At 42.2% G+C, this 143,505-nt stretch overlaps 2 protein-coding genes, 4 long non-coding RNA genes, 12 other non-coding genes and 1 pseudogene across 20 annotated transcripts; 9 read left to right on the forward strand and 10 right to left on the reverse strand.

Moving 5' to 3' along the window:
- Window positions 1-1,984: 1,984 nt before the first annotated feature.
- On the reverse strand, window positions 1,985-16,783 carry EAPP (E2F associated phosphoprotein). 2 transcript variants are annotated; one of them, XM_019983843.2, is made up of 6 exons: window positions 16,607-16,778; window positions 13,447-13,628; window positions 12,264-12,356; window positions 10,873-10,990; window positions 8,126-8,236; window positions 1,985-2,565 (listed from the first exon to the last, which is right to left on the reverse strand). In XM_019983843.2, exons 1-6 carry the CDS (start codon window positions 16,702-16,704, stop codon window positions 2,289-2,291), a joined length of 879 nt encoding a protein of 292 aa, XP_019839402.2. In that variant the 5' UTR covers window positions 16,705-16,778; the 3' UTR covers window positions 1,985-2,288. The 2 variants fall into 2 exon arrangements, with proteins under 2 accessions (XP_019839402.2, XP_070631550.1); XM_070775449.1 differs by lacking the exon at window positions 10,873-10,990 and having other exon boundaries at window positions 2,469-2,565; window positions 16,607-16,783.
- Window positions 16,784-20,470: 3,687 nt separating this feature from the next.
- Window positions 20,471-20,634, reverse strand: LOC139178493 (U1 spliceosomal RNA). Its single transcript, XR_011562882.1, has one exon. It is a non-coding gene; the product is annotated as a U1 spliceosomal RNA (small nuclear RNA).
- Window positions 20,635-24,391: 3,757 nt separating this feature from the next.
- Window positions 24,392-24,555, forward strand: LOC139178498 (U1 spliceosomal RNA). The gene has a single exon (XR_011562887.1). It is a non-coding gene; the product is annotated as a U1 spliceosomal RNA (small nuclear RNA).
- A 700-nt stretch (window positions 24,556-25,255) lies between these two features.
- TRNAY-GUA (transfer RNA tyrosine (anticodon GUA)) lies at window positions 25,256-25,345 on the reverse strand. Its single transcript is given in 2 exon segments — window positions 25,256-25,291; window positions 25,309-25,345. It is a non-coding gene; the product is annotated as a tRNA-Tyr (tRNA).
- Window positions 25,346-28,211: 2,866 nt separating this feature from the next.
- Window positions 28,212-28,375, forward strand: LOC139178501 (U1 spliceosomal RNA). The gene has a single exon (XR_011562890.1). It is a non-coding gene; the product is annotated as a U1 spliceosomal RNA (small nuclear RNA).
- Window positions 28,376-29,328: 953 nt separating this feature from the next.
- On the forward strand, window positions 29,329-32,866 carry LOC109575750 (uncharacterized). The gene is made up of 2 exons (XR_002183284.2): window positions 29,329-29,442; window positions 31,481-32,866. It is a non-coding gene; the product is annotated as an uncharacterized lncRNA (long non-coding RNA).
- On the reverse strand, window positions 29,440-41,898 carry LOC139178226 (uncharacterized). Of its 2 annotated transcripts, none has more exons than XR_011562658.1 (4): window positions 41,838-41,898; window positions 40,372-40,431; window positions 36,808-36,929; window positions 29,440-29,602 (listed from the first exon to the last, which is right to left on the reverse strand). It is a non-coding gene; the product is annotated as an uncharacterized lncRNA (long non-coding RNA). The 2 variants fall into 2 exon arrangements; XR_011562659.1 differs by having other exon boundaries at window positions 29,440-30,167.
- LOC139178500 (U1 spliceosomal RNA) lies at window positions 41,539-41,702 on the reverse strand. Its single transcript, XR_011562889.1, has one exon. It is a non-coding gene; the product is annotated as a U1 spliceosomal RNA (small nuclear RNA).
- A 2,507-nt stretch (window positions 41,899-44,405) lies between the features above and the next one.
- Window positions 44,406-48,176, reverse strand: LOC139178227 (uncharacterized). Its single transcript, XR_011562660.1, has 4 exons — window positions 46,307-48,176; window positions 45,657-45,775; window positions 45,263-45,479; window positions 44,406-44,739 (listed from the first exon to the last, which is right to left on the reverse strand). It is a non-coding gene; the product is annotated as an uncharacterized lncRNA (long non-coding RNA).
- TRNAY-GUA (transfer RNA tyrosine (anticodon GUA)) lies at window positions 44,569-44,658 on the forward strand. The gene is given in 2 exon segments: window positions 44,569-44,605; window positions 44,623-44,658. It is a non-coding gene; the product is annotated as a tRNA-Tyr (tRNA).
- On the reverse strand, window positions 47,994-48,157 carry LOC139178499 (U1 spliceosomal RNA). The gene has a single exon (XR_011562888.1). It is a non-coding gene; the product is annotated as a U1 spliceosomal RNA (small nuclear RNA).
- Window positions 48,177-48,771: 595 nt separating the features above from the next.
- On the forward strand, window positions 48,772-53,717 carry LOC139178228 (uncharacterized). Its single transcript, XR_011562661.1, has 2 exons — window positions 48,772-48,847; window positions 51,524-53,717. It is a non-coding gene; the product is annotated as an uncharacterized lncRNA (long non-coding RNA).
- On the forward strand, window positions 50,942-51,031 carry TRNAY-GUA (transfer RNA tyrosine (anticodon GUA)). Its single transcript is given in 2 exon segments — window positions 50,942-50,978; window positions 50,996-51,031. It is a non-coding gene; the product is annotated as a tRNA-Tyr (tRNA).
- Window positions 53,718-56,335: 2,618 nt separating the features above from the next.
- Window positions 56,336-56,499, forward strand: LOC139178503 (U1 spliceosomal RNA). Its single transcript, XR_011562892.1, has one exon. It is a non-coding gene; the product is annotated as a U1 spliceosomal RNA (small nuclear RNA).
- Window positions 56,500-58,090: 1,591 nt separating this feature from the next.
- On the reverse strand, window positions 58,091-107,205 carry SNX6 (sorting nexin 6). The gene is made up of 14 exons (XM_070775450.1): window positions 107,117-107,205; window positions 106,915-106,962; window positions 95,642-95,746; window positions 95,296-95,406; window positions 92,104-92,225; window positions 90,056-90,179; window positions 82,827-82,922; window positions 80,453-80,558; window positions 76,801-76,876; window positions 74,893-74,932; window positions 68,135-68,221; window positions 64,274-64,433; window positions 64,106-64,191; window positions 58,091-59,791 (listed from the first exon to the last, which is right to left on the reverse strand). The coding sequence occupies exons 1-14, from the start codon at window positions 107,120-107,122 to the stop codon at window positions 59,738-59,740; spliced, it is 1,221 nt and encodes a 406-aa protein (XP_070631551.1). The 5' UTR covers window positions 107,123-107,205; the 3' UTR covers window positions 58,091-59,737.
- On the reverse strand, window positions 65,560-65,632 carry TRNAW-CCA (transfer RNA tryptophan (anticodon CCA)). The gene has a single exon. It is a non-coding gene; the product is annotated as a tRNA-Trp (tRNA).
- On the forward strand, window positions 75,208-75,279 carry TRNAW-CCA (transfer RNA tryptophan (anticodon CCA)). Its single transcript has one exon. It is a non-coding gene; the product is annotated as a tRNA-Trp (tRNA).
- LOC139178506 (small nucleolar RNA U3) lies at window positions 77,335-77,557 on the reverse strand. Its single transcript, XR_011562893.1, has one exon. It is a non-coding gene; the product is annotated as a small nucleolar RNA U3 (small nucleolar RNA).
- Window positions 107,206-126,742: 19,537 nt separating the features above from the next.
- On the forward strand, window positions 126,743-127,438 carry LOC109575292 (cleavage and polyadenylation specificity factor subunit 5 pseudogene; annotated as a pseudogene).
- The last annotated feature ends 16,067 nt before the right edge of the window (window positions 127,439-143,505 follow it).

Raw genomic sequence — 143,505 nt, forward strand, 5'->3', positions numbered from 1 at the left:
AACAGTTCAGAGGTGGGTGGCAGTGACTCCTGCAAGGGAGGGCTAGGGAATTGTGAGGACGAAACATTTAGGGGTAAGGAGGATAAGGGGCTTAGAAAAGAAGATATCACAGGAACTTCCTCGGTGATCCAGTGGTTAAGAAACTGCAACGCTTCCAATGCAGGGGACAAAGGGTTCATGAATGATACACATGAAAACATAAAACAGAAGCATAGATACATCCTGGCAGGAGGCTTCTAGAGAGCAGCACCTGGCTTACATCCAGCTAGAAAACAGCAACCTCAGTCCCACAACCTCACAATGTGCAGTAGCTTGGAAGTGCAGCAGTTAGTGGAATCTTCCCTGGGCAAGTCTTCACATGAGAATACAACCTGGCCAACAACTGCATTACAACTTTTTTGGACCCTCAGTAGAAGATACTGTTAAGCCACGCCCAGACTCCTGACACAATGATAGTAAGACAGAAAAAGATCTTATAAAGCTACAGTAAGACAAATACAAGGTTAAAGTAAGTAGACTAGTAGTAGTATTTTGTAATGTATTATCTGGCAATATGTTGAAACATAAAAGTATATCAGATCAGATCAGTCCCTCATTTAAAAGCATATATATTGTCGACTGAAACATTTAAAAGCATATATATTGAAACATTTAAAAGTATACATATTTCTTTCAACTGGATTTTTGTTGCTCAGTCCTGTCCGACTCCTTGCAACCTCTCCTTGCAACCTCACAGACTGCAATATGCCAGGCTTCCCTATCTTTCACTATCTCCCGGAGTTTGCTCAAACTCATGTCCACTGAGTCAATGATGCCATCCAACCATTTGATCCCCTGTCACCCCTTCTCCTCCTGCCCTCAGTCTTTCCCAGCATGAGGGTCTTTTCAAATGAGTCAGCTCTTTGCATCAGGTGGCCAAAGTATTGGAGTTTCAGCTTCAACCTCAGTCCTTCCAATGAATATTCACGGTTGATGTACTTTAGGGTTGACTGCTTTGATCTCCGTGCAATCCAAGGGACTCTCAAGAGTCTTCTCCAGCACAATTCAACTGGATAGATATCAGCATATCACAAAAATGATCAACTATGATATTAAGACACTGGAAATTTCCTAGAAGCAAATTCTTTATCATTCTTCTGCCTCCATCCAATTCCTACAAATACCACACTATCACTGTTTCCAGTTCACCTTATGTGTAGCCTTTTAGAAAGTGCAAAAGGCAGGGAGGTGGAAAGGATATGTTTTCCCTCCTGGAGGTATATCGTTCTCTGAGGAAGAAAGCAGAAGTCCCACTCAAGCTCTGTTGAGCCCTGACCTCTGTGGAAAATCACTGCTCTTTTCTAATCTTTTCATTTTATAGATGAGAAAACTGGAGCTCACAGGAACAGACTTGCCAAAGATTAGCATGGTAGAGCCTGAATTAAAACCTATTTCCTGATTTTTTTTCACTCTATCACATGTCTATTAAAATAACAAGAGGACCCTGAGTTTCCTAATGTTGTTTTTGGAATGAGTCCAGTCATATTTTTTTTAAAAAGCTAAATATGTACAGATGCCTACACTGCAATTTCCTTCAAGCTGCCACTAATGATTTTTCTATTATTAAGAGCAAAAACAAACATACCTTGGTTGCTTACAACAGCAATTCTGAAATAAATGGCAGCACAAGAGAGAGCAACAGAATTTTTAAGTCTAAAGCTAGAGGGTTAGTTTGCTCTTCCTTACCACAACTTTCTATTTTACTATGTTAATTCATTAAGTTTAGAATACTTGTAACTACCATCCTTCTAAGGGAAGACCTATGTTAATTACCCAAGGCACCCCCATACTAACTCTACCTAATTTTAACAGTTACTAAATACTGTTCACTCTATCCTATGGGGGAGAAGAGAAATAAACATTCTTCTAAGCAGAAACAATATAGTTTAAGTACACCAAGGGTATATCCAAAACAGAAAATAAAAGTAATACTCTGAAACAAAAGTTACCTGTAACTCTAGAACATTTTAATTCTACAGAGCTTTAATAAATAAAAGGCCCCAGCTTCCAAATATCTATCCAAAAAAGGAATGAATAATGAATCCCATCAGAACTGGGGAAATTTTCTTTTTCTTTAAAGGAAGTGGGGGAATGAGAGCAGATAACCATTTTCTTTCAAAAAGATAAAGATAAAACACTGCTTCCTCAAATAACCACTCAGACTGTCATTGAGATGAGTAGGCAAGAAGAACATAAATGTGTATTTGCCTTGTGTACAGTATTGGGCAATTAAATGCCAGCATGGCTATTTAGGAATGGCTTGCTAAAACGTTGAAAAAATGAAAGACTTCATCCTTGTCATAGACTGCCACTTCAGTGGAACATTCGGTGCACATGACTGGGTGATAGATTTCTTCCACATCTGTCTCTGCCTCCTCCGCAGCACCTTCTTGGTTAGACCTCATCTTCTTATGGCCTCGCCTTTTCTTCCTGTTCTCTGGGGGTTTGTATCTCAGAATCTCTTCCTTGTTGACAGAACAATTCATTACAAACATTGCTCTGTATTGGGTTTTATATGATTCATGCCTAAGAGGAAAATGAAATGGAGAATTTGGATGTATGTTCTATTTTAATAGTTACACATTTAGATAAAAATTTAAGACTATCTATCAAAAACTTACTGAAATACCAAACAAAGTTAAAACATGAGAACAAAACAAGAAATTCAAAAACTTTTAAGAGTTATTTTAAGAACAGGAAGGGACCTGTTACAAAAATAGATAATAAAGAATGAATATATTCTACTGCTCTAAAACTAACTTTTACATCAGTAGAAAAAGTTTTTGATTTGCTCTTCCAACACAGAAAGACAAGAAAAGTTGTTGGAAACTTGAGAGGTAATGTTTAAAAATTCTTTGACTGCATCTTTTCCTATTGTGGCCTGAGACTCTGCCCTCCTCTCATTACAGGTGGTGCCATTCTGGTCACTATTTTAGTAAAAGCTACAATTTTAAATGCTTAAAGAGCACCTGACTTTATAATGTCCATTCTTGGCTTCACTCCAATAGTCTAAAGAATAAATAATGCTTTCTTTGTTCTCCTCAAATAACTTTTTTAATGTTTTTTCCTACTTTTCTTGACTTAGTAATTACTGTTACTTTTCTTTTCTCTGCCTTAAAGCTCATGCAACAGAAATATCTATTTGGCTAAAAACAGTGAAGTCAAGTTATGCCTCCACTGGTTCTAAACTCTGATCTTTTCCTCTTCCACCAACCACCAGGCTGGTGCTTCTCTAGGTGAGACCATAAAAATTACATTTATACTCCACCATATTGGAATCCTGTATTCATATGGAACACAATTTTTACCAAGACCAATTTCTACTGTTAGATCTTGAAGCAACTTCTTTTGGGTATAGGAATCCTGTAACACAGCAGTATGGTTTAATTTAAAAGAGAAGCAACTTAAATACACAGGTACTTTACTTTTTCTTTATTTCCCACTCTAGGTGTCAATTTATATACAAAAAACTTAAGAGTTCAAATGGAGAGTACAAAAATTCATTGTTGCAGATGATCAGAAACCTCCAGTTAGCTAGTAAGAGTAAAACTACATCTGGCTACTCAGTGACTAGAACAAATCTACCACCTGCATCATCATTTAGTTTCAGTTAACCTGATTTAGAACACGGACTAAGTTAGACGTTTATAAGGCTACTGGCAAAAAAAGGAGGAAAAAGGCAAGAGTATATTTGGATTAATAGAATGACGGGGATAAAAACATACATGATCTTCTCAATTGATGCATAAAAAGCATTTGAAAAATTCAACACTCTTTCATAATAAAAAATACCCAAAAACTAATATAAGGAACTCAATATAATAAAGGCCATATATGAAAAATTTATAGCTAACATCATACTCAATGATGAAAGACAAAACTTTTCCTCTAAGACAAGGGAACAAGACAAAAAATACCTGATTTTACCACTTCTATCCAACTTGAAAGTTATAATAAGTGCAATGAGGTAAGGAAAAGAAATAAAAGGCATCCAAACCGGAAAGGAAGAAGTAAAATCTTCTCTGTTCACAGATGACATGATATTATATGTTTAAAGTTCTATAAAGATTACACAAAAAACTATCAGAGCTAATAAATTAAGGCAGCAAAGTTGCAGAGTGCAAAATGAAGACATAAAAATCTGCTGTTTCTATACACTAGCAAAGAACAATCCAAAAGGAAAGTAGAATAGAGATTACCAGAGGCTGGGATAGGTACAGATGGAGAATGGTGACCTACTGTCTACTGGGGAAACAGTTCCTAAATGGAGTGATGAACAAGTTCTGGAAATGGAGAGTCATGATGGCTGTACAATTGTACTGTAGTTCATGTCACTTAAATGTACACTGGAAGGTCAGGTGCACACTGCTATATTTAACATGGATAACCAACAAGGACCTATTGTATATAGCACAGGAAACTCTGCTCAACGTTATGTGCAAGGATGGGAAGGGGTTTGGGGGAGAATGGATAAATATATATATATGGCTGAGTCCCTTTGCTATTCATCTGAAACTACCACAACATCGTCAATCGGCTATACCCCAAAACAAAATAAAAAGTTTAAAGTTAAAAAAAAAAAGGTTAAAACAGGCAACAAGATAAGAGTGTCCATTCTCACCACTCCTATTCAATATATTTCTAGAAATCTTAGTCAAAGCAATCAGGTTAAAAAAAAGAAAAGGTAACCAAACAGAAAAGAAAGAAGTAAAAGTATCCCTGTTTCCAGATGACATGATCTTATGTATACAAAACTCTAAAGATTCCAAAAAGAAAATGTTAGAACTAATGAATTCAGCAAAGATTCAGGATACACAAGCAATCAACAAAAATCTGTTGCATTTTCACTAACAACAAACTGAGAAATTAAGAAAACAATCTCATTCACAATAACATAAAAATAATGAAATACTTAGGAATAAATTTAACCAAGGAGGTGAAGGATCTATACACTGAAAACTATGACAGTGATGAAAGAAATTGAAGAAAACACAAATAAATGTAAAGATATCCCAAGCTCAGAGACTGCTACAATGTCCATGCTACCCAAAGCCATTTTATAGAGTCAATGCAACCTTTATCAAAATTCCAGTGGCATTTTTCATAGAAACATAAAAAATTCTAAAGTTTGTATGGAACCATAAAAGACCTCAAATAACCAAAACGATCTTGAGAAAGAAGAACAAAGCTAGAGGCATCGCACTTCCTGATTTCTAACTATGCTGCGAAGCTACAGTAATCAAAACAGTATGGGATTGGCATAAAAAACCAGACTCATTGATCAACAGAACAGAACCAAGAGCCCAGAAATAAACCCATGCATGTACCATAAACTAATATTTGGGAAGGAGTCAAGAATATTCAATGGGGAAAAGACAATCTCTTCAATAAATGGTATTGGGAAAACTAGATATTCATAGGCAAAAAAATGAAATTGGACCCTTAACTTACACCACTCACAAAAATTAATTGGAAATAAAGACTACAACTTAAAATTTGAAATCGTAAAACTCCTAAAAGAAAACCTAAAAAAAAGCTCCTTAACACTGGTCTTGGCAATGTTTTGGAGCTGACACCTAAGGCACAAGCAACAAAAGCAAAAATAAACAAATGGGAACTCCATCAAACTAAAAAGCTTCTGCGCAGCAAAGAAACAATCAACAAAATAAAAAGGCAACCTATGGAATGGGAAAAAATATTTGCAAATTATATATCTCATAGAGGGTTAATCTCCAAAATATATAAGGAACTCAATATAAAAAAATCCAATTAATAAGTGGGCAAAGAAGTTGAATAGACATTTTTACAAAAAAGACATACAAATGGCTAACGGGTATACAAAAAGGTATTCAATATTATCAGGGAACTACGTATCAAAACTACTGCAAGATCATCACCTCAAAACTACAGTAAGATATCACCTCATAGAATAGATATGATCAAAAAGTCAAAAGATAACAAAAGTGAACCCTTGTGTACTACTGGTAGGAATGTAAATTGGTACAGCCACCATGGAAAACAGTACAGAGGAGCCTCAAAAAGTCAAAAAGAGAACCGTCATATGATCTAGCAATCCCACTGTTGGGAATGTATACAAAGGAATGAAAATACTCTCTCAAAGAGACATCTGAGCCCTCACCTTAGCCAGGTGATCAAGGTCAACATTAATAGCCATAAATCATGTTGATAGCTTGTTGCCTATGATATAATGTGATGAAAATGGCACTTTACTTCAGTGGTCTTCCTCCCAAAAACCCATTACAGCATTTACAACAGCCAAGATGTGGAAACAACATACATGTCCATCGACTGATGAATAAATAAAGAAAATATGGTATATACACACAATAGAATATTATTCAGCCATTAAAAAGAAAAAAGAAAAAAATCCTGCCATTTGTAACAACATGGATGGAGCTTGAAGGAATTATGCTAAGTGAAATAAGTCAGAAAGAGAAAGACAAATAGTGTATGATCTCACTTATATGTGAAATCCAAAAAAAAAAGAAACCAAACAACTGAACTCATAAAGTTGGTGGGGGAGACAATGTTCATCGCAACACTGTTTATAATAGCCAGGGCATGGAAGCAACCTAGATGTCCATCAGCAGATGAATTAATAAGAAGGCTGTGGTACATATGCACAATGGAGTATTACTCAGCCATTAAAAATAATACATTTGAATCAGTTCTAATGAGGTGGATGAAACTGGAGCCTATTATACAGACTGAAGTAAGCCAGAAAGAAAAACACCAATACAGTATACTAACACATATATATGGAATTTAGAAAGATGGTAACAACAACCCTGTATTGCGAGACAGCAAAAGAGACACTGATGTATAGAACAGTCTTTTGGACTCTGTGGGAGAGGGTGAGGGTGGGATGATTTGGGAGAATGGCATTGAAACATGTATAATATCATATGTGAAATGGATCGCCAGTCCAGGTTGGATGCATGATACAGGATGCTCGGGGCTGGTGCACTGGGATGACCCAGAGGGATGGTATGGGGAGGGAGGTGGGAGGGGGGTTCAGGATGGGGAACACGTGTACACCCGTGGCAGATTCATGTTGATGTATGGCAAAACCAATACAATATTGTAAAGTAATTAGCCTCCAATTAAAATAAATAAATTTATATTAAAAAAAAAAGTTGGTGGGGGAGGGTAGGTGGATGAAGGTGGTCAAAAGATACAAACTTCCAGTTATAATGATTAAGCTCTGGAGATGCATGTATAGCATGATGACTATAGTTAACAATGTGCTGTGCTTAGTTGTGTGTGTGTGTGTGTGTGTGTGTGTGTATGTGTGTGCTTAGTTGCTCAGTCGTGTCTGACTCTTTGCAATTGCATGGACTGTAACCCACCAGGCTCCTCTGTCCATAGGGATTCTCCAGGTAAGAACACTGAGTGGGTTGCCATGACCTCCTCCTGGGGATCTTCCCAACCCAGGGATCAAACCCAAGCCTCCCGCTGTATCACATACTTGAAAAATGCTGAGAGTAGATCTTAAAAGTTTTCACCACCCAAAAAAAGGAACTATGTAAGGTGATGGCTGTGTTAACTAACCTTATTGTGGTAATCATCCTGCAATATATTTGAATATCTAATCATTACACTGTATACTGTATACCTAAAGCTTATACAATGGTATATGTCAATTACATCTCAATAAAACTGGGAAAAGATTTAATTCTTAAATGGTCTAGCTAACAATAAATTGAATATTCAAATGAAATACTCTTACAGCAACATTTTTAAATGCTTAAAATAGTAAATTTTATGTTATCACAATAGAAAAAAAGAATGAGTCTATTTGAGAGATTTCATCATCTTAAAATATATATGCAGTTTTACTGAATCCTTATCAGCACTGGCAAGTACTTATTAGAAAACCTAGTTAGACTACATATAATCAAAATTATTTCTATAAAGATTAGTCGTGCAGCACAAGGGATATATGAGGACAGAACTTTATCAGAATTCCTAAGTACCTCAAAAGTCTATTTAAACAAGGACCACCAAGTGGTTTTATTTTCATGCGTGTGTGTGTATGTGTGTGTTGTTACCCTTTATCAGTTACCTTTGGCAATCAAGACATAGTGTAGTCATGCAGGCAGGGCAATTCAAGACAGCATCGCTATTCGGAACAGGCTGTTGTTGACATGGTCGCTGTATTCCAAAACCATGGTAGCTAGAACAGAAAGAGGAAGGGTGAAGCACATTAAAGCCAGATCTTCCTTTCTAAGGCCACTTTCCAATAAAAGAAATCAGTACCCTTTAGAAAAATGGTTAATTCTAGGAATGGGGCACATAAGGTAGACCTGGAACATCCTGTAGTGCCAGAAAGTAAGGCGGTACTCAAAAAGAAAAAACAAAACCAAAAATCCATGAGACAGTATGTTAAAGGGGCACAGGAGTCAACTCAAAGAGCCCCTGATGACTGAAATTAAAACAATTAGAGCATTGAAATAAAACAGTGTTAAATTATAAGCAAAGTATAAATAAATACCCATGACTCTATGCTGATATAAATGACTTAATATGTAAATAAATGGGGAGAACAGACACATCTCCCATATGTAAGAACTACAAATAATTTATGAAGATACTCTCCCCTAAAGGAGACGGAACATGACTCCTTAAGTCTAGGCTAAATATAATAACATCCTTCCAAATAGAAGGTACAGAAAGGTGTGGAAAGAGGAACTTTACAGCTGAGAAACTAAATCATGCTTGATAGTATGTGCCCTTGATACAAAGTGATGAAAACGGCACTTTACGTCTATGGTCTTTCGCCCCAAAACCTCTAAATCCAGTCTGATCATGAGAAAAGCATTAGATAAATTCCAATAGAGGACCCTCCCACAATATTCCTGACCCATGCTCCTCAAAACTGTTAAAGTCATCAAAACCAAGGAAAGTCTGAGAAACTCATAGCCAAGAAAAGCCTCAGTAGACATGACAACTAAATGTAACATGGTATCCCAGATAGGCTCTTGGAAGAGAATATAGATATTAGGATAAAAACTAAGGAAATCTGGGGGGATTCCCTGGCAGTCCAGTGGTCAGGTCGTCTTGCTGTTGGTTGCAGGGAGTAATAAGGAAATTCTCTGTATTACCAGCTGAATTTTTCTGTACCTCTAAAATTATTCTAAAAAAGTCTACTAATTAAACACACACACATCAATAAAGCTACTTTTAAAAAGCAAGCATTGTAAGCTCTAAGTGCCTAAGAATCTTAGTCTGTTTTGTTCCCTTTTGTATTTCAAGAGTCTGGAACAGTGTTTTGCGTATAGTAAGTGCTCAACAAATATGTGCTGATTGAAAAAATAAAGTATGAATTTACTTACAAAGACACTAAAGTATAAAAGGATATATTCTTAAAAGGGGCTTATAGATGTTACTTCTCAAGATTACATAACAATGAAAATACATTCCATCTTAAGTCACTGACAACTTCTGTTACCGGAATCAGGAGCTAGATCTTAAGCTCCTTAATTATTTCAACAGCGCTCATAGCACTTAAAATGTTCATCTCACACTGTAGGTGTGAAAACTACTCATCACTTAAATGCAAGCGACAGCTGTAAGTGGTGCACGGATGAAACTGAGAGAGGAAAAAAGAACAAAGTGGAAGAGTGGAAGCTAAAAGGTGGTACATAAAGACCCACACAGCATCACATTCCCTCTGGACTGGACAACTATAGATTCCTGGGCCCCACCCTCGATGAATCGAAACTTCCTGGAGTAGGACTCAAGGGTTTGCATTTCACTCTCACCAGTGATTCTGAAGCTCAGGCAGGCTAGGGTAACATTAGGTAACAGTGATAAGCTTTCAGCTTTCATTTTTATGATAAATCGATCTTCATCAAATCAAATTTGAAATAGAGTGTGGAGTTTCCTCTTGAAATGATGGAAATGACTTGAAACAACATAGGAAGTGGTTGCACACCCCTGTGAACACACTAAATGCCACTGAACTGCTAACTTCAAAATGGTTAACATTACGTCATGTGAATTTTACCTCAACTTTAAAAAGTCAAATTTGTAAACATGATTCAAGTATTCATATAGAAAACATAACATCCACTCTTAATCCACATAAACTCTTTTACTTTTGGACATGCTGAGGCAGGCGGGATTTTAGTTCTCCAACCAGGAATCGAACCTGAGCACCTTGCAGTGGAAACGTGGAGTCCTAACCACTGGACCCCCAGGGAATTTCCCATATAAACTTTTAATCTCTAAGTAATTTTATACTGCTTATTTGAAAAAAGTCAGCTTTGTTTCTTGAAGGAAGAGACTTGACTAACTACAGCAGTTTGAATTCAACAACAGTTTTTAAAAAATATATGGTCTAAAGAATGTATATATGTATATAACTGAGTCACTTTGCTGTACAGCAGACATTGGCACGACATTGTTAATCAACTATGCTGTTGCTCTTCAGTCACTGAGTCGTGTCCAGCTCTTTGTGACCCCATGGACTCCAGCACACCAGGCTTCCCTGTCTTTCACTATTGCCCAGAGTTTGCTCAGATTCATGTCCATTGAGTCCATGATGCTATATTTCAAATAAAAATAAATAAATAACCAATGGCCTGACTGAAATTTGCTTTTCATTTTCAAAATATTCGGTAGTTTTTTTCCTCAAACTTTCTTTATGCATGACCCAGGTCTCCTGCATTACAGGCAGATCCCTCACCATCTTAGCCACCAGCAAAGTCTCTATAAACATACACACATACACTCAAAACGTGAGTACAGTGAAAATCATCTTTTAATCATTTTCCCTAAAGATTTGAAATATTAAATTTAAGTTCTTACCCTCTTCTCTGTGCGTCAACCCAGGCCTGATCTCTGTTATCTTTTTCAGGATCATATAGTAATTCATCATTTGTTAGAATTCTGTGTTGTTTCTTCTTTTTTTTCTTGGTCACTTGTGCTAATTTTGAAAATGTTAAGAATATGGCTAAGTAGCATGTCTAAAATTCACACCTTCTTTTACACAAAATGAAGAATCCTATTTCCTAAGGTATACATTTTTTCTATCTTCCTAAAAAAAATTTTTTAAACTATTCCTCCAAATAAAGTTCAGAACCAAGTTCAAATAATGAGAAGTCAGAGTCTCAAAAAAGCCACCCAAATCAAGTCAAGAACAGACACTAATTTTTTTTTTTTTGGCTGCACTGCTCGGCTTGCAGAATCTTAGCTCCCCAGACCAGGGATCAAACCCAGAGTGGAGTCTCAACCACTGGACCACCAGGGAATTCCTTAGAAACTATTTTTGATGTCTTAAATTTTCCATAAGTTCTCATACATTAAATGCGACTGATTTCAGAACAAAAATGAGTGGAACACTATGATCATATACATATACTAGACCAACTTGAACAAGTCAATATTTATGCAACAATATATAAAAATATAAAATCATTTCTTTACCTTATAAATATGTTATGTATGTATTCCATCATAACTACTGATATAATTTAGTTTTAGCTCTTGTCATTATGCTCAACTTTGCTCAAAATTTACACAAAATCAGGGGCTTCCCTGGTGGTCCAGTGGTTAAGAATCTGCCTTGCAACGCAAGAGACACCACTTCCATCCCTTGTCTGGGAAGATCCCACATGCCGCAGAGCAACTACAGCCTCAGCCTGGTGCCTAGAGCCTATGCTCCACAACGAGAGAAGCCACTGCAATAAGAAGCCCACGACTGCAACCAAGAGTAGCCCCTGCTCGCCGCAACTAGAGGAAGCCTGCACGCAGCAATGAAGACTCACTACAGCCAAAAAAAATTCTAATTTATACAAAATCAATTTCAAAGAACAGAGAGGTTGATTTTTTTAAAAAAGCAACAACTTAGGGAAAATTCTACAAGAGAGTAAAACCTAGAAACTATCTGCAGTCGTGAAAGCAAATGCTGCTGTGCTAAAGAACCCTGAAGGAAAAAGAGGCCGAGAGCCTTGAGCAGAGAGCTACTGAGTCAGGACTCTCCTCCTCTCCCCAGATGCGCCTCTGCACGCTGCCCTAGTCCCAGGCCCTCAGGTGTGTGTGCTTCCATCTGTTCTACGCACAATCCTGCTTTTGTTTTCACATCAACCGCCTGCAATTTCTTAAAAGATAAAACTCAAAGGGAAAACCTAATATCAAATTGCTAGGTAACACTTCTTTCATAAAATATAGCTGCTAAACCTGGTGAACATGTTCCTTACCTGCTTTGTCTTCATCTTCAGAATCAGAATCAAAATATATATTGTCATAGTACTTTGTCGGAGCTGTTCCAACTATCCCATCTCCTGAAGACCCTAGTCAAACCATAAAGGAAGTTTAAAGACTAAAAAATACAGAATTGACAAGATAAAAAACTCCATACATTCTTCCATCACTTCAAACTGCTATCGGCTCATTCCCAATTTCATTTCAGTGGAAAAATACTTTCACATCAATGACTTATTGGAGTCAATGACTTACTGTATTTCTGTGCCCTATGCAATTACAGAGAACTTCTCGTCCTCGAATACGTGTTCCAAATCATGAGAAAATTATTCTTCCTCTCTTGCCAGAAAGAGACTGAAAGCACATATGATAATGATAAAAGCACATCTAATTAAACAAAATAGCCATATTTTCAAGTTACCAGCATATATATCTCTACCTTTCAGCCATGCAGTATCCTGTAGAGAACAGGAAATAAACATCTTGTTTTAAGGGACTTTAGAAAAAAGAGGGTAAGAGCTCTATAAAGAGTCAGGAGGAATGAGTCAAGGACATGTTCTTCCTCTCCTCAGTAGTGCCCAGTGCTGTGACATTACCTACACTTCTGTCATCATATGCATACATCCCTAATTCTTCCTCTTAATTAATATCTGCCTTTGCTTTGATCATTATCATATATTCTTTCAATTCTTAATAGTTAATATATAGCATAACAATATGGAAACCAATGTTGAGGAGTCCTACTTTCACAAAAGTTTTCAAGGCAGGTACATTTTACATAACAGACCACGCACCAGAATTAAGTATATTTCATTACTTACTAAAATAAGATAGGAATTTGTGGTGACACATTGCTCAATCTGCTATATCAGTGTTACATAACCTAAAAAGTACTTCTATAAGCTAATGTGTCTTTCTTTATCCTAGGGTAAAAAGTACAAAAGGAAATCATATAAGTAAACAACGCTTAACAGCCTCTTTCCAGCACCACAGGAAAAGTCTGCACTAGCAATGAAAGAAAAGCACGCTCAGGTTGCCAAGTACATTTATTCATTCACTCAAGACGTGTTTACTGGGCACGGACTGAAAGTGCTGGGGACACAACAGAACGCAAATAAGGGTCTCTGCCGTTATGGAGCTTAGAAAAATATCTATGTGAGAATCGAACTAAAAGTTTACCTGTTTCTAGAGAAGATAACTTGTCCTCCATTGTTTTTATGGTAGAATTTAATTCAGCTTCCATTTCTTTTTCAAATTCATCTTCACTAGAGGATTCACTTTCCCCAGTAAGGCATTCTCTGATAAGTTTTCGTTTTTGGTCAGGAGTTCCATGTAAAAGCACATCCACCTCATCTTCAGAACTAGAACACATTTAAATCACAAAGAACATGAACATTAAAGTATTAAAATAACTTGAACACCTATCATCCCATTGCCCAACAATTTTAAGTTTCATAAGGTTGCACTGGATTCAGCTGTCATTACATACAGCTCTTCTGACTTCAACCATTTCTGCATATTTCCAAACATATTTTTTAATGTCTGCATACCATTTCCTCTTGCAGATGCTGTATAGTTATTTGTCCTTGCTATTAAACACATACAATGAATAGCTCTGGATATATAATTTTGTTTCTGTTGATTTCCTTAGGTTAAATGTCTAAAATTAGACATAAACATCCTTCTGACTTCTGGAATTATCACACTACTTTTCAAGTGTATTGCACCAATTCGTAATTCTATCAGCAATGAAAATTTTACTGGGCGTTTGTTTCAAAGTCTGGACACTTAAATAAAACTTAATATACGTAACAGACAGCTAATATATCCACACAAAATGTTAACAGACAGTAAATAAATATCACAGTTTAAAAGGCACAGTGCTACAGGGAACTATAAAAAGAGAGAGAGACCTAAAGTATATTCCAAATTCTCCTGAGCAATGTATGCCGATTTGCCCTTCTGTGCCTGGGTTTCCCCATCAATAGCAGTATGGAATTAAACCAGGTATCAGAAGAAATGAAATGTTATCCAGATGAAATGCCTAAGACATTTCTAATACAGTCAATAGTACATATATAATGTTCAATGATTCATGGTCTGATGAACAGTTACAGACTATTCATGGGTTTTGCTTCACTATTTTTCTCTTCTATTAATACACCAGAAGAAGGTAAATAAGAATAATACAACTCATGCCAATCAATTTTGCTAATGACAGAGGCCTTATCCAGATTTTACTCCCAAGAAAATTCCCCATCCTGATCAGCATGCTCCCTTTTTCATCACCTCTATATTCACTCAGGTTCTCTTATCTCTGCCTGTACCATCAAGGCCTAATGATCTCCAGGTCTCAAAACTCTTCTGCTTCCTTCCACCCTGAACCCTGATGCCAGCATATTACTCCTAAAGAACTGTTATCACATCACTACCCAAATCCAAAAGAAAATCATCCATGACCAAAACTCCGAGTACAGCATTCAAAAGAATCTTCCACAATCTGGTTTCAACTTATCTTTTCAGGCTTATCTTTCACTGTTACCCTTGAACTATCACAGTACTCTTCAACTGGGGGCAATTTTGCCTCCTAGGGAACATATGGCACAGCTAGAGATATTTTTGATTGTCACAACTGGGATGTGGGAGGAGGGGTTACTGGCATCTAGTGGCATATTTACTGCCTGCTGTAAAAGGTGCATTCTCCAAGCCCAAGTGGTCCTCAGCTATGATACCAACCCACTGAACACGTAGCAGCCATGTGGGCCTCTCCAAGTAACTCCTATAGATGGGAGTTGGAAGCAAGAGCAACCAACACAAACGGGATGCTCAGACTGCTTGCTCTACTGTGAGGTGTCTCTTACTCGGGAGACTCATGTGTTCTGCCAGCTTCCATGAAACAGTAACAGGCGATGAAGGAGTCAGTCACTTCTAGATAGAGTAAAATCAAATCCTGACAGACACCTCTTAAACACCTCTCTAACACAATTTCCCTTTCCAAAACAAGCATTGGATTCAGCAGGCAATACTGCCTAATAACACTGTTTTGTTTTCAAAGTATTTACAGTTACCTTACCAGTGGCAACCATCACAGGAATATAAAGTCTCCTTACAAATATTTAACTACATGGGAATTCCCGGGTGATCCAGTGGTTAGGACTCTGTGCTTCCACTGCTGGGGGCCCAGGTTCAATCCCCGGTTAGGGAACTAAGATCCCACAAACTGTGAGCCAAAAAAAAAGGCATTTAACTACAAAAATGTAAACTGACTTAAAGAAAAATATTAAATGAATAATAACAAGGGTGAATATGGGAATGATAATGGAAGAATAACTCAAGTTCAGGAAACACTGAAACCAATCAAACTGAATTACTAATTGAGACCTACTTTCACAGACTGGGCCCCTAAGTGAAACTCTTCATAAGGGAATCCTGGAATCCATCCTCACTTCCCACAACAGAAATCCTCACAGCAGTCTGATCTCCCATCCTATAAACCTTCCTCAGGATAGTATGAGGAAGCACTGTGATTAAGAGAAAAACGGTTTCACAGAAAACTAGTCGGACAGAATGTTTTTAAGTTTATGAACAGGATCTGCTGACAGCTTTAAAAATGGCTAAACTTGCCTGGAAATACCTAGTCAACATAATTGCAAGTTTCCCCCAGGTAGGATTAATCCCTCCCTTCTGGAAATTCCCGTGGAACTTCATCTGTAACTATCCCAGGTCATCTTTTTCTACAGCGCTCTTCTGCAATACACGTTTATTTCCAAGACCTGTATCTCGCAAGATACTTATCTATCTTATGTCCCCTACTTTACCGTTAAACCTGTCGAAGACAAAAAATCTTATGTCTGATCTCTGTAGCCCAGAGCAAGCATACAATAGCCTAATTTCTGTTTATGGCAGTTTAATCTTCATGATGTTCAATTCACAGTTAAGTCCCAAGTGCCTCACAACAAACTCGAGATGTTTATTATACTTTCTTTTTACAAACAAGAAACCGACGATAAGAGACTGGCCCTCAGTCACAGTGCTGGTAAGCTGCAGAAGCAGGATTCGACCTCACGGCTTTTGAATCTTACGCTTAATTCCAGAATATGGACTATGGCCCTTCCCTGCGCCAATTTCGATCCTGCCTCCCCCGTGACTGCAAGACCTCACCAGAACCCCCGGCGGAGTTCCACAGACGACAGCGGGGTGCGACAGGGTCCCGAACCGCTGGCCGGAGTATCCGAAAGGGCCCGGAAAGCGCAGCAAGTCGGGAGGCTGAGGTCCGACCTTGGTCCGAAGCCTCGGGGGCCGGGGAGAGGCAGGGGGACGCGGCGGGGCAGGGGCCCACCTGCTCAAAGCCGGCTCCTCGTCGCTAGGCTCCTCAACTGCGTACGGGTCATAGTCGTCTTGGAGGCGGTTCATAGTGACTAGCCCCTCCGATACCATCCACAGGCGTCTGCCGAATGACTGTTTACTCCGCAGGTCCCTTCCCTAAAGTGCTCCGACACAACTTCCGCCCGCACTTCCGAGTCCTTAATGCGCGCCTGCGCGGTTATTCCCAGCGAAGGGCTGGTACGGCAGGCGGGTCCCAAAGACCTGCTGCTACCCTTCGCAACAGGAATATGTTCCTATTTGGAACATAGGAAGCCGCTACCTTATTACTGGAAGTTGCAGTCAGCACCCTCATAAGTGGCAGTATGTGAGATAAACACTCCACTTTCCGTGTTTCACGTTGTGACATGAAAAACCAGAAATCTATATGCTGAGGGACTTGTAGCCTTAGATCAGGGCCAGTAGGTCTCCAGACACTAGCATTCGACGTCCCTCCAGCCTCGTCGCCTGAAACACTTCTGCCTTTTTTTCTCGCGCTACTGCCTTGGTTTCACACTTCTCCCTTCTCAGTCTGACTTCCGCCCTCTTCTGTCTTCCAAAAAGTTGCTAAGCTGTCATTCAATTCAGTTCAGTTCAGTCGCTCAGTCGTGTCCGACTCTTTGAGACCCCATGAACCGCAGCACGCCAGGCCTCCCTGTCCTTCACCAACTCCCGGAGTTTACCCAAACCCGTGTCCATCGAGTCGGTGATGCCATCCAGCCATCTCATCCTCTGTCATCCCCTTCTCCTCCTGCCCCCAATCCCTCCCAGCATCAGAGTCTTTTCCAGTGAGTCAACTCTTCGCATGAGGTGGCCAAAATATTGGAGTTTCAGCTTCAGCATCAGTCCTTCCAATGAACACTCAGGACTGATCTCCTTTAGGATGGACTGGTTGGATCTCCTTGCAGTCCAAGGGACTTTCAAGAGTCTTCTCCAACACCACATTTCAAAAGCACCAACCTGTCATTACTTCCTAATTTGCCTTTCTTGACCTCTTCTTGCTGCTAAGTCACTTCAGTCGTGTCCGACTCTGTGCGACCCCACAGACGGCAGCCCACCAGGCTCCCCCGTCCCTGGGATTCTCCAGGCAAGAACACCGGAGTGGGTTGCCATTTCCTTCTCCAATGCAGGAAAGTGAAAAGTGAAAGTGAAGTCGCTCAGTCGTGTCCGACTCTAGCGACCCCATGGACTGCAGCCCACCAGGCTCCTTGGGATTTTCCAGGCAAGAGTACTGGAGTGGTGTGCCATTGCCTTCTCCATGACTTCTTAGTCCCAATCTTTTCTCAGCCCTTACCTTACACATCCACTGGATATGTCAGATGAGACAGATGACAGCGTCTTGACTGTAAGACCGTTTCTTCTGTTTCTTTACCAGCCTATATTCAAGCGTCTGCCCCCTTAGGGACAAGTGACCCCTCTTAATGATCCAATTCAGATGACTACTCTGTCTTATTTAATCCTTGCCCTTTCCTCTGATACTTTGTCGAATTTCCTCTTGCTTGGCTAGATACCTCCGCCTGTTGCAATTCAATCAATGTAGCCCCAAACCGGCACAGCATTTTTCACCCCATTCCTATGCCTCAGCCAATAGCTACTTTTGACTCAATTTCTGCTCTTACCACTTCCTGACATCCTTAGAGTTGCCATAGACTGAAAGTCTTGGAATCGATTGGACTCCTTTGTCCCTTCTTTGCCAACAAAGGGCTGTCTAGTCAAAGCTGTGGTTTTTCCAGTAGTCATGTATGGATATGAGAGTTGAACCCTAAAGAAAGCTGAGCGCCAAAGAATTGATGCTTTTGAACTGTGGTGTTGGAGAAGACTCTTGAGAGTCCCTTGGACTGCAAGGAGGTCCAGCCAGTCCATCCTAAAGGAAATCAGTCCTGGGTGTTCATTGGAAGGACTGATGCTGAAGCTGAAACTCCAATACTTTGGCCACCTGATGCGAAGAGCTGACTCATTGGAAAAGACCCTGATGCTGGGAAAGATTGAAGGCAGGAGGAAAAGCAGTGACAGAGGATGATGAGCTAGTTGGATGGCATCACCGACTCAATGCACATGAGTTTGAGCAACCCTGGGAGACTGTGAAGGACAGGTAAGCCTGGCATGCTGCAGTCCATGTGGTCGCAGAGTCAGGCACGACTGAAACAGTAAGTGATTTTACAGATATTATATTTGTCTTCATCTGATCTGCTTAGTATAACCTCTAACACCTATTCAGTTCAGTTCGGTTCAGTCGCTCAGTCGTGTCTGACTCTTTGGGACCCCATGGACTGCAGCACGCCAGATCTCCCTGTCCAACTCCCGGAGTTTACTCAAACTCCGTGTCCATTGAGTCGGTGATGCCACCCAACCATCTCATCCTCTGTCGTCCCCTTCTCCTCCCGCCTTCAGTCTTTCCCAGCATCAGGGTCTTCTCCAATGAGTCAGTTGTTCACATCAGGTGGCCAAAATATTGCAGTTTCAGCTTCAGCATCAGTCCTTCCAATGAATATTCAGGACTGATCTTCTTTAGGATGGACTGGTTGGATCTCCTTGCAGTCCAAGGGACTCTCAAGAGTCTCCCCCAACGCCACAGTTAAATTCTTCAGTGCTCAGCTTTCTTTATAGTCCAACTCTCACATCCATACATGACTATTGGAAAAACCATGGCTTTGACTAGAGGGACCTTTGTTGGCAAAGTAATGTCTCTGCTTTTTAATATGCTGTCTGGTTGGTCATAACTTTTCTTCCAAGGAGCAAGCGTCTTTCAATTTCATCGCTGCAGTCACCATCTGCAGTGACTTTGGAGCCCCCCAAAATACAGCCTGTCACTGTTTCCATTGTTTCCGCATCTGTTTGCCATGAAGTGATGGGACCAGATGCCAGGATCTTAGTTTTCTGAATGTTTAGTTCCAAGCGAACCTTTTCTCTCCTCTTTCACTATCATCAAGAGGCTCTTTAGTTCTTCTTCGCTTTCTGCCATAAGGGTGGTGTCATCTGCATATCTGAGGTTATTGATACCTCTCTCTTCCTTTCCCGATTTGGAACCAGTCTGTTGTTCCATGTCCAGGTCTAACTGTTGCTTCCTGACCTGCGTATGGCTGACCTCAAGAGGCAGGTCAGGTGGTCTGGTATTCCCATCTCTAAGAATTTTCCAGAGTTCGTTGTGATCCACACAGTCAAAGGCTTTGGCATAGTCAATGAAGCAGAAGTTCTTCCTGGAACTCTTGCTTTTTCCGATGATCCAACGGATGTCGGCAATCTGATCTCTGGTTCCTCTGCCTTTTCTAAATCCACCTTGAAGAGCTGGAAGTTCAGGGTTCACGTACTGCTGAAGCCTGATTTGGAGAATTTTGAGCATTATTTTACTAGCGTGTGAGATGAGTGCACTTGTGCGGTAGTGTGAGCATTCTTTGGCATTGCCTTTCTTTGGGGTTGGAATGCAGACTGACCTCTTCCAGTCCTGTGGCCAGACTGCTGAGTTTTCCACATTCAGCACGTTCACAGCATCTTTTAGGATTATGAAATAGCTCACCTGGAATCCCATCAACTCCACTAATGAAGGTCCTAAGGCTCACCCACTGGACTTCGCATTCCCGGATCTCTGGCTCTAGTTGAGTGGTCACTGGTGCTGCTGCTGCTGCTGCTGCTAAGTCGCTTCAGGCGTGTCCGACTGTGTGCGACCCCATAGACGGCAGCCCAGCAGGCCTCCCTCCTCCCTTGGATTCTCCAGGCAAGAACACTGACTGGAGTGGGTTGCCATTGCCTTCTCTGAGTTGAGTGATCACGCCACTTCACTCCGCCGAAAGAGCAGACTACGTAGCCACTATAAGCTCGTCTATTCTTCATAAACCACGTTGATCAGGGGAAAGCGCGAACGCAGTCCCCCACTACCACAAATTATGCAGTCGAGTTTCCCACATTTGGGGAAATCGCAGGGGTCAGCACATCCGGAGTGCAATGGATAAGCCTCGCCCTGGGAAAACCACCTTCGTGATCATGGTATCTCCCCTGCCAGGTAAGTATGAGTTGATGCCCACCCACCGCCCAGCACCCTCGAGCTCGCCCCACTCTGCACGCACGGTCACTTCCCTCGCACCACCTCCGCACACTCAGCTCCTGCTCGTCCCTCGGCCCGGCCTCGCCCACCCGGGGAACAACCTCAGGAACCTCCGCGTGTGCACACGCAGGACACCGAGGCCCGGGAGGAGCGGGACCAGCAGCCTCCGCGCGCCGCTCATCTACATACGCCACGCCCCCATACCGGTTGTGTGACCAACCAATCCCCAACCTAGACAAGTTACCTTGAGGTTTCTGGGCCCGCAGCGAGAAGACGCGACCTGGAGGGGGAGCCCGGGAAAACAGGAGTTCTGGGCGGCCGGAACCCCGCATTTGAGAGTGAGGGTGTGAGTCGCGGCTCCGTTCTAGTCTCACCTTCCGATTTTGTTTTCACAGCCAGACCGAACTCATCCCCACTGGGCATGGTTATTATGAGGATCTTTCCCTCCCCCGACCCCCGTTAAATATTTAAGTAATAAGATTTCCGCAGTCAATTTAAAAGCGATCGCTTTATTCGTAGTGTCTTCCTGAGTTAGCATCTCCATCAACTACTTCAACACATACCTGCTTCAAGATACACACTAAACCAAGTGAAAGTTAGAGGGAAAAAAAGTCAAGAATCTAACCTTGAAGAAAGTAAACCAGGGCAAGGTACAAACTTCTTCCACTTTGCAAAGAATACAGTGCTTGAGTCAAGTATATAGTACTGGCAAATACAAAGTTTTAAATTTTATTTTGGCCGTTGCCCTGCGATTTGCAGGATCTAAGTTTCCCCACCAGCGACTGAGCCTCTGCTCCCTGCAGCGCAAGCACAGAGTCCTAGCAACTGGACCGTCAGGGAATTCCAAACAATTTTTAGAGAGTAAATGAAACATTTTATATCCCAGCTACTCTGCCCACTTAGAGTCTACCCTTCCCCTGGAATCCCAGTAACTAGGCTGACCGATAGAATGAGGCCCAAGTGATTTTCAGGGGATTGTGAGGCTAGGTCAGCAGAAGCCTTACATCTTCCTCTGTGTCTCTGAGAACCTTGTGTGGCCGACTTGAGCTGTGAATAAGAAGGCTGACAACACTGGGGCTGCCATGTTGCGAGGAAGCTGCTGCTTTAGAACCTGACTCTTCTCCCTCCCTAAGGAGAGAGTAAAGATAGAGGTGCTGCTGCTGCGTGACTTTAGTCGTGTCCGACTCTGTGCGACCCCATAGACGGCAGCCCACCAGGCTTCCCCGGCCCTGGGATTCTCCAGGCAAGAACACTGGAGTGGGTTGCCATTTCCTTCTCCAATGCAGGAAAGTGAAAAGTGAAAGTGCAGTCGCTCAGTCGTGTCCAACTCTTAGAGACCCCATGGACTGCAACCCACCAGGCTCCTCCATCCATGGGATTTTCCAGGCAAAAATACTGGAGTGGGGTGCCATTGCTTTCTCTAAGATAGAGGTAGGCCACCGTAAGTTGGTAGATGGCAGGTCCAAGAAGCATAGGAACTTACTAAGATTGTCTTGGGTGGCTGAAAGAGGAGTAGCTCTCTACCCCTACCTGCCAAATCTTAAAAGTTATAAAAAGGCCTTAACTGGGTTGTCAGGTATACTGTTCAGAGGATCTCAACAACGCCTTACTTCCTCAAGGTTTTTTCCTTGGGATAGCTCCCACTGTGGGAGTAGTAGGCAGAGGGTACATTCCAAGGACAGGGGAATGGTTGCCTGAGTCTAGCTCAAAGACCAGTGGTCACAGCCTACCGATCATCTTCTTCAACAGAAGACCAAAGTTTTGTCTCCAATCTGTTCCTGGTTGGAGAAGTAAGATCCCACAAGCCAAGAGCCATACATGGAAAAGGGACACACTCAGGTTTCAGCCCCAAACTGTGACCCCAGACATTGGGGAAGAGAGAAATCCCTTCCCAAACTGCAGATTTGGATGAAAATAGATGAGTGGTTTTGTTTCAAAGCTCTTAACTTTGGGGGTGTTTTTTTTTTTTTTGGGTGGGGGGTGATATTTTTGTGCAACAATAGAGAAATGGAAGAGGGATACAGAAGTAAGCAAACAAGTAACATGAAGTAGAAGGGGGAAAAGTGGGTTAAGGGATAGAGAAGACACGACGGAGAGCAGGGATTGGGGTGAGGGCTTACAGTGTTTGACAAGGGGGTCAGGGAAAGCCTCTCTGTTTCAGTTTGCTACATACTCCTGCTTCCCTTTGCTTGCTTGTCATTAGCACATGTAACCACCAAAAATCGACAGGCTCAGCCCCTGAGTTTACTTGTTCTGTCCTAAAATCAAAGTCCTAGTCCTAGAATCAAAACCAACTCGTTAGCATTTCCAATTCTTAGTTTTAAATTTATGGGAGTAAATAAGTAATGACTTAACTTTGTGGATCAGAATGAATATGGATGGAATTGTGGCCCTGACCAGGGCCACAATTCTCAGGAAAAGAAAAATGGGTTTCCTAACAGGTGTCTCTTTCATGTCATTGTTACTCACAGGAGAGTATTGTACCTCCCAAGAAAGCTGGGTGGAACAATAGTTGAAAACCAGGGAAGGGAGTTCCCTGGCAGTCCAGTAGGACTCCTCCCTTTTAGGGCAGTGGGTCTGGGTTCAGTCCCTGGTTGGAAAACTAAGATCCCACAAGCCAAGAGGCACAGTCTAGAAACAAACAAAACCACAGAAATATATAGCATATGAGTGGTACATTATCCTACAAGATTTCAAAGCATAGAAAGAGCACAAGCAGAGGGAGAATCTGAAAAGGTATCACAGCAATCATACAGTTGGAGTAACCATAGGTGCAGCATCTCGTGGCTGAAAGGAATCCTAAAGGATCTTTCTATCTAGTTACTGAGCCACCCATTGCTTGCAGATGGATTTTGAAAGACGGGTAGGGTTTGGATGGTGCTTGCGCTGCAGGGAGCAGAGGCTCAGTCGCTGGTGGGGAAACTTAGATCCTGCAAATCGCAGGGCAACGGCCAAAATAAAATTTAAAACTTTGTATTTGCCAGTACTATATACTTGACTCAAGCACTGTATTCTTTGCAAAGTGGAAGAAGTTTGTACCTTGCCCTGGTTTACTTTCTTCAAGGTTAGATTCTTGACTTTTTTTCCCTCTAACTTTCACTTGGTTTAGTGTGTATCTTGAAGCAGGTATGTGTTGAAGTAGTTGATGGAGATGCTAACTCAGGAAGACACTACGAATAAAGCGATCGCTTTTAAATTGACTGCGGAAATCTTATTACTTAAATATTTAACGGGGGTCGGGGGAGGGAAAGATCCTCATAATAACCATGCCCAGTGGGGATGAGTTCGGTCTGGCTGTGAAAACAAAATCGGAAGGTGAGACTAGAACGGAGCCGCGACTCACACCCTCACTCTCAAATGCGGGGTTCCGGCCGCCCAGAACTCCTGTTTTCCCGGGCTCCCCCTCCAGGTCGCGTCTTCTCGCTGCGGGCCCAGAAACCTCAAGGTAACTTGTCTAGGTTGGGGATTGGTTGGTCACACAACCGGTATGGGGGCGTGGCGTATGTAGATGAGCGGCGCGCGGAGGCTGCTGGTCCCGCTCCTCCCGGGCCTCGGTGTCCTGCGTGTGCACACGCGGAGGTTCCTGAGGTTGTTCCCCGGGTGGGCGAGGCCGGGCCGAGGGACGAGCAGGAGCTGAGTGTGCGGAGGTGGTGCGAGGGAAGTGACCGTGCGTGCAGAGTGGGGCGAGCTCGAGGGTGCTGGGCGGTGGGTGGGCATCAACTCATACTTACCTGGCAGGGGAGATACCATGATCACGAAGGTGGTTTTCCCAGGGCGAGGCTTATCCATTGCACTCCGGATGTGCTGACCCCTGCGATTTCCCCAAATGTGGGAAACTCGACTGCATAATTTGTGGTAGTGGGGGACTGCGTTCGCGCTTTCCCCTGATCAACGTGGTTTATGAAGAATAGACGAGCTTATAGTGGCTACGTAGTCTGCTCTTTCGGCGGAGTGAAGTGGCGTGATCACTCAACTCAGAGAAGGCAATGGCAACCCACTCCAGTCAGTGTTCTTGCCTGGAGAATCCAAGGGAGGAGGGAGGCCTGCTGGGCTGCCGTCTATGGGGTCGCACACAGTCGGACACGCCTGAAGCGACGCAGCAGCAGCAGCAGCAGCAGCACCAGTGACCACTCAACTAGAGCCAGAGATCCGGGAATGCGAAGTCAAGTGGGTGAGCCTTAGGACCTTCACTAGTGGAGTTGATGGGATTCCAGGTGAGCTATTTCATAATCCTAAAAGATGCTGTGAACGTGCTGAATGTGGAAAACTCAGCAGTCTGGCCACAGGACTGGAAGAGGTCAGTCTGCATTCCAACCCCAAAGAAAGGCAATGCCAAGGAATGCTCACACTACCGCACAAGTGCACTCATCTCACACGCTAGTAAAATAATGCTCAAAATTCTCCAAATCAGGAGACGGCGCAGGCGAGTCCCCAGGCCACGGCCAACGCGGGATGTGCGGGTGTCCCCGAAAGGCTTTCCCGCCTCTGGCCAAGAAGGAAGGTCGCTGCGCTGCCGCAGGGTGTCGGGCGGGGCAGAGGCGCCGGGGGCGGGGTGCCTTTCTCTGGGGAGCAAAAGCAACCAGCACCTCCTTCGAGCCGGAATCGAACCAGCGACCTAAGGATGACCACACGTGTCGGATCTACAGTCCTCCGCTCTACCAGCTGAGCTATCGAAGGGTGCGCGCCACCAAGTGGCCGGGGACCTTACTTTTTCCGGAAACGATGCACAACCACACTGGGACTCTGGTCGGAAGCCCTTTTGAAGAAATCGGTGCGCGCGCTGCCAGAGTCCGGGTGCGGGTGAGAGGACCAGACAGTCCTGCGGGGTGGCTGCGGCCCGGCCTTTGTGTCGCCCGGCATCGGGGCAGCGAGTTTCAAGATGCCTCGTTTTCTCTCCCCCGTCCCTCTTTCTACAAGTGGGGACCGCGGCCTGAAAGTGAGGAAGAGGGCTAGGGGAGAGGCGTTGGGAAATGGATGGGTGCGTGGGGTGCGGGAGGCCGGGCCGAGGAGAGGGGCACCGCGGAGCCGGCTGCCAACCGCCTAGGCAGCCACCTGGTGCTCTTTAAGTGCCGTCAGTTCAAACTACTCTTTGGGTCAAAATGGTATTATTTGCTGTGGCACGTTGTGCCGCCCTTCAAAGCCAGTATCATCTTGCCTGCATTCTGCAGGTCTCCTATGGATCTCCCTGCTTTCGCTCTGTCACCTTTACAGCCAGAGTGATTTTCTCTCCTTTGCTAGGGGAGTGTGGAAGAGGGGTGGGGGTGGGATGTGGAGGGTTTAGATGAAGCTGCTTCTCTTCTGGAAACTTCTGGTTCACTCAGACTTGAACCCTTACACAGGTCTACACGACCCTCAGTTCTTGTCTTCACGCAGTCACCTCTCTCAGTTTCGGTACCATTCATAAATTTTGTTCTGTATTCAGGACCTTCATGCTCTTCTCCACACACTGGTCTAGCTGACCTTTTGCTAGGGATGCTCTTCCCAGAAGCCCTATGCCCAGCCCCCTCCTCCCTCCAGTCTGCTCACATTGTCACCTTCTCCAGGGAGCCTCCCCTGACTACCGAAATCAACACAGCAACCTGCCTCCTTATAGCAGTTCCCCATCTCCTTTCCTTCCTCGATTTTTTTTTATTTACTTTTTTTGTAGCTCTTAACAACTAAGGTACTAATTAATTTGCCTACGGTGTCTATTGTCAGTTTTCTCCCACCTCCACACCCCTTTCTCTAACTAAAATATGATATATAAAACATTTTGCCTTACACCTGAAACTAACACAACGTTGTAAACAACTATGCTGCTGCTGCTGCTAAGTCGCTTCAGTCGTGTCCGACTCCGTGCGACCCCATAGACGGCAGCCCACCAGGCTCCCCCGTCCCTGGGATTCTCCAGGCAAGAACACCGGAGTGGGTTGCCATTTCCTTCTCCGATGCATGAAAGCGAAAAGTGAAAGTGAATTCGCTCAGTCGTGTCCGACTCTTAGCGACCCCATCGACTGCAGCCTACCAGGCTCCTCCGTCCATGGGATTTTCCAGGCAAGAGTACTGGAGTGGGGTGCCATTGCCTTCTCCGAAACAACTATATTTCAATTTAAAAAGTTATGAAAAAAAATTCCTGAGAAAGTCTGACACCTTACACAGGCCCCTGTCATCCCTTTTTCTTTCTTTCTCTTTTGTCTGCGCTATGCTGCATTTTAGTTCCCTGGCCAGGGTAACCCGTGCCCCGCCCCCCACATTGAGCGCTCAGAGTCTTAACCACTGAAGCGCCAGAAAGGTCGCTTGACTGCCCTTTGTTAGAGCATTCATTTAAAAGGGCTTGCAATTGTGAAGATGGTTCTCTTACAACCCAGAGCGTCTGTCAAAGACTGGGAGCCATTCCTTTGAAGTGTAAGCAAGAAGGATAGGGCCTCTGTCTCCCACTTTCTGTGCGAGGACCATCCTAACTTCAGTAACTGCCCGCTGACAAACACGTCTGGCCGGCCTCTCTACTGACCAGCTCTGGTTTTCCACTGCTGCCTCTTCTGAGCCCCCTCCCTCTCATCCTCCCTTTAAAACGTTCCGATCCCCTCGCCCATTTCGGAATGGAGCTCGGTCAGCTCTTTCCCCTGCTGTCAGTATTCACTGAATAAAGTTTGCTTTCAACATTTTCTCTACGGTCTGCTGTGTTTCTCTTTGACCGAGTCAGATCGGAAAGGACCAAAGGACACCTGGGGGGCCGCTCAGTGTCTGCCCGTTGGGGCAACAGGCGGGGGTGGTGGGGGGTGGGATGCGGGGGCAAGGCCCAAGGGCAAGGGCTCCTGACCCCGAGCACCGCGCTCCGGGAGCCCCCGCCTGAGGCGGTGGAGGCGACCGCTCGCGCTCTCACCTGGTTTTCTCTCTGCAATAGGACCCCGGGCTTTCCTTCCAGCATCACTAGGATAGGCTATATATCCCGAAGCACTTTCGTCACTTTTACTTAAAAAGACACCGTGAAGAAACATTACCACGCATTCCTATTAAGGCGGCTTTAGGGCTTAACGTCAACCGGCAAATAGTTCTATTCCTGAAATTTCCATGACTAGAAGATGAGTTCAGAGAGGGGAGGGCAAAAATGGGCTGATATTTTGCTGAAAGGAAAGTGAGACCAGACCCCAGCCCCGACCCACCCCCTCAACTGCGGAGCACCGTGAGCTGACGTCTTCCCAGGTACCCCCCCCCCCACGCCTGGACGCCACTCGCCCACGCACTCCCCTCACGAGACACCTGCGAGTCTCGGATGGGTTAGTAGGTCCCACGCCCCCGCCTGGAAGACCATGACATCCGGGCATCCCGGCAGGGGGCGTGGTTATGTAGATGCGCGGCGCGCGGAGGCTGCTGGTCCCGCTCCTCCCGGGTCTCGGTGTCCTGCGTGTGCACACGCGGAGGTTCCTGAGGTTGTTCCCCGGTTGGGCGAGGCCGGGCCGGGGACGAGCAGGAGCTGAGTGTGCGGAGATGGTGCGAGGGAAGTGACCGTGCGTGCAGAGTGGGGCGAGCTCGAGGGTGTTGGGCGGTGGGTGGGCATCAACTCATACTTACCTGGCAGGGGAGATACCATGATCACGAAGGTGGTTTTCCCAGGGCGAGGCTTATCCATTGCACTCCGGATGTGCTGACCCCTGCGATTTCCCCAAATGTGGGAAACTCGACTGTATAACTTGTGGTAGTGGGGGACTACGTTCGTGCTTTCCTCTGATACATAAGTGTTATAAATAATAAGCTTAAGCGTTTTCAGGTTTATCTTTCTGTTTGTGACATTACAATTTTTTTGGAATAATGGGTAATATAAAAATTAGTCTTTACCAACTTTCTTTTAAGACGTTTATTCCTTAGAAATTTGTGAGTGATATCGGTATTATGTTCAGAAACAGATTATTTTGCCAGCAAAGGTCTGTGTAGTTAAGGTTTGTTTTATAGTAGTCATGCTCGGATGTGAGAGTTGGACTGTGGAAAAAAGCTGCGTGCCGGAGAGTTAATGCATTTTAAACTGTACTGTGGGAACTCTTGAAAACCCCTTGGACTGCAAGATCAGTCATGGGTGTTCTTGAAAAGAATGATGCTAAAGCTGAAATTCCAGTATTTTGGCTACCTCATGGGAAAAGTTAACTCATTGGAAAAAATCATAATGCTGGGAGGGGTCGGCGGCGGGATGCTGGGCGGGGACGACAGAGAATGGGATGGCTGGATGGCATCACCGACGCGACAGACTGGCTTTGAGTGAACTCCGGGAGTTGGTGATGGACAGGGAGGCCTGGCGTGCTGCGATTCATGGGGTCGCAGAGAGTCGGACACGACTGAGCGACTGAACTGAACTGTTCTCAGGATTGTGATAAACATAAAATTAATACTTGTGAACTATTTTTTAATTTCTGTTAAACAGATTTTAAGGCAATGAGAGATTTTGCCAAGTAAAAAGTTTTACTTGTTCACTTGAACAAGTGATAGAGCATATCTGAGTTTTTTACTATTTCAGATGTTCTTTTAAGTCTGCAGTGTTTGAGCTATTTGAGACTTGGTGTGTCGTGTCTATTTTTAAGGTACTATGAACATGCCAGGTGTTTTGTCCCTTAACACATTGAGCATAGTTTGAGCAAACTCGTTTTTGTTCATTGAATCGATAATGCTATGTAACTATCTCATTCTTCAGTTGCCTCCTCCTCTTGCTCTCAATCTTTCCCGGCATCAGGTTCTTTCCCAATGCATCAGGTTTTTTGCATCAGGTGGACCAAGTTGAAGCTTCAATTTCAGCGTCAGTCTTTCCAGTGAGTATTCTGAATTGACTTTCTTTTTTTCAGGTTGACTAGTTTGATCTCCTTGCAGTCCAAGGGACTCTCAAGAGTTTTCTCCATCACCACAGTTTGAAAGCATCAGTTCTTTGGTGCTTGATGTTTCTTATCTTTCAGTTCCCACATCTATAAATGACTAGTGGGGAAAAACAAAAACATAGTTTTGACTATACAGACCTTTGTCAACAAAGTGATGTCTCTGCTTCTTAATACGCTGTCTAGGTTTGTCATAGTTTTCCTTCCAAGGAGCAAATGTTTTAATTTTGTGGCTTCAGACACCCTCTCCAGCGACTTGGGAGCCCAAGAAAATAAAATCTGTCACTGTTACCACTTTTCCCGATCTATTTGCCATGAAGTGATGGGACTGGATGCCATGTGATCTTAGTTTTTTTGAATGTTGGGTTTTATTTAAGTCAGCTTTTAGAGTTAACCTCATATTTAAGTCAAGTACTTACATTGACTGGAGCAAATATATATTTTAAAATGTATATATAACAGTCATTTTGCTGTACAGTAGACTAACACAACATTGTACTCAAAATTGTTTTCATGTCAAATTTAGCGCTTGAGGACATGGATTCAAGTTAGATTTATTTTGATATTATAAAAAGTGCTCTGCCAATAATCACCAATGACAGCTGTTCAACTTCAATACAAACCATTTCTGAGAGTGCAAAGTGGCATTGACTGGAAACATGTATCTGTAGGAAAGAATCATTACCTTTTCAGTACAGCTCAGTTCCAATGTCAGTTATTCCAGAAAATTTAAGTGTCAAGTTCTTGTGTAAATCACCCTTTGGTTTTCCTAAGGTATTTAACTGGCTTCACATGGGAAATATGAATCCAACTGATTTTCTCTTTCACTTTGATAGCAAATAAGCAACCCAAGGTCAGGGTTTGAGCCTTCAAAAAGTGTGGCAGCTGCTGCTGCAGCTGAAAAGCACACAAGTAGGCACTTCCAGGACACTGAAACCAAGAACTGAGAACCATACTATTAGGTTTATAGCCTAATCCCAACTTTTGACTTAAAATTCCATTAACACAACTTTGTTTTCATAACAAAATAAGTGAAAAGTTTTCTTTCTAAAAATTGGAATACCCAAAGTTGGGGGGAAATAGCTGATTTTTCTTCAAAATCTTTTTTCTAGGGACCAAACCAGTAGATAACTGACTCGATGGATGTGAGTCTGCGTGAACTCCAGGAGTTGGTGATAGACAGGGAGGCCTGGCGTGCTGCAATTCATGGGGTCGCAAAGAGTCAGACATGACTGAGCAACTGAATCTGATCTGGGGAATTCCCACGCAGTGCTTTGTCAGAAGTTTTGCCTCTGGAAAAGCTGAAACCTACCATCTAAGTACCTGACTAGTGCTGGTGGTGGTTTAGTCGCTCAGTTGTTTCCAACCCTTTGTGATTCTATGGACTGTAGCCCGCCAGGCTCCTCTGCCCATGGGATTTCCCAGGCAAGAATACTGGAGTGGGTTGCCATTTCCTTCTCCAGGGGATCTACCTGACCCAGGGATTGAACCCAGGTCTCCTGCATAGCAGGCAGATTCTTTACCGCTAAGCCACCAGGGAAGTCCCTACCTGACTAGTACTTGTACCTGACCCCAAACTGTCTTTTCTTTTTTGTACTAGATGTAGATGCTTCACTGAAAAATTAGGTGACTCCTAGCTTGTAACACTTTGCAGCCTTCGATTGACAACATACCCTAAATATTTTATTTATTTATTTTTTTGCCATTTTATTTTTATTTTATTTTTTAACTTTACAATATTGTATTGGTTTTGCCATATATCAAAATGAATCCGCAATATTTTACTTCTGTTTCACAATCCTACAATTTGTCTAGTGAGGCCTTGTTTCTCTGTGAAGCAAGGAGCTGGAACAAAGCTGAGGTGTTGGTTTTCCAGTGTCCTTTAGGAGACTGTTAGAAAATCATCTACAATTACAGACCCTTCTGCTGGGACATAGTTCTGTAAGTTTTCCCATAAATTTCTGTTTTTTTCCTACAGAAAATAGAAGAGTCCTGAAACCCTTGAGGAATCCTTTGCCATCAATATAGGACTCTGTGTTTGAAAACAAAGACTCTGCCATTAGGGGGACAGAAAAATAACCAGAACTCAGATCAACTACACAGATAAACCTCGCAGACGATGGTACTGAAGTCAGGATAACTGCAGGGTTAAAATTGCCTGGAAAATCCCATGGATGGAGGAGCCTGGTAGGCTGCAGTCCATGGGGTCTGAAGAGTTGGATACAACTGAGCGACTTCACTTTCACTTTTCACTTTCATGCATTGGAGAAGGAAATGGCAACCCACTCCAGCGTTCTTGCCTGGAGCATCCCAGGGACGGGGGAGCCTGGTGGGCTGCCGTCTATGGGGTCACGCAGAGTCGGACACGACTGAAGCAACTTAGCAGCAGCAGAAGCTTACAGGCCTTAACATTAACGGAATAATAAATTAATTTTTCTGAGATCTTGTATAAATCTACATATTAGTCAATTATCAAATTTGTTACTTCTTTACAAGGTGAGCGCTGTTTTAAAATTCTCATTTTTCTAATTTTTTAAAAACTGGTTTATTCCTTCTAATTGAATTCTTTTTTAAAACTTAGTTGTTTTTGGCTGTGTTGGGTCTGAGTTGCTGTGTGGGTTTCTCATTGTGGTGGCTTCTCTCGTTTTGGAGCACAGGCTCTAGCACTCGGGCTTCAGTAGTTGCAGCTCATGGACTCAGTAGTTGTGGCTCATGGGCTCTAGAGCACAGGCTCAGTAGTGGCGCACGGGCTTAGTTGCTCCACAGCATGTAGTTTCTTCCCTGACCAGGGATGGAACCTGTGTCTCCTGCACTGGCAGGCAGATCCTCTACCACTGAGCCACCAGGGAAGCCCCCTTTTAATTGAATTCTTGACAAAGGATATTGTTTTACACCTGACCATAGCTTATCCTTTTGGTAAATTATTGATTCTGATGGAACTGAATGTATAAACAGGACAAGAAAATTTAAGCATAACATAGTCCCTGCCCATATTGGGCCCTCCCTAGCGTGTGATGTGTATTATACATTAACCAGGTCTCCTTAGAGGTGGAAATGCCTGCTGGGCCATAAAGATCATTTTTTTTCTCCCTTTCTTCTGACAACAGCGATGTAACTTCTCAGAAGACTGGCATTCTTTCCCAGCTGTGTCAAAGGGTATGGTGGCTTGCTGCCTGATTTGTACATGCTTACCTGAACTATGCATCTTTGGTGAACTTTATGTAAAATGTCAGTATGTTATTTTGATGTATGATTCTTTGTTCTGAAAAATATATGTGACTGTGCCTTGGATTTCTGTCTCAGAGCTTATCCTGGGTTATAATCCTCAGTTTGACTAGAATAAAATTCTCTTTTTTTTCCTTAATTTGATTGTTAAGTTTTGTTAATTGTTCTCTATCTCAAACTAAAAAAGTGTCGTCATTTGCTAAGGCCCAGCTCCATACATGGATTTGTCTCTGTTTGGAGGGCTTTTCCAGTGAAGTGTGAGATAGTCACTCTTGGCCATCCATCTCTTCTTTCAGGAGGTACATAGTTACCAAATTAGGGGTCTTTTTCTCCAAGGAGCTCCACTAACATGGCATCTATAGCACAGGACATGATAGCTTTTAATATGTACAGCAGGTCTCCCCAGTACTTTAAAAGGAGAAAAAAATAATACGTGTTTCTCATGGAGGAAAAGGAACAAGTAGAAAGGTGGCCCAAAAAACCGGGTTTCTACTATGCTATCACCAGATGGAAAGTAAAACACTTCCAAGAAATTGAAGAGTAGTTCAGTTCAGTTCAGTCGCTCAGTCATGTCCCACTCTGTGACCCCATGAATCGCAGCACGCCAGGCCTCCCTGTCCATCACCAACTCCCACAGTTCACTCAAACTCATGTCCATCAAGTTGGTGATGCCATCCAGCCATCTCATCCTCTGTCGTCCCCTTCTCCTCCTGCCCCCAATCCCTCCCAGCATCAGAGTCTTTTCCAATGAGTCACCTCTTCGAGTGAGGTGGCCAAAGTACTGGAGTTTCAGCTTTAGCATCATTCCTTCCAAAGAAATCCCAGGGCTGATCTCCTTCAGAATGGACTGGTTGGATCTCCTTGCAGTCCAAGGGACTCTCAAGAGTCTTCTCCAACACCACAGTTCAAAAGCATCCATTCTTCTGTGCTTAGCTTTCTTCACAGTCCAACTCTCACATCCATACATGACCACTGGAAAAACCACAGCCTTGACTAGACAGACCTTTGCTGGCAAAGGAATGTCTCTGCTTTTGAATATGCTATCTAGGTTGGTCATAACTTTCTTTCCAAGGAGTAAGCGTCTTTTAATTTCATGGCTGCAATCACCATCTGCAGTGATTTTGGAGCCAAAAAAAATAAAGTCTGTTTCCACTATTTCCCCATCTATTTCTCATGAAGTGATGGGACCAGGTGCCATGATCTTCGGAGAAGGCAATGGCACCCCAATCCAGTACTCTTGCCTGGAAAATCCCATGGATGGAGGAGCCTGGTGGGCTGCAGTCCATGGGGGGTCCCTAAGAGTCGGACATGACTGACCAACTTCTCTTTCACTTTTCACTTTCCTGCAGAAGGAAATGGCAACCCACTCCAGTGTTCTTGCCTGGAGAATCCCAGGGACGGGGGAGCCTGGTGGGAGGCCGCCTATGGGGTCGCACAGAGTTGGACATGACTGAAGGGACTTAGCAGCAGCAGCAGCAGCAGCCATTATCTTAGTTTTCTGAATGTTGAGCTTTAAGCCAACTTTTTCACTCTCCTCTTTCACTTTCATCAAGAGGCTTTTGAGTTCCTCTTCACTTTCTGCCATAAGGGTGGTGTCATCTGCATATCTGCTGCTACTACCGCTAAGTCACTTCAGTAGTGTCCAACTCTGTGCGACCCCATAGACGGCAGCCCACCAGGCTCCCCCGTCCCTGGGATTCTCCAGGCAAGGACACTGGAGTGGGTTGCCATTTCCTTCTCCAATGTATGAAAGTGAAAAGTGAAAGTGAAGTCGCTCAGTCGTGTCCGACTCTGGCGACCCCATGGACTGCAGCCCACCAGGCTCCTCCGTCCATGGGATTTTCCAGGCAAGAGTACTGGAGTGGGGTGCCATTGCCTTCTCCTCTGCATATCTGAGGTTATTGATATTTCTCCCGGCAATCTTGATTCCAACTTGTGCTTCTTCCAGCCCAGCATTTCTCATGATGTACTCTGCATAGAAGTTAAATAAGCAGGGTGACAATATACAGCCTTGACGTACTCCTTTTCCTATTTGGAACCAGTCTGTTCCATGTCCAGTTCTAACTGTTGCTTCCTGACCTGCATATAAGTTTCTCAAGAGGCAGGTCAGGTGGTCTGGTATTCCCATCACTTTCAGAATTTTCCAGTTTATTGTGATCCACACAGTCAAAGGCTTTCACATAGTCAATAAAGCAGAAGTAGATGTTTTTCTGGAACTCTCTTCCTTGTTCCATGATCCAGCAGATGTTGGCAATCTGATCTCTGGTTCCTCTGCCTTTTCTAAAACCAGCTTGAACATCTGGAAGTTCATGGTTCACATATTGCTGAAGCCTGGCTTGGAGAATTTTGAGCATTACTTTACCAGAGTGTGAAATGAGTGCAATTGTGCAGTAGTTTGAGCATTCTTTGGCATTGCCTTTCTTTGGGATTGGAATGAAAACGGCCCTTTTCCAGTCCTGTGGCCACTGCTGAGTTTTCCAAATTTGCTGGCAAATTGAGTGCAGCACTTTCACAGCATCATCTTTCAGGATTTGGAATAGCTCAACTGGAATTCCATCACCTCCACTAGCTTTGTTCGTAGTGATGATTTCTAAGGCCCACTTGACTTCACATTCCAGGATGTCTGGCTCTAGGTCAGTGATCACACCATCGTGATTATCTGGGTCGTGAAGATCTTTTTTGTACAGTTCTTCTGTGTATTCTTGCCACCTCTTCTTAATATCTTCTGCTTCTGTTAGGTCTGTACCATTTCTGTCCTTTATCGAGCCCATCTTTGCAGGAAATGTTCCCTTGGTATCTCTGATTTTCTTGAAGAGATCTCTAGTGTTTCCCATTCTATTGTTTTCTTCTATTTCTTTGCATTGATCGCTAAGGAAGGCTTTCTTATCTCTCCTTGCTATTCTTTGGAACTCTGCATTCAGATGCCTATATCTTTCCTTTTCTCCTTTGCTTTTCGCTTCTCTTCTTTTCACAGCTATTTGTAAGGCCTCCCCAGACAGCCATTTTGCTTTTTTGCATTTCTTTTCCATGGGGATGGTCTTGATCCCTGTCTCCTGTACAATGTCATGAACCTCCATCCATAGTTCATCAAGCACTCTATCTATCAGATCTAGGCCCTTAAACCTATTTCTCACTTCCACTGTATAATCATAACGGATTTGATTTAGACCTGAATGGTCTAGTGGTTTTCCCTATTTTCTTCAATTTAAGTCTGAATTTGGCAATAAAGAGTTCATGATCTGAGCCACAGACTGAGTGACTATATATATATATATATAGATAGATAGTTAGATATGCATGAGGTCGCTCAGTCATTTCTGACTCTTTGTGACCCCATGGACTGTAGCCTACCAGGCACCTCCATCCATGGGATTTTCCAGGCAAGAGAACTGGAGTGGGTTGCCATTTCCTTCTCCAGGGGATCTTCCCGACCCAGGGATCAAACGCAGGTCTCCCTCATTACAGGCAGACGCTTTACCATCTGAGCCACCAGGGAAGCCCTGATGAGAGCAATGAAAAGTGAAAGTGAAGTCACTCAGTCGTGTCCGACTCTTTGGGACCCCATGGACTCTAGCCTACCAGGCTCCTCGGTCCATGGGATTTTCCAAGCATGAATACTGGAGTGGGTTGCCATTTCCTTCTCCAGCGGATCTTTCCAACGTAGGGATCCAACCCAGGTCTCTCGCATTGTAGGCAGATGCTTTACTATCTGAGCTACCAGGGAAGCTGGCATATATATATATATATATATACACACACACACACACACAGACATATTTCTTTTACCTTCAATGCTAATAGTGATCCTGAGAATTTTAGAACCTATGTTACCCATGCTTACTTAATATGTTGATATTGAAGCGGGTGGTTCCTCCAGCTAGAATTTGAAAAGAGCAGAGGGCTGAAAAAGGGCTTTTTTTTTTTTTTTTTTTGCCACACCACATGGCATGCAGAAGTTTCCCTAACAGGGATCAAACCCATGCCCCCTGCACTGGAAGCATGGAGTCTTAACCACTGGACCACCAGGGAAGTCCTAAAAGGGAGACTTTTAAATTAAAATAACTCAGGGTCTTTTCTTACCTGACTGTTGTGAGACCACAAGACGTTTACCCGATTCAGTCAAGTCAAGAACCACCAAACCAACACTTGTCCTTGATGCCAAACCATTGCGAATACCATCTCCTGTCAAACCAGGGAATCCTCTCCATGAAAGTAGAAAGAAAGAAAATATTTTTACTGAAAAACTACTAAACCACATTGTAATGTACATCACAAGAAATGCACCAAATAGACTGCAAAGACAGGATATCATTCAGTTTGGGCCGCCGTAATAAAACATCATGGACTGCCAGGGAGGTTTGAATAATACGAACATTTCCCAGTTTGAGGAGCTGTAAATCCAAGACCAAGATATTGGCAGCTTTGCTTTCTCATGAGGCCTCTTCTTGGCTTGCAGCTGTCCCTCACATCTCCAATTAAGGACATCAGTCATATTGAATTAAGAGATCCACCTTTATGACCTCATTTTAATCTTAATTTACCTCCTTAAAGGCCCTGTCTCCAAATACAGTCACGTGAGGGCCAGGGCCTCAATATATGAATCTTGGGGCAGGGGGAATGACACAATTCACCCCATAACAATAAGAATGTTGCCTGTTATATAGGCAGGCAGATACAACTCATTACATATACGTCTTCAAGAACTTGTCCTCAATAGGAGGACTTGACAGCACCATTTGCTACACAGTTCATTCTAAATTCAACTGGTAATTGGAGTGGCCATCCGTGTGCCTTTATCCAAAAGGAAATAAAACTCGTATCTCCATGGCAAGCAGGTCATTACAACATGGAGCCAGCCACTTTAGCTAAACTCCCTGAGGTAGAGGGAGATGGAGCATTTCCTTGATGTTCACACTTCAAAAAGATGGCTTCAAAGGCCCAAAACAAACATTCTTAGGTTGCAACACTGACAAAAGATTTGTTTAGCTGTTAAAAACACTATGTATCTATGTATCTCAAAAGGACAGAACATGTATTTGCAAATTTTTTAAGAAACGGGGAGGACTTCCCTATTGGTCCAGGGGCTAAGATCCCACGCTCCCAATTCAGGGGTCTGGGTTCCATCCTACTCAGGGAACTAGATCCCACACGCTGCAACAAGGAGCCCGCAAGCCAAAACTAAGTCTGGCACAGACCAAAACAAAAACAAAAGAATAAACAGTTTGAGAAAGAGGAGTAAATATCTTTCCCTTTTTTGCACAGGGGAATTTTTTTTTCTGATTTAGTATTCATCTTCCATTACACATTACATGTCCCAGTGCCTATGGGGCCAGAGAGCCTGGGCCAGAACTGACTTGGATGATGAAGTGAGTGAAAGTCTCTCAGTCGTGTCCGACTCTTTGCAACCCTGTGGACTATGCAGTCCATGGAAGTCTCCAGGCCAGAATACTGGAGTGGATAGCCTTTCCCTTCTCCAGGGGATCTTCCCAAGCCAGGGATCAAACCCAGGTTTCCCACATTGCGGGCAGATTCTTTATCAACTGAGCTATCAGGGAAGCCTGCCTGATAGCTTTATCTTTATCAACTGAGCTATCAGGATGGGGAAGGGCAACATTATCACTAGAGGAAAGGCCCACATCAGGATTGTGATTCCAAGTCTTACAGTGGCAGTCTCCTTTTTTTTCCTGGGCAGTCAGGAGACTCTATACAGCACTTATGAAAAACCTTAGCAAATGGCCAGGGTTTTGCCTGGTCTTCTGAGTCCATTAGAAGCACAAGCCCCTTGTTTTGGAAGGGCTTCATAAACAGGTCTTCGCTGTCATCACATGCCTACATCTTGAGAGTGGGGATAATGCTGTCCCAGCCCCTTCTGAAAGCCTAGAATTTGTCCACGGCTGTGTATTATATACTCTCTACCCGCCAACCCTCCAGGACGAGCAAATGACTGGCAACTTACAGAACCCGGTCCCATCCAACGAGTCCTTCCAAACCTCACAACCAAGTTATTAATACCTGCAGCACCAGATTAGAACCTGTTCACGATCTGCTCCTGTCCAGAGAAGCCAACCCCACTGCTATATAGAAGCTCATCACCTTCACTCACTGCTAAGCCTTCTTTGCACAGACACAGAACTTGCCTTTTTCGCCTCAAACATCTCAAAAGTACAAGTCAGTCTTTTGCTCTGAGGTTTTCTCCTGCTGCCGAATACACAACTGCTATTTACTGGGCTGGGGGGTGGGGGGGAGTATCAGGCAATAGAAAACAACTCGATGGCAGGCAAATTAGAAAGCTTAAAAGAAAAACCTTCAGTTCAGTCGCTCGGTCGTGTCTGACTCTTTGCGACCCCATGAGTCGCAGCATGCCAGGCCTCCCTGTCCATCACCAACTCCCGGAGTCTACTCAAACTCATGTCCATCGAGTGGGTGATGCCATCCAGCCATCTCATCCTCTGTCAGCCCCTTCTTCTCCTGCCCCCAATCCCTCCCAGCATCAGGGTCTTTTCCAATGAGTCAACTCTGCATGAGGTGGCCAAAGTATTGGAGTTTCAGCTTTAGCACCAGTCCTTCCAATGAACACCCAGGACTGATCTCCTTTACGATGCACTGGCTGGACCTCCTTGCAGTCCAAGGGGCTCTCAAGCGTCTTCTCCAACACCACAGTTCAAAAGCATCAATTCTTCGGCGCTCAGCTTTCTTCACAGTCCAACTCTCACATACATATATGACCACTGGAAAAACCATAGCTTTGACCAGACGGACCTTTGTTGGCAAAGTAATGTCTCTGCTTTTTAACACGCTATCTTAGGTTGGTCATAACTTCCCTTCCAAGGAGTAAGCGTCTTTTAATTTCATGGCTGCAGTCACCATCTGCAGTGATTTTGGAGCCCTCCAAAATAAAGTCTGACACTGTTTCCACTGTTTAACCATCTTGCGGCCGAGAGGAGCTACCCCACTTCCGAGGTCAGGGGTGGGGGCGGAGAGGAGCTATCCCACACTTGAGGTCACGGGCGGTGGCCAATAGGAGCAACACCACGTCCAAGGAGCAGCAGCTGCGCGGGTGCAGGAGGGTTGAAAGGAGATACTCCACGTTCAAGGTCAGGAGGGGCTACCCTGAGGAGATACCCCTCATCCAAAGTAAGGAGCAGCGGCTGCACTTTGCTGGAGCAGCCGTGAAGAGATACCCCACGTCCAAGGTAAGAGAAAGCCAAGTTAAGACAAGTGTTGCGAGAAGGTATCAGAGGGCAAACACACTGAAACCTTAATCACAGAAAACCAGCCAATCTGATCACACGGACCACAGCCTAACTCAATGAAACTAAGCAATGCCGCCACCCAAAACAAACTGGTCATGCTGGAGAGGTCTGATAGAATATGTTCTACTGGAGAAGGGAATGGCAAACAACTTCAGTATTCTTGCCTTGAAAACCCCTGAAAAACCTCTGCTGCTGCTAAGTCGCTTCAGTCGTGTCCAACTCTGTGGGACCCCATAGACGGCAGCCCACCAGGTTTCCCCGTCCCTGGGATTCTCTAGGCAAGAACACTGGAGTGGGTTGCCATTTTCTACTCCAATGCAGGAAAGTGAAAAGTGAAAGTGAAGTTGCTCAGCCGTGTCCGACCCTAACGACCCCATGGACTGCAACCTACCAGCCTCCTCCGTCCATGGGATTTTCCAGGCAAAAGTACTGGAGTGGGGTGCCATTGCCTCTACAAAACAGCAAATTAACAAGGTTAAAAAGCAAAAGATCATAACCTAGCAAAGCATGTGACAAAAATGTCAGAATACGTATACTTCAGTTCAATTGCTCAATCGTACTTCACAAACTCCTAGAATTCAAGCAAACGCAGATGCAGTGAGTCCGTGGTGCTATTCAACAAAAGAGCATACACTCCTATTTCCTATAGTTACTTCCCATTTTTTTCCCCCATTTTTACTTCCCCATTGGGAAGATTTGGGAGAATGACATTGAAACACGTAAAATATCATGTAAGAAACGAGATGCCACTCCAGGTTCGATGCACGATACTGGATGCTTGGGGCTAGTGCACTGGGACGACCCAGAGGGATGGTATGGGGAGGAAGGAGGGAGGAGGGTCTAGGATGGGGAACACATGTATACCTGTGGCAGATTCATTTTGATATTTGGCAAAACTAATACAATTAGATAAAGTTTAAAAATAAAAAAAATAAAAAGTAAGTTTTGGGAGGCATGAATTACAAGGAAAGTTTCACACAGGCTGTAATTAGATAAATACCTGAACTCAGTCGCCATGAAGATGAGAATGGGAGACAAGTTCGACATTTGGCAAGAATTTTAACAAAAGTCAAGACGTGACTGGATATTGGGAATGAAGAAAAATAGGTAGTTGAAGAAAAGTGAAAGTGAAGTCGCTCAGTCCTATCCAACTCTTTGCGATCCCGTGGACTGTAGCCCCTCAGGCTCCTCCTTCCATGGGATTCTCCAGGCAAGAATAGTGGAGTGGGTTGCCATTTCCTTCTCCAGAGGATCTTCCCTACCCAGGGATTAGAACCCACGTCTCCCGCAATGCAGGCAGACGCTTTAAGCTTTTCACATTATTTTTCTCCAAATAGGGAGTGATAGGGCATTACAGTGAAGTAAGAGTACAGTAAGAAAAAAAGAAAAAAAAAAAAAGAGCATATACTTGTATTTTCTATAGTTACTTCCCACTTTTCCCCAAGAACACAATTTTTACACTTGCGTACATTTTTTAAGATTACTAGCTTATTAAACGTAAACAAAAACTCCACCGCGAGACCTATGGTACCAGCTGCCTTTAAAACCAAAAAAGACTCAGGGGAAAGCGCGAACGCAGTCCCCCACTACCACAAATTATGCAGTCGAGTTTCCCACATTTGGGGAAATCGCAGGGGTCAGCACATCCGGAGTGCAATGGATAAGCCTCGCCCTGGGAAAACCACCTTCGTGACCATGGTATCTCCCCTGCCAGGTAAGTATGAGTTGATACCCCCCCACCGCCCAGCACCCTCGAGCTCGCCCCACTCTGCACGCACGGTCACTTCCCTCGCACCACCTCCGCCCCCTACGCCCCTGCGCGTCCCCCGGCCCGGCCTCGCCCACCCAGAGAACAACCTCAGGAACCTCCGCGTGTGCACACGCAGGACACCGAGGCCCGGGAGGAGCGGGACCAGCAGCCTCCGCGCGCCGCTCATCTACATACGCCACGCCCCCTGCCAGGATGCCCCGGATGTCATGTTCTTCCACGCTGGGGCGCGGGACATACTAACCCCACCCGAGACTCGCCAGTGTCTCGTGAGGGGAGCGCGTGGGCGACTGGCGACCAGTCGGGGGGACCTGGGAAGACGCGAGCTCGCGGTGCCCCGCAGTTGAGGGGGTGGGTCGGGGCTCGGGTCTGGTCTCACCTTCCTTTCGGCAAAAATGTTAGCCCATTTTTGCCCTCCCCTTTCTGAACTCATCTTCTAGTCATGGAAAGTTCAGGAAAGAGCTATTTGCCTGTTGACGTTAAGCGCTGCTGCTGCTGCTGCTAAGTCGCTTCAGTAGTGTCCGACTCTGTGCGACCCCATAGACGGCAGCCCACCAGACTCCCCTGTCCATGGGATTCTCCAGGCAAGAACACTGGAGTGGGTTGCCATTTCCTTCTCCAATGCACGAAAGTGAAAAATGAAAGTGAAGTAGCTCAGTTGTGTCCGACTCTTCACGACCCTATGGACTGCAGCCTACCAGCTCCTCTGTCCGTGGGATTTTCCAGCCAAGAGTACTGGAGTGGGTTGCCATTGCCTTTGACGTTAAGCCCTAAAGCCGCCTTAATAGGAAAGCGTGGTAACGTTTCTTCACGGTGTCTTTTTAAGTAAAAGTGACTAAAGTCCTTCGGGATATGTAGTCTATCCTAATGACGCTGGAAGGAAAGCCCGGGGTCCTATTGCAGAGAGAAAACCAGGTGAGAGCGCGAGCGCTCGCCTCCACCGCATCAGGCGGGGGCTCCCGGAGCGCGGTGTTCTGGGTCAGGAAACCTTGCCCTTGGGCCTCGCCCCCGCATCCCACCCCCGCCTCCTGCCCCAACGGGCAGACACTGAGCGGCCCCCCAGGTGTCCTTTGGTCCTTTCCGATCTGACTCGGTCAAAGAGAAACACAGCAGACCGTAGAGAAAGTGCTGAAAGCAGACTTTATTCAGTGAATACTGACAGCAGGGGAAAGAGCTGACCGAGCTCCATTCCGAAATGGGCGAGGGGATCGGAGCGTTTTAAAGGGAGGATGAGGGGGAGGGGGCTCAGAAGAGGCAGCAGTGAAAAACCACAGAGCTGGTCAGTAGAGAGGCAGGCCAGCCGTGTTTGTCAGCGGGCAGTTACTGAAGTTAGGATGGGTCCTCGCACAGAAAGTGGGAGACAGAGGCCCTATCCTTGTTTACATTTCAAAGGAATGGCTCCCAGTCTTTGAGAGAGACCCTTTGGACTAAGAGAGAACCATCTTCACAATTGCAAGCCCTTTTAAATGAATGCTCTAACAAAGGGCAGTCAAGCGACCTTCCTGGCGCTTCAGTGGTTAAGACTCTGAGCGCCCAGTGCGGGCTTACGCGTTACCCTGGCCAGGGAACTAAAATGCAGCATAGCGCGGACAAAAGAGAAAGAAAAAGGATGACAGGGGCCTGTGTCAGGTCTCGGACTTTCTCAGAGAGGAATTTTTTAAATTATTTTTAATTGAAATATAGTTGTTTACAACGTTGTGTTAGTTTCAGGTGTAAGGCAAAATGTTTTAGACTAAAATGTCATATTTTAGTTAGAGAAAGGGTGTGGAGGTGGGAGAAAATTGACAATAGACACCGTAGGCAAATTAATTAGTATGTTAGATGTTAACAGCTATGAAAAAAGAATAAAAAATGGAGGAAGGAAAGGAGATGGGGAACTGCTATAAGGAGGCAGGTTGCTGTGATGATTTCGGTAGTCAGGGGAGGCTCCCTGGAGAAGGTGACAATGTGAGCAGACTGGGGGGGGGGGGGGGGGGGCGGGGAGGGGACTGGTCATAGGGCTGTTTGGGAAGAGCATCCCTAGCAAAAGGACAGAGCAGTGTGTGGAGAATAGCATGAAGGTCCTGAATACAGAACAAAATGTATGAATGGTACCGAAACTGAGAGAGGTGACTGCGTGGAGACAAGAACTGAGGGTCGTGTAGACCTGTGTAAGGGTTCAAGTCTGAGTGAACCAGAAGTTTCCAGAAGAGAAGCAGCTTCATCTAAACCCTCCACATCCCACCCTCACCCCTCTTCCACACTCCCCTAGCAAAGGAGAGAAAAATCACTCTGGCTGTAGAGGTGGGAGGGCGAAAGCAGGGAGATCCATAGGAGATCCGCGGAGTGCAGGCAAGATGATACTGGCTTTGAAGGGCGGCACAACAAATAATACCATTTTGACCAAAACAGTAGTTTGAACTGACGGCACTTAAAGAGCACCAGGTGGCTGCCTAGGCGGTTGGCAGTCGGCTCCGCGGTGCCCTCTCCTCGGCCCGGCCTCCCGCACCCCACGCGCGCATCCATTTCCCAACGCCTCTCCCCTAGCTCTCTTCCGCGCTTTCAGGGAGCGGTCCCCACTTGTAGAAAGAGGGACGGCGGAGAGAAAACGAGGCATCTTGAAACTCGCTGCCCCGATGCCAGCCGACACAAAGGCCGGGCCGCAGCCACCCCGCAGGATTGCCGGGTCCTCGCACCCGCACTTAGCGCCCTGGCGGCGAGCACACCGGTCTCTTCAAAGGGGCTTCCGACGAGTTCGGACGACCTCACCTTGGGCGTCTCAGTGTGGTGTTGCGGCATTTCCAGAAAAAGTAAGGTCCCCGGCCACTTGGTGGCGCGCACCCTTCGATAGCTCAGCTGGTAGAGCGGAGGACTGTAGATCTGACACGTGTGGTCATCCTTAGGTCGCTGGTTCGATTCCGGCTCGAAGGAGGTGCTGGTTGCTTTTGCTCCCCAGTGAAAAGCAGGGGAGGTTCTCACCAGGTGGCTAACTTTAGTGCTGGGTCCTTAAGGCTAAATTGGGAGAAAGAGATTGAAGTGGAGAGAGCACCCAAAAGGAAACGGGCTGGACTGGCATCAAGAAGGAGCAGCTTCACTTTGGGGACAGACTGGTTTGGGTGTGGGTACAGAGAACAGCAGGGAGTGGTACTTTCTCCCTCCCTTCCTGTGGGAGGGAAACTCCAGAGACTGCTTACAGGTGGAGTCCATCTCAGAGGACTCTACACTTGAGCCTCCGCAGTATGTTACCCCAGTTAGAGCACACAGTGCGTCTTTCTGCCTCCCCCCACCCCCGGCTGGGACTAGCCTTGACTGCAGGCCCCTGACTCCTCCGTATCCCCCCCTCGCGCCCCAGGTCCCCCGATCTGAAGCCTCCACCTTCAGTGCCTCCCACCACGTGGCCTACTTCGAAGCTTCTGCCAAACTGCGCCTCAACGTGGATGAGGCCTTCGAGCAGCTGGTGCGGGCCGTCCAGTGAGCTGAGCCCCCTTCCCGTGATCCTCCTCGTCCCCTAAGCCCCTGCTCTACCCAAACTCACCAGCCGATGGCAGTGTGGCTCTCTGAAACCTCAGGGGCCCGGAGCTGCCGTCCCCGACCCCTGAGGCCTTTTTTGGTTCTGGTTCTGATTGAAGGCAGGAAGAGAAGGGGAAGGCAGAGGATGAGATGGTTGGATGGCATCACCGGCTCAATGGACATGAGTTTGAGTAGGCTCCAGGAGTTGGTGATAGACAGGGAAGCCTGGCGTGCTGCAGTCCCTGGGGTCGCAAAGAGTCTGTCACTACTGAGCGCCTGAACTGAACTGAACTGAACTGCCTCTCAAACTGGAGACTGTTTCTGCTTCCTCTCCTGGCAAACTCCCGTGGTCACCCCCCCACCCCCACCCCCTGTTGGTCTCAGCCCTTCTAATCGTCCCACTGCTAATATGCGCCGACCTGGAGTCTTTGGAGTCTGCCCGGGCCTAGAGGGCTGTGCCGCTGCAGTCTGACCGGTGCCCTTCCAGAAAGGTCCGTTGCTCTGCGGATGCAGAGACCCCAGCCTCGAATGATACCATCTGTAAAGACCAGCAGATGGGGCCAAAAGAAAGAACCTTAGGCTTTTGTTGGATCTATTCCCGAAGGGATGTGGAGGTGTAGAATCCATGGGGACCTGGGTTTGGGGAAGTGGGAAGGGGTGTGGGTTTTGGTTACCAGCATGGCCAACTATTCTGGTCCGGGTGTCACAGAAACTGGCAGGGGTGCTCTGAGGCACTGTCCCCCAACCTCAAAGGGGCAGAGGTGCCCGCTGCCTGGTCAGGGAGTGGCAACACACTGGGCTGAGGGAAGGCCACTTCACTGTGGCTTGCTGTGCCTCTGGAGGACTTTTGCTGGGTGGGCTAGCGATCTTGGGTGGTGGACACACACCAGTGGGATCTGAAATGTTTGTAGAATCCAACCTGGATACCCGTGCCCTCTGCCCCTCCCTCTGGACTCCAGCCCCGTCTCCAGGAAGTCCACAGAACCTTGACCTCTTCCAGGAAGCAGCCCCTTATGTCCAGGAATTGGGGTAGGTGGGCGAAGGAGGGCAGCCAAGGCTGGATACCTACAGGCCTGGTTAAGCCTGGATGCTCTGAGCCTGATAGCCTTCTCCATCACTTCACAGGAAGCCTCGCTGCGACCGGAATCATGGTGGGCAGGAGGGCGAAGGGGCACATCAGCTTCCACGGGAATTGAGGCTCTTAGTTTCGGAACATGCAAACCTGGAAAAGTGCCGATGTGCCAAAAAGTGAAGAAATGTACGGTGACTGGTTTGTGGGCATATCAAGCTCACAGGAGCCAGTTTCAAAGGAGTCCCACTGCCAAATCAGGGTAATGATGATAATGGAATATAATCCATTGAATAAAATAGGTACAGGACTTAATAGCAATGACACACCAGTATTCATCAACAAGAGGACTCAGATTTTAGTTTCTAAGTATCATTCTCCAGCAAAAGGAGCCAGGGCCAATAAACGGAAGCACTTAGCCACTTTGGGGTATTTATCTTCCTTTAGGGCTTCCCTCATAGCTCAGTTGGTAAATCATCCGCGTGCAATGTAGGAGACGTGGGTTCGATCCCTGGGTCGGGAAGATCCTCTGGAGAAGGAAATGGCAACCCACTCCAGTATTCTTGCCGGAAGAATCTCATGGCGGGCTACAGTCCATCTTCCTTTGGGGGTTCTCTTGTACATGTAAAAAACCTGCCTTTTGGTGGGGCCTGCACAAGTTTAGGGATCTTAGTTCTTTTATCAGGGACTGATGTCCTACCCCATCAGTGAAAGCCTGGAGTCCTAAACATGGATCTCCAGGGAATTCCCTCCAGGTTCTTAAAAAAAAAATTTTTTTTTTAATGTATTAAACTAGTTGATTTACAATCTTGTGTTAATTTCAGGTGTACAGTTGAGATTATTTTCCATTATAAGGTATTGAATATAGTTCAATTGCTATGTAGTATATTATTTTTTATACAGTGTTCTACCTATTAATCCCATACTCCTAGTTTATCCCTGCCCCACAGATTTGTTTGTGATTGTTTTCGTTTTATAAAGACTTTTTTTTTTTCAGATTCCACATGTAAGTGATAGAAGACTCTTGAGAGTCCGTTAGACTGCGAGATCAAACGAATCAATCCTAAATGAAATCAACCCTAAATATTCATTGGAGAGACTGATGCTGAAGCTTCAATACTTTGGCCACTTGATGCGAAGAGCTGATTCATTTGAAAAGACCCTGATGCTGAGAAAGATTGAAGGCAGAAGAAAAAGAGGTGACATACAGGACGATGATGAAATGATTGAATTGCACCACCGACTTGATGAGCAGAGATAGTGAAGAACAGGTAAGCCTGGCTTGCTGCCATACAAGTGATCGCAATTAGGCATAACTGAAACAATAAATAATTTACATATATTGTATGTCTTTCCCTCGCCTTTTTAATACTACAAACGGCAAAGCTTGCTTCGAGAGGCCTTTAATCAAACAGGAACCCCTTTTCCCACCTAACCAGGTAACGCTGAAAAAAACCCACAGTTGTTGGAAAAATAATGCTTGCAAAAGAATCTCTGAGAGAAAAATGAGATATAGCCAAAAATCCAATTCAAAACAGTTTATTATTTTATTAACCAAAGAATCACAAAACTGTAAGTTAGAAAAACAAAATATATCAGAAAAGACTATATCAGAAAATACTAGATAACTAAGAAACACGAATACGCAGTTATCCATATTCTCCTATTAGAATCAAACCAGATTAATCAGGGGAAAGCGCGAACGCAGTCCCCCACTACCACAAATTATGCAGTCGAGTTTCCCACATTTGGGGAAATCGCAGGGGTCAGCACATCCGGAGTGCAATGGATAAGCCTCGCCCTGGGAAAACCACCTTCGTGATCATGGTATCTCCCCTGCCAGGTAAGTATGAGTTGATGCCCACCCACCGCCCAGCACCCTCGAGCTCGCCCCACTCTACACGCACGGTCACTTTCCTCGCACCATCTCCGTACACTCAGCTCCTGCTCGTCCCCGGCCCGGCCTCGCCCACCCGGGGAACAACCTCAGGAACCTCCGCGTGTGCACACGCAGGACACCGAGACCCGGGAGGAGTGGGACCAGCAGCCTCCGCGCGCCGCTCATCTACATACGCCACGCCCCCTGCCGGGATGCCCCGGATGTCATGTTCTTCCACGCGGGGGCGCGGGACCTACTAACCCCACCCGAGACTCGCCGGTGTCTCATGAGGGGAACGCGTGGGCGAGCGGCGACCCGTCTGGACCTGCAGTGGGAACCTAGGAAGACACGAGACCGCAGTGCCCCTCAGTTGAGGGGTGGGTCTGGACTCGGGTCTGGTCTCACCTTCCTTTCAGCAAGAAGAAAATATCAGGCCTTTTTTGCAGTCGCCTGTCTGAACTCATTTTCTAGTCATGGAAAGCTCAGAAAAGACCTATTTACCGGTTGACATTAAGCACTAAAGCCTCCTTAATAGGAAAGCGTGGTTATGTTTATTCACGGTGTCTCTCTAAATAAAAGTGACGAAAGTGCTTCGGATAATGTAGCCTATCCTAGTGATGCTGGAAGGAAAACTCGGGATTCTGTTGCAGGGAGAAAACCAGGTGAGAGCGCGAGCGGTCGCCTCCACCGCCTCAGGCGGGGGCTCCCGGAGCGCGATGCTCGGGGTCAGGAGCCCTTGACCTTGGGCCTCGCCCCCGTATCCCACCCCAACCCCCACCCCCGCCTGCTGCCCCAACGGGCAGACACTGAGCGGCCCCCCAGGTGTCCTTTGGTCCTTTCCGATCTGACTCGGTCAAAGAGAAACACAGCAGACCGTAGAGAAAGTGCTGAAAGCAGACTTTATTCAGTGAATACTGACAGCAGGGGAAAGAGCTGATCGAGCTCCATTCCGAAATGGGCGAGGGGATCGGAGCGTTTTAAAGGGAGGATGAGGGGGAGGGGGCTCAGAAGAGGCAGCAGTGAAAAACCACAGAGGTGGTCAGTAGAGAGGCCGGCCAGCCGTGTTTGTCAGCGGGCAGTTACTGAAGTTAGGATGGGTCCTCGCACAGAAAGTGGGAGACAGATGCCCTATCCTTCTTGCTTACACTTCAAAGGAATGGCTCCCAGTCTTTGAGAGAGACCCTTTGGGCCGTAAGAGAACCATCTTTACAATTGCAAACCCTGTTAAATGCTCTAACAAAGGGCAGTTAGGCTACCTTCCTGGCGCTTCAGTGGTTAAGACTCTGAGCTCTGCCTGGGGGCAGGGGTTACCCTGGCCAGGAACTAAAATGCAGCATACAGAAGCCAAAGGAAAGAAAGAAAGAAAAAACGGAGATCAGGGGCCTGTGTCAGGTGTTAGATTTTTTGAGACAGGATTATATGTATTATATATACTGTAGACTCTATTCGCATGTTATTACAGAATATTGAGTATAGTCCTGTGTGCTATACAGTAGGTGCTCTTTGTTTATCTGTTTTATATATAGTAGTGTGGATATGTTAATCCCCAGTTCTGTCTTCTCCCCACCTTTCCCCTTTAGTAACCATAAGTTTGTTTTCTATGTCTGGGATCAGACAGACATTTTAATGGGGGTGGAGGTCAAGGCAGGGACAGGACCTTATGCTGCTGAAAGCCAGGCTTGAGTCTGGTCAAGTCTCTTAGTGCAGGAAATGGTTTGGAGGGGTTGCTACCTTGCTCTATTTTGTGACCAAAGAAGATACTTCTGCACATCCCCCTGGGCAAACCCTGGCTACTGGCCCCTTCTTTTATATCCTGATCTTCTCTTTGACAGTACTGGGCACTTTTCCACTCAACAACTATGTGTTGAATACCCCATGCCAGACACTGTTCAGGAATTTGGCAACAAAAAGGCCTCTTGATACTCATATTTTACTTAGAGAAAGGGGTGTGGGGTGGGAGAAAATTGACAAGAGACACAGTAGGTAAATTAATTAGTATGTTGCTGCTGCTGCTAAGTCACTTCAGTCGTGTCCGACTCTGTGTGACCAGAGCTATGAAAAAGAAAAAAAAGAAAAAAACCAAGGAGGAAAAGGGGATGGGAGTTGCTATAAGGAGGCAGGTTGCTGTGTTGATTTCGGTGGTCAGAAAGGCTCCCTGGCGAAGGTGACAACGTGAGCAGACTGGAGGGAGGAGGGGGCTAGTCATGGGGCTGTCTGGGAAGAGCATCCCTAGCAAAAGGTCAGCTAGACCAGTGGGTCTGGAGAATAGCAAGGAGGTCCTGAATACAGAACAAAATTTAAGAGTGGTACCGAAACTGAGAGAGGTGACTGTGTGGAGACAAGAACTGAGGGTCTTGTAGACCATTGTAAGGGTTCAAGTCTGAGTGAACCAGAAGTTTCCAGAAGAGAAGCGGCTTCATCTAAACCCTCTTTCCCACACTCCTAAAAAATGAGAGAAGGTCACTCTGGCTGTAAAGGTGATAGAGCGAAAGCAGGGAGATCCATAGGCGATCCGCGGAGTGCAGGCAAGATGATACTGGCTTTGAAGGGCGGCACAACGTGCCACAGCAAATAATACCATTTTATTCAAAGGAGTATTTTGAACTAACGACACTTGAAGAGCACTTAAAGGGCACTTAAACGCTCTCTTCAAAGGGGTTTCCGACCAGCCGGGATGGTCTCACCTCGGGCGTCCCAGTGTGGTGTTGCAGCGTTTCTGGAAAAAGTAAGGTCCCCGGCCACTTGGTGGCGCGCACCCTTCGATAGCTCAGCTGGTAGAGCGGAGGACTGTAGATCCGACACGTGTGGTCATCCTTAGGTCGCTGGTTCGATTCCGGCTCGAAGGAGGTGCTGGTTGCTTTTGCTCCCCAGAGAAAGGCACCCCGCCCCCGGCGCCTCTGCCCCGCCCGACACCCTGCGGCAGCGCAGCGACCTTCCTTCTTGGCCAGAGGCGGGAAAGCCTTTCGGGGACACCCGCACATCCCGCGTTGGCCGTGGCCTGGGGACTCGCCTGCGCCGTCTCCTGCCCATAGGCCGCACACAGGCCCACAGCGCGGTGGCCTCCGCCGCGGGCTTTTATTCGCTTTCCCACCCCCACTCCCGCCCAGGCCCAGCAAACAGCAGCTGCGCTCCAAAAGCCCTGGAGCGCGGCCAACAAGCACCCAGGCCGTCACAGAGTCAGGGACAGCAGGGCACCCTTTCTGAAACCCCCTCAATGCCGGCTCAGCCCCCAGCTCTGCCCCCTAAAGGAAGGTCACAGTCTCTGTTACTCCCAGTCATAATGCTTCAACCTCCCAATCTCTGTCTCTCCGTCCCTGTCTTTCATATGGTCTCTGCAGGTGCAGACTCGGGGAGACAGAAAACCTTCCCAACCATCTTAATCTATTTATGGAGCAGAGCTACCACCCGGAGATCTTCGGAACCACTGCTAATGGAACAGTAAATGCGATGGAAACAGAAGATTGAAAAGTAGTTGCTTATCAGGATTTGCTCTTATTTGCTGTCCTGAGACCACCATGAGACGTCTGACTTAGCCTATTGGAGGATGAAATATGGGAGTGAAGATGAAATATGTCTGCTGAGGCCCTTAGACCAACCTGCCTCAACTGTCCGACAAGCTGACTGCAGCTGTATTAGTGAGCCTACGTCAATGCCACAGAACAGCCCAGCTGAGCCCAACTGCAATTGATAACCCAAAGGATGGTGGGCAAATAACATGGTTGCTATTTTTTAAATTAATTAATCACTTTATTTATTTGCCTGAGTCAGGTCTTAGTCACCATTGCCTAGGCTTAGTTTCTCTGCAATTTTTAACCACGGGACCAAGGAAGTCACCCACATGGTTACTATTTTAAATTGCTAAGTTTTAGAGTAATTTGTTACACAGCAGTAGATGACTGATACACCACCCTAACCAAATAATGAATGTTAACACCATCAGTAACTGAACAAACTGGCTTCACATGCTGCCAATGTGATGCCCACAGGAGGACACTGGATTAACTTGATAGGGCTATCATAATAAAGTACCACAATCTGGGTGGTTTGAAACAACAGAAATTAATTTTTTCACAGTTACGAAAGTTAGAAATCCAAACTCAAGGTGTCAGCAGGACCATGCTCCCTCTGAGATTCTGGGTAGACTCTGTCCTTGCTTTTTCCTAGCTTCTAGAGGTAACAGTCAATCCGTGACTTGCAGCTACAAGTCACTGCAAGACCACCACTACAAGACCACTGCAATCTGTCCTTTGTCATTACATGGCATTATATATCTCTGTCCTTACACAGCATTTTCCTCTTATAAGGGCAATATTCTTACTGGATTAGGGCCCACCTTACTGAACTTTTACTGAAAGAAAGCTGAGGGCCGAAGAATTGATGCTTTTGAACTGTGGTGTTGGAGAAGACTCTTGAGAGTCCCTTGGACTGCAAGGAGATCCAACCAGTCAATCCTAAAGGAAATCAGTCCTGAATATTCATTGGAAGGACTGATGCTGAAGCTGAAACTCCAATACTTTGGCCACCTGATTTGAAGAACTGACTCATTAGAAAAGACCTTGATGCTGGGCAAGATTGAAGGCAGGAGGAGAAAGGGACAGAGGCTGAGATGGTTGGATGACATCACCAATTCAATGGACATGAGTTTGAGCAAGCTCTGGGAGTTGGTGATGAACAAGGAAGCCTGGCCTGCTGCAGTCCATGGGGTCACAGAGTTGGACACAACTGAGTGACTGGACTGACTTAATTATATGTACAACGATTCTATTTCCAAATAAGGTCATGTTCATAGGTACCAGGGATTAGTATATTGAGGTGTGTTGTTTTTTTTTCCTGGGGGAGGGGTGGCAGGACACAGACATAATTCAACCTGTAAACGGATACAGTATCATTTATGTTGTCTACCTGTCAAAAAATACATACTTGAATGTAATTAGGAGGACATACAGGACAATTTAAAAATCAAAGGCTATTCTACACAATAATAACTGGCCTGTAATTTTCAAAAATGCCTGCATAATGAAATAAAAAAAGACAGGGCTGGGAGTTATATCAGATTAAAATTTGTTAAAACATCAGGATACATAATGTAACACGTGATTCTGAATTTCCCTTTGCTATAAAGGATTACTGTTCATACTGTTCATGGGGTTCTCAAGGCAAGAATACTGAAGTGGTTTGCCATTCCCTTCTCCAGTGGACCACATTCTGTCAGATCTCTCCACCATGACCCGCCCATCTTGGGTTGCCCCACGGGCATGGCTTAGTTTCATTGAGTTAGGCAAGGCTGTGGTCCTAGTGTGATTAGATTGACTAGTTTTCTGTGAGTATGGTTTCAGTGTGTTTGCCCTCTGATGCCCTCTTGCAGCACCTACCGTCTTATTTGGGTTTCTCTTACCTTGGGCATGGGGTATCTCTTCACGGCTGCTCCAGATGTTACTATGTGTTATCCAGACAAGAAAGTACAGGTAGAAGCCTGAGGAGCTTGGAACAGGTGAAACCAGGGCTTGGAATACAGCCAAGTTGCTTGCCCCACTTGGTAGCTGTTTCTTTCCCAAATGGGCATTATTTGTAAGCAGATAGGGTGTTGGGGGGTCCCATACTCGAGAGGAACTGGTTCTCTCTCTTCCCAAGAGGTCTCAGGAGACGACTCCTTGTAAAGAGACTTCTGTCATTTTAGAACATCACTTGGCGTGGACCTCGATCACTCACTTAAAAACATCCCACCAGCAGCGCAAGCAGCGGGGACAGTGCGGCGGGTGGAAGGGACATTTGCAGGAAGCCTGCTCTGGGCCAAGGTGGCTTCGTGAGGCCGAAACACAGGCAAGATGGGAATACCAGACCACCTGATCTGCCTCTTGAGAAATTTGTATGCAGGTCAGGAAGCAACAGTTAGAACTGGACATGGAGCAACAGACTGGTTCCAAATAGAAAAAGAAGTTCATCAAGGCTGTATATTGTCACCCTGTTTATTTAACTTATATGCAGAGTACATCATGAGAAACACTGGACTGGAAGAAGCACAAGCTGGAATCAAGATTGCCGGGAGAAATATCAATAACCTCAGATATGCAGATGACACCACCCTTATGGCAGAAAGTGAAGAGGAACTCAAAAGCCTCTTGATGAAAGTGAAAGTGGAGAGTGAAAAAGTTGGCTTAAAGCTCAACATTCAGAAAACGAAGATCATGGCATCCGGTCCCCCCACTTCATGGGAAATAGATGGGGAAACAGTGGAAACAGTGTCAGACTTTATTTTTCTGGGCTCCAAAGTCACTACAGATGGTGACTGCAGCCATGAAATTAAAAGACGCCTACTCCTTGGAAGGAAAGTTATGACCAACCTAGATAGCATATTCAAAAGCAGAGACATTACTTTGCCAACCAAGGTCCGTCTAGTCAAGGCTATGGTTTTTCCTGTGGTCATGTATGGATGTGAGAGTTGGACTGTGAAGAAGGCTGAGTGCTGAAGAATTGATGCTTTTGAACTGTGGTGTTGGAGAAGACTCTTGAGAGTCCCTTGGACTGTAAGGAGATCCAACCAGTCCATTCTGAAGGAGATCAGCCCTGGGATTACTTTGGAAGGAATGATGCTTCAGCTGAAACTCCAGTACTTTGGGCAGCTCATGCGAAGAGTTGACTCATTGGAAAAGACTCTGATGCTGGGAGGGATTGGGGGCAGGAGGAGAAGGGGATGACAGAGGATGAGATGGCTGGATGGCATCACTGACTCGATGGACGTGAGTCTGAGTGAACTCCGGGAGTTGGTGATGGACAGGGAGGCCTGGCGTGCTGCGATTCATGGGGTCGCAAAGAGTCGGACACGACTGATCGACTGATCTGATCTGATCTGATAAAGGATTACTGGGAGAATTGAGCAAATGGAATAATGTCTATAGAATAAATAAGGTATCAATGTTAATTTCTTGACTTTTATCAAGAAACACTGGGGTTAGATAAGAAAATCCTCTATTTTTAGGAAATATTCACTAAGAAAGAAAACTTCCTGAGACAACCAATAATCAAAAAGGGTGCTTGGGACTTCCCGGGTTGTCCAGTGGTTAAAACTCCATACTTCCACTGCAGGGCGGCGCCGGCGTGCGATTCCATCCCTGTCGCGGGAACTAGCATTGCCCCCACCAGAAAAAGAAAAAAGGAAGAAGAAAACAAAGGGTGCTATAACACGTGTTCTAGGATCTTTGAGCAGTCAGGACCTCAGGAAGCCTTCCCTAATCTTAACATCACCAGTCATGCCTCTCGCCTCCCTTTGCTCCCTAGCACGGACCACCCATGATCGCGCAACAGTTCGTTCAGTCGTTTTGCTCACGTTTGGGGAGGAGCCACTTGATTCCGAGAAATAATCTTCATGTACGGAAGAGGAAAAGACAAATCTGGCGGTTGAAAGGGCAGCCTAGTCCTTCAGGATGAAAACGTGATATTTGCGTGTATTTGATTTTCAGGGACCATCCAACGCCTCACCCAGCCCATACACATCTACCCCTTACAGGGACGCTTTGCCCTGATAGTCTGATTTTCTTTCGCTGTTGCAAGATTAGATTACTACATAATCTGAAAGAAAGATCATGGACGAGGACTAAATTTCATGCTAAATTTATGACGAAACTCTGCTCTTAACTATTTAACGTCCGATTGACATTCTGTTGCGTGTCAATTTCAGTAAAAGAAAAGTGAAACCAGACCCAAGCCGGGACCCACCCAGTCCCCCCTCAACTGCGGGGCGCCGAACGCCGCGAGCTCGTCTTCCCTGGTCCCCTCTGCAGGTCCAGACTTGTCGCCACGCGCCACGCCTCCCCCCCCCCCCCCCCATCGGAGATATCGGCGCGTCTCAGGTGGGGTCAGTGGGCTCCGCGGTCCCCAAGGCGAAGCAAAGGACGCCGGAGACACCCACGCAGGGGCGTGGCGTATGTAGATAAGCAGGCATGCAGAGGTTGCTGGTCCCGCTTCACCTGGGTCTGCGCGTCCTGCGTGTGGACACGCGGAGGCTCCTGGGGTTGGTCTAAGGCTGAGCGAGGCCACGGCGACAGGCGTGCAGGGGCGGAGGGCCCGGAGTGTGCAGAGTCGGCTGAGGAAGTGACCGTGCCTGGAGAATGGAGCGAGCGCGAGTGTGCTGGGCGGTGCGTGGGCGGAAACTCATACTTACCTGGTAGGGGAGATACCATAATCACGAAGGTGGTCTTCCCAGGGCGAGGCTTATTCATTGTACTCTTGATGTGCTGACTCCTGTGACTTCCCCAAATGTGGGAAGCTCGACTGCATAACTTGGGGTAGTGGGGGAGTGTGCTCGTCCTTTCTTCTGGTAATTTGTGAATACAGATAAAAAGGGACTTGCTTGGTGTCTGGGTATGTGTGTTTCAATGTTTTATACCCAAAGGGATTTGTAGCGGTGCTCTTTTTGTTTTCTGCTATAAACTTGCTTTCTGTTAGCTATTGTTGTTGTTCAGTGCCTCAGTCCTGCTGATTCTTTGCCACCCCATGAACTGCACCATGCATCTATAGAAGTTTGCTCAAACTCATGTCCATTCAGTGATGCCATCCAAATGTCTCATCTTCTGTCGCCCCCTTCTTTTCTTGCTCTCAGTCTTTCCCAGCATCAGGGTCTTTTCCACTGGTAGCCAAAGTACTGGAGCTTCAACTTTAGCATCAGTCATTCCAATGAACATTCAGGGTTGATTTCGTTGCTGTCCAAAGGACTCTCAAGTCTTCTCCAGCACCAATTGATGCTTCTTCCAAAGCATCAATTCTTTGGCTCTCAGCCTTCTTTATGGCCCACTTCTCACATCTCACTGGAAAAACCATAGCTTTTTATGTGGACGTTTGTAAGCAATGTGATGTCTGTTTTTTTAATATGCTGTCTAGATTTGTCATAGCTTTTCTTCAAGGAGCAAGCATCTTTTAATTTCATGGCTGCAGTCACCAACCACAGAATTTTGGAGTCCAAGAAAATAGTCTGTCACTGTTTCATTCTCCTCTCCCATCTATTTGCCATGAAGGGATGGGACCAGATGTCATGATCTTTTGTTTTTTGAATATTGAGTTTTAAGCCAGTGTTTTCACTCTTTCCAACAAGAGGCTCTAAGTTCTTCACTTTCTACCATAAGGGTGGTGTCATCTGCATACTTGAGGTTATTGATATTTCTCCTCTACCCATAAGCAGTGAAAAATCAACTCCTTTTACACTATGTGCCCACTGGAAAAAACTCATCCAGTTGGAGCCTCACTGGCCTCAGGCAGGCTTGCCTCACCTTTTTCACTTATTTCCTCTGGTCACTGTCCTTGCTCACCACATAAACTCCTAATCTCTCACATCATTGGTTCCCACTGCAACCAACAATGACTCCCCAAGCCATTTCCACAGACCAGGTTGCTCCTCTTCCTCTCAAAGCATAGAGTATCTCCTGAGGGAAACCATTTTTTTCCATTGCTGTCCTGTCTCTGCCACTAGGTGTCCTCCTCTTGCACCTCTGCCACGCTAAAGCTTTATGAATGCCACAACTCAATCGACAGCAGTGAATCCAGGGTGGGCTATTTTTAACAGGGACTAGCAGTGAGCTATGGAATGCTTCAATTGTTCTGGAGGTACAAAGTAAATTTTTGCCCTAAGACTTCAAAGGAGTAACACACATTCTTTCCCAAGACCCTTGGATAGTAATAACTCATTTATACATGTATTTATTAAGCACGCCTCACCTCCCCACACCCATAATCGTCACCTCCAGTTTACCCCATTCCGTCAAGCATTCTAAAATGTAAACCAAAAGGTCAGGGGATGTACTTTCCACTGTACTTCCTTCCTAGAAAAAGGCCACCTTGGTAGAAACAGATTAGTTGATGGCTGTGTAGAAAATTGTGAACTTGCTATTTTTTAGCATTAACACAGCATCTTCACATTTCCAAAGCACTGTACCAACATTTATTAATCCTCACAACACCCCTGTGAGGTAGGTCAGTATATCCTTCATGGTGGAGAAACAGGCAAAGAGCTCAAGTGAACCCTATGGTCTGAGGCCACAAGGGCAGCTGGTGAAGGGACTGCCCTTGAATCCAAAGGCTGGGGCCCTCCACCCCACGTTCACCCACTGGTGGGCATCACAGGGGCATATTCTCACCAGTGAAGGGCACAAGGAGGACAAAACACAATCTCTCAGCCAACACAAACATGGACAATTCAAACACACTGAGGAACAACAGTAACAGAGAGGAACACTGAGCAGCACACCAGCGAGGCAAGAGACAAGCAGCAGAGGAAGTCTGGAACCGTAGTAACTAGCCCTGAGACCCAGGCAGGTGGTCTTCAGAATGGTTTGCAAAAACAATTAGGAACACACTGGAGGGGTGACCAACCCAAATGCCTGTGGTTTCTACATGGGAGACAACTTAGAGTGGAAAAATCCAACCACTCGAGCTAATTTTAAACCAGGAATAACATAATGTTCATTCACATTAGAAAGGTCTATCATATTTGTAAAGTAGCTACTGACATTACCTTAACTTTGTACCCTAACTTTTATTCCAAATATTCCAACTTTTCCCCACTGACAAGTACTATTCCCTATAGCAGGCCTCTTTCTCTCTACATACCAATCTATACTCTGGCATATGTCTCATGGTTAATTGGCTGAGCTAGAGGTGGAATCCTGGAAATTAGACCAGAGTCTCTGTTCCAGTTTTACAAACAGCGGTCTCTAACCTGTCTCTGTCCAATTCCATCTTACACAAAGTGCTCAAAGCACCCAGAGAAGCAGTTCATTCTTCTGTAAAGCGGTGAACTTGGTTCCATATGCCATTTTAAAAGAAAGAAAGAAAAGCTAAGACCTGCACTGTAAAAGCATAGTATAGGAGTAGATTATAGCTACTCCAAATTTGAGAGTGATACAATGACCAGAGTTAAAAACTATCACTGTTATCACTGTTTATTTGACAATAGTTGGTTTAGTCTACAAGTTTAAGGCAAACATACTAATGCATTTGCTTTTCTTCAGAAATCATACTTATAAAGAGTACATAAAGCCTGTCCCAAAAGTTCTAAGAAACGTTAATTAAAATAAGTCTGATTAAGATGCTTTACCAGGATACAAGAGTGAACTATGGTGGTGTATAATGTTTTTTTTAAACAAAATTAAAAAAAAAAAAAAAAAAGGTAATGGCAATCCTTATCTTTGTTTAAACCATGTATTTTTGAAAGGGTTAAACTTCAGAAATTATTTAAAGGTAAATAAGATTGGTAGCCAAAAGGAATACTATTCATAAAATAAACAGTTATAGAGGCTACTTAAAAAACACAGAACTTTGGACTTCTGAAGAGGAGGAGGGCACGATGATGGGCAATTGTCCAGGGCGCAGGTGCGCAGGTGCCACCACGCAGCCCGCAGACCCGTGGGTGGCACTGATCCATTATTTTTCAGAAAAAGGGAGAGGAGATGCACTCTGTCAGCTGTTTCTTTCGTTTCCAGTGAGCAGTAAATGCCTAACATCATTAATAAAAAATAAAATCTGAAGGAAGGCAGCCCTTTTTAACTGGAAGGCAAGAGTGTGGCTTATGTGTCTCCATTGAGCACTGCCAGGCAGTTCTGCAGCAATTGTAGATTACCCTGCAAAGGAAGGGAACAGCAACAGTGAGCTTCAAATAGTGTGAAAAAGTCTTACTGAAAACACATGGCATTAGAAATCACATTAAAATACCAGAATTGTGAAAATAGTCATTATGTAGAAATAAAGGTTTAAAGACATAAAATTACAGAATCTGTTCCATGCACAATAATATTTTCCACATACTAGATGCTTCAGTAAGTTTCTATCTAGACTAATATATTAATATTTGGCATGCACTAGTGAGGGTTATAAAATATGCCCTTTGTATACCGATTAAACTACTGAGCATGTTCTGATGGTAAGGCAGGTTCTTATTCTTTAGCTATTAAAATATACATTAGCTTAGACTTATAGCAGTTTTATAAAAATAGTAAGATCACACAGAAGTATTCTACAAAAGTCATACCTAAATGCCCATTTATAAAACATGTGAACTGGCATCCAAATTTAGGAACATACAAAAGTAAATTTAAGTATATTTACGTTACAGTAATATATTAACAGGAGTGAAGGAAATCCTTCTCCTTAGAAAGTCAACTAAAATGTATAAAGATGGAATTAGAAAATGACCATTTGGCAATCATCACAAATTAACTGACTCAGGCAAAAAACATGAATGGATGCTACTATGAGACTTAAAATGCTAATACTATAGCCATTAGCTATGTACAGCTGCATAATTAAAATTTCTGTTAATTAAAATTAAATGAAAACTCAGTCCCTCAGGTGCATTATCCACATTTCAAGGGGTCAACAGCCACACGTGACTAACGCCAACCACACGGGTAGTGCTAATGAGAGTACTTCCTCCATGGCACGAAGTTCTACTGGTCAGTGCTGGTTGAGTGATGGGGTATTTAACAGTTTCAAGTACCTCCCCACAGTATACCTCTTAATTCCAAAGTATAAAACAGCAACTCGGCCACTGTGAAGCCTGCAGACATCACTTTAGGCAAATGATCAATGTTGTACATTGCCAGTAAGGCAGCTAATCAACAGCATGTATCTCCTCACATGCGATGCAATGAGACCATCTGAACATCACTTCTGTGTGGGACACCTTCCCAGAGTGCAAAACCCAAACCCAGGAATCAGACAAACCCAAACTGAGGGACATTCTACGGGCCTGTATCCAATGCTGCTGCTGCTGCTGCTGCTGCTAAGTCGCTTCAGTCGTGTCCGACTCTGTGTGACCCCAAAGACGGCAGCCCACCACCAGGCTCCGCCGTCCCTGGGATTCTCCAGGCAAGAACACTGGAGTGGGTTGTATTCAATGCTACAACACACAAAGACTCAGCAACTTTCCAAGACACCAGAAGTCTAAGACGACAGGTGCACTGAATGCACACGATCTCTTCACTCCTTCTGCCATTAAGGACATTACTGGCACAACCAGGGAAATGTGAATACAGGTCTCTGGGTTAGATAACAGAATTATGTCAATATTAATTTCCTCACCTTTATAACTGACTATTTTAAGAGAATTACTTGGTTTTAGGAAATTCACACTGAAACATGTAAAAGGAAGAAGCATAGAATCTGCAACTTATTCATACGGTTTAAGACAAAAATAGGTATGTACAGGGATGTGTGTGTAAAGAGAAACAGGGAAGAAGGGAGAGAAAAAGACAAAACAGATGTGATAACATGCACATTTGGGGAATCTGGGTGAAGAGTATTCAGAAATTCTTTGTACTTTCCTTGCAACATTTCTGAAAGTCTAAAATTAAGTGAAAATAAACAATTTTAGATGTTTAAGTTACTGTCAATTTTTGGCTGGTATAAGAACAGAACTGTGACAAATGACTCTAAGCCTGCCTATCGTCATGAAATTACCTTCTTACAGCTGCACCCCCCAATGGGAACCGCCGAGTCACGAGATGTATGTGCTGCAGGCTGACACCAGATGCCCTGCAAAAGGTGTACCTTGCTCTGCACCTACAGTAGGGTACGTGGGGACTCACGTCACACCCCCACAGCTGGCTCATCACTTTCTCTTGTTACTGCCCCATCATACATTTTTTATTTCCTTAATAAAGAATCTGAGCCTATTTTCAAGGAAACAAAAGTGACCTAACTATCGAGTTTTCTGTTATAACTAGACTTCAGTTATGTGGTAGAGTCATATATGTCAGTTATAATAAATAAAATCCAAAGTAGTTTCAAACATCTTGCTGTAAATTTAACCGTTATCTACTCTTTCTGGAATGGTTTACTTGGATCCTGGGACCAAAATGAGATTTTGTTCGGACTTACAAAATCAGTAAGAAATCTGAGACAACAGAGTTCTCCAAGCTCAGCACTCCTGACACGGGGGCTGTGATCCCCTCTTGTGGGGGTTCTCTGTGCATCGGAGGATGCTGAGTAGCAACCCTGGCCTCTGGCCTCTCTATAACCTACCCATCCTGATTGGTGACAACCATAAATGTCTCCAGAAATTACTAAATGTCTTCTGGGGGGCAAAATCACTACTAGTTCAGAACAACTGGACTAGAACAGCTGTGAGAAACTGGCACCCAAAGAACATACCTCAGAAAGAATTTGAAAAAGTACAAAATCTGGAAACCAGAAGCTAACACCAACCTATAGCATGGGTCAGTGAACTCTTTTTGTGAAGCGCTAAACAGTAAACATTTTAGACTTTCAGAGACGTTTGGTCTCTGTTTCAACTACTCAGCGTTGCTGCAGTAGTATGAAAGCAATCATAGACAAAGTGTAAGTGAATAAGCTTGGCTGTATTTCAATAAAACTTTATAGGTTAAATTTCAATAAAACTTTATAGGTTAAATGAGTTTCATATAATTAGCATGTCAAGAAGTATTATTCTTTTGATCTTTTTATAATCATTTAAAGACATGAATGCTATTTCTGACTCACAGGCTGTACAAAAACAGGTTATAGTTTGTCAACTCATCCTTAATCTATAACAAAACCCGTGATAGTTTGTAAGGTCTTTAAAAAGAACATAAGCAGTGAACATCAGAAAACCAACACAGGCTCGATCCTAATGTCCTTCACAGATAAAATGGAGAAATAATGGTGGATAATAGTATAAATAAGTGAATTCATAACCATTCAAATAAATATAACCAAATAATATTAATAAGTTAGTATCAATTAGTATAGAAAGAACAGAAGGGAACTAAAAGTTTTTTGGTGCCACTTTTATAAATTAGATTAACACTGATTCCTTTAATCCTGATCAACCTTTTAAATCAAAACTTAGACGAAGACATAAAAAGGAAGTTCATACAAATTGCAAATATCAAACAACTGACAGGAAAAACTAGTGTAATAGTCAAATACCACATGATCAAACCCAAGTTTCCAAAAGATCTCAATGAGCTAGGCTAAGACTAGCAAGCTAAAATTTAACAGACACACATGTGGCCTGCAATTATATTTTTAAAATAAATGTTCAGTAAATGAAAAAGTTCTAGAGATCCGGTATACAACAATGTGAATATACTTAACACTACTCAAACTTCACATTTAAAAATGGTTAAGATGGGAAATTTTATGTTTTTTAACCACAAAAAATATGAATTTGAGAGTAACATATACACACTTTTTTTTTTTGAAAGTTGCTCAGTTGTGTCCAACTCTTTGCAACCCCATGGACTATACAGTCCATGGAATTCTCCAGGCCAGAATACTGGAATGGGTAGCCTTTCCCTTTTCCAGGGGATCTTCCCAATCCAGGGATCAAACCCAGGTCTCTCACATTGCGGGCGGATTCTTTACCAGCTGAGCCACAAGGGAACATACACATGCTGCTATATATAAAATAAACAACAAGGACCCACTGGATAGCACAGGGAACTATACTCAATATTCTATAATAACCTATAATGGAAAAGAATCTGAAAAAGAATATATACATATATGTATAAAACTGAATCACTTTTCTGTACACCTGAAATCAACGTAACATTCTAAATCAACTATATACTTCAATTAAAAAAACATGCTGCAACAAGAAATGTGTACAATAATCATTTCACACATGCAAAAGTGTTCCCATTTTCAGGTATAGTATTTTAAATGAGCAATGACAGTAAAGAAAATTTATTTTTTTAACTAGTCAAAAAATGACACTGTTTCTCCATATTAGGTACTGGAGTCTTGCAGAGCTAACCATTAGAGATACTATTAGAGATACTGCAGATACTATTCTTGCTGAAATTAGATAATCTTTAAAATCCCTCTCAAGTCTAAGATTTCCTATTTTTAAAATTAGTATAAAGTATCATAACAGACTCATTCCTAAATTTTAAGTCACTTAAATTGTTATATCTTTAATATGACACTACCTTTGCATGCTTCAGTTCTAACTCTGCCAGTTCCACTAAATTTTTTCTGAATGCAGCAACTCTTCTTGTCTTAAAATCTATAAGTTCTGTGAACAAAACAAATTAGGATTAACTACTTGTGTAACAGTGTAAAACATACCTGATGACTAAAGGTTAATATAAGAGTACCTTGTTTTGCAGATTCAGATATTTTTTCAAATTTCTGACAACATAACTGTTGGGATGTTTCAGCCTGCAGAACATCTTTATTTTTCGCTCTTGCTTTATCCAGTGCTTTATTGGCATTTTCATAATCCACTAATGACCTAGATCTTCGATAGAGGAGATCCTATAAAACAGAATGCTGCATGATAACACATGCTGCTCGTGTCTAGTAGCTGCTGCCAACCTCCCCCCACCCACCCCTAACAACCATCATCGGAGCTAACACTTACACACGGAATGCCACAGGTCAGTTACTCTTCCACATTTTTTTGGTAACAGCTTTATTGAGGTATAACTCATATCACCATATAATTCACCCATTTAAAGAGCACAATTCAATGGTTAATATGCACACAGAGTTGTGTACCCATCACTACACTCAATCTTAGAACATCTCTGTCACCCAAAAGGAAATCTCATATCCATGGCAATCACTCTCCATTTCCTCCTACAGTCCCCACCTCCAGTCATTCATCTGCTGTCTCTACAGATTTGCCTATTTTGGACATTTCATTAAAAAAGGAATCCTGGGCTTCCCTGGTGGCTCAAGGCTAAAAAAATGTGCCTGCCAATGCAAGAGATACGGTTTCCCTCCCTGATCCGAGAAGATCCCACCTGTCTAAGACAAGCAACCCCATGTGCCGCAACTATTGAGTCTGCTCTGGGGCCCGGGAGCCACAACTACTGAAGCACGTGCGCTGCAGAGCCCGTGCTCTGCAACGAGAGAGGCCACCACAATGAAGTCCGTGCACCACAAGCGGAGAGGAACCCCAACTTGCCAAACTAGGGAAAAGCCCACATAGCAACAAAGACCCAGCACAGCCAAATAAACAGATTTCTTAAAGGAATCATTTCATATGCAGCCTTTTGTGCCTGGCTTTTATTTATTTTTTTCCTTTTTTGGCTGCTTGCCTTGTGGGATCTTAGTTTTCTGACCAGGGACTGAATGAACCTGGGCCCTCAGCAGTGAAAGAGTAGAGTCCTAACCATTGGACTGCCAGCGAACTCCCCTGTCTGGCTTTTTCACTTAGCATAAAATTTCAAGTTCATCTATTTGTAGCATGAATCAGTATTTCATACCTTTGATTGCTAAATATTTCACTGTATGGATATCAAAGTGAAAGTGAAGCTGCTCAGTCGTGTCCGACTCTTTGCGACCCCGTGGACTGTAGCCTATCAGGCTTCTCTGTCCATGGGATTCTCCAGGCGAAAGTACTGGAGTGGGTTACCATTTCCTTCTCCAGGGGATCTTCCCAACCCAGGGATCGAACCCAGGTCTCCTGCGTTGGAGGCAGACGCTTTTAACCTCTGAGCCACCAGGGAAGCTCTATATTTCACTGTATGGATATACCACACTGATTGATCCATTCATCAGCTGAAAGATTTGGTTTGTTTCAACTTTTTGGCTATTTCATAAAAATGCTGTTACGAACATGTGTGTTTAAGCTTTTCTGTGGATATGTTTTCATGTTTCACTTCTCTTTCATAGCTCATTATTTAGAAGTAGAATTGCAGGGTCAACTTGTAACTCTATGTTGAACCTCTTGAGAAAATGCCAGACTACTTTCAAAGTGACTGCACCATTTACATTTTTCCACCAGAACTAAGAGGGGTCTCATTTCTCCACATGCCTGTCAACACTGTTGTCTTTTTGATTAGAGCTATGTAGTGGGTGTGAAGTGATATAACTCCATGGTTTTGATGTGTATTTGGTGGCTCAGGAGCTCCCCTGATGGCTCAAATGATAAAGAATCTGCCTGGCATACAGGCAACCCGGGTTCAATCCCTGGACTGGGAAGATCCCCTGAAGAAGGAAATGGCTACTCCCTCCAGTATTCTTGCCTGGAGAATCCTCATGGACAGAGGAGCCTGACAGGCTACAGTCCATGGGGTCGCAAAGAGTCAGACATGACTGAGCGACTAACACTTTCCTTTCCCTGACAGTTAAAAATGTTGATAGAAAGGACTGCTATCCAAAATACACAAATAACTTTTTTTTTAGAACAGGTAGCTCAGCAAAGACACAGAGATGGCAAATAAGCTTGTGAAAAGATGCTTCACATCAAATGTTATCAGGGAAATGCAGATTAGAACAAGGTATCACTACACACCTTGTCAGAATGGCCAAAATCTACAATGCTGATAATACCGATTGCTGGTGAGGATGTTATGCAACAGGAATTCTCATTCATTCTGGTGGGAATGCAATGATATAGCCACTTTGGAAGACAGTTTGACAGAACTACTCTTATCACATGTTCTAGCAATTACCCTCTTTGCTGTTAATTACTCAAAGGAGTTGAAAACTTATGTTCACACAAAAACCTGCACACAGATGTTTATAGCAGCTGTACTCATAACTGCCAAAACTTAGAAGCAACCGTTCAGTAAGGTTAGTGGATAAACAAATTTGATGGATAGAGGCTATTAACTGCTGAAGAGATAAGAGCTATCAAGTCCTGAAAAGCACAGAGGCAACTTAAATGCACGTTACCAAGTGAAGAAACCAGTACGACAAGACTCAACAATATGTCATTTTGGAAAAGGGAAAACTATGGAGGCAATTAAAGTATCAAAAAGTGTTAGGAGGAAGGCGAATGAACAGATGGAACACAGGGTTTCTGGCAGGAAAACTATTCTGTATGATACTTATGTCACTACACTCTTGTCCAAACCCACAGAAAGTACACCACCGAGAGTGAGCGCTAATGTAAACTGCAGTCTTTCCTGCCGGGCTTCTTTCACTCAGCAAAATTATTTTGAGAGTGACCCATCTTGTTGCATATATGCATAGCTTATTCCTTTTTACTTGTTGAGCAGCCTTCCCTTTTATGAATATATTACAAACAATTACATATTATAATAATAAGTCTTCAAAAGTGAACAATTTATTTTAACCCTGCCCAACCAATGTTAAGCAGTTCATAATACACAATCTGATTTAAAACAAATTCAATACGGACAGTATATCTGCAAGTACTTAAGTCCTCAAAGTTAAAAGGGTTATTTATAATTTGATGAGAAATAAAAGAAGGGTATTCAAAGCAACAGGGACCAGATGGGAATTTTCTGTACATCTCAATTCATAAATTAACACTGAATTGGAATATCTGAGTCACTAACATTTCAGTGCTTTTAGAAGTTTTTGTTAAACATTTTTTTGATTAGTAAAGAGTTTTAGTTTTACACATGGACAGATTTCCAAAAGGAAATTTGAGATGCCTTAAAATAAAACATATCCTTGTTTTATGACTCGCTCACCCTCAACAGAGGGCTTCCCTGGTGAATCAGTGGTAAAGAATCTGCCCGTGATGCAGGAGACACAGGAGACGTGGGTTCAATCCCTGGGTCGGGAAGGTCCCCTGGAAGAGGACATGGCAACCCACTCCAGTATTCTTGTTTGGGAAAATCCCATGGACAGAGGAGCCTGGCAGGCTACAGTCCATGCAGTCATAAAGAGCTGCACACAACTGAGCAGACACCCCCAACAGAGGACTTAGATAGGCCAAATTAGGAATCCTCTAACTGTACAACTGTTATTTGGGCGTTTTCCTTTTGTCTCTGCAGGTATTTCACCTGGCTAAATATATCAAATTCAAAAAAAAGATAAGTTCTAGACAAACTGTATCAGAAGTTAATAGAGGAGACTTTAACGTGGGGTTCTGTGACCTACAATCTATAAAAGGAGAAAAAAAAATCACACTTGAAAATATGATTTAAAATCAAGAGATAAGTCATCTTAAACCATCTTAAGTCTAACAACTTCTAAAGAGATGATGGGTTTCTGTAAAGCAGTCCATTTTAAAAAACAATGAATAAAATTACCTTAGCAGCTTGGGATTCTCTTAAGTAATATTTCAAAAGGTCAGAAAGTTTGAGGTCCTCATCAGCTGACACTCGTGCTTCTATTTTCTAAAATAGGAAAAAAAAATTAAGTATTTAGTCAGTATTTACATTCTACACTCAGTACTTTTTTCTTATTGTAAAAAAATTAAAGTTATAGCATACACAAAAATAAACTCAAAATGGATTAAAGATCTAAATATAAGACCAGAAACTATAAAACTCTTAGAGGAAAACATAGGCAGAACACTCTGACATAAATCACAGCAAGATCCTCTATGACCTACCTCCCAGAGTAATGAAATTAAAAACAAAAACAAACAAATGGGGCCTAATTAAATTTAAAAGCTTTTGCACAACAAAGAAAACTATAAGCAAGGTGAAAAGGCAGCCTTCAGAACGGGAGAAAATAACAGTAAACGAAACAACTGACAAGGAATTAATCTCCAAAATATACAAGCTCATGCAGATAAACATCAGAAAAATAAATGACCCAATCAAAAAATGAGCCAATAGAACTAAACAGACAGTTCTTCAAAGAAGACATATAGATGGCTGACAAACACATGAAAAGATGCTCAACATAAATCATTATCAGAGAAATGCAATCACAACCACAATGAAGTACCATTTCATGCCAGTCAGAAAGGCTGCCATCAAAAAGTCTATGAACAATAAATGCTGGAGAGGGTGTGAAGAAAAGGGAACCCTCTTACACTGTTGGTAGGAATGCAAACTAGTACAGCCACTATGGAGAACAGTGTGGAGATTCCTTAAAAAACTGGAAATAGAACTGCCATATGACCCAGCAATCCCACTGCTGGGCATACACATCGAGGAAACCAGAATTGAAAGAGACACGTGTAACCCCAATGTTCACTGCAGCACTGTTTACAATAGCCAGGACATGGAAGCAACCTAGATGTCCATCAGCAGACGAATGGGTAAGGAAGTTGCGGTACATATACACAATGGATTACTCAGCTATAAAAAAGAATGCATTTGAGTCAGTTCTAATGAGGTGGATGAAACTGGAGCCTATTATACTGAGTGAAGTAAGTCAGAAAGAGAAACACCAATATATTAACGCATATATATGGATTTAGGAAGATGGTTAACAATGACCCTATATGCAAGACAGCAAAGGAGACAGATGTAAAGAACAGACTTTTGGACTATGTGGGAGAAGGTGAGGGTGGGCCGACTTGAGTTATTAGCATTGAAACATACATATATTACCATATGTAAAATAGATGACCAGTGCAAGTTCAAAGCGAGAAGCACGGCACTCAAAGCTGGTGTTCTGGGACAACCAAGGGATGGGGTGGGAAGGGAGGTCGGAGCGGGGTTCAGGATGGGGGGACACGTGTACACCCATCGCTGATTCATGTCGATGTATGGCAAAAACCACCACAATATTGTATAGTAATTAGCCTCCAGTTAAAATAAATAAAAAAATGAAAATAAAAAAATTAAAGTTATAAGTAACTACAGTATCAGTTCCTAGTTAAGCTAAGTTTCCTTCCATTCTTTCTATGAGCCTGTTATTTTGTCTTTGTATGTAACTGACAAAAAAAAATTAATAGAAAAATGATGAGATCAAATGAGATTAGTGAATTTATGGAAGGACTCTATATTTGACTCAAGTTCTTGGCTGTAACTAGTTTCAATATCATCTTTTAGGTTCACCTGTATTTTTCTATTCATTTTAATAGCAACTGATATGTACACAGACTATAAAGTAATAGAGGCTGGCAGGAGTACTGCACTAGGTAATTCAAACCAATCCCCCTGCTGCAGACAACCACAAAACAACATTAAAACATTAACAAAATGTGCCTGAAAATACCAAAGAGTGAAAGTTAAAAACAAACAAACAAACAAACATAAAACTAAAGTGGTGTGGTGAGTCTGAGGTGAGGTGAAGTGGGAAGCAGCCATGTCAGACTAAAAAGATGAGAACTCTTCCTTCACTCTGGAGAGACAGAGGATAAAGAAGAATGTACTATGTCAACCAAAGCTAAGGGAATCTGTATGCAGGACAAGCAGCAACAATTAGAACTGGACATGGAACAATGGATAGGTTCAAGTTGGAAAAGGAGTACATCCCAGGTTCAATGCACGATACTGGATGCTTGGGGCTAGTGCACTGGGATGACCCAGAGGGATGGTGTGGAGAGGGAGGAGGGAGGAGGGTTCAGGATGAGGAACACATGTATACCTGTGGTGGATTCATTTTGATATTTGGCAAAACTAATACAATTACGTAAAGTTTAAAAATAAAATAAAATTTAAAAAAAATTAAGATTTTGTTATTGGCCTATTTATCTTTATTATTTTTTGGTTACATTTCCAATACTGTTTGTAATGAAGGAGTATCCCATAAAAATTTATTAAAAGTATTTTACCCCTGAAAAAAAAAGAAAAGGAGTACGTCAAGGCTGTATCCTGTCACCCTGCTTATTTAACTTATATACACAGTACATCATGCAAAATGCTGGGCTAGATGAATCACAAGCTGAAATCAAGACTGCTGGGAGAAATATCAACAACCTCAGATATGCAGATGATACCACTTTAATGGCAGAAAGTGAAGAGGAACTAAAGAACCTCTTGATGGGAGAAGGAAATGGCAACCCACTCCAGTAATCTTGCCTGGGAAATCCCATGGACAGAGGAACCTGGTGGGCAGAGTCAGACACGACTGAGGGAGGGGCAGGCGCTCGCTAGAGGCCCCAGAGCTTTTGATGGCAGAGCCAGCACTGTGGCTGAGTGGACTCCCGGCTCCCAGGCCTCTCTCACCAGATAGGAGCGTGGAAAACTAGTCTAAAATACGCCTGAGGGCTTTCCTGGCGGCTCAGTGGTAAAGAATCGCCCCCCTGCCAAAGCAGGGGACGTGAGTTCCACCCCTGGTCTGGGAAGACCACACGTGGCAGAGCAGCTGAGCCCATGCATCACAGCCACTGGGCCGGGGCTCTCGAGACCGGGAGCCACAGAACTGAGGTCTGTGGGCACCAGAGCCCATGCTCCGCAACAAGAGGAGCCACAGCTAGAGAAAAGCCCACGCAGCATGAAGACCGTGCACAACCATAAATAAAATCATTAAAAAACAAAACAAAACAACAAAAAAAAGAAGCTCTTGATGAAGGTGAAAGAAGAGAATGCAAAAGCTGGCTTAAACCTCAACATTCAAAAAACAAAGATCATGGCATCTGACCCCATCACTTCATGGCAAACAGATGTGGAAAAAGTAAACAGTGTCATATTTAGTTTTCTTGGGCTCCAAAATCACTGCAGACAATGAATGTAGCCACAAAGTTAAAAGACTCTTGCTCCTTAGAAGAATAGCTATGACAAACCAAAACAGTGTATTAAAAAGCAGAGACATTGCTTTGCCAACAAAGGTCCATTTAGTCAAAGCTATGATTGTTCCAGTAGTCACGTATGGATGTGAGAGTTGGACTATAAAGAAGGCTGAGCACTGAAGAATTGATGCTTTGGAACTATGGTGCTGGAGAAGACTCTTACGAGTCCCCTGAAGTGCAAGGAGATCCAACCAGTCAATCCTAAAGGAAATCAACCCTGAATATTTATTGGAAGGACTGGTGCAGAAGCTGAAGCTCCAATACTTTGGCCACCTGATGCAAAGAGCTGACTCACTGGAAAAGACCCTGATGTTGGGAAAGACTGATGGCAAGAGAAGAGGGTGACAGAGGATGAGATGGTTGGATGGCATCACTGACTCAATGGACATGAGTTTGAGCAAACTCTGGGAAATGGTGAAGGACAGGGAAGCCTGGCTTGCTGCAGGTTCATGGGGTTGCAGAGTTGGACAAGACTTAGTGACTGAACAACAACAAAAGGAAAGGAAATCTGGGTGACATGTGTACAGGAATTCTTTGTACTATTCTTGCAATCTAAGTCAGAAATTGTTGTCAAAATAAAAAATTTTTAAAAAAATCCTATACATCCACCAGAACAGCTAAAGTAAAAAAAGATACCAAATATTACAACCCTGTGCAGCAGCCCAATGCTCACATTCATTCTGGTGGGAATGTGAGTTGGCACAATCACTTAGGGAAACAGTTCACCTACAAAAGCTTTTCACATGGGTATCCTATGAACTATCACGTCTCCAAGTTACATACACCCCACAGAAATGTGTACTTATGTTCAGCTGAAGATAAATAAAAAATGGTCTTAACAGTACTCTGTGTAAAGTACCTCAAACCGGCAACTATCCAAATGCCCACCAGTAGAACAAATAATAAAGTTAGGTCTATTCTTGCAATGGAAAACAATACAGCAGTAAGAATGTAGAAACTATACCTACATGCAACACCACCAATGAATCTCATGTATATAACAATTAAAAGAAACCAGACAAAGAACAATATATACTGCATATGTATTTATATAAGATATGAAAATAAAACCAAATTTTGCTGTTAGAAGCTAGGACAGTGGTAGTCTTACAGGAGGTGGTGACTCAGAAGGCAGCTGAAAGGGGAGTCGGGTACCTGAATTGCTGTAATGCTCCATTTCTTCGTCTGGGTATTCATTACATGGGTGTGTGAAATAACATTTCACTGAGCTGTACGTTTCTGTTATGTGCTTTTTTCTACATGTATAGTATACTTTAATAAAAAGTTAGAAAAAACTTTGTTTCTTTGTGGAGAAACAAACTTAACTTCCTGACATGCTAGTTAATGTTGGGTGCTTTTAAACGGGGCTCCTCTCCTGCCATTAATAAGTAGGGTGTGTGTCCCCTCTCTTTGAATCTGGGCTCTAAGACTGCTTGGCCAATACAGGAACGATGCCACGCCAGTTTCTAGGCCCCAGCTTCCTCTTCCCATCACTGGGGATGCTCACTTTTGGAACCTCTTTACCAAGCTATGAAGAAGCCTAAGCAGCTCCATGGGAAAGCCACATGTAGGTGTTAGAGCCAACAGCCCTAGCAGAAGTTCCAGCTGCTAGCCAGTATCAACCCTCGGACACAGGAATGATCGAGCCTTCAGATAGTTCCAGGCCCTGGCCTTCACAGCCTTCCTGTGGAGGCACACCATGGGGCAGACACAATCATCTCTGCTGCGCCCTTTCTGAGTTCCTGAACCAGAGTTCACTGGCTTAATCAAATGGTTGCTGTTTAAAGCTACTGATTTTAGGATGATTTGTAACACAGCCATAGTAACCAGAACACCATGCACATGCAAAAGGAAATAAGAATTTGGGGGTTATCGAAATGTGCCACCCGGACCTCGGTCAAGAGAAATGCTTGCTGAAAGGATTATAGCTGGCTGGCTGATAGCCCCAACTATTTTATCTCTGGATCTGGAATCATGTTCATACCAAAGATATGTTCTATGCTCCCCACCCAGCCCATTTTTGCCTGACACAGAAATCCTCTAACAGGCAGCTCTGGCTTAGGGACTCCCCTGTGACCTGGATGAAGCTTTCTCAGAACTATGCTATAGTCTGCAACCCTGCTTAGCCAGTCCTCTTTCCTCTTCCTCTCCTTTCACAGGTGCAGACTGGCACTGTCATCTGAAGGCTCCTCCTGTCTATTACTGCTCCTTCCTTTTTGCTTTTCACAATAAACCTCTGTGCATCTAATCCCATCCTTACATCTACTTTTGAAGAACTGGCACATAAGGCTATTTTGTGATAGATCCCTATCCTTTTGATGTAAATAGACTCAAGAAAACAACTATATCTTTCCAGAAAATGCTCACTGGTACAAACATCAAAGGCAGAATAATGGGCTATATGGACCCCAGTATAACATCTACGTATTTAAGAACTTGTTCCTTTGACAGAGAATATTATCTTTTTCTACTTGTCTTCAGTATAAATAGCTCAATTGACAAGATCATGATGAAACCAGACTTCTACTTGGACTAGCCACCACCGATCTTAATTAGCTAAGTACCATTAAACATTTAGTAAACACTTTCACTATTCTATCAATTTCTAAAAATGTTAAATACTATTTAACTATCATAATGATTATAAATAAATATGACCTCTGAAAACCAAGACTGTATCAGTATTAAATTACTAAAATGAATGAAAATTTCATGCAGTTATATATTTGCTTTACATTGATACAACTCACTTTTAACTCAGTATTTCATGGGGGATCAAAAACAATAATCTTGGTAAAGTTATAGTGAATCCAAGATTTTCTTCTAGCTTACAAAATCCCCAAGAAAAAATGATTTTTTTTCATAAAAATAAACAGTTTCCTACTGAACACATTTTCTGATCAAGAATTTGAACTTAAGGTGGGATGATTTGGGAGAATGGCACTGAAACATGTATAATATCATATATGAAACGGATCGCCTGTCCAGGTTCGATGCATGATACAGGATGCTTGGGGCTGGTGCAGTGGGATGACCCAGAGGGATGGTACAGGGAGGGAGGTGGGAGGGGGGTTCCAGATGGGGAACACATGTACAGCCGTGGCGGATTCATGTTGATGTATGGCAAAACCAATACAATATTGTAAAGTAATTAGCCTCCAATTAAAATAAATAAATTTATAAAAGAAAGAATTTGAACTTTTATACCGTAACAAAAAGTGAATTTCCTGAAAAACTCATTATTTTCAAATCTAAATCTGCCTCTTCATGATTCTAAAGTATAACTCATCTTTTTCATAAAGTTAAACACAGCCCAACAAGTTAAACATTGTTTGCAGAGACTTATACTCCCAAAGGTTAATTATTAGTACTTACTCTCGTCTTATCGAACAGTTCTGAAACTTTAAGAAAAAACCTGGAAGGGAAAAATATTTCATCATAAGCTATCTTTGAAATAATTTTCTATTGCAAATGTTCAGAGAACACACCGCAAACCATATTAATAATAAACATTCTTATCTCATTATAATAATAATGATTTTTTTCACTGCAGATTTCATCTAGTTCGACAAAAATCTTTCTTTGTATAAGCACCCATATAACAGATTCCCCGTGATGTACTGTTATAGAAAATCCTCCCATTTCAAGGTAACAGTCTAAGCCATACATTAAAAACTTTGTCTTGGGAATTCCCTGGTAGTCCAGTGGTTAAGACTTCATGCTTCCAATGCAAGGGCCTAGGTTCAATCCCTGGTCAGGGAACTAGATCCCACACAGCATAACTAAGACCCAGTGCGGCCAAATAAATACATTAAATAAATATTTTTTAAAACAACCATCTGTCTTGATATCCTTTAGTAATACGCTGCATAATATTAAATAAAGTCTATACCTTTAAATACTATAGAAGTACAGAACAATCACATCCAAAGAACTACATTTTAAATATTTTCAAATGGAGCTGTTTTGTTTTGGAAAACAATAGAAACAAATAGCCAATTTCTATTTCAGGATTCACTTTCACTTTCTGGGGGTGGGTAGGGGAGCTGCACTTGCAGCTTGCAGGATGTTCCTGACCAGGGACTGAACCGGGGCCACCTCAGTGAAAGCCCGGACCCTAACTGCCAGGCCACCAAGTCCCCACTGTCGCTTTTAACTAGAAAGTCCATCTTTCAAATGCTGATGCCAACTAAAAAATATCCCAATGCCAAACTACTGAAGGGTATTCTGTAAAATATGACAGACAACATTATATTTGGATTAGGGTATATACTATTGAAAGCTGAATTTTATGAACTTCACTTCACTCTTTGACAAGTTTATGTAAGGTAACACATGGCAAGGTTGCCTTTTTTTCCTTATCAAAGACTTAAGAACTAACTCTTTGGGAAGGTAGCATGTTAATTAGTAGGCTATGGTATCCTGTTTTGCTGAAAAATTTGATCTGACATGTCTACTGAGACAGGATATACTACAGAAAAGTTCAAGGATGTGGTTTAGAGAAAGGCATGGACTATGAAAACAGTTTTTCTTCTTAAAATATTAAAAGTATGTTTGAGCTATTTTCAAAGGAGAGTTAAGTTTAAACAACATTACACGAGCAACTAAGATTTATGGCTAGATTAAAACTTCAGTTTAGTTCAGTTGCTTAGTCGTGTCTGACTCTTTGTGACCTCATGGACTACAGCACACCAGGATTCCCTGTCCACAACCAACTCCTGGAGCTTGCTCAAACTCATGTCCATTGAGTCGATGATGCCATCCAACCATCTCATCCTCTGTCATCTCCTCTTCCTGCCTTCAATCTTTCCCAGCATCAGGGTCTTTTCCAGTGAGTCAGTTCTTTGCATCAGGTGGCCAAAGAGTAAAACTCGGCCTCCAACAAAATATATATTAATATATATACACTCTAATTCTAAAACAGAATTTCTTTTTTTTTTTTAGCATTTCTTATTTAAAAGAAACTTTATTAAAATCTAAGAACATTTTAATATAAATTGTTTCTCTTTCACACACATAAATTGGCAAATTTTCATCAACTAAAACACTGTAAATGTTAAAAATTATATATACTAAGGTTGACTTTTATTTCTCGGAATTAAAAAAGTAAGAGAGAAAAGGAAGAGAAAAATAACACCAACCTAACTTTATAAAGAAGCTCTATACTGTCAATGTGTTTTGACAAAAATATTCCAAAATGCCTGCTGGGTCAGCAGTAGTGTGTGTGCCCGAGCTGGCAACAAAAATTTTGTTTTATTTAATGTTTTAAATCAGAATCCTTACTTGCATATATCTGTAGAATCCTGAGTTCCTAAAGCATATAATGAAGAACCAATTCTATTGTAATCATCTGCAGCACCTATGGAAAAAGTTTTAAGGATTTAATATATTTATTCATGGATTAAAAAAGTTACTGAATACGTACCTGCCAAAAAATGTGTATGTAATATGAGATACCGAAGTCTAGAGAAAGAAACCACACAAACTATAATACATTATGATGAATATGGAACTGGAAGTAGCTATAAACTACTTAAGGAGCAGGGGAAACAGATATTCCACCTGAGGATGTCAGGGAAGGGTTTACAGACACTACAGCAGGTGTTGGAGCTTGCAGGGTGAGGAAATCTTTACTAGGCAAAGTGGAGGAAAGAATTCTAGATAAAGAGAAGGGCATGGAAAAGAACCAGGGAGACGTACAAGAGCAAAGAATATTCAGAGAGACTTCTGGGTCTGTAGCACTGTAGAGAGTGTTATTTTTTTTTTAAAGTAAAACAAAAAAATTTTTAAGTATTTACTTTTTTTTTTCTTAAGGAAACCACCCAGACAGCATTCTCTCCCTCTTACTCTCCCAAAGGAGGAAGAGAACAATCATCAACAGCAAACAGCAACTGCAGAAGCAACACCACGAGCCAGCTTCACGCTGAGGAGAGACTGCTGTGTGAAGTATGTCTCCTCCTCATGCTTTCAGGTGCTCTACATGTTCAGAGAAACTTCTAGAGTAACAAACAACAGAAACGATCCTCAAAAGTACAGTCTTAATATTTACTATTTTAAAATAACAGTATTCAAACCATTATATGTTAACATAATATTTAAACGAAAAATATTTAAAATCAGTGACCATGGTGACACTTAGATTTTGCAAATCTCCTTTTTGTGTCTGGATTAACAGTCAATAGCTCCATTCTCTTATCTGCTTCTGCACTCACTGTACTGTGACACAATATTTTTGCTCAAGTATGTGGGGGAAAAAAAATCTAGCTTCAAACAGGTATGTTGTTGGAAAAGCAGGAGGTATTTTACTAATATTTTCAGATAACTGGATACTCTACTCAACAAGCAGTCGTTTCTTTAAGGGTTAGTCACACTGGGGAACCTAAAGTCCTATCAGTGAAGTCTGTGTACTCTATCACATTAAACTCCAATGATATGTAATATTTATCCCAAGAATATAAGATTGGTTTAGTATCTGAAAATCAATCAATATGATTAACCATATTAGCAGACTAAAAAAATAAAAACCGTATGGTTATCTTAATTGTTGCAAAAAGAGCATCTGACAAAATCCAACATTCATTCCTAACTGAAACCTGCTAAAAGGCATCTAGGAAAAACCTATACCTAACATCACAATTAAAATGGATGCTTTCCCACAAGATAAGGAACAAGGTCAAACCGCTTGCCCTCACCACTTTTACCAAAATGGTACTAAAGGGTACAGCTATAGTATAATGGGCAAGGAAAAGAAATAAACATCATTCCAACTGGAACGGAAGAAGTGGTAACTGTTTTTATTCAAAGATGACCCTTTATGTAGAAAATGCTAAGGAATCTACAAAATAGTTAATAAACTAATAAGTGAGTTGATTTAGAAAGGCTGCAAGATATAAGCTCAATGCTGAAAATACAATGTATTTCTATATATTGGCAAAAAAACTAGAAACTCAAATGTAGAAAACACATCATTTAGAATCGCATCAAAAAACAGAGATCTAACTAAAGATGTATAAGAGCTTTACAAAGGAACCAACAAAAAATTGCTGAGAGAAGACCAAAGTAAATAGGCATATACCCTGTTCATGTATTAGAAGAACCAACACTTTTGAGATCTTAATCCTCCCCAAACTGATCTATATTCTACACAATTCCAATCAAAAAATCCCAGCAGGCATTTTTGTAGAAAGTGACGAGCTGATTTTAAAATCCATCCAAAAAAATAAAGAACCTAGAGGGCCCAAAACAACTTTGATAAAGAAGAATAAAGTTGAAAGACTTATACAAGAAAAGAAGTTCAATATCATCAATCACTGAAATTAAAACCATATTGGCCTAGCAGAATGGATAAAATTTAAGACTGACTTTGTTGGTAAGGATATGAAGCAGCTGGAATCCTCGTGCACAGCTGGTATGAATGCAGAATGATACAATCATTTTGGAAAAATGTTTGGCAATTTTTTAAAAAAAGTTAATTATACACTTACATTTGACCCAGTCATTCTACTTCTAGGTACTACCCAAGAGAAATGAAAGCCTATGTTCATACAAAGACTTACATATGTCAGCTTTATTTTGAATGGGTGAAAGCTAGCCAACAATCCAATTGTCCAGCAACAGCTGAATAGATAACTGTGGTATATCTATACAATGGAATACCACTCAACAACAAAACAGAATGAACTACTGAAGCATACAACAACATGGATGAAACTCAAAATAATTTTGTTGAATTTCAAAGCCAGACCATAGAAAGTACATACTGTATGATTCCATTTTATTGGCAACTCTAGAAAATGCAAATTAATCTACAGAGACAGAAAGCATTATCAGCAGTGGCCTGGGGACAGGGACAGGATGGAGGGATTATGAAGGGCCACAAGAGGACTGTGTGTGGTGATGGACATGTTCATTATACTGTCTCTAGTAATGATGTCATACATGTGTCAAAACTTATCCAATTGTAAACTTTGAACATTGCAGCTTATTGATATCAATTACACTTCAATACAGCTGTTAAAAAAACCCATTAATCTAACGTGTACTTAACATGATTTTGATTATTTAGAAAATACTGGTTCAATGAATCACACACATCTTCCAAATGCAGATGCACTTCAGTATATAAAAAGTATCACACTCAGTAATATCACCATCAATCTCCTCAGACAAGTCTTTAATTACTGAAAAGCAAACTCATGGTGACTGACACAAGTTTTCCAAGATTCTAATAATTGCTGGAAACCTTGATTTTCATCCTTGTCAACAAACGCTGCCAGTAGTTTTCCATGAAGTGTGAGGCTCATTTAATTAATTTTTGATAAAATGTCTACCAAGACACAAGTTTGCATAATAGCAGCTTGTCTGTCAGTTGTTCTTTCAAGTAAAAATGGTACTGAAAAAAAGCAGCCAGTTCAGCTGCAACTCAAGTTGCTTTTCTAGAAAGAACCATCATACATCCATATGCAAAGTGCCTTATGCATACCTCCCGATCCATCATTCAGCATATTAAAAAAGTATACTCAAGGGAGGAGACTTTCAATAAGTAATAAGTTTCACTGCTTCATCAAGGACATTCTTAATTGAATTTTTAAAATTCTGAATGCACTGTGGGAAAGAATACAAAGATTATTAGTACAGTTTGGTGCCACTGCTTTGATTTGTCCTAATACACCAGCAATTTATCCATCACAACTTTTGCATCATTGGTGTAAATGTCAACATGGTGAAAAGGACAAAAAAATCATCCTAGTTATTATTATGAAATTAGTTTTGTTCTCACAGACTTGCTTAAAAGGGCCTTGAGATCAAAGCTTCATAGACCACAGTTTGAAAATCACTGCCCTATATCAAGACTTTTACAAACTGTAAATAACATAATAACTTGATAATTATTCCATTAAACAATGTAAACTTGAGCCACAGAGAAAAACCTTACTTTTGTGGGATCTTGTCATCCTATCAGATTTAGCAGATGCATCCTTAACTCGGTTATGATATTCTAAAAGGAATGTTCGTTCATGCTCAAAGAAATCATCTACATCCTATGGGATCAAAAGAAAATATGAGCTTTTTTCACTTATTTGCTTTAATCTAACATATAACACTTTGCTTCCCTTATAATCATAAAAGATCATCATTAAACAGCATAGCTATCCTCTAATAATCAGACATTATATTGATTTCACCAGCAAGTTCAAACTTCAAAAACATGTTAAGTTCAAACTTCAAAAACAAGTTCAAACCTCAAAACCATCTCTCTATCAAGTAAGAGGTCTTCCACAGTGCTACAGCAGAAGGCTTACGGTCCCACATGGTCCAAGCTTCCATGCTGTACCTGAACCTATTCCAGCCTGTACTCTTCCACCACAGTCCTGCTTCTCCAACACATTTATTTCCTCCAGTGGGAGCAATCAATTGCTTTTGAGGAAAAAAAAGGGGAAAAAGCCCAGCAGACAAGTAGACATCTGCTTCTCTTGGTCTGTTATGCATTTCATGAACCATTCCTGAATGCTGCCAAGCCTTAGTCATTGGCCCTCTCTGACTGCTTTGGGGAACCTGGCCAAATTAGCTATCTGGGAGCAATTTTTGTATTAAACACTGTTTTCAATCTTTTTTGGAACAAAGCTAGAAATCCATTAAAACTAAAAACAATGAACTCCCTTCTAAAATAGCAACTGTTTACTGAAAAAGCACCAGCTGAAATGATGTAACTTGAGACCCGTATTAACAGAACATAGTAGCAAAAGTTAGTGTGACAAAATGTGACTTAAAATCTGTTAATGCATGTGTACTAGTTTTCTTAACTAGTATAGTGAGGTCTATTGGAAAAACAGAGATAAAACTAACTTGCAGAGTTGTAGTGAAGATTAATGAAATGTACGCTACCAAACACCACATTGCAAATGTTCAAAAAAATGTTAGCTATTACTTTAATAAAATTATCAAACTACTAATCAGTATAGTGGTTTATACTTAATGTTAATCAAAAAGTTCAACATAAGTAGCATCAAAATGGAAATAATCTGAAGAAGAAGAAAAAAAAACAAAAAAACCAGCCTGAATCTTTTTTTGGTCTCACTGCATGGTTTGTGGGATCTTAGTTTCTTGACCAGGGATTGAACACAGGCCCTCGGCAGTGAAAGCGCTGAGTCCTAACCACTAGACTGCCAGGGAATTCCCATGTCAACCCTTTATTAAAAGTAGCCAAAGGAGATGCACTGTCAACATATCAACTGACCTGTCTCTACAAAATCAAAGTATAAACCAAATAGTACTTTACACCAAAGTTTTAGTGTAGATATATTCATAAAAACAGGCAATGATGATAAGGCATTATTTATTGCTTTATTATTTGCTTAATAATATTATTATTGGAGTACAATATACCATAATATGATTCTATATAAACTTTGAAAATACATTCTGCAATAAACATTTTTCTCAATATTGATGGTAAGAGTTTTCAAAAAAATCAATTCTTGTACCATTTTCAGACCATCATTAAGAAAAATCCAGGTGTTATCTAGGTAATTATAAGTATATGCATACTAGCATCTCATTCTTTCTAAATCTAACTCAGTGTTTCTAACAATCCTATAGCTAGGTAGCATTACTAACCACGTTTTCAAAATGGGAAACCTGAGATTTAGAGAAAGAAAAGTGACTTTTCTCAAGGTCACGTGGCTACTATGAGACAAAACCAAAACTTCAACTGAGCTCTTCTAACTTCAAATCTAAACCCAAGTCGGCCCCGAACATTTGTAAAGCCAAGGCTACGTGTACAAACCGAGGCAGCCCCTCGGTGCCCACCCTGTGACTCTGTAAGGCAGAGTCACAGGGTAAGGCCAGACAGTCATTCCATCCCGCACACTGCTCTTCTTTCTTCCCTGTGCTGGCCGTCTACTCCATGACTACCCGTGGAGGACAGACCACCAGAGGCACGGTCTACTCACCAGCAGATGAATTCAAGGAGGAAGTCCAAGCAGGACTGGAAGGCAGGCTTGGAATTTGGGCAAGAAAATGTGGGGTTCTAGATAAGGAGAATGGTCTGGTTTGGAGGACAGGGGTGTGGGCTCTGGGTTGGCAAATTCCCTTGGAGCTGCAGACCTATCACCCCTTAGAGAAAGGAGCTCTCTGAAGAGGGGAACTCAGGGCAAGGGGCCCAGTTTCCCAGCCCTAAGAAGTCTACTATCCAAACTTCTCTTCCATTCCAATATAATGGCCTACACATCGGAAAATCTCAAAGTATCTCCCTCATAAAAGAAGTAAATTCTCAAAGCAGTACCTCTGTTAACCAAATAGTGTCTTACCTTTACTCCAGAAACAATTACTCCATCTGCTGATTTAACCATGTTTTTAAAGAAATCTTCCAGTTTCTCTTTTTTATTTTTTCCTCGCACACTCAACTGAAAGAAAGGTAAATTTAAGTTAGTATTTCTTTTAAGATTACAAATGAGAAGTTAATACCTCCTTTATTCTCTGTCATCAAAACAGCAATCTCAAAAGGACTCCAGTTTTTAAACTTTTGGCAATTTCATTATGTATGATCAGTGATTTTCAAATTCTGGGAACTTAAAGGAGTCTGGCCTCAGCCCCAAAGATTCAGGTTCAGCTGATCTACAGTATGGCTCAAAAGTGAAAGTGTTAGCCGCTCAGTCGTGTCTGACACTTTATGACCTCATGGACTGTAGCCTGCCAGAATCCTCTGTCCATGGAATTTTCCAGGCAAGGATACTGGACTGGATTGCCGTTCCCTTCTCCAGGGGATCTTCCCAATCCAGGGATCAAACCCGAGTCTCCCACATTGCAGGCAGTCTTTACTGCTGAGCCACCAGGGAAGCCCCTCCAAATTGTGTAAATGTAGTTGGTAATTCTGCTCTAAGGAGCCCTTTCATCATACTTTGTCAAACACTACTACATCATATGAAGTCAACTAAAAATTCACTCAGGAGCTTCTCTGAACATGTAAAATTTACTGGAGTACAATATACCATCATATGATTCTATAGAAACTCTGAAAATATATTTTGCAGATTTTTCACTCTGAACTCCAAATCTCATCTCCCGACCTATTTTGGGGTCAGCAAACTCATGAGACAAAGGACACAAACGATGACTCTGAATGGCATGAATAGTATATATCTAAAGGCAAAACTGAGAAGCAGTCAACTCTGACTTTACCACTTATTGCATCAGTGCCCCATGAAGGAACATCTCATCTAACTTCCTTATCTGCTGCCATGGCTTCAATACTCACCATTAAGCAAGTGACTAGCACATTTCAATCACTACGCAGAGGCTCTTTCCTGAATCTTAGATTCTATTTCAAATTGCCTACATTGTATTCCTTACATATATATTCTGCTAACCGCACATTGAATATTTTTTAAAATATTTATTATAATCTGATCTCCAAGTTTTCCCTCTTCTTGGTTCCCTATTCATGGTTTTCCCATCTATACAGTCTCTTAGCTTCTCATCTGGTCCCTAAAACCCCATCAGTTCAGTAGCTCAGTCATGTCCAAATCTTTTCGACTCCATGGACTGCAGCATGCTAAGCTTCCCTGTCCCTCACCAACTCCCAGAGCTTGTTCAAATTCCCATCCAACGAGTCAGTGATGCCATCCAACCATCTCATCCTCTGTCGTTCCTTTCTCCTCCTGCCTTCAATCTTTCCCAGCATCAGGGTCTTTTCAAATGAGTCAGTTCTTCGCATCAGGTGGCCAAAGCACTGGAGTTTTAGCTTCAGCATCAGTCATTCCAATGAATATTCAGCACTGATTTCCTTCAGGATGGACTGGTTGGATCTCCCTGCAGTCCAAGGGACTCTCAAGAGTCTTCTCCAACACCACAGTTCAAAAGCATCAATTCTTTAGTGCTTAGCTTTCTTTATAGTCCAACTCTCATATCCATACATGACTACTGGAAAAAAGATAGCTTTGACTAGACAGACCTTTGTTGGCAAAGTAATGTCTCTGCTTTTTAATGTGCTATCTAGGTTTATCATAGCTTTTCTTCCAAGGAGTAAGTGTCTTTTAATTTCATGGCTGCAGTCATCAACTGCAGTGATTTTGGAGCCCAAGAAAATAGTCTCTCACTGTTTCCATTGTTTCCCCATCTATATGCCATGAAGTGATGGGACCAGATGCCATGATCTTCGTTTTCTGAATGTTGAGTTTTAAGCCAGTTTTTTCATTTTCCTCTTTCAGTTTCATCACAAGGCTCGTTAGTTCTTTGCTTTCTGCATTATTAGTTAAATAAACAGGGTGACAATATACAGCCTTGACGTACTCCTTTCCCATGTTGAAACGAGTACATTGTTCCATGTTCGATTTTAACTGTTACTTCTTGACCTACATACAGATTTCTCAGGAGGCAGGTCAGGTGGTCTGATATTCCCATCTCTTTCAGAATTTTCCAGTTTGTTGTGATCCATACAGTCAAAGGCTTTGGCATAGTCAATAAAGCAGAAGCAGATACTTTTCTGGAACTCTCTTGCTTTTTGATAATCCAACGGATGTTGGCAATTTGATCTCTGGTTCCTCTGCCTTTTCTAAATCCAGCTTGAACATCTGGAAGTTCACGGCTCATGTACTGTTGAAGCCTGGCTTGGAGGATTTTGAGCATTACTTTGCTAGTGTGTGAGATGAGTGCGGTTGTGCGGTAGTCTGAACATTCTCTGGCATTGCCTTTCTTTGGGATTGGACTGAGAACTGACCTTTTCTAGTCCTGTGGCCACTGCTGAGTTTTCCAAATTTGCTGGCATATTGAGTACAGCACTTTCACAGTATCATCTTTTAGGATCTGAAACAGCTTAACTAGATTTCCATCACCTCCACTAGCTTTGTTCATAGTGATGCTTCTTAAGGCCCACTTGACTTTGGACTCCAGGATATCTGGCTCTAGGTGAGTGATCATACCATTGTGGTTATCTGGGTCATGAACATCTTTTTTGTACAGTTCTTCTGTTTATTCTTGCCACCTCTTCTTAATATCTTCTGCTTTTATTCGGTCCACAGCATTTCTATCCTTTATTGTACCCATCCTTGCATGAAATGTTCCCTTGGTATCTCTAATTTTCTTGAAGAGATATCTAGTCTGTCCCATTCTATTGTTTTCCTCTATTTCCTTGCACTGATCACTGAGGAAGGCTTTCTCATCTCTCCTTGCTATTCTTTGGAACTCTGCATTCAAATAGGTACATCTTTCCTTTTCTCCTTTGCCTTTAGCATCTCTTCTTTTCTCAGCTATTTGTAAGGCCTCCTCAGACAACCATTTTGCCTTTTTGCATTTCTTTTTCTTGGGGATGGTCTTGATCATTGCCTCCTGTGCAACATTCCACTGTATAATTAAGGGATTTGATTTAGGTCATACCTGAATGGTCTAGTGGTTTTCCCTACTTTCTTCAGTTTAAGTCTGAATTTGGCAATAAAGATCATGATCTGAGCCACAGTCAGCTCCTGATCTCGTTTTTGCAGACTGTATAGGGCTTCTCCATCTTCAGCTGCAAAGAATATTATCAATCTGATTTCAGTATTGACCATCTGGTGATGTCCATGTGTAGAGTTATCTCTAGTGTTGTTTGGAAGAGGGTGTTTGCTATGACCAGTGTGTTCTCTTGGCAAAATTCTGTTAGCCTTTGCCTTACTTCATTTTGTACCCCAAAGCCAAACTTGCCTCTTACTCCAGGTATCTCTTGACTTTCTACTTTTGCATTCCAGTCCCCTATGATGAAAAGGACATCTTGGGTGTTAGTTCTAGAAGATCTTGTAGGTCTTCATAGAACTGTTTTAACTTCAGCTTTTTCGGCATTAGTGATTGGGGCATAGACTTGGGATTACTGTGATGTTCAATGGTTTGCCTTGGAAATGAACAGAGATCATTCTGTCGTTTTTGAGATTGCATCCAAGTACTGCATTTCAGACTCTTTTGTTGACTATGAGGGCTACTTCAGTTCTTCCAAAGGATTCTTGCCCACAGTAGTAGATGTAACAGTCATCTGAATTAAATTCGCCCATTCCAGTCCATTTTAGTTCTCTGATTCCTAAAATGTCAATGTTCACTCTTGCCATCTCGTTTCACCACTTCCAATTGATTCATGGATCTAACATTCCGGGTTCCTATGCCGTATCGTTCTTTTATTGTTCTTTACAGCATTGGACTTTAGTTCCACCACCAGTCACATCCACAAATGGGCATTGTTTTCACTTTGGCTCTCTCTCTTCATTCTTTCTGGTTATTTCTCCACTCTTCTCCAGTAGCATATTGGGCATGTACCGACCTGGGGAGTTCATCTTTCAGTGTCAAATCTTTTTGCCTTATCATACTGTTCATCGCATTCTCAAGGCAAGAATACTGAAGTTGTTTGCCATTCCCTTCTCCAGTGGACCACATTTTGTCAGAACTCTCCACTATGACCTGTCCATCTTGCGTGGCCCTACATAGCATGCCTCATAGTTTCATTGAGTTAGACAAGGCTGTGGTCCATGTGATCAGTTTGATTAGTTTGTTTATGGTTTTCATTCTGTCTTCCCTCTGATGGATAAAGATAAGAGACTTACGGAAGCTTCCCGATGGGAGAAACTGACTGTAAAGGTATGCAACTATGAAAACTCCATACCTTTCAATAAAAATCTTGACACAATCTACAGCTTCTTTCTTTTTCCTTCCAAAATCACACTTTGAGCATCTCTTCCATACTTAAATAAGTTCATAGAGTTTCATAATGTTCAGAGACTGAACGCCAATCCCCTTAGCAAGATACTCAACACTTTGAAAAAATCTGGTTCAGGTTACCTTCCCAACTCCACCCCTACCCCTAAAGAGCCTTATGCTCCACACTGTTCTCGAAAGAGGCTCTGAACTCTTAGGTTCCTCTGTATCTGAAATGGTATCTCCTCTTCCACCAAAAACTCTGTCGGACTTTAATATTCAAAATAAAAGGCATCTCTTCATGAAACCCTTTCAAATTCCCAGTTAGAATTCACTGCTCTTAGGCCCCTCAAAGTACTCCAGCTTTTTTTTAACCTTATTTTTTATATTAATTATTTCACTGCTGCTGCTGCTAAGTTGCTTCAGTCGTGTCCGACTTTGTGCGACCCCACAGACGGCAGCCCACCAGGCTTCCCCGTCCCTGGGATTCTCCAGGCAAGAACGCTGGAGTGGGTTGCCATTTCTTTCTCTAATTCACTCATTTAACAAACCATAATGAATGTATATTATAACCACACACTGTGCTGGGTGTTACAAATATTAAGATGATTAAGAGGTGGCTCCTACTCCTAAAGTAACTAAGGAAGACAGAGAGAAGCAAACATAATTACACACAGTAGGGGAAGTATAGTGTTAAAGCTATTCATGGGGCATCAGCAAAGCACCCAAAGAACTCAATACAACTGAGGGGTTGAGAAAGGTAAGACTGGAGGTTGACGGACCAGTCAGGGTCTGCTTCAATAACCCAGGCAAAGTCTGGACTAGTCTTCAGGTCTAGTGATGGAACCAAGTATCCACAGTAAAAAGACAGAGAGAATCTGGTGACTCCTGACAGGAACAGACAGTAGGAGTCCTCAGTAATTTTCACGGTGGAAGGGAACGGGAGTTAGTGATGCCTTCTTTGAGATAAGACAAAGAGTACAAAAGGAGGCATGGATTTAAAAGAAGGGTTCAGCTGAGGGTAAAAGGCCAAGGGGACATCTAAATGGAGGTTTTTCAGGAGGCTATTTAATGAATAGTGCTGGGCCTCAGGAGTGATACAGTTGGGGCGGAGGGAGCCGCCAGGCGGGGCTGTCCCATTTGGCTTGTGGGATCTTAGTTCCGTGACCAGGGATCAAACCCATGCTCCCAGCAGTGGAAGCACAGAGTCCTAACCACTGGACCGCCAAGGAATTCCCATAGATTTCTAAGTTAATAGCATATTAGAATCGCTGGAGCCACAGAAGCAGGTATTAGAGAGAATTTACAGAATTAGAAATCTTATAGATTTGTAGAGAACTCAATGAAGAACCTTGGAAGAATCAGATTTAAATGAACGGATATATGGCGGGAAAAGCCCATGAAGCAGACTGGGAAGCAGCCATAGAGTTAAGAGGTGAACACATCAAGATGGATTCCCATAGATCCACAAGAACATGGGAGTCAGCATAGCTAGAAAGGTATCTCAGTCAAAATGGAAAAGCATGATGCATTTTACCACATTAACAGAATAAAAAACATGAATCATCTCAACAGATGTACTTTTTCATGATAAAAACACTCAACAAACTAGGAATAGAACTTCTCTAAGCTGGCAAAAGGTATCTATGTAAAAAGCCACATTTAACATCACACTTGATAGTGAAGGAGTGCGTGCTTTTCCCCTAAGATCAGGGACAGAAAACAGATGTCTGCTCTTATTTAACACTGTACTGGAGGTTCCAGCCAGGGCAGTCAGGCAAGCAAAATTTTAAAAAGGCATCCAGATTGGAAAGGAGGAAGTAAAAAAGAAAAAAGAAAAGAAAACTATTAAATGAGTGTGGCTGCCAAAGTGGTTGAAGACTATGGGGGGATACAGGAGGTTTGGGTGTTTGCTTTCTGATTGGTGTCCAGTCCCAGTGAACAAGGTCATTATTTGATCTAGAAGAATTATTGAAATTAGCTTTAATGGAAAACGAGAGATCTGTCTAAAGTCATAACATTGCTATAAGTGACAGAGCAGGCACGCTAGGCAAGATAAGAAAGAAAGAAAAGAGCTACTGCCGGGGTCAAAGTGCAGGAGAAGTCAAGGGTCTAGATGCAGCAGTGAATCAAAGAACAACTGCAGTGGGAACAGGGAAAAAGGGAGTTGTGAGGACAGAGGGCTACGCTTGGAGTCCATAAGGTCAGGGTTTAGGAACTCGGGGGTGAGATGAGGTCCTGGGTGTGGTCACTGATGCCATAGGAAGAAATGAACGAAGGTTAGGAAATATCTCTCTTCTGCTAAAATCATGAGTTAATCTTGTCATCCAAATAGAGACTCCAAGATCTGTATCACCCATCCACTAAAAAGATTTTTTCCAGGACCACGAATGAAGAAATCTCTTGAGGCTGGGAGGGAGGAAAATTAGCAGCAACCAGCACTGAAGGAAGCAGGTTAAACAGATTAAGAGTCAATGATCAACCCAAAAGTAACTGGGAATTCTTTAGCTTAAGAACTTCTCTGAATTCTCCATAAGACTTCAGAAGCCTCCAAACTCAAATTTAAGAAACATTAACCAATTTAATAACCCTATTTCTTAAGAAGTTCACATTTCAGGATCAAAATCAATCTCTCATGTAGTAACATAGTTTAGCATCATTTAAAAAATTAATCTACTTAAGTTCTACTGAAATACTGTATCATTAAAAAAGTCATATTAAAAAAAAAAAAAAAAAAAAAAAAGTCATATTAAACTGCCTTGAAAAATCAGAACATTTTATAAAATGTATTTATAAGGCCTTAAGCCTTTTCTAACAACTCCCTTCTCCTTCCAATGACTCTTTAAAAATAAACCTTGATCACTGCTTTGATCAATTCAATACTCACATCTTGATTATATTCCAGGAAGACATGGAAATTTAAATCTTTCCTCAAAATGGGATGTGCAGCCACACGACACAGAAACACTTCATGCATTGCAACCGTCTTCTTGAATATTGCCAAATACTCACTAGAAATAATACACAAAATTAAAGGTAAAAACTCTGCAGAAAAACACCCGCAACAGTTTTTTAACCAAATACTAGGAATTATTCTAAATGCAAAACTAGAGGCACGAAGATATAATCCATGTAAACAAAGGTTTTAGTTGAACTGTTAACAAAATATATAAAACCCAGCTCTGAAAAGACTTCATGCTAGTTAATAGTATTTATTATATATAAATGTTATTATTTTTAAGTTTTATGAACCTTTCTTCCTATGCAAGTTGATGTTAAAGGTAACTATAGGGCTTTTTGTTTTTAGCTTCAGAGAAAGTACATTACAAATTATAGCATACAATTTTAATGATTCAATTTCTAGATAATTACTGCTTTTATACACCTTCATACAAATAACTAAAACAAACCTCAGTAAACATATTTTCAACTTTAATAACTATTTTCATCTAAAGACCCAAACACACAAGAAAGAAACACACCATGGAGAGACTAGTGTTTTCCATTACATTGAAGAACTGTGTTTAAAACATTTTAATATCATCAGTGAATCACAGTGATCTTATAGTAATACATGTCAGTTTGGGGGGGGGGGGGAACACTCAAGGAAAAGGCCCAATATTCTTGCTTCAACTACGTGCAAGGAGGTTAAGTTTTACATACCAGCAAACCAGCAGGACCAATGTTGGGAGAAGTTTGATCTCTGTGAGGGTAGTCATTCAGTGAAGACAAAAAAGAAGGATGCAGAGGATGGAGGTAGCAGTAGAATAAACCAAAGGTTCTCTGTTATCCAACCCCTAACCAGACCACAAAAGAATCATGATCAGGGCCACTGGAAAACCACAGATTCTCTCAATATTAATGTGCGCTGCTCATTTCCAGCTGTCAGGCTTATCAACTATAGAAGTCATACCTGTCCACTATCAGGCTACTGCTTGCACTCAGTATTGACAGAATTCTTAAAATATCTGTCACCTTACACTTTAACAAAGAAGACCTACTTTGTTAATTTCTCTTGTCAAGAGTTTAGCATTTTGAAGAAGAGTCTAGTAGCAGCATGAATATATGCTTAAAAACTGAAATTCAGTGGAAGAGAAGAAAAGGAAATGCACAAACAGGAGAAATGACCAGAAAAAGTGATGGAGGTGATGGTAATGCAAGGAAAGCTATTTCCTTGTTTAACTCTCAAAATACAGAAAAACAATATGCAGCAATCCAAAATTATTTCAAATGTTCAAGAGAAGGGGAAAAACTGTATTTTCAGCGAATATGCTAAAAACGAAATAGAATTTTTTCAAGAATTTAATATATGTCTAGTATATACGAAACTAATCATCATTTAATAAAAAACACTAAAAAACTATTCTCTCATTGCTTTGCTCCTATTCTTTTCCCTTCAGGCAGAAGCCATAGTCAGACAAAAGAGTGGGAAAATTACACACACACACACACACACACACACACACACACCGTTTTTGAAAAAGAAAGAAGAAAATATCCAGAGTTGCTTAGTGCACACTTATATGAGAAACAGAAATCTTGGTAGTATGCACTTGTCCAAACAAGAGAACCAGGTGGGTAATGACTAAGGCCTTGTAAAAAATGATCTACATGTGTGTTTTAAAAAGTCATTATTTCCCTTTCTACTATCATTTATGGACTTGTGGATCTTCTGTTTTCAATCTTCAGAGTTTATTTAAAACAGTAATTTAAAGAATTTTACAATGCAGACAATTATTCTATAATTTTCCTGTAGGCTCTGATCATGATAGTTAACACTGGTTGTATGGCTTAAACCTGCATCTTCCAGAAAGGGTCACTGTGGTGAAATGATTGAAAGGATGGGATATCAGAGAGCAGAGAAACAAAAACAAAAACCAACCAAACAAAAAAAGGGCATAAAAACACGCACAAATAACAACAAAAGTCACATACGCTTCCAATTCCTGTTTCATCTTCGTGAATTCCTCCTTTGTCATAGACCCTTCTCCTTCTCCAAGTTTCTGTAGTTTCTCCCTTGAGGCATCAAAATCAGGTCTTGGTGGTGCTGGAGGGATCTGTCACAGAATAAAACCACTAGTTTTGTTTTGACTGTGCCATGCAGGATCTTAGTTCCCGAAAAGGGATAGATCCCACGCCTCCTGCAGTGAAAGCATGGAGTCTTAACCACTGGACCACCAGGGAAGTCCCCTAAACCACTAGTTTTTAAAGACTTTTATTTCCTTCAGTAGTTGCACTATTGCCACTATAGAAGACTGTTGTCTCGTCGGTTCTGCCTTGAGCTGGCCCGCTGTTCTAACAGCATCTCCCACTCAAACTTACTTTGTTTCCCTCTCAAAAAAAAAAAAAAAGACTGCTGTCTGAGAGAGCTAACGACATGATGAATGAATGAGGAATATCCTAATTAAGGTTAGAGAAGTTGATTAAGTCTAGAAATTAAGTTTCTTGAGGTCCTGAACACCAAGGAAGAAACAGAGTGCAGCACTATATTCTGGTATTAGATCGTAGGACCCAAACTTTAGGAAAAGGAGTACGTCAAGGCTGTATATTGTCACCCTGCTTATTTAACTTATATGCAGAGTACATCATGAGAAACGCTGGGCTGGAGGAAGCACAAGCTGGAATCAAGATTGCCAGGAGAAATATCAATAACCTCAGATATGCAGATGACACCACCCTTAAGGCAGAAACTGAAGAAGAACTAAAGAGGCTCTTGATGAAAGTGAAAAGAGGACAGTGAAAAACCTGGCTTAAAGCTCAATTCAGAAAACTAAGATCATGGCATCCAGTCCCATCACTTCATGACAAATAGATGGGGAAACAGTGGAAACAGCGGCTGACTTTATTTTTGTGGGCGCCAAAAATCACTGTAGATGGTGACTGCAGGCATGAAATTAAAAGACGCTTACACCTTGGAAGGAAAGTTATGACCAACCTAGACAGCATATTCGGAGAAGGTGATGGCACCCTACTCCAGTACTGTTGCCTGGAAAATCCCATGGACGGAGGAGCCTGGTGGGCTGCAGTCCATGGGGTTGATAAGAGTCGGAAACGACTGAGCGACTTCACTTTCACTTTTCACTTTCATGCATTGGAGAAGGAAATGGCAACCCACTCCAGTGTTCTTGCCTGGAGAATCCCAGGGATGGGGAGCCTGTCGGGCTGCCGTCTATGGGGTCGTACAGAGTCGGACACGACTGAAGCGACTTAGCAGCAGCAGCAGCAGCAGACAGCATATTAAGCAGCAGAGACATTGCTTTGTCAACAAAGGTCCATCTAGTCAAGGCTATGGTTTTTCCAGGAGTCATGTATGGATGTGAGAGTTGCACTATAAAGAAAGCTGAGCGCCGAAGAATTGATGCTTTTCAACTGTGGTGTTGGAGAAGACTCTTGAGAGTCCCTTGGACTGCAAGGAGATCCAACCAGTCCATCCTAAAGGAGATCAGTCCTGAATATTCACTGGAAGGACTGATGTTGAAGCTGAAACTCCAATACTTTGGCCACCTGATGCGAAGAACTGACTCATTTGAAAAGACCCTGATGCTGGGAAAGATTGAAGATGGGAGGAGAAGGGAACAACAGAGGATGAGATGGTTGGTTGGCATCACTGACTCAATGGACATGAGTTTGGGTAAACTCTGGGAGTTGGTGATGGACAGGGAGGCCTGGCATGCTGCGGTTCATGGGGTCGCAAAGAGTCGGGCCAGACTGAGCGACTGAACTGAACTGAACCCAAACTTCAGTCTGTAGACTCCTACGTGACAACCTAGAGCTCTCAAATGTATATGCACAATAAGCTCTAAGTACACACTAACTAAATGTATTGCAAATATGCATGCTATTTTTTCCAAAGTATGTAAATGGTATGACTGGAGTGTACCAGAGGCAGAAAGCACTGACTTAACTACAAGAGAATACGGCACAGACTAATGACTAACCTCCCCCTATTCTCTCACAGTGAGGGGGAAAGTAAGCACTTACTTTAAATAAAAACACAAGGTCTAAAAGAGACGTATCACTCAAGGGAATGATAAAAGAAAAAAATCTATCTTAGAGGAAGAGCCTGCAAGTAAGAACTGTGAAGGGGAAATGATGGAAAGCAAAGATAGCAAATAAACAGAAAGAAAGGTAAGTAGGGGGAAGTTTAAACAGCAATGACCAGAAGAAAAGGATTATACCAAGGAAAGCAACAGAGAAGGAAGCACCAAGTACAGACTGGCACATATTCATTGCTGCCCATGCACGACATCTACTATGTGCCAGGCGTGATGCTGAACGACCAGCAGATAAAGATAAATAAGACATGGTCTTGATCTTTGAGGAGTGTTTAGTCTATGAGAGAAAAAAGTAGTAAGAAAATAACACCATACAAGAAGATGAGGGGGAAAAGGGTGGAAACAGGAGAGCTTCCAGACTAGTAAACACACTGACATGCTGGTGGTACATCCTGGAAAGGGCATGAGAGTTCTGTGCCAATCCCTCACCCCAATATCTCATCCTGTGCATCTTTTCTACTGGGCTGTCCCTCAGTTGTAGTCTTGATAAAAACTGGCAATTAACAACAACAAAAGCACCGCCACTCGTGCATCAAACTGGAGTTGTAGAAAGAAAAACAAAAGCAAATGACTGAGAGTAAGGGCCACAAGGATAAAGATGGAATCAGGTCAGGACAATTTCAAGGAAATCAAAAGAAACAGTTACAGAAATCTGAGTGTGGTCCACAGCTGAGCCATAACACCGGGTGCATATTTACATTAGACAACCTCTCAGGAGCCCTCCAACTCTAAACTCTGTCTACCTAAGCCCTCCAACTCTGTCTACCTAAGGGTTCAAGACCAATACGGTCTCTAACACCTCCTTAGTTATTACCCCCCAGGACAAGCCCATTTCAATGCTAATAAACAGTAAGAATTTAAGTTTAAATGAGGGAGCATTATATATCGATATCGCCACACTCCCAAACAAGACAACTTGGGATAAAAGGTGGCAGTCAATTATGTTTTATAGCTGGAAATTTTTTAAAAAATTACATCAGTTCACTAGAAGTGTTGAATAAAATCTCCACACATAATAAAGTATCTAAAAAGTTCCTAGAAAATAGGATTAAAATGGAACCTCAATACTTACAATGTAACCTGCATAGTCTTCATTTTCAATGAAGGAATCGTGAAGCCAGATAAATTCCTCATGTTGTCGAACAACAGAAAACTCATTCTGTTTAAAATTTGGCAATGAACTCTGCAAAGACAGAGATTTTCTCAAATAAAAATTAAGATTAGACTATAAAAGTTTCTATGAACATTTATACCTTATTTTCTAAACTTAGTCTTTAATGAAAGATAATAAGCAGCAGTGAATTATAAACTAAAATACAATTTCTAATTATGTTGAAAACCAAAATTCTAGTCAGTGTACTATTACATATATAACAGCACAATAATTAAAATAACACAAGTAAAAAAACCCCATTTACCTTTGTGTGAACAGTGAATTTTACTTTGTCTCTCTCACTCAGAGCATCAGAAATGTCCACCTGCAGAGCAGCATCACTCTGAAGATCTACATTTATTGCTTTAAGCTAGAAAAAAATAATACCTCAGTGAAAATTCTATAGGTTTTTATGCAAATTCATTCTTCTCCTAGACAATAAGACAGTGCAAAAACAAAACTAAAATAGTGAATCTTAGATCTAACAAGTACACAAGTTCATTTAATCTATCTTCTGGGGGAGGTGCTTTGGGTATGTTATCTTAATCAATTTTCATTCTACATCATTCAACTATCCTTTGTATGAGTCAACATGCTAACTATGATTTACTATAGTTTCACCCAAAAAGTAAACTAGTAAACTATTTCCCAAAAAGATGCTCCTTTACAAGTTCAAATGTCCTAAAATTAAGAAATGTATCTACCTTTAAGAATAAGAAAAATAATAAAAAGAATAATGGCCAATCATTTAAATTTTATTGCTTATTTTAATTTAGGAATATATAATAAAATAACAGTTCAATGTACTACATATGCAAAGTGCTAAGAAAAATGCTAATAATAATTAACTCCCGTGATATGTATTAAATTTTACTCTACAGTTTTAGTACATTAGAAAAATTGGGTATATTCCCTATTTAGTGCTTCTATTTACTCATCTACGAGAAGACGTCACTTATAATTCTAATCACAATTTTTCTCATTCTTAAGTATCACTCATTTTTCTTCCCTTTTAAACAGATTAACATTCTAACATCTTAAGGTAATTTGTAGATTTACAAAAGCAAATACACTAAAAGATAAAATCAAGTCTAAGCCAGATGTAAAGATACAAAATATTAAAAATCTAACTAGCCTGCTTCAAATACTCTAGCTGCAAAAGCAGGATTGCCTTTGGAAACTTACCTAATCATTAGTGTTTCAAATTTCAATTACGGTGCAAATGGAAAAAATGCTAGAAGCAAAATTGTTCACTCTATGATCTCAATTATATTTTTAAAAAATGCACACATAAAATTATTATGTATAGGAAATACAACAAAATGTGAGTTGCAGTGATTTTCCTCTATGTTCTTTTATTCTCCCAACTTTCCACAATATGCATGAATTTTATAAAACTGGAAAAAAGCCTTTAAGAAATCTTGTGACTTATTCAAAGATGAATTTTGTGAAGTTTCTCATTAAATAGAGTTGTTTATTAGTAATGAAAGTAAAATACTATTTCACTTTTGCACTACTGGTTCTATATTGAGTAGACATATTTTTAAAAAATAAATACCATTACAATCTAACAACAGTCACAGAAGAAATGAATCATTATTTAAAATGCATGAGGGGTACTCTTTCTGCCCCCTTCTGATGCCTATGTCAGAAGCTTTCTCTATCTCCTTTATACTTTAATAAAACTTTATTACACAAAAGCAAAAAAAAAAAAGCATGATACTATCTATGATGGCCTTTAACAAAAACTTTATTGGTAACTTTAATAAGTTTATACTGAATTAAATTTCAATCAGCAATCATATTTTTAAGTTAACACTATAAACTTACATAAAAATGTTTTAAAAAATCACTATTGTACTCTGCTACATGTAGCCATTGTCTGATAAAAGAAATTTAAAGGCTGTCCTGAATTACAAAGAAGTTTTCTTTTTTATTTTCCAATAACTTCATTGCTTCTGCAATATTGGAAACATTAGAGAGTATGCTGTTCTTTGGTTTTCTTGCTTTTATTTAGTCTTATCAGGTCTTCAAACTGTTTCCTACCTCTTCTCTAACCCCTTACCCTAATTCTAATTTAAGAAATCTGTTTCCTTATTTCTTTTTACTCATATTGAGGCCACTCTTAAGATGTTTATTGTGGTTGGCTGAATTACAGCTCCCCCAAAGACATCCAGGTCCAAATCCCTGTGGATGTAACCTTATATGGTTTTAAAAAAAAAAAAAAAGTGGAGTTTATCCTGGATTATCCAGGAGAGCCCTGAATACAATTACATGTATCTTTATAAGAGGGAGATCTGACACAGACAAAAGAAGAGAAAGCAACTTAACTAAGGAGGCAGAGATTAGAGTGGTAAAGCCACAAGCCAAGGAGTGCAGGCAGCCACGAGAAAGCTGGAAAGACAAGTAACTAATTCTTCGCTAGAGCGTCAGGGAGCATGGCCCTGCCAACACCTTGATTTCAGCTCAGTGATACTGATTTCAGACTTCTGGCCCGCAGAATCATGAGAGAATAAAATTCTGTTGTATTAACCCATTAAGTTTGTGGTAACTTGTTACAGCAGTCCCAGGAAACTAATAGATTTATCTTACGGATTTTGGACTAACAATCTTGGCAGTTCTTCATTTATGTTTTCACTGCCTGGTCTAGCATTTCTCAGACACTACTGGTAAGATTCAACTTGGATGCTTATTAAAAAACACAGAATCCCATGTCCTACCACAGACATATCAAAACAATTTTCAGAATAAGCCTTAAAAACCATATGAGGGAACATTAGTCTAGATTCTTCCGGACTGTCTTTACATTCTGTCAAAACTTTATCTCAGTTGCTAATGATGATATAAAACATTCTGCCAGACTGCATGTCTCTAAGTACAATTTAACTTTCAGGTTTATTTTTTTAACCATTTCATTATTAATCTGGAAATACATCTTTCAGGAGTTCTACATATGAACAGCTGTTATTTATTCTTCCAATTAAAGATTATTTCAAATTATTAACATACTTCTCTGTCTTCCATTTCAGTATCCTTTTATACCACATCCACTATTTCCTTTTTGCTTTGTTTAGTCTGACAGTAAAACACTTGGCTTTTTAAAATTGCAACTAATCAATAAAAGTATTCCTATATACAAAAAGTATAGCTATATTATACATTCCTATACTCCTATATCTCACTTTTGGTCTTGTACTCTATATTTTTTTAGGCACAGTTTACATATAATTAAATGCAGATTTTAAGGATATAATTTGAAAAGTTTTAACAAATACATAGATTATACCCTTGTAATCATCACCATAATCAAGATATGGAACATTTCCATCAGTCCCAGAAGTTTCCTCCTTTGCTTTTATTCCTCTACTTCCTTCTAACCTTTCTATAAATTCTCTTCTTGTATGCTTTACTAAAGCATCCCACATAATAGCCTTAATAGCTATTAATTCAACCTGCCATTTGCTTCTTTCATTCTTAGTTCTAGAACTGATCTTAGGAAAATGTACATGAATTACAAATGTGGTCACAGCAAAACGCTGATGGTAAGATTCTGATTCTTCCTCTTTATATCTCATAGGAACGTTAGCTACATATCAGCAGAAGCATTCCTTTTGATAGTGCATGTTCCTATGGTCAGTTCCCATATACACTTCAGACTTCAATTTTTTTCCATTTCCTGGGCCTATGGAGAAGGATTATTTTGTCTGACCACAAGATTTGTTTCACACACATAAGGGTTTGCCAGCCAATAAAATGATCTCCCACATCAACACAAAACTTTCGCTGAAAGATAATCTGGATGGATAAACAACAAGGTCCCACTGTATAGCACAGGGAACTGTATTCAATATCCTAGGTTAAGCCACAATGGGAAAGAATTAAAAAAAAAAAAAAAGAAGAATGTCTGTATGTGTATGGGCTTCCCTGATAGCTCAGTTGGTAAAGAATCCACCTGCAATGCAAGAGACCCCAGTTCAATTCCTGGGTCTGGAAGATCCGCTGGAGAAGGGATAGCTATCCACTCCAGTATTCTTGTGCTTCCCTTGTGGCTCAGCTGGTAAAGAATCCACCTGCAATGCAGGAAACCTGGGTTTGATCCCTGGGTTGGGAAGATCCCCTGGAGAAGGGGAAAGGCTACCTACTCTAGTATTCTGGTCTGGAGAATTCCATGGACTGTACAGTCCATGGGGTCCCAAAGAGTGGGACACACTGAGCTATTTTCACTACTATCTATGTATAACTGAGTCACTGTGCTGTATTGCAGGGGTTGACACAACACTGTAAATCAACTATACTTCAATTTAAAAAATTAAGTTAAAAAAGAAAGATAATCTGATATCATATTTCATCAATTCCAGATACATATTTTCCACATTTTAATGCATCTGAAATAAGGATGCCCTGTAATTGATGACAAATTAATAGTTTAGTTGGCTGTATTTTTTCCTTAGTGGTACATGTAAGAAAATATATCTTCCAATCAACTGCACCTTAGATTTAATAAAATATCGTACTGTAAATTTGGTGGGTTTTTTTTTTTTTTTTTTTCTCTTTCTTTTCTTGGCCCTGTTGTGCGGTTTGCAGGATTTTAGTTCCTCAACCAGGGATGGAACCCTGCCCCCTGCAGTGGAACCACAGAGTCCTAACCCTGGACTGCAGGGAACTTCTGTAAATTTAGTGCTAATTAGATACAATGTGCACTGATTTTCCTGGAGAAGGAAATGGCAACCCACTCCAATATCCTTGCCTGGAAAATCCCATGGACGGAGGAGCCTGGCAGACTATATTCCATGGGGTCACAAAGAGCTGGACACAACTGAGTGACCTCACACACACACACACACACACCCCCAGATTTTGCAAGCAGAGTACCTTCTTGATTTAGAGAAAAATAAGTAATTTTAGGTAGCTTTTATTAAGGGAAGGAGTGAAGCAAACAACTGTGATTTATTAACATTTAATTAACTTTGTGCAACTAGTCAGGTCAGTTTGAGGATATTCTAATTAGACTACATTCATCAGTTTAATCCTTATCTGGGTCAATAAACTTTGTACTTTATTTTGTCAAAGACTTACTAGGTTAAACATTTGTGTCATGGTCAAGAGAAAGCCCAGGCAGAGGAAATGGATTAAGCAACATAAATACACTATCCTTAGAAATATAAAGACACTGCCCTACTGCTGACTAATTCATGTAAAATTAGTAAGGAGGACATTCACTACTAGTTTAGTACACTGATGTGTTTACACATTAAAGTACCTACTTTATGACATTCCTAAAAAACTGTTTATCTTTTGTCAGAAAAGTAAATACATGTACAGAGATAGACTGATGGAAGGAGGAGGAAGAAGGAAGCAAAGTAACTGATTATTGCCACAGCTTCCCAACCATTCTCTTGTTTCTGTCCTCTTGCCTCTTCAATCTATATTCCATATAGGGCCACTGGAACGATACCAGTAAACTAGAACACATTCCTCTGCTCAAAACCTAAGGGGTTCTCACTTGGAGAAAAGCCTAGTCCTTACAGCGAGCCCCCAGGCCCTATTCTTCTGGCTCAATGCAGCCCTGAAAGAAAGGCGCAAACCGTAATCGTGCTAAGAAACTATTTCTAGGGAATTATAGTACAATCAGTGACCCCATGAGACAGACAGAAATTGTTAAGTTCACTAGTTCTGGCCAAGTTTTAAATCTATTTTACTCCTAGTTCAGTTAGGATTTAAAAAAAGAAAAAAAAAATTTTTTTTAATTGAAGTACAGTTGATTTACAACCAGTTATAATTTTGGAGATGGTGAGGGACAAGGAGGCCTGATGTGCTTCAGTCCATGGGGTTACAAAGAGTTGGACACAATTTAGCAACTGAACCACAACAAATAATTTTGGAAGTCCTGTAATGAATTATTTCCATTATTATACCCAGTATACTCAGCAGTCAAATCAATGGTTGATTATACATACATATACTTTCTGGAAACTAGATTTCCTTTCATCTACCATACCAAAAATAAGTCACTTGATGTCACTCCAATGCCTTTCTCACAGGTCTCGTCAACTCTCACTGCTCTTTGCCATACCTGACTTGCAAATTCCCACCTGGAGGAGCAATTCAATCGACATTTTTTGCTTTCTGAGCTGAGTGTGGCTAGAGGAAAGTCACAACTGTTTGTTGCACTTGCCCACTACAAAGTACTGGTCTCCAAACTGCATAAGATCCTTAAAATCATTCAACAGTCCTAGGCTGATCTGCTCAGCTCCCCTTCTGACTCCCTGAGCAACTACTCCAAACCTTTCCTGTCTCAAGCCTCAACCACATTTCCACGCCTATGCTCAATAAGTGACACTGCCTCCCACATCTCCAAGAAATAAACACTAGCAGCTGTTACCCCTTCAGACCCATCAATACACCTTTCTACAAATAGATTTGGATGGACTCAATGCCTCTGCTTTCTCAGAAGACATGGTGTCCTACAGAGAACTGAGCTTTCTGGCCACCTGAGCATGTAACCTTCTTGTCTGCTCTAGCACTGCTCTTCTAGTCAAATTAGCCCTGATCTCACAAAACCCCCACACGGTGAGGACCTTATTTCCAAATCCAATACTTTGCAGTCTTTTTGACCTCTCTTCAGTATTTGCCTTAATGATCATTCTGATCCTTTCCATTAAAACTCTCAGCTTCTGGAACACTTCTCATTTTCTTCCCGACCATCTCAGCCCCATCAGTTAGTCCATTTTCTCCCCTTGGCATGTGAATCTTATTTCCTCTGGGTATCTAGCCTTTGTAATTTCAGCCATTCTTGACTAATAACTCCTGAATTTATACCTTCAACTCACATCTCTTATTCTAAGTTCTCAATCATAATTTCAACTTACCAACTAGATATATCCACCTGGATGTATTTGTTGTTTAGTGTTTACATATTTATTTCTTAATACTTATTAAACAACCGAGTGCCTTCAGTGTGCCAACTACTGTCAAAGGTGCTAAGATGAAAAGACACAATCTTTGTCCTTTCTGATCTTAGTTTGTAGTTTTGGCGGAAAGGGATTAGGCACTTCAAATCCAGCATATGTGAAAACCAAACCTATTATCTACCTTCTAACTCTACTCTTCTCTCCTATATTCCTCATCTCCTTCTCCTCTGCCCAGCCCATGTATTTCTTAAGCCACTCTGCCCTGTCCATTCTATCTCCTAGACATCTCTGCTATGTCCTCTCCTTCATCCCTTCTCCCACTGCACGGCCTTAGTTCTACCTTTAACATTTCTCATCTGGACTGCCACAAGGGCCTGCTAACTGCTTTCTCTGCTTTCTGCAAGAAGGCAGCAATCCATCTTCCACACTGTAGTCATCTACAATGCTATTTTCATCTTCTAAGATGAAGAACCAGCTAAGAACCCTCAGAACTTCCCACTGGCTGGATTCTTTATCATTATGCACTTTATCTGTACTACGGTATTTACTCCTGCTTCCAATGTGAGAGACCTGGGTTCAATCCCTGGGTTGGGAAGATTCCCTGGAGAAGGAAATGGCAACCCACTCCAGTACTCTTGCCTTGAAAATCCCATGGATGGTGGAGCTTGGTGCAGGCTACTATCCATGGGGTCACAAAGAGTCGGGCACAACTGAGCGACTTCACTTCACTTCTCTCCAATAAGAACAAGCGCTGCAGGTGGAACCAAATGGCTTATCTACACATGTTATCTTCTCTGCTGACAAGCCCTCCCCTTCCCTGACAGCCTACACAATTTCTGATCAACATTTAAGGTTTAGCTCCTTTAGGAGACAGCACCACGGTTAACGAGATTCTCTGGTTGCTCAGCAGTAAAGACTCCACCTGCAATGCAAGAGATGCAGGTTTGATCCCTGGGTCAGAAAGATCCCCTGGAGAAGGAACTGGCAAACCACACCAGTATTCCTGCCTGGAGAAACCCATGCACAGAGGAGTCTGGTGGGCTACAGTCCATGGGGTCACAAAACAGTCGGACATGACAACCCAGGACCCATAGCTAGATTTCCTCTGAGTTTGAATCTATTTCATACTGGCTGTGGGAATCTGGGCAAGTTACTTACTCTTTCTAAATCTCACTTTTCCTTTCCAAGTAGGAATAACAGAAGCAGTTACTTCACAGGGATTTGAGAAGTGAGTTAATATATGGAAAGTCCCTGGCATGCAGCAAATGCTTCAGCAGTGTGTAGCAATCGTTACGTATTCACCCTCCTTGGTACTCCCTCAGCACTTCACCATAAATCTCATGCTACACTGCCATGGTCCCAGGGCAGGAGCTTTCTCTTCTTCCTCTGCCAACATTCATCTTATCCTTTGCTAACAAAATCTATGAGACATTTTTATCTGAAATAACTACCAATAAATGTGGAATGTATTCAAGCTAAATGCTGAGGAGGTACAAAAGAAAATGTACACATCTGGGCCAAGTCTTAAAAGCCAAATTTCATGTGGAAAAAAAGAGGTAAAGGGAAAAAACCACTCCACAACATTGACAAGCATGCATAAAATAGACATTAGAGAGGGCAGAGATGCTTGAGCAATGACAAATAGACTAGAATATGCCTACACGTGTGTTTTGGGGAGGGGATGTGTGCTGGGGCATCTTGAGAAGGAAGTCGGCCAGAAAGGATGATGAACGGTATTCAATGCTAGAATAAGGAGTTTAGACCTTACTGCAAAAAGAACTGGGTCCAAGTAAGTCCTTGTGACTACTGGTGCCATATGATTCAATCATTTCAGTTAGGTAAACTAGCAGTCATGTGAAGTCTGGACTGGAAAACAGAAAGACCAGAGATAGAGACCAATAACAGATACTGCTACAAGCCCTGCAAGAGATGGCAGGGACCTTAACTGGGGTCATGTAAACAAAAGATGGGCTAAACAATATTTCTGAGGTGAAATTATCTGGCCTTGATGATTGTTCTGGTATGGGGATGAAGGATATGATTCAGAGGCTTCTTGCCTGCAGGAATGGAAATGACCATTAATGAAGATAAGAAATGCAGAGGGAGGAGCAAGGCGAGAAGTCCAGGAGAGGTGCAGTTCCTCCACCTGAAGTAATTCTGAAAACAATAAACATATTATTTAGAGTTCAAATCAAATGCTAACAGAACTATGCCATCATGCTGGCACCTACCGCTCTATTTAACAAGGACATCAGAGCAAAATGCATCCAGTTCAAAGGGCTCATTTGTTTACTAAATAATATGTTACTGTCCTGCCTTTGGGAAAGAAAAAAATACCCTATTATGTAGAGGTGTAACCGAAGAGATTAAACGTGACCAATATTTTCAATATTGTGTATTCTTAAAGTCTGCTTTTTATGTTTTCTCCCGAAACAGTATTTTCTTAAAGCTTTAAGATTCTCTTCTGTTCCAAATATGAAAATTCAAGGCTGCTTATAAATGTATTTAAAAATACTGTCTTTAATTTTGCTTACTTGCTGCTTTGAATGAAGTGCTTACACTATTATTTTTGAATCTGTGATGTTCCCCTCTGTAATTTGTATCAAATAGGTATTTCACACTTTCTCTTTATCAAGACTTTCTTAAAAGGCTGAATAAGACAATCTGAACTAAAAGTGCAATGCCTAAAAGTTCTACTAATCTATTTCTATCAAGACAAACACAATATAAGGAAATTAACAGGCCTGCAATTTCTGTTCCTGAAATGAGGAAAGAGCAGGATAACTTTGTGCAGCCATAATCAAACTTCATGTGCAGTGGAATCTTCTTGCTTGTTAACAAAGTAGTTTTCTTCCCTCCCCATCTCAAGAGACTGATTTACTAGACAGTGGGCCCACAACCTTTTGACTTTAGCTCTTCAAACACCCCAGGTGATTCTGATGCAAGTGTTTCAAGGAGACTTTGAGAAATATGTGCACTGGCTTTGATGTCAGCTACATGGTTTAAAGTCCACCTCTCCCACTCACTGACTATATGACTTCAGACTATTACTTAGTTTCCCTGAGGTTCAGATTTCTCATCTGTAAAGGGGGGATACTAAAAGTTTCACAAGAATGATGAGAAGATATAAGGAAACTGTGCTTACACAGTGCTAACACACCGTCCGGCTGTGGCTATTACTATGATTCACCTAGTCTCACAGGACAAAAATAAGGAAGAACTGGACATGTAGACATATTCATCATGACCTTCTAAATACTTTCAAATTCCTGGTGATGTTTGTTGTTGTTGTTGTTGTTTTTTCCATTTTCATATTAAAATTTTCATCTGCAAGGTTCTGTAAGAACCTCCTGGTCACCCATGCCTTTCATCTCACCCTGCCTTTAATCTGTAATACATGAAAAGTTTCTGGACACATTACTTAAGAGGTTCCAGTTTGATAAGCAAATCTCATCAAAGGCATAAGGCTTGGAACACAAATATTCACCAGAAAATACTCTATTTTTCACATCAACATAAATACTCAAAAAATTAATACTTTTACTGAACATTAGGTTTTACAAGAGAGCAAATCCTGTTTGCTTTTCCTGTTTTGTGTAAACAGATAAATGTATTAATTCCTCATCTATAAAAGTATACTGCACCCTTTGCATCTTTCTATGTTAAAGCTTTATAAAGGTCATCAGTTAATACTACCTTATCTTTACTTAAAAAAAAAACAGGAATAAAATCTTATAAAAATACCTTATCATCTGCCAAAAACCGACTAACAAATGTGTCTCTCACATTATCAAAGATAAATAAGTAAAAGCAAAAAAGAAAAGTAAAGCTCACGCTGTTAGATGTGAAGGAACCATGAAACGCTGCTGAGTTGCAATCATCATGTATCAGTATCTTTCAAGTGCTCACTTGTACAAGGCACTATAGAGATTACCACCCTTCAGCCAAGGTAAATGGGGGCAGGGTGGAAGGGAGGAATCACAGCTCTGAAGGCCCTTTCTGAAGGGAACTGCAGTTTGCCTCAAATCACCACCAAGGGATCTCCGCAAAAGATGTGTCTTTTGGACATTAGGAAAAGTAAAGGTACAGTGGGCTACCAGCACTTTGCAAAATCTCGTAGGATACTGGAGAAGAGATAAGATCCGGCGACTGTAAAATCCCTTGCAAAAGGATAATTTACAACAGGCCAGTACTACAATGTTTTAGAGAGAGAGAAGGGTAGGCGGAGACGGGTTCGAGAGGTCCCCAAGGGGAAATTCAGGGTGCGGGCAGGAAGGTCTGACAATGGGTTTCATAGCCCCCAACGTGGGGCGGGGGGCGGGGACTGTCTAACTCCGACTTCCCCCTCCACTTCCCCACCTGCACCCGGAGCGGGCGGGGAAGGAGTCCACCGGAGGGTCGGAGCCGGGGCGGGGGCCGAGGGCAGCCGCGGGTCCCCGGGAAATCAGAACCGCACGGCCCCAAGGGAGGAAGGGCTGCAGGAGGGCGGGGCGCGGTGCGGCGAGGAAACCGAAAGGAGGCCGGCGGGGAGCGGGTGCCGCGCGGAAGGGAACCCCCCCTCCGGTAACCCACCCCAGGGCCAAGGCGAGGAAGGGGGTCCTGCGACCCAGAAGGAGGCAGAACTTACTCCGCGGTCCTCCTCCGAGAGGAAGTCGGGGCCGTCGTCCAGGCCTTCCTGCGGGGTCGGAAGGGCCCAGCGCGCCGGGGGAGAGGATGGAGTAGGGGAGACACAAAGGGAGACGTTAGTGCCCGGCCGGCGCGGCCCCCGCGCCCGCCCCGCGCCCGCCGCCCCCACCGCGCGCCCTGGGCTCGGCGCCGCGAACACCCACCATCATGGCTGCTCCGAGGCGAGGGCCAGCGCAGGCGCGCACCGCACCGCGGGCCGGAGGGAGCCGGCGGCGGCGGCGGCGGCGGCTGCAGGCGGGCGGGGCCTCGAAGCAACTCCGCCCCGCCCCGCCCCTCCCGCCCAGACGCTGGGGGCCAGGGTCTGAGAGCGCGGAAGAAGGACTCAGTGCCCTCCGCCCAAGGTCGTCGCATCCTGGGCCGAGATCGCCCAGGCCCAGGCGCACGTGTCTGGAGACCGCTCGCGGCTGGCCGGTTCAGACCCAGGAAGGGCCGAAGGCCACCCGGGGAGCTGTCCAGTTCCCTTTACTTGAGAGCTGTAGCGAAAACCAAGCAAGTGCCCTCCGGGAGCCACAAGAAAACTTCTAGTTTTTGTATGGTGCCACACGATAATTAATCACAATTAATATTTTGCCCGTAGATGTTGTGGGAACCAAGGCCCTTTATACAGTCATCGGTCAGGGGCTGTAATAAAGCTTTACTGCTGGCAAGGTAATTACCGCAGGGTGTGGTGCGCTAATAGTTGAGCACTATATAAATGAGCTGTACACATTACTAGAGTATTCCTTTTCTTTATATCAAGAATTGTCCCCAGGCCCACTCTACCTGTCCAGTTCTATAGCACCACACAAGTGTCCACAGGCACTTGAAACAAGACAAAACCATTCCTTAGCCCCTGCCCCACTTCTGTTACACAGAAGTGCACACACATGTACAAACAAGCAATCCTACGTTTCCACTCAGTTTATGGCATCAGCATGTTCAGATGTTCAGGCCAGAAACCTCAAAAGTCCCATTCAAGTCCTTCCTTCCTCTCCCTCAGTCCTCACATCATTTAGTAACCAAATCCCATTACATGTATAGTTGATTATCTGCCATTACCTCTTAAACTGGTCTCATTCCTCCTTCCAACCCCCTTCCACAATAATTACCCTCAGCATCTGTCTGGCCTCTTTTTAAAAACCATTTTTAAAAACTGAAGTAGAGCCCCTAGTGTATAGCACGGGCTTCCCTGGTAGCTCAGCCGGTAAAGAATCTGCCTGCCAATGCAGGAGACATGGGTTCGTTCCCTGGGTTGGGAAGATCCCCTGGAGGAGGAAATGGCAACCTACTCCAGTATTCTTGCCTGGGAAATCCCATAGACAGAGGAACCTGGCGGGCTACAGTTCAGTTCAGTCACTCAGTTGTGTCCAACTCTTTGCAACCTCATGGACTGCAGCATGCCAGGCCTCCTTGTCCATCACCAACTCCCAGAGTTCACTCAAACTCATGTCCATAGAGTCGGTGATGCCATCCAATCATCTCATCCTCTGTTGTCCCCTTCTCCTCCTGCCTTCAGTCTTTCCTAGCATCAGGGTCTTTTCAAATGAGTTAGCTCTTCGCATCAGGTGGCCAAAGGATTGGGGCTCAGCTTCAGCATCAGTCGTTCCAATGAATATTCATGACTGATTTCCTTTAGGATGGACTAGTTGGATCTCCTTGCAGTCCAAGGGACTCTCAAGAGTCTTCTCCAACACCACAGCTCAAAAGCATCAATTTTGGGCACTCAGCTTTCTTTATAGTCTAACTCTCACATCCATACATGACTACTGGCTAGAGTTCATGGGGTCACAAAGAGTAGTACACAACTGAGTGACTGAGCATGAGTGCACAATAGGTCCTTGTTGTTTATCTATTTTATATAGATAACAGTGTGCATACGTTAATACACGCACACACACATATATATAGCAGTGTGTATATGTTAATCCCAAACTCCATATTTATCTCTCCCCACCCTTGTTCGGCCCTTTGCCAAAACTTCTCTTGCCATTCTATATATTTCTCATAACTTCTATATATTCTATATATAAAATATTCTATATATTTCTCATAACTTCTTTGCCATTCTATATATACTGCTGCCAGTTTTCCTCCTAAGACACAGATATTGGTGATTATGTTACTACCCTGTTCAGTAATCTTCCCAAGTCTCCATTATGTGAAAGTTCAGCTCTTCAGCCTGTGAGTCCCTATTTTGCCAGGCCCTCCCATCCTATCTTATTAAATTTAAGCTCTCAAAACAGTATTGGGTTTTATTTTGCTTCAGTTTTTTTTTTTTTTTTGGTCAGGTTCCGCAGCTTGCAGGATCTTAGTTACCCAACCAGGGATTGAACCTGTACCTTCTCCAGTGAAAGCACACAGTCCTAACCGCTGGACTGCCAGGGAATTTCTACAAAACAATAATGTTAAACTTCCAGACATTTTCATGAGAAATTGTAGGTTTCATTTTATACGTAAGAATTGAGGCATAGAAAGAGTTACGTTATTGCCCCAACAAGGGTTATTCTCCAACACGGGAGCGGGGGGGGGTGGGGGGGTGACTTTATTTTTTGTTTGTTTTTTGTTTCCAGTGCAATGTAATAACTACTAGGGTGATGTTTTTCATTGGGAGTCATGAGGCATCATGTGGTGTCAGTGTAGTGTGATGAAATGTCAGGAGGAATGTCCCAGTAACTTGTTGCTGATAAAATGTGTCAATATTTCCCAATAATTTGTTTTGGGTTTTAAGATAATGCCTATAAGGTTACATTTCCTAGGTGGAGACAGAAGCAAGGAGCTACAATTAATGAGCTCAGGATTTGTACACAACTGGTAGGAGGGTCAGGTGTGTTCTTGTGGACAAAGATCAAGAAGTGCCACATAAGATGATTTCAAATGCTTCTGCATCAACCAAGGGTTTTAAATTTCAATATTTAAGCCAAGTCCAGGAACACTATAGAGAAACACTGAAATTCTCAAATGCCAAAACTTTAAGATCACTAGTTCTGGAAAAAAAAAAAAGGGCAGGATTGAAGTTATGAGGAACTGGGACTTTCCTTGTGGTCCAGTGGCTAGGAATCTGAGCTCCCAGTGCAGGGGGCCTGTGTTTGATTCCTGGTCAAGGAACTAGATCCCGGATGCTGCAACTAAGAGTTCACATACCACAGCTAGGATTTGGTGCAGCCAAATAAAAATAAAATTTTAAAACAAGATATAAGTAACCAACTAAAATGATCAACAAAGACATATAGTACTTACTGTAGCTAAAATCAATAGCTGAAAACTCACATGAATAGAGAACCCAATCTTGAAATAAAGTTGTTCATTATCATCTGAGCCTTCCTTTCTGAGCAAAGGTCTCAAGATATATTTTGTAAATGATAAAAAAAAGGAGTTATAAGTAACTGATACTAATAACTATCAAGAAGACAGTTATAGAAGTTCAGGAATATGAAAAGAAATTAAGGTAGAAGTTTACATAACAGGTTTTTCAACTACTTGTAAAATAAATCAAGAAGATATTAAAGCTAACCCCTTTCCTAATACTTTAAACCAAGTAATCAATCTTCATCTTGTTTTGATAGATTTCTATGAAATTACCTACTTTATATAAATTTCATGAGCAAATTATGTTGAATCACAATTTGATTACTTCACAGATTCAACAGGAAAGTAAAATGTTATAATTATGAATAGTTTCCCAGTGGTGTGCTTCAAAAGGCATGCATTGGGGGAGTTCCCTGGTGGTAGAGTGGCTAAGACTCAATGCAGGGGGTGCGGGCTGGATTCCTGGTCAGGAAACTAAGATCAAACATGCATGATGCAGCCAAAAAAAAAAAAAGACATGCATTGGAAGATTTTAAAGAACAGTAAGATTTCAGAGAATAATGAGTGAGTTACTTTAAAATTCTGGAAATAGACTATTGGGGTTGAACATATTTTGTCAAACAAAAGTCAAGTTTTTTTTTCTAGAAGAAAAATTTTAAACATATGAAATAGTAATTGTTTAAGTGAGATGAAGAAGGGGCTTCCCAGGTAGCTCAGTCATAAAGAATCTGCCTGCCAATGCAGGGCACCTGGGTTCAATCCCACATGCCACAACTAAGACCCAGCACAGCCAAAAAATAAGTAAATAAAAGAATAAGTTTAAGAAGTTTACTATCTGTTTTCTTCTAGGAGTTTTACGGTCTCAGGTCTTACATTTAAGTGTTTAATCCATTTTGAGTTAATTTTTAATATAGTGTAAAAAATTTCATTCTTTTGCATGTGGCTATTTGGTTTTCCCAACACCATTTATTGCAGTTCAGTTCAGTTCATTTCAGTCACTCAGTCGTGTCCGACTCTTTGCGACCCCATGAATTGTAGCACACCAGGCCTCCCTGTCCATCCCCAACTCCCGGAGTTCACTCAGACTCACGTCCATCGAGTCAGTGATGCCATCCAGCCATCTCATCCTCTGTCGTCCCCTTCTCCTCCTGCCCCCAATCCCTCCCAGCATCAGAGTCTTTTCCAATGAGTCAACTCTTCGCATGAGGTGGCCAAAGGACTGGAGTTTCAGCTTTAGCATCATTCCTTCCAAAGAACACCCAGGATTGATCTCCTTTAGAATGGACTGTAGAAGTACCAGATATTAATTGATGTGTTTTTTAAGGAGAAAGTTTAGAAAATAAATTGAAGATTGTCTCTTCACACACATATATCTCGAAAAGTAGATTGTGATTGCTAAGGGCTGCTGCTGCTGCCGCTGCTAAGTCGCTTCAGTCATGTCCGACTCTGTGCGACCCCATAGACGGCCTCCCACCAGGCTCCCCTGTCCCTGGGATTCTCCAGGCAAGAATACTGGAGTGGGTTGCCATTTCCTTCTCCAATGCATGAAAGTGAAAAGTGAAAGTGAAGTCACTCAGTCGTGTCTGACTCTTAGCGACGCCATGGACTGTAGCCTACCAGGCTCCTCTGTCCATGGGATTTTCCAGGCAAGAGTACTGGAATGGGTTGCCATTGCCTTCTCGGGCCAACGGCTGAGGGATGGAGAAATAGGGAATGATTGCTAAAGGGTATGTGGGTTACATTTTTAGGGTGATGACGATGTTCTAAAATTAGTGGTTTTGGTTACACAAGGTAAATATACTAAAAACCATGCAATCATATACTTTAAAAGGGTGAATTTTATGGTATGTGAATTATCTCTCAATTTAAAGAAGAAAGAAAGAAGTGATTTGGGGAATTTCTTTTTTAGGATCCTACACATGGTCTTTTTTTTAAGAATTACATTCCAAAAGGTCACAGAATTGTTTCGTGAAAAGATAGCTGCATCTTTGCATAAAGGGAAGATGAGTAATGTTTACAAATCCCAGGCCTTGCTTGGAAAACCTGCTGCTTCCCTACCGCTTTCATCTTTTGTTGTTGTTGTTTAGTCACTAAGTCATGTCTGACTCTTTGCATTCATCTTTTTAGGAGTAGCTTATCCCATTGCTTAAGATCTAAGAGTACCTGGGCAAAAACCATTTTTCCAGCAAAGACTAACGGGCTTAAACCCCGTTTAAGGAATCCTGTGAATTGGCCTCAGCCTATGGCTATGTCATGGGAGTCTCAAGAAAGGAAACTTTCAGGATTTAGAAAACTCTCCGAGTTTCCCAAGCAAAAGGCCTAGAAATCCTTCCAAAAGGCTGAGCCCAAGGCCCTCCTCCTCCTTCTGTCTGTCTCTTCAGAAGTGTTGCTCGGCCCCAGCTGGCACAAGAGAATCCAGACACATGAAGTTCTCCACTTAGGAGTCAGTTTAAACACTGCACTCAGTAGGAAAAAAATGACAGGTCCAGGAACCCTTCACTTAGTGGTGCTGAACTTTCCCTCTCATTGTAGGGAATAGAATCAGACTGGGTCTGGCCCAGAAAGGGGAGCTGCCCAGATTTTAGTCTGTGCAGGTAATGCAAGACCTCCCCTGTTCTCACAGCCTGAACTCACTTCCCTCCTCATCTGTGCCTCCCCAATCTTACCATCCTTCAAGATGCGCCCAGAAGTTGCCTCCACCACCACCCCTACTTTACCTGGAATAGTTAGCAAAGAACATGGGCTTTGGGGACAGTCCCCGTCCAAATCTTGGCCCTGTATCCTATAACTGTGGGTGAAGAAAGTTGTCTTTCTGAGCCTGTTTCCTTGCTTTGTAATATAGCAATGCTCATGTAGACTCTGGAGTTAGATGGGCTGAGTGTAATCTCGCCTTTGCCATTTGATTATCATGGAGCCTCAAACACTTTTATATACTTTTTTGGTTCTTTGGTTTCTTCATTAAAATGGAAATAATAGCACATACCTATCTCAAAGTGGTTGAAGAGGTTTAAAATAATCCTTATAAAGCACACAGAAGAGTACCTGGCTTACAGCAAAAGCTCAGATATTTGTTTTAATGCTATTGTTATCATTTGCTTAGAACTATCTGTCCACTCAAGAGATAGTGGGCCTCCAAAACCATGTTTCAGTCATGGACAGTAACTCCCTGGTCACAGATGACTCGGCCAGAGAAGGATATCTGACTGAAGCTGGCTGGGCCAATCAGATTCTTCTGGGTAAGGGTCTTTGAGACATGCAGCAACAGAGTTGGAAGCCCAGTCATATTAATGGCAGGGCCTGTCAAAAGAGGCAGGCACCCCAGAATACTGCTGAGATTCCTAGAGCTTCTCTGACTCCAGTCCATTAAGACGCCTGATGGTTTACCTTACCTTTGTATGCAGTGAGATATTCCAGCTCTCTTCCAGTAACATCTCCTTCTTTGGTTAAGCTTTTGGTTACTTGTAAGGAAAAGAAGTCTCAATGAATACAAATATATGTACTTTTGTATTGTTAGTTAATACAAGTGTACATATAAATAAAATTTAATGTTTAAGAGCCATATTATTTGAGATTATGCCAACTGCTTTAATAGATAAACCTGAAACTTCAATGGTGTAACCCTGTATGATTTACTGCTAACTTAGGCAAAATGTATTTGGCAGTGGTGGGGGTGTCGGGGGGCTATTTTGAGAGTCTCAGCTACATGAAGATTGATATTCAGGAACTCAGGCTTCCAATCCTGGGGTTCTGCATCCCTTTTAAGACAGTCATGGTGGCCACAGAATTCAGAGAATCTGTAAACTTGGATGGGAAAAAATTTACATCTCTATTTTCTCTAGCCTTTACTGTAGGCAAAAAATCTCAGTACCCATGACTGCCATGAAGACAACTCACAGATATTTTCATGTTATACTACAGTTGTTACAGAATCTCAAAATAATGTTTATGTTCACTACTATTTCAAAATCAAGGTAGCTACTAGATCTAGTTATGTAATGTGTTAAAAAAAGAGAAAGCACATAAATTATTGTATCACAGTTTTAAAAAACTCCAATACCTATATTTCAATGTGGTTTGTTTTCTTTATAATCCTGTTTTATGCGTATAAAACATTATTCTGGATTTCCACAAAATTCCTGACCAGTTCTCCTCAAAAGTACCTGTCAAAGTCATGAAAACCAGGGAAGACCAAGACATTGTCACAGACTGAAGGAAGCTGAGGAGACATAACCACTAGAGAGACAATGTGGTATCCTGAATTAGATCCCAGAACAAAAAAGGGATATTAATGGAAAAACTGGTAAAATCGGAATAAATTCTGGAGTTTACTTAATAATACTGTACCAATGCTGGTTTTGGCAAATGTACTGCAATAATGTAAAATGATGACGTCAGAGGAAACTAGAGCTGAGTGGACAGCATGTGGGAATCCTACTATTACAATGGCCTGAATGTTCACATGCCCCAGATCCATATCCTGAGCCCCACGGTGATGGTATTAGGAGGTGGGTTCTTTGGGAGGTGATTAGTGTCCCCATGAATGGGATTCAGTTCAGTTCAGTTCAGTCACTCAGTCGTGTCTTACTCGTTGCGACCCCATGAATTGCAGCACGCCAGGCCTCCCTGACCATCACCAACTCCCGGAGTTCACTCAGACTCACATCCATCGAGTCAGTGATGCCATCCAGCCATCTCATCCTCTGTCGTCCCCTTCTCCTCCTGCCCCCAATCCCTCCCAGCATCAGAGTCTTTTCCAATGAGTCAACTCTTCGCATGAGGTGGCCAAAGGACTGGAGTTTCAGCTTTAGCATCATTCCTTCCAAAGAAATCCCAGGGCTGATCTCCTTCAGAATGGACCGGTTGGATCTCCTTGCAGTCCAAGGGACTCTCAAGAGTCTTCTCCAACACCACAGCTCAAAAGCATCAATTCTTCGGCACTCAGCCTTCTTCACAGTCCAACTCTCACATCCATACATGACCACAGGAAAAACCATAGCCTTGACTAGACGGACCTTTGTTGGCAAACTAATGTCTCTGCTTTTTGAATATGCTATCTAGGTTGGTCATAACTTTCCTTCCAAGGAGTAAGCGTCTTTTAATTTCATGGCTGCAGTCACCATCTGCAGTGATTTTGGAGCCCAGAAAAATAAAGTCTGACAGTGTTTCCACTGTTTCCCCATCTATTTCCCATGAAGAGATGAGACCAGATGCCATGATCTTCGTTTTCTGAATGTTGAGCTTTAAGCCAACTTTTTCACTCTCCACTTTCACTTTCATCAAGAGGCTTTTGAGTTCCTCTTCACTTTCTGCCATAAGGGTGGTGTCATCTGCATATAGCACCCTCATAAACAAGGCCCTAGAGAGACCCCACACCCCTTCTCCCATGTAAGGTTACAGTAGGTAGATGACTATCTTCCTATAGTAAGAAGCAGGCCCTCACCAGACACCAAATCTGCTGGTGCCTTGATCTTGGACTTCCCAGCCTCCAAAACTGTGAGAAATAAATTTCTGTTGTTTATAAGCCACTGGATCTATCTTTTGTAATAGCCCAAAAGGACTAAGATACTATCTTGGCCACTTCTCTGTAAATCTAAAATTATTCTAAAGTCTAAAGTTTATCAAAAAAGAAAAAGGTTCTGAGAAGGAATGCAGGCATCGATGGTACAAAATAAATAGGAACGCCTGCCCAGGAGGCTCAGATGTTATTAAACAAGGGCAGAGAAAGCACCAGGATCAAATAGGAAGCTTTGGTGGCCCAGGGCTGGTAACAGGAACATCTCCTCTGCCCACATTCAGTCACGAGGCCCCTCCTGAGGCACAGGGTCTGGGAAATGACAGTAACCTCTGGGCTGAGCGGCAACAACTCCGTGCTTTGGAAGGGCGTGTGACTCAGCTAGCCATCTGCCACTGGAGTTCAAGCAGTGGAGTCACAGACTTCCTGTCTACCAGTCAAGATTCTAACAGGAAACAGATGTCACACTCCTTAAGAGATTCAAAAAGGGTTCATTTACAAAGTGAAAAAGTTCAAGGTTGAGGGTGGGGATAAGGCAGGACTAGGGCCAGCAGAACCCAAGCCAGCAGAAGTCCCAAAGGACTTAAATCTTGAGGACAGGAATAAGTCCACCATAGCAATAGCACAGTAAGGAGTCCTTAATGGATCCTCACAAATAGTATTAACTAAATTGCAATAAACTGGAATTTAAAAGCTGGGAAATATATATGGAATGGTCTCCAAGATATATTATGGGAATTTTTAACTCATAGCTGCATATGATATGAAATTAAAAGATAAAAAAGTAAGAAAAAAAAGCTGGGAAATACGTTATAGAGTAAGGCTGATGATGAGCAAAAAAAAAAGGTTAAAGAATGACTCCTTCAAGCGCAAAGACATGAGTCAGAACTGTACTTGAGTACTTACTCTGTCATTTCTTGGTGAAATAGGACTTGTTTCTATAAATATTAAAACACTGAATATAAATACATCCCTAAATTGTGTTCCCTAGCTTTCCACCTCTGACTTGAGTCTAGAGGGTGACTGTCCTGGGGCAAGAAAGCGTGGACCCTTGCTCTCGTTTACAGGAGGAAGTAGTTATAACATAGAGCGCCCACAACAGCTGAAGCAAGATATATATATATATATATATATTTTTTTTTTTTAATTTTATGGCTGCACAGCAGGTGGGATCTTAGTTCCATGACCAGAGATTGAACTCCTGCTCCCTGCAGTGGAAACTCAGAGTCTTAACCACTGGACCACCAGGGAATTCCCTGACAATATGCTTGCCTGTTCCTAAGACTTTGCCATGGGGCTGGAGTGGAGAGGGAGAGAGTATCACCAGTTCCTTTTAGCCTTGATGGAGAGAAAGGGAACTGAGAAGAGAAGAGGGCATGGACAGTCACAGGGGTCTTGATTTCCTCTCTGCCGACTTTAGGTCTGGAAAGCATGGGGCATCAGATGCATGGGGCATACGCTAACGTAGGGAGATTCTTGCTCAGTTTTAGGGCTGAGAGGGCTGCCCCCTTGTTAATCTAGCAGTTCAGCCCCACCAGGCAGAGAGAAGTCTTGAGTTTTCTTCTCTTGGGATATGATTGAGGCCCAGAGTTTCCCCACCCCTCAGGCCTTCCTCAAAGTCAGAAGACAGCTGAGTTGGGTGCTGGCAAGTCTTCCATGGGCAAGGCACCTAGCAGATACTGGCATTGCGTATGTCAGCTATGAGGACTCAGACAATACCTTGAAAGTTCTATACAATCTTCTCCATGCTTAAAGATCCGGGAGTAGGACACAGGATACCTTTGTGTCTCCACCCGCAATCTCACACCTTCTGGCGTGACTTCTATCAGGGTCTCCTCAGAAGCAGAGAGTTGGGCCAAACGACCTCTTGAGTTTTCTTTCTGCTCGCTGACTCAGAAAAGGTACTGAATTATTTACTCTTTTATGTTCTACAACCACATTTTTAGCCACTTCTCTGACCTTGCTATTTACATAATTTCCTTTGCTTTGCTTGCAATTTCTAAAAAGGAAAGTCAGAACATGTTTATCATCATTTTAAAGGCATCTTGGAAACATACACTAATTTCTGAATCATTAAAGGTATTTCTTTTGCCCTCTTGTATTTAACTAAACAGAGATGTATAAACTTGGTATGGGAGGCTCCCAGAAATTCAGATGAAAACCACCATCCCCCCTGATAGGATTCACTGCGAGACTGAGGCTGCAGTCACTGTAATGGTCTGATGTGAGGCAGGAATGTGGTGCTCTTTAGGCACTAAGTTTGACTGGCCGGCTCCATGGTTTGGAAGCTTTCATGAAAGGCTGTGGAAGAGACTGGCCAGATATTCACCAAACCCTCTTTTTTCCCCCAGCCATTCGAGGAGATTACATTCCGGGGACCCCATCAACATGGGAGTGACTGTCTGACTAAAGTGAATGAATGAGCTGTGAGTGAAAATGGTGTGCACATGTCTGCCCCTGAAAAACCTCTTATGCAATTATATCATTTTTCTATTACTTCTGCAACAAATTACCACAAACTTAGTCACTTAACACAACACAAATTTATTCTCATTTCTAGAGGCCATTCCTCCCAAATCAGTTTTACTAGCTAAAGTCAGGGTGTTAGCAGGACTCATTTATTCTGGAGGTTCTAGTAGGGAATCTATTTCTGCCTTTTTTAGCTCCTGGAGGCCACCCACTGTATTCTTGATCCCTTTCTTATATCTCTTTGAAATCTCTGATCTTTACATCTACTTACTTCTTTCTCCTTTGACCTTCTTGCCTCCCTCTAAAATGAGGACCCTGCTGCTGCTGCTGAGTGGTTACATTTAGGGCGCACCCAGATAATCCAGTGGGAGAAGAACATGGCAATCCACTCCAGTGTTCTTGCCTAGAGAATCCCGTGGACAGAGGAGCCTGGCAGGCTGCTGTCCATAGGGTCGCACAGAGCCGGACACAACAGAAGCAACTTAGCATGCATGCATACATTGGAGAAGGAAATGGCAACCCACTCCAGTGTTCTTGCCTGGAGAATCCCAGGGACAGAGGAGCCTGGTGGGCTGCCGTCTATGGGGTCGCACAGAGTCGGACACGACTGAAGTGACTTAGCTGCAGCAGCAGCAGATAATCCAGGATAATTTCCCCAATTTGAAAGCCTTACTGTATCTGTAAAGTCCCTTTTGCAGTGTAAGACAACATTCGCAGATACAAGAGATGAGAATGTGGACATCCTTGGGGGCATTACTCAGCCTACCACAGTGATCCTACACACTTTGTCTCTCTTTCCATATCCTTGAGCTGAAAGGAGAGAATGATAAAGCCCACAGAGATGAACGAACCACACAACACAAGGAGGCTGGGTTGCTGGATGACTGGGTAAGCAGAGTTTCCCTGTCTACCACACAAAATAGACTGTGAAATAAGGGAGAAAACTCTCAGTTCAGTTCAGTCGCTCAGTTGTGTCCAACTCTTTGCAACCCCATGGACTGCAGCACGCCAGGCCTCCCTGTCCATCACCAACTCCAAGAGTTTACTCAAACTCATGTCCATCGAGTCGGTGGTACCACCCAACCATCTCATCCTCTGTCGTCTCCTTCTCCTCCCACTTTCAATCTTTCCCAGCATCAGGGTCTTTCACAATGAGTCAGTTCTTTGCATCAGGTGGCCAAAGTATTGGAGTTTCAGCTTCAGCATCAGTCCTTCCAATGAATATTCAGCACTGATTTCCTTTAGGATTGACTGGCTTGATCTTGCAGTCCAAGGGACTTTCAAGAGTCTTCTCCAACACCACAGTTGAAAAGCATCAATTCTTCGGCACTCAGCTTTCTTTATAGTCCAACTCTCACATTCATACATAACTATGGGAAAAACCATAGCTTTGACTAGACAGGCTTTTGTCGCAATGTAATATCTCTGCTTTTTAATATGCTGTCCTCCCACGGGTCCACACTCTTACTGTGGTTCCTTGAACTTCCTGGCCCCTTGACTTTCAGTTTGACCATGGGACTTGGTTTGGTCCATAACGTGTGAGTGGGAGTGACAGACTGTGTGCCTAGGCTTTACTAAGACATTGCTTGTGCTTCCACTTGTATTCATATGTCTCTGCCACTCTCATGAGCTTGCACTGCCCTGAGCTTGTCCAGATCAGCCAAACTCCAGCTGACCCACAAATCTGTGTATATAATAATTGTCAAAAAAAAAAAAAAAATTGTCGTTCTAAGGCAAAAGATTTTGGAGTGGTTTACTAGATAACAATGACTAACTAATGTATGTTTTCCTCTAGGAGTTTTATGGTTTTGCATTTTATATTTAAATTATGATCCATTTTGAGGGGTTTTTTATGTTTGAAGGGTATAAGGTCTGTGTCTAATATTTTTGCATGTGCATGTCTAGTTGTTCCAGTACCATTTGTTGAAAACTCAAATGCTTTTAAATGATATTTACATCTGTATAATATAACTGTCAGCTCCATAGATGTTCCCGAGCCCTTTGGAATTCAAATGAGGTTTGGTTCAAACACCCATCCCCCATGTCTCTGAGGATACTCTGGGGCTTAGTCTTCTCTCGGTGTCCTCTGGTTGAGTCTTCCTTCCAGCAACATTACAGCCCTTCTACTCAGTGTTTCTTCTCCTTTTCCCCAACTTTGTCCCCCAATTTCTTCACCCTGAAACATCACTCATCCATGTTATATGTAAGCAGATATTGTCAAAGGAAGAGAACCATGGAGGAGATGATGTTCCAGGGCAGAATGACCTAAAGAGGATTTTAATATTTCTGAACTTAAAAATTCCTGGTCCATTTGTTCTTATGGGGAATTCACCCCATACCTGTTCCATCCAAGTTGTGCTGGGTCCCTCTTGGGGTCACTGTTGACCCATATGACACTTTAGCGAACATTTTTTTTTAAGGCAGCCCTTCTTCAGCAGCCTTTGCAATATTCAGCACAACAACAGAAAGTGGGCCAGATTTGAGCATTGGTTTCCCTTCATCTTGCTTTAGTCCCCATCCTTCCCTTCCTTACTGGTCCTCAATCCCTCAAATTCTCATTCATTTCCTACAGAACAGGTTAGCTCTTTCTTTACAGGCTCCAGGCCATCCAAGTTATTCCCAAAGGTTTCATCTTCATAATTAATTTTAAAATGTGCTCAACTTTAACAATTAGAACTCCGAAAGGAACCCTGGGGTGTTGACTTTTTTCTGTCACTACGTGTACATCATGATGACGGTGATAACGACAATAGCCCTTAAGTAAATACAAGTTATCACATAAGGAGAAAAATGGTCTTTTCCAGGAAAATCAATAGTTCTTTCTTTGACATGTAAGAGGTTTATATTATACCCCTGTATACTACAGAATAGAAACCAGAGTCTCTAAAGTGCTTTAAGCTCTCAAAATTAAAAATGCTGATCTCTGCAGATGCATTCTGTAAATGTATAAGTCTGGCAGAAAGCCAGCAAGTTCCTGGAAGACAAAAGGATGTCAGCCCAGCTTTATGAAGCATATGTCTTGTCATCACATTCTTTAACAGACCAAGAGGAAGCAGAGGCATGGGCCATGTCTTTGACATAAAGTATTTCTGCAATTTTAAGGTGTACCAAGAGCATTTGGGAGAAAGAAAAAAGGCAGTGCATTAGATGTTTACACCAGCATTAGGTTACATCCATCCTGATTTCGGAGCTTTAAAATGAGAACAATAAAACTGTATCTTAGAAGTAAGGAGTACTGTCCTCTCTGTTTAGGTCTTCTATAGCACATTCCTCTATATCCTGAAGAAAAAGTTATTTCAATAATAGTATTGCTAAATACATGCAAAATAAGCTTTCAAATAGAAATGATAGAATCAGTATATTCAAAACTAGGCATAATGTTAATCAAATAGTCTTTTTCTTGACTCAAACTACAGAATATAAAGAATTTGGTGAGGCTATGAATAGCAGAGAACAATTTCTCTAAATCTAGTTTTCTTATCTACAAAATAGGCAAAATAAAGTACCACCATCCTGATAGGTGTGAAGACTGAATGAAATAACACATGTAAAGTGCTCAGCATAGTGTCTGGAACACAATACTGTCTCCTGCTCCACAGAAGTTCAGAAGGAACTGCAAAGAGAAGGCTGGGGTGTTACTTATTCCTGGTACTATTCAACCCAATCCAACAAATACTTCATGACCATCCACTTTATGCTAAGAATTGGGCTGGGAGGTTCTATGCTGCTGCTGCTGCTGCTGCTAAGTCGCTTCAGTCGTGTCCGACTCTTAGCGACCCCATGGACTTCAGCCCATCAGGCTCCTCGGTCCATGGCATTTTCCAGGCAAGAGTACTGGAGTGGGGTGCCGTTGCCTTCTCCAGGGAGGTGCTATAGGAGAAAATAAAGAAGAGTTCTGTGCCTATCTCATCAAGAATACACAGAAGAACTGTACAAAAAAGATCTTCATGACCCAGATAATCACAATGGTGTGATCACTGACCTAGAGCCAGACATCCTGGAATGTGAAGTCAAGTGGGCCTTAGAAAGCATCACTACGAACAAAGCTAGTGGAGGTGATGGAATTCCAGTTGAGCTATTTCAAATCCTGAAAGATGATGCTGTGAAAGTGCTACACTCAATATGCCAGCAAATTTGGAAAACTCAGCAGTGGCCACAAGACTGGAAAAGGTCAGTTTTCATTACAATCCCAAAGAAAGGCAATGCCAAAGAACGCTCAAACTACCACACAATTGCTCTCATCTCACATGCTGGTAAAGTAATGCTCAAAATTCTCCAAGCCAGGCTTCAGCAATACATGAACCGTGAACTTCCTGATGTTCAAGCTGGTTTTAGAAAAGGCAGAGGAACCAGAGATCAAATTGCCAACATCCACTGGATCATGGAAAAAGCAAGAGAGTTCCAGAAAAACATCTATTTCTGCTTTATTGACTATGTGAAAGCCTTTGACTGTGTGGATCACAAGAAACTGTGGGAAATTCTTTAAGAGATGGGAATACCAGACCACCTGATCTGCCTCTTGAGAAATCTGTATGCAGGTCAGGAAGCAACAGTTAGAACTGGACATGGAACAACAGACTGGTTCCAAATAGGAAAAGGAGTACGTCAAGGCTGTATATTGTCACCCTGCTTATTTAACTTATATGCAGAGTACATGATGAGAAATGCTGGACTGGAAGAAACACAAGCTGGAATCAAGATTGCTGGGAGAAATATCAATAACCTCAGATATGCAGATGACACCACCCTTATGGCAGAAAGTGAAGAGGAACTCAAAAGCCTCTTGATGAAAGTGAAAGAGGAGAATGAAAAAGTTGGCTTAAAGCTCAACATTCAGAAAACGAAGATCATGGCATCCTGTCCCATCACTTCATGGAAAATAGATGGGGAAACAATGCAAACACTGTCAGACTTTATTTTTGGGGGCTCCAAAATCACTGCAGATGGTGACTGCAGCCATGAAATTAAAAGACGCTTACTCCTTGGAAGGAAAGTTATGACCAACCTGCTGCTGCTGCTGCTGCTGTGTCGCTTCAGTCGTGTCCGACTCTGTGCGACCCCATAGACGGCAGCCAACCAGGCTTCCCGTCCCTGGGATTCTCCAGGCAAGAACACTGGAGTGGGTTGCCATTTCCTTCTCCAATGCATGAAAGTGAAAAGTGAAAGTGAAGTCGCTCAGTCGTGTCTGACTCTATCGACCCCATGGACTGCAGCCTACCAGGCTCCTCCGTCCATGGGATTTTCTAGGCAAAAATACTGGAGTGGGGTGCCATTGCCTTCTCCGATAACCAACCTAGATAGCATCAAAAGCAGAGACATTACTTTGCCAACAAAGGTCCGTCTAGTCAAGGCTATGGTTTTTCCTGTGGTCATGTATGGATGTGAGAGTTGGACTGTGAAGAAGGCTGAGCACCGAAGAATTGATGCTTTTGAACTGTGGTGTTGGAGAAGACTCTTGAGAGTCCCTTGGACTGCAAGGAGATCCAACCAGTCCATTCTGAAGGAGATCAGCCCTGGGATTTCTTTGGAAGGAATGATGCTAAAGCTGAAACTCCAGTACTTTGGCCACCTCATGCGAAGAGCTGACTCATTGGAAAAGACTCTGATGCTGGGAGGGATTGGGGGCAAGAGGAGAAAGGGACGACAGAGGATGAGATGGATGGATGGCATCACTGACTCGATGGATGTGAATCTCAGTGAACTCCGGGAGTTGGTGATGGACAGGGAGGCCTGGCGTGCTGTGATTCATGGGGTTGCAAAGAGTAAGAGAGGACTGAGCGACTGAACTGAACTGATACTTAAGTTATCAAATATATTAAACTTTAGGTATTAAGTAGGTTAGGGGCTTCCCTCTTGGCTTAGATGGTAAAGAATCTGTCTGCAATGCAGAAGACCTGGGTTTGATCCCTGGCCCTGGAGAAGGGAATGGCAACTCACTCCAGTATTCTTGTCTAGAGAATTAATTCCATGGCTAGAGGAGCCTGGTGGACTACAGTCCATAGGGTCATAAAGAATCAGACATGACTGAATGACTAACAACACATTAAGTATGTTATGTTGCTTTAAATATACATACTTAATATATACTGTTTTATATACATGATTCTGATATAATTCTGTATTGGTTAGTACATAAATAAATAACAAAAGAATCTTGCTCCTTAGAAGAAAACCAGTCAATCCTAAAGGAAATCAACCCTGAATATTCACTGGAATGACTGACGCTGAAGCTCCAATACCCTGGCCACCTGACGCAAAGAGCTGATTCAGTCAACTTTAAAGACCCTGATGCTGGGAAAGATGGAAGAGAAGGGGGTGACAGAGGATGAGGTGGCTGGATGGCAGCACTCACTCAATGGACATGAATTTGAGCAAACTCCAGGAGATAGTGAAGGACAGGGAAGCCTGGTGTGCCACAGTCCATGGGGTCACAAAGAATTGGACATGACTTAGCAGTTGAACAACAAGAAGGAGTAAAGGAATGAAAAACTACCCCTTATCTCTTTTTTCCCCCATTTTTAAAGTCTTTATTGAATTTGTTACATTACTGTTTCTGCTTTATGTTTTGGCTTTTTTGGCGGCAAGGCCCGTAGGATCTTAGCCCCCTGACTAGGGATTGAACCTGCACCCTCTGCACTGCAGGGCAGTCTTAACCACTGGAGCGCCAGGGAAGTCCCTACCCACTACTTCTGAAATAGCAAACCTGAAAATGTACTAGGACATGAAAGTGAAAGTGTTAGTCGCTCTGTTGTGTCCAACTCTTTGGGACCATATGGACTATAGCCCGCCAGGCTCCTGTGTCCATGGAATTCTCCAGGCAAGAATACTGGAGTGGGTAACCATTCCCTCCTCTAGGTGTCCTGACCCAGGGATCGAACCCAGGTCTCCTACACTGCAGGCAGATTCATTACTGTCTGAGCTGCATGGCAGGTCCTTGTTCCTGATGATAAAGAATAAATGGCCTTGAAGGACACTTTAAGATTAGAGGTTATCCTAGGTACCTGTACTAGCCAGTTTTCAAGAGGGCTCCTAGAGATCCTTGCCGCTGGTAACAGCAGCCTCAGGCAAAATCTGAGTGTATCCTCATGAAAGATTCCAAGCAAGAATTTCCTAACCAAGCCCTTTCCAAATTCCTGACCATATGTGATCACTATTGTTTGAAGCCACTACATTTTAGGATAACTCATTACAGATACAGAATGTATTGGGGTGAGGTTAAGTTATTGAAGGTTACTAAGTGGAGCAGTAAATGGTCAGACATACATCTAGAAATAATCCTGCCTTCGAGGTAGAAGTTAGATGAAGGGGGTGGATACTGAGAAACTAAAGGTCAGACACGACTGAGGAAGGGATCATACCATCCACAAGTGAGGAAGTAGGGACTGAGACCATGTGGCAATCAAGCTGGAGGTTAGAGAAAACTTCAGAAGCAGAGACCTGATTGAAATAAAAAGTGCTTATATGGGGTTTGTTAGCACTGCTGCTGGGGAGACACAAGTTCTAGGAGAACTTGAATTGTGTTCCGCCATACTACAAAATGAGGGAGGCTTATAAAGGCAAAAACTGTAAGGTTAGAGTCAGTTAAATGAGCCCTTTATCAAGAATTGTAATTGGAACTGCCAAGAAGTCAGGGTGCTTATTAAGTAAGGATTGTTTGGGGTCTGAAATGGTCACACAGTTGCAAAGGGAGACCCTGAGACCATAACGTTCCAGCTGGCAGATGGTGTCCTTGGGTCTGGTATAGTTTAGTAAAATTCAGGTTCTCACTGATGGAGAGACTGCTAGAGACCAGATCCTAAATGGCTCCCGGACTCCATTTTTGTATGCCTGAACTGTGATGACACCATTATAATTTCTCTTTGTCATCAGGATCAAGAAGTGTTTATAAAAGAAACAGGAAAGATAGAGACTAAAATGATTTCTGTGTTTTTTTTTTTCCTTCTAGAATCAAATGTACAGATTCCCCAGCTTTGGCTATTTGCTGAAGAAAGAGTCAGTCCCATGCTATTTCTCCATCTCAGCTCAGAAATCTCCTTTTGAAGGTCTCACTCTTATCTGAGATAAATGTATTTACCTAGTTGCACTTTGTGGATTTATATAGTAAGTACTAGATAAAAATATCTTCCCATAGCTTGGGGGGAAAGATGGAGTACGTGAGTATTTTCCTTAAACTAAGTGTTCTTTAAAATATTTTGTTCTTCAAGGTTTTTCTTACATCAGCATTTTTCTATTTAAGAAACACTAAAAATGTAGTCTTCATTTCAAATGTTCTTTTAAGTTACTTAATATTTTTAAGACATCAATGATGTAATCAAGTTTTAATAGTAAATTGACTTACTTTAAATTCAAACTTACCCATATGCCCATTAAGAAATTAGCCAAGGCCTCCCTCGGCATTCTCTTGTTAATGGCGGGCGGCGGCTGCTGAGTGGGACGCAGGTAACTGCGGCCCACACAGGCAGCCTCCCTGCCTCCTGCTTTCCTAGTGCCAAAGCTCGTCATCATGGCCGTGGTGCCGCCCAATCGATCGCAGAATGGCTGGCCCCGGGAGTCACCCAGTTCGGCAACAAGTACATCCAGCAGACCAAGCCCCTCACCCTAGAGCGCACCATCTACCTGTACCCTCTTACCAATTCCCTTTTTGGTACAAAAGAGCCCCTCTGTGAGGACAGCTCTGTTGCAGCCAGATTTCAGCGCATGAGGAAGGAATTTGATAAAATTGGCGTGAGGAGGGCTGTAGAAACGGTTTTCATTGTCCATGAGCACGGGCTACCCCATGTGTTACTACTACAGCTGGGAACAACTTCTTCAAATTACCTGGTGGTGAGCTTATTAACCCAGGAGAAGATGAAGTTGAAGGACTAAAACGCTTAATAACAGAGATATCGGGTGGTCAAGATGCAGTCCTGCAAGACTGGGTCTTTGATGACTGCATTGGCAACTGGTGTAGACCAAATTTTGAACCTCCTCAGTATCCATATATTCCTGCACATAATACAAAACCTAAGGAACATAAGAAATTGTTTTTGGTTCAGCTTCAAGAGAAAGCCTTGTTTGCAGTCCCTAAAAATTACAAGCTGGTAGCTGCACCACTGTTTGAACTGTGTAACAATGCACCTGGATATGGACCCACTATTTCTAGTCTCCCCCAGCTTTTGAGCAGGGTCAATTTTATATACAACTGAATTGCTGCACAGCAGAGAAGGCAGTGGCACCCCACTCCTGTACTCTTGTCTGGCAAATCCCATGGACGGAGGAGCCTGATAGGCTGCAGTCCATGGGGTCGCTAAGAGTCGGACACGACTGAGCGAGCGACTTCACTTTCGATTTTCACTTTCATGCATTGGAGAAGGAAATGGCAACCCACTCCAGTGTTCTTGCCTGGAGAATCCCAGGGAGGAGGGAGCCTGGTGGGCTGCCGTCTATGGGGTCGCATAGAGTCGGACACGACTGAAGCGACTTAGCAGCAGCAGCAGCAACAGAGAAGTAAGAGAAGCCATCTCTGTGTGCACAGCTATACACAGCATAGAATAAACGTCCAGGAAGAGCTTTTTTGGTATTATCTCTTTCCCAGTCCTGAAATTACCACCTACTTTCTGTGGTCTGAATAGTAAATGAATATTAATATGAAAAGCTAGATTGTGCTGTTAAAAGAAAAGAAAAGAAATTAGCCAAGAAAAAACAGGGACATTAATCTCCTAAAGTTTTTTTTTTTTTTTTTTAAGGCTTTCTTTTTAACTTTGGAGAAATCTTTTGGGAATAACTAGTTTTTACTTTGAACAAACATTTATCTGTAGTTCAGTAATTTTTTCCATTTACCTCAGACTCCATTCTTGACCTGTTGTGGCTTTGACCCTAAACAAGACTCTCTTTCTTTGCTCAAGTGGTACTGTTAGGGATTTCCCAGCTACCTGTGTGAACCTAAGAAACATAACACTTCTGCTTAAAAACCATGTTTGAGCTCATGAAAAGAAAAGTGAAAGTGTCAGTCGCTCAGTTGTGTCTAACTTTTTGGGACCCTATGGACTGCAGTCTGCCAAACTCCTCTGTCCATAGAGTTCTCCAGGCAAGAATACTGGAGTGGGTTGCCATTCCCTTCTCCAGGGGATGTTTGCGGCTCAGGGATTGAACCTGGGTCTCCTGCATTGCAGGCGGATTCTTTACTATCTGAACCACTAGGGAAGCCCCCATTTGAGCTCATGTAAATCAATTAACAAACAAATAAACACAAAGCAACCTAGTTGAAAAATGGTCAGATCTAAAAAGACATTTCTCCAAAGAAGACATACAGATGGCCAACAAATACATGAAAAGATGCTCAACATCTCTAATCATTAGAGAAATGCAAATTCAAAACTCCAATGAGATACCATCTCACACTGGTCAGAATAGCCATCATTAAAAAGTCTACAAATAACAAAGGCTGGAGAGGGTGTGGAGAAAAGGGACCCTTTCTACACTGTTGGTAGAAATGTAAGTTGGTGCTGTCACTATGGAAAATAGTATGGAGATTCTTCAAAAAGCTAAAAATAGAATTGTCATATGATCCAGCAATCCTACTCCTGGGCATATAATTTAAAAAGATACATGGACCTTTATGTTCATAGCAGCACTAGTCACAATAACCAAGACATGGAAACACTTAAATGTTCACTGACAGAACGAATGCAAAAGAAGCTGTAGTATATATATATATATATATATATATATATATACACACACACAATGGAATACTACTCAGCCATAAACAGAATGAAATAATGCCATTTGCAGCAACATGGATGAACCTAGAGACTATCATACTAAGTGAAGTAAGTCAGAAAGAGATACCATAAGATATCACTTATATGTGGAATCTAAAATATGACACAAATGAATTTATCTATCAAACAGAAACAGACTCACAGACATAGAGAACAGATCTGTAGTTGCTAAGGGGGAGGTGGGGCAGGAGAGGGATGGGTTGGGAGTTTGGGATTAGCAGATGCAAACTATTATATGCAGAATGGATAAACAAGTCCTACTATCTAGCACAGGCAACTATATTCAGTAGCTTGTGATGAACCATAATGGAAAATAATATGAAAAAGAATATATATATAAATATGTGTATATATACTCCAGTACTCTTGCCTGGAAGATCCTATGGAGGGAGGAGCCTGGTAGGCTGCAGTCCATGAGGTCGCTAAGAGTCGGACACGACTGAGCGACTTCACTTTCACTTTTCACTTTCATGCATTGGAGAAGGAAATGGCAACCCACTCCAGTGTTCTTGCCTGGAGAATCCCAGGGACGGGGGAGCCTGGTGGGCTGCCGTCTATGGGGTCGGGTCGCACAGAGTTGGACACGACTGAAACGACTTAGCATATATATATATATATATATATATATATATATATATGAGTCCCTTTGCTATATAGCAGAAATTAACACAACATTGTAAATTAACTATAGTTGAATAAAAATTAAAAAGAATCTTTTAAAATCCCTATGGGGAATTCCCCGGCGGTCCAGTGGTTAAGACTTGGTGCTTTCATTGCCGTGGCCCTGGGTTCAATCTCTGGCCAGAGAACTAAGTTCCTGCAAGCTGTGGGTACGGCCAAAAAAAAAAAAACCATCCCTGTGTTTGAATCATTTCAAAGAAATATAGAGCACAGATCACAGTAAGGTTCATTCCAGGTTGTGTAGTGAGAGTTCAGGGCACTTGGAAAGCTCCATTCCAGTGACTGCTTTTCCTTTGTTTTTCCATATTCTGGGATCCCATTATTAGATAAGCATGATTCTAGCATTAACTCTGATGGGTAGGTTTTTTCCCCACACTAAGCAAATCTCTGACACGAGCTGAGTGTCCTAAAATTCAACTCAATTCTGACACCACCTAACCAAACATCATCAGATCCCACGGATTGAGGGCTCAGTCCTGCAAGACTGCCCCTACTTCAGATGCCAATCACAAGTCCAGACAGTTACCTGTGCTTCTGACCCAACAGCAAGAAATTAGAGGTTTCCATGACTTCCTCTTGGGGTGCGATTAATTTTCTAGAGTGACTCGGGGAACTCAAACCACTTTACTCACTGGATTACTGGTTTATTACAAAGGATATTAAAGGATTGGAATCAACAGCCAGATAATAGAGATATATAGGGGGAGGTCCTAAACAAAGGAGCTTCTCTGTCCCCATGGAGTTTGGGGCCCAGCACAGTGGTATGTGAAAGCATTATGGTTCACCAATGTAAAGTTCTCCAAATCCCATCCTTTTGGGTTTTTACGGAAGCTTCATTACATAGGCATGAATGATTAAATCATTGGCCACTGGTGACTGATCAACCTCTAGCTCTCCTCTCCTCCCTGGAAATGGAGCATGGGACCGAAAGTTCCAATCCTCTTATTACTTGGTTGGTTCTCTTGGCCTACTGCCTTCAATCTGAGGTGCAGCCCGAAAGTCACCACTCCATCACAAAAGACACCTTGGTCATTCTCTTCACTTGGGAAATTCCAAGGGTTTTAGGAGCTCTGTGCTAGAAACAAGGATAAGACCAAATACATATTTCTGAGTATGAATGACAACATCACAGTGAATCATCATTAGATGACTCCAAGAGTCCCTTACTAAATTGTATGTGACCTTTGTCACATATGTCAACAAGAAAGGCCACATACAATTTAGTAATTAATCAATGGTAGATCTAAGAAAGAAATGGAAAATTGTATTGCTGCCAACCTGAGGATTATAACCTGGGAAACAATCTTTCAGAAAGTTCCGAGGAATATTTCCTTCTTTAGAGGTCGAAGTACAGTGATATAAGTCTTTAAGACAAAGGGCTATAATCAATTGACAGTTTACACAATCCAGATTTACATGTGGCTCTTGGCCCTTTACAAGGTTAAGAAGGAAGGTTATCTCCTAAGGAGCTGTGAGCCTTTATGACTTTAAGAAGGAATTTTATCTCCTAAAGAGAACTGGTTAAAGCAGATGTACAACATGCACTGAAGGAGAAGCCCACGGCCCAAACAGGCAAAGAAAAATTTTATTTAAAAATTTAAATTTAAAAATTAAAATTTTTCTTGTCTTGCCATAAAATGTGAATTTTATTTCAGCACCTTGTAGTAAAAGATTTTCCACTGCCCCTAGGTTCACTCTCCACCCACCTTCGGCCTGCTCTATAATAGGGTGGCTGACCCCTACAGACTGGTTCAGAGCCTTTGACTTCTGCTGCTGCTGTTGCTAAGTCGCTTCAGTTGTGTCCGACTCTGTGCGACCCCATAGACAGCAGCCCACCAGGCTCCCCCATCCCTGGGATTCTCCAGGCAAGAACACTGGAGTGGGTTGCCATTTCCTTCTCCAATGCATGAAAGTGAAAAGTGAAAGTGAAGTCGCTCAGTTGTGTCCAACTCTTAGCGACCCCATGGACTGCAGCCTACCAGGCTCCTCCGTCCATGGGATTTTCCAGGCAAGAGTACTGGAGTGGGGTGCCATTGCCTTCTCCAGCCTTTGACTTCTAGTTGGGTTTAACCAACAACGATCCCTGGGAGAGATCAGAGGAAGAGAGGAGAGTGAAGCTGTTTGGGGAACCACTGACTGAAACCACCTGCCCTGGTCAGGCACCACAGGAACCAGACACTCACATGAGTTATCTTACAGCAGGAGATCTTGGTAAGGAATGTGGAACTAACAAGCTACCACCAACTGGAAGAATTCTGGAAAGGTCAAAACGAGAGAGGAGACTCCAGCCCACATGTCCTACCAATCTCCCAGAATCCTTCTCCTGGAATCCATCTTGGTTGAGCAATCCATGTGCCACCAGGAAGGACTCTGAGTCAGAATGTTTGGCCAGAGACAACTGGAAACTAACCAAATTACCATTAAATCTGAGACTTAGAGCCACGTGGCAGAGCAGTTCTCCTGGGTTCCCTTACCTTACTATTCTCCGCCTGGGCACCTCTTCCCAAGAGTCTCTTGCTTCGTTAGCACTTATGTCTCCTCTGACAATTCATTTCAAGTGGAAGATAAGAGCCCACTCTTAGGCCCAGGAGGTGCTGTTATAACTGCCCAACTTTAAGCCTGAAAGGTCACCTTGGGCAGCTTGGGTCCCATGACCAAAGGTCACAGCTCCTCTTCTGGCAAGCTCCATGCGTCTCTAGAGATTCTGCTCACTCGCTGCATCCTTCTGGGAGTAGGAGTGGGAATACCCTTGGGACTGCTGTCCTTGTGGTCTCTCCTTACACACTACATGTACTTGTGTAAATAGTACCTTTATTAAACCCACCTTGAATTATCCTAATTTGAGTGTGCCATCTGTTTTCTCCTGGGACTTTGCCAGATACTCCTTGATAGAAGCAATTTACTGAGCTATTATTGGCCATAAACATCCAATTATAAATTATGAGATTGCTTTTCAATATATAACTAACTAAGGCTGAGCTCAGAGGGAATGGGACCTACAACAAATAAAGCTTCATAGAGATAAAAGAGAAACAACACAAAGCAACGGGAAGAGCAAGAGGTTTGAAATGAGATCTCAGTTTGAGTTCTAGATCAGCAGTTTACAACACTTTTGGGGCCTCATTTTTCAATAAAGTAAGAGTTTTTAAATAGATCGGCAGTTTTCAATTTGCATTTCACAAAACCCCACAGCTTCACAGAGGTACCTCAATGTCCACTAGCTTGGGAGGGGAGAGATGCAAAGAAAAAAATAGGTAGATGGAGACAGAACCCCCCTCCCCCCCACCCCGCTCCAACCAGGGCAGCTGTGCTGTAGGCTTTACATGGAATGAGATAACCAAGGATGTGACTGAGGAGTCCAGATCAAGGACAGGCTACTTTGCTCTGGAGATTTCTCAGGTCATGGATGCAAAACTGGGTATTCCTGCTGCCAGTCCTCTAGGGAAAAGTGGGCTTTGATATATGTGTGTGTGTGTTTAAAGAACAGTTTGGGATTTCTGCCCTCTGTGTACAGTAACAGACTTCCCTAGTGGTTTAGTGGTAAAGAAACTGCCTGCCAATGCAGGAGACTCAGGTTCGATCCCTGGGTCAGGAAGATCTCCTAGAAAAGGAAATGGCAACCCACTTCAGTATTCTTGCCTGGGAAATTTCAGGGACAGAGGAGCCTGGAAGGCTACAGTCCATGGGGTCACAAAGAGTCGGACACAACTGAGGGATGAACACACACAGAGTGCGGCACCCTTTCTGTCACAAAGCGTGGAAGTCTTATCTGTGTGCGGTAACACTGGGTGGGAACCAACATCCCCCGTCACTTTTCTAGGAGCCATTGCAGGGATCTGTGGTGCGGGACAATCGGGCAATGTTTCCAGGGTGGTGGAAGCTGTCCAAATCTGATTTCCCACAACCCACACTCCCAGTAGAGACCAGTAGGCAAATTAAATGCAGGACTGGGTCCCAGCATGAGTTTTAGCCCTCTGGTGTTCATGGATTTGTAACACAGAGGAATTTTGCAGAGGGAAGGAAAAAAGGATTTTCCTGAGACTGGTGTGTGCATGTGTTTGTGTGTTGTTTTGATGTTAAAAGGAATGTGATTAAATTTTAGACCCCTATTTGGTAGAAGCAACATGTATTCATGACATATAGATAGTGTGCAGTACATAATAGGTGCTCAATAGCTGTGGAATAAGTTAATGCATGGGTGAAAAGTGGATGAATTCTGGGTCACACTGCATTACAAGCTAAAAATTCTGTTTTTTAAATACATGAATGAAAAGCAGTAAGCTAGTTCACATGGGCAATATGTTTGCTGTGCCTGACGAGCATGCACATACCTGTTCTGGCTAGATTCCTCTTGCAGGTTCCTCAGGGACTATCAGCTAAGGCTTCTGGCCACCCTTCCTGGCCAGTAGCCAGGAAGAGTAGGGCAAGAAAAGGAGAGTAGGGCAAGAAAAAGAACAGAAAAGTCAAAATTTCAACTGATGTACATTTTAAATCTTCGTCTTTGTTATTTTTTTTCCATTACAGTACAACAAGCTCAAAAAAGACTTAAATAATTTAAAGCTGCATAGTAAACTCATTAGATTTTTTCCCCCGACTTTTCATTTTGAAATAATCATAGATTTACAGGAAATTGAAAAGTTAGTACAGAGAGACTAGTGTATACTAGAAACTGTATATCCAGCAACAAAATATATATTTTTAATGTAAAATCTAGTTTTAAATATTTGGGGGCCACTTTACTCCATTTAATCTTTCTTCTGAAATGCTGATTACTTTAAAATTTAGGACCCAACAGACAAAATTTATATTCTTGCCCGCAGAATCTCATGGACAGAGGAGCCTGGAAAGCTACAGTCCATGGGGTCACAAAGAGTCGGACATGACTAAGCGACTGACACTTACTTATTTACTTAATATGGTATTTCTGATTAAGAAATCAAGTTGGAACAAAAAATGCACTTTTCTCCTTTTCAGATGATAAGCCTTTAGAAAAAAGGATCACTCAATAGGAAATATACAGAGATTAAGTATTGTATTTACATGTTTCCAAAAATTTTGAGTCCTCTGTGGACTATTAGTTGCCTGCCTTTCTAGAAAGTAACCGGTAGAGGGCACTCTAACCTTCAAAGACTGCAGAAAAGCCCCAGAATTGCCAAAAGCCTTATCTTCTACCTTCTGCAAGTTACTTTTCACCTTATTATGAGCTTGCCTGTTGGATGACTGCTGAGTTTTGCGTGCGTGTGTGTGTGTGTGTGTGTGAAGAAAATAAAAAACTATGAACTCCCAAATAGCCGTCTTCAGTTCAGTTCAGTTTAGTCGCTCAGTCGTGTCCGACTCTTTGCGACCCTATGAATTGCAGCAGGCCAGGCCTCCCTGTCCATCACCAACTCCCAGAGTTCACTCAAACTCACGTCCATCGAGTCGGTGATAACCGTCTTAATATTACACAAATAATTTTTTTTATTAAATCCAATGTTCTTGCATCAGTGTTCCCCAGTTACTCAAATTTGTCTTTGAATTATTTTTATGATACAGGATTCCCAGAGATAACTTACACATGATTATCAGGATTGCATAATCCTGAACACTCTTGCCTGAATCCACATCCATTGCCTGAACCTAAGTCCAGTGCAGATGCATTTCTGTGCCAGCCTTTAATTAACCTGTGAAAACACTGATGCACTCCAAGCAGTTTGGCAGGGCAACAAAGCATGCTCTTTTTTCACCTTTTATAAACAGTGCACAAATAGGATTATAACTTCCCCACGAACATGCAGATGAAACTAGAATTTCACCAGAAATCAACATGTGCTTTAGACGCACCAAAGTTCCTCTGGAATTGGGAGGAAAACTATTTTTGCCAAAGATCTAGCATAGGTCAGGCACTTGCTAGGTGTCTCCTGGCCATAAGCTTCATTTCGGACTCCTATTGTCAAGCCTACCTTACAGCTGGGGAAACAAAGATGATCAAAGACATCCAGCTAGCTAATGGCGGGGGGAGAAGCAAACGCAGATGCTTCTGGCCCCAGGAGCCTTTTCACTCGGGGACTCTGGTGTGTGTTCAGCCACCCTGCCACAAATTTCCCTGGCACTTTCTGGGACTATATTTCACAGGGAGGTTCACTTTCAGTGATTCCTGGTTGTTTGTATTTTGGAATTTGCCTGTTGACTGAATATACCGTCTGTTGTTATGAAACTGCCCCAAATCAGGGTAATAAGGTTTAAAAAAAAGAAACAAAGAACTTTTTTTTGTAGGGGCTGACTGTTGGGAGAGGGGGGTTGGGCAAGGGCAGTGAAGAGAAACGTTTGTTTTTCACTCTGTTATTTCTGTAATGTTTGAATATTTTATGATTTGAACATATTTATGCATTATTTTTTGCAGTATTTTTAATAGAGAAGGAAAAAAAAAAGAACCTTTCCAGGAAAATATGAAAAAACAATGTAGAAGGGGCCACAATGCAGTATATGTTCTCTTTTTATGATATATTTATAGTAATTTGAAGATAAAGACCTCTTTTGAGAGAGGGAGAAAAAGGACCAAAGTTTCATTATATGGCTATTCTCTTCTCTTCATCCCTCACACCCTACACTCAGAAACACAAACAAAAGCCTCTTATTGTTTCCCCTGACGGAACAACGATGACTAAGTGAATAAATCATCCAGTCACCAAAACTTCATTCCCAGTCATTTGACACCATTTAGGGAATACTATGTTGGAAATGTGCAGCTGTTCGAATCCCCATCAGCACCACCCCTTCAGATGAGCAGATCCGAGGAATAGGAAAGAAGTAGTCAATACAACAGTTTCTAAATGAACGGTGGATGTTCCATGTCAACAATCACGCTCTTAATTTGAAGGTGAAACGGCTGAAAACATGTTTCTTTCTCCCTTTCTTCCCAACTGCAGCACAGATTATTTTCACACTAAATTGGAGGAAATAAGGTTACATATTTTTAGGGTTAAATTTACAGTCTGTTAAATTCATTCACGGTCCTACAAACAACTTTACAGTAAGGTTTGTGCCAGGAAACTGAAGTACAATGGGGTTAAATTTTAGACGCGGAGAGGGTTGAAAAACCTCTCCCTGGTGATTCAGTATCTGCAGAGTTTACAGCAGAGAAACTCGACAACAGGAACAGAGTCAGGACACTTCCCTCTCCTCTATTACTCATACTGCTTTGCAACCTTATCAAAGCTGGTGCATTGTGGAAGCTCTATTTATTCTAGTTATTCTGGCACAAATTTCCTTTGAGTACCTCAAACCTCTTTTCAACATTTAGTAGTCAGTATCCTACTTTCTCTTGTTCTCCCCGACTTGAATAACCTGGAATGCTTCTGTATTCAGCAGTGCCTCCTGTGTGGGGCACATTTTGTACATATATATTATTATATACACTCACATGTGTGTATATATATATGCATCGCACATACACGTATATACTTGTGTATATGTTATATGTCTTAAGAAACTGCCTACAGAGCAGACGTTCCTTTCACCTGCCTTTACTGGTTTTCTCTCTAATCCTTTTAAAATCATTGAGTTGATAGGTTTGTTCTTCACAATTTTTCAAGGTAATCATATGCATAAGATCTAGCCAACAAGCTGAATGGATTTGCTGTAGTCACTGCGACTATGTTCACCTATTTGCTATCTTTATTCTTTTGGTTCTCAAGACTTCTTGGCAAATATCCTTTTCAGATAACTTCTTAATTCATTAATTTAAGGTGGCCTCTTGTTTTTAATAGTACGAAAATTTATTGTTTTACGTAGCAAGAAGTCCAGAGGTGGGGCGGCTTAGGAGTTGGTTAGCTCAGTGGATCAATGTTGTCAGGGACACAGATTCTTTCCACTGTTCCCTGGCCATCCCAACTGAGTTGGCCTTCGTCCTCCCACTTGTCCCTTCACGGTCTCATCGGCAACTTCTCTTCCTGATGATTACTCTGGGTTCTTTCTCCCATTTTCCTTACCTGAAGGAGTTCTGCCTCAGGAGATCTGAAGATCTGGGATTTTGCACCTCTAGCCTGCCCTCTACCTTCCCCCTCCAGAAGGTTACCTGATCTGACTCCAGCTGGCATAGGTCTGGGTCCCAAGGCCCCTCTTCTAGAGAACTAATTTGAATTTAAAACCATGTGCAGCTCAGGGGTGGGATTCACTGTTTCTTCCTTATTACCTGGGCACTCCCCACTCTCCCCACCCCCGGTGGGTCTCCAGTGTGCTTTGCTGCTCCTCTGGCCTGGAAGTCTTCCAGGGTTCAGAATGATCTGTCCCCTAGGAAAGTCACCATCCCGAGGCTCCCCCTCACTCCTCTGTGACTCTCTTCACCTTCCCTGGGAGAGAGTCAGGTTCCTAACTCCACTCATGGCCTGCTGGTCTTGTCACCTTCCTGTTCTGTCAGTTCTTTGACTTGAACAGGCTGCACGCCCCATTCCTTTCCTACCCAGACTTGTCATCATATAGCTGCTGTTAACATGTATCATTCTATTTCAATATGGTTTAAAGCTAAGATCTGAAAAATAGTGGGATTATATTCAGTACAAGTCACTTTTTCAAGAAGTACATAGAAGATGACAAATTTCTGCATTTAGTCACGAGGCCCACTGCTGTAAACAAAAATTAAGAGGAAAACAATAGTTCTAGCTCCAAAGGGGAAAGGTTATCGGATTTCAGAGTGAATGGATGACAATTAAATGCAATATGTGGTCTTTTTTCCTTTTTATTCTTTTTGATATCTAGATTAAAAGAAAAAAAAACCTACAAAGGATATTGTTGGGACAAATGAAAATATTTTAATATGGACTGTGTATCAGATTCTACTAGTGCATTACCATTACATTTCCTGAGTGAGAGTCTTATTCCATGTAGGAGGAATGTCCTTGTTCTTAGGAAATACATGCTAACGTATTTTGGGATGAAGTGTCAGTGTCTATAATTAACTCTAAATGGTTCAGCCAGAAATAAAAAATTAAAAAGAGAAAGCAAATGGGGAAATTCAATTGATGAATCTAAATGAATAGTATATGGTGTTCATTGTACTATTTGTAATTTTTCTGTTTGCAATTTGTTTGAAATTTTCAAAATAAAAAGATGAGGAAAAGCTGTGACTTGTAGAGAAAACCATCCTTCTGATTCAAGGACTCGGTGTGTCTATGTGTGTGTGTGTATGTGTGTAGGCTGCATCAAGGTTTAAGTTTAGATTTAGAGAAGTTGGAGGTATAATCACTCAAGAAACAGATGTGATCATTGTCTACTTAAAACCAATAAAGTTTGATCTATTTTAACGGTCGAAGGGCTGCTTAGCAATGCTGCTTCCCGAAGGCAGGGGTTGCGTCAGTCTGCTCTCTGAAGGCCTCTACCACCTGGCAGACAGCTCTGTTAGCTGGATGTGAGCCCCATGAAGGAACTGGGCTGCATATCTCACTGCAGTAGCCGTGCTCAGATACAGGCCTGGCTGCCTGGTTCTGTCCCACGGACTGGGTCCCCATGGGAGGTGGGAAGTAGTACATTGATCCTGTCAGTTGTCAGGCTCTGTTCCAGGCTCTCATGGACACCATTTCTTTTTATCTGCACAGCTTCCCAGTAGGGTAGGAATCATCATTCCCAGCTACAAATGAGAAAATGAAGCTCATGCATGATTAAGTTTTAGCCTAAAGCTATAAAATTGGGTAAGTGGAAGGGCTGAGATTCCAATCGGGTCTTTCCACTAGAGACAAACCTAATAGCTTCTACTAAAGTTGGTCTCCCTGACTACACGCTGTTCCAATTAGAACAAGATGCATGAATTTTGGATAGCTTACAAATTATCAACTTGGTTGTGGAGCCAATTTGTCAACTTACCAGGGAGAAACTGAGGTCATGTAAGTTTGCCTATGAAGTAGAGCTGTCCACTACAGTGATGACACAGCTGAGTCCAACAGTTTGGCTAAATCATTACCGGCTTGTGAACAGCTCTGAGGGACCCTGCTGCAGCAGCTGCACTTAATATAGGAATTCATTCACATCTCTTTAGGTCGGCAACGTTAAAGAGTTTTGTTTTTTACTTTTTAGAAAGTGACCCAGGAATTAACTCCTGAATTTCAATGGTCTTTCTTCCTACAGCTGATTCTCCAGGGCCAGTAATCCTTCACTTTTTCAATGTTCTGAGTATGACTTTAAACTTTTTTTTCGTTTTGAAAATACTATTGAAAGTAGAGATGGGTATTATTTTCATTTTTTTCTTTCCAGAAGAAAGGTTTTTTAAATTTTAAAAGTGATATTTTTATCAGATCCAAATCTATAACAAAAGCTGCTAGTTATTAATATGGCATTAAGAGGTTTATGTGTTTTAGGTACTCCTCTGAGGGGAGAATGTTGTCCAGGTCACTCAGCTACTAGGTGGCAGAGACAGAGCTGGAACTGGAACTCAGATCAGGCTAACACCAAAGTCCATGTTCTTAATTACAGTGGCTCCTAATTACAAAAACATATGTGCTTATTACCAACACATTTGAAAAATACAGGAAGTCTAAGGAAGAAATAAATCCTCCTGAAATTCTGTCCAATAAAATAAATCACCAGTAACATTGTCTTCAACTTATTTCTCTGCTTATATCTTATGCATACATGATAAATTGATACATTGGCTTAAGTATTAAGTGAAAAGCATGACACAAAACTACACTTAATAATTTTACTTTTCAAAAATATGTGGAAAAGGTAAATAGGACTCTTATGCCACATTAATTTTTAAATCTAATATTATATAATGAATGCTTCCCAGTATCATTAAATATTGCTCAGAAACATGATTTTTTTGAGAAACACTTTTTAAAGGCTACATGTTTCATTGTGTAAATTTTCTGTATTTTAGCCTTTATATTGATCTTTTTATCATAAAATTGTGAGAAATATCTACATAAAATTTTTTTCTATTCTTATGAATGATCAAATATATACTGAGCTCCTACTGTGTGCCAGCTACTGTGCTCAACACAGGAGAGACAAAGGTGAACAAAAGAAGCACGGTTCCATTCTTTGGGGAGTTAGCAACCTAGCAGGGGAGATGTAATAAACATTAAACCACTGATCACATACAGATTGTAAATATATTCTGTGATAAAAAGGAAAGGCATATGTTTCTGGATGGCACACACCGCCAGAAAGACCTGCCCTAGCGTGTGGGGGATCATGGAAGTTCTCTCCATAGAAGTAACATTGGGCTTGAGATCTGAGTGAAAGGTAGGCACTAGTTGAGCAAGGAAGCTGGACAAGAGCATTCTAGGCAGTGGGAACAGTGGATACAAAGTCTCTGTAACAGGAAGCAGCACATGGCATTGGAGGAACAGTGGAGGAGGGGCTAAAATCATGATGCTAGGTCAGGAAATCTCTTTCCTTTCATAAAGAAACAATTTTTCCAATCTTGGTTTAATTTAAAATTTAGGAGCTGATTTCCACGTATTTGTGAATTTCCTAAATTTCTTTCCATTACTAATTTCTAATTCTACTCCATTGTGATCAAATAATATACTTTGCTTAAATCCTCTGATTCAAACTAGGAAAGTGAAGATAATTTTTTGTTTTGTTTCTGTTTAATCTTTCAGGACTTGGATGGCACATGGTGGCAGTGAATAGAAGGACTGAAGTATCACCCCACCCTGGTTATAGGGGAAAACACAGCTCTGCAAAGAGAAGGATCAGGCTGTGATCCATCATATGATTGCACTGATCAATCTTGGTCTCAGTATTGGTGGGGCAACCAGATATTGTGTGGACCTGAAACGATGTAGCACAAAGGACATAGTGTCACCCATGAAGTATTCTTACCCAAAATGTTTAACCTGAATCTAACCAACCTTTTATATCCAACTACCAGCTTACAAGGAATAGAGGAACAAGGGAAATGACATCCCAAGGAAATCATCAGAGTGATAAGGTAGGAATATTCTTCAGGACATACAGAGGTTCTTCAACAAATCAACGGCACTAAAAAAAAAGTGTTGGAGACTACGCTAGATTATAAGAGACTTATGAAGAATAAAACCAAATACAATATGTGGATTTTGTTGGATTGTGGTTTGAACATACCAGTTGTAAATGATATTTTGGGGGAAATTGGGGAAATTTTAATGTAGATCAGGTATTAGATTATACTAAGAAACTGCTAATTTTGTTAGGTGCGATAAAGGTCTCTGGTGTACAGCCAGGGCTCAGAATCTCAGGTTTGGGCTCAGTGAGACTCGGGCCCCAGACCTAGGTGTTCACAAGATCAAGAGTAATAATACATAAAAATTCCAGGAAGTCCCATGGATTTTGGGGAAGCATGTGAATTTCACTGGACTGAAAACTGTTCTGAAGTCCCCAAGGAGCCAATATTATGATCAATTCTTCAGAATAAGTCAATAATGAGTAGAGTCATGTGTTATCCAATTTTCACCTGATATATGTCACTGTCCAGGAAGAAAGTAACCCTTCCTGTTGGTATCTTTGGTAAAACTTCAGTTTTGGTCAGTTCTCTCTCACAACTCCTTCCTCATGTCCATGCATGAAATGTGGGGATGTGAAAAAACTGGCATTAGTAAATGGGATTTCTTAATTTGCTTTCGATAGGCTTGTTTGTACATCACATGAGCTGAAGTTCATGCTACCTTAAAAAAAGTTGTGATGGTTTGAGTTGTCTGCTTTGTTTCTGTTAATTTAACTATTCATAGGATCCATCACCCTAATAAAGGCAACCACAAATTAATTACCATGGCTTGGATGGCCACCCACCTAATTCCACTGACTTTGGTCCAGAAATACTATAGAAAGTAAGGTTCTTGAATCTCTATTTAAATCTCACTTCTCGTACACCCGTGGCAGATGCATGTTGATGTATGGCAAAACCAATACAATATTGTAAAGTAAAAAATAATAATAAAAAAAATTAAAAAAAAAATCTCACTTCTCTTATCTTGATGTAGAGCTTGCAGCCCCAGATTCTACACAGTGTTTCTAAGCACTGGGAAAAAGAAGAAATTCACATTTATTAAGAAGCCATTATTGGCCAGGCATTATAATAACTACTTAATCTATTTTCACTCATTTAAATGCAAATTAATATAAAGTAGTAGTTAAGAAGACTGAATCTAAAAAAATGAAATCTGAGAGACAAAAATAGGGAGGAAGAGAAGAAGCAGGGATGTAAAATCAGTAAAATATTAACAATTACTGAATCTAAATGGAGGGTGTATAGGTACTCTGTACTATATTCTTTCAACTTTTGAAATTTCTCACAATAAAAAAGAATGTCCTTAAATAGATAAACATAGTCATCATGTGACCTAGCATATGACTGCTAGATACATAACCAAGAAAAATGAAAGCCTAAATTTGCACATAAGAACACTTGTACACACATGCTCACAGCCCCATTACTCCTGATAGGCAAAAAGTGAAAACAACCCAAAATTTGATTGTATGGATAGATATCCATACAATGGCATATTATTTGGCAATAAAGAGGAATGAGGTTCTGATATATGCAACAGCATGGATACATTTTGAAAGCATTATGTTAAGCAAAAGAAGCCAATTGTAAATAAAAACATATTTTATTATTGTATTTACATAAAATGTTTAGAAAACACAAAACTATAGAAATATGAAATAGATTAGTAGCTGCCAAGAGCTGGAAGCAGGGGATTAGGGTTGAAGTGATTGTTAATAGATATGAGATTTCTTTGTGGAATTTACTCAGTGTTTAAATGTTCTTTTGATGAATTTGTTGGGGAGAAAGTGGACTCCCCGTCCTATTCCTCCACCATCTTAGGACCATCTCCTGAGATTTCTTTTAGGGGGGATAAAA

This window comes from Bos indicus, chromosome 21 (assembly GCF_029378745.1).
Source record: "Bos indicus isolate NIAB-ARS_2022 breed Sahiwal x Tharparkar chromosome 21, NIAB-ARS_B.indTharparkar_mat_pri_1.0, whole genome shotgun sequence".
Classification (NCBI taxonomy): Eukaryota; Metazoa; Chordata; class Mammalia; order Artiodactyla; family Bovidae; genus Bos; species Bos indicus.

What these genes read in the sequence shown, in the direction of transcription:
- SNX6 (XM_070775450.1), bottom strand. An exon ending in GATGACAAGATCCCACAAAA is followed by an intron (nt 76,877 to 80,452) that starts GTAAGGTTTTTC and finishes CTTTTTCCATAG; the next exon opens with GTGCTGCAGATGATTACAAT. An exon ending in GAGAATCCCAAGCTGCTAAG is followed by an intron (nt 64,434 to 68,134) that starts GTAATTTTATTC and finishes TCTGTTTTATAG; the next exon opens with GATCTCCTCTATCGAAGATC.
- EAPP (XM_019983843.2), bottom strand. Translation starts at nt 16,704, where the DNA reads ATGGTATCGGAGGGGCTAGTCACTATGAACCGCCTCCAAGACGACTAT. An exon ending in GAGGAGCCGGCTTTGAGCAG is followed by an intron (nt 13,629 to 16,606) that starts GTGGGCCCCTGC and finishes AATGTGTTCTAG; the next exon opens with TTCTGAAGATGAGGTGGATG. An exon ending in CTATGTCTTGATTGCCAAAG is followed by an intron (nt 2,566 to 8,125) that starts GTAACTGATAAA and finishes TTTTCCTCTTAG; the next exon opens with GCATGAATCATATAAAACCC.